The following is a 144,179-nucleotide window of genomic DNA, read 5'->3' as shown; positions in this document are numbered from 1 at the left end:
ACGGGAGGAAACCAGCGGATTTTGTTCATTGAGCGTTGAATTATGATCAACGAAATGAAACTTTACACAAACACAATCATTGCAGATGAAATTATCACAATAAAAGTCGAATATTTGTCACGTCTTGAAATTTATGAAACTTCAAACCGCACTGTGTATTTATATAATAATGTTTCACTTCAAGACTTTAAAAGTTAAATACAATTTCTTATCAAATAGTCTGATTAACATATCAGAACTAACCATTTGTACCTTAATAATTTAAGTAAATTATCTCTGGATTTCTGTCAAAGATTGTTTACACACTTTAAATCACATGAGTTCTAATATTTATTGTGGTTAGATTGTTCTATATATGACACTGGGTAAATGTTTGATCAGAGAAATATCGTATCATCTATTACTTGAATGAGCAAAATACATTTTTATAAGTAGAGTACACATATTGCATCCGTCAAGTTCTCGGTAAGGTGGAGATACTTTTACAAAGGAAAATACTGCATTTCATCCTGGAAGTTATTTACTATTTAATTACTAGTTTGGAAGAAGGAGAAATGAGCTGAGACGTTTCTGTGTTTGTCGTGGTTCCTGCCATATTTCCCGACTTTACAAGAGTTTAAATTTGAAAACTTTTTCTTAACTTTGACAAAAATCCGCCAACCGTAAAGATTTTCTTATTAAAAGTTAAAGAAAATTGTATAGACTAATTACAAGTGTTGATAGTTGAAAAACTCTTTAAAGTCAAGATTCATGTGACATTCATAAAGGTTTTTGAGAACTGATCAATTCTCTGACACGATCTTCAGCTGTCGTGTTCTAGAACTCTGACACATTCAAGAACTTTGATAGTTTTTAGAAGTCTGATCCATTCTGGAACTGATATATTTTAAATCTCTCTGACACAATCTATACCTGTTGTATTCTAGAACGCCGACATATTCGAGAACGTTGATCCATTCTAAAATCCTCTTATTTCAACATTCTGACACATTCGAGGACTCAAACATTCTAGAACTCTGACATGTTCTAAAACTCTGAAAGATTTTAGAACCCTGAAACATTCTCTGACAGTCTACAGGTGACATATTCTAGAACTTCAACGCATTCTGAAACTGACACGTTCTGCAATTCTGCCAGGTTCTAGAACTGTGATACATTCGAGTACTTTGACAAACTCTGTATCTCCATCGCATCCTAGAACCATGACACACACTAAGATTCTCTAACTTTAAAACGGAGACATTCTAGATCGTCAACCCATTCTAGAACCATGACACACTCTAAGATTCTCTAACTTTGAGAACTATGACACATTCCAGGACTCTGAAACGTTCTAGATCTCGGACATAATCTACTGTAGAGCTTGCACAGATGTCAGGAATCTAGAAGCGTCTCAGAGCTTAAACACTCTATGTTCCTCCGGTTCTCTCTGACTTTCATGAGTTTGGAAGAAACTTGGGACTTTTCAAAAATGTCCACTTTTCTGACAAAGGTTCTTAGATTTTCATTTAAAGATCAAGCATGTGACCTGACTTCAGCATGCAGTTCTAGAAGTCAATTAAAAAGTGTATAACGTTAACGGTTTGTACAAGGACAGCTTTTCTTAGTCTTCCTTCTTTTCTTTTTATATTTTTTTTATTTTTATTTTTTCTGAATTCTGATATTACTAAAAATATCTGCTTACATAACGTCGCTGCGATGAAGCAGAGTCATAAAGGAGAAGCAGCGGCGGCGGATTGTTTTGGGCTCCTGGGCCGTTTAGGAAAGAACAAATATGTACGAATGCATTCAGATGGGAGGGAGCTGACTCGCACGCCCACGGCTCGGCTCAGGATTCACAGAAAATGGGCTCCGAGCCCACGTTAAGGAGGAGAAACTGCAGCTGGCAGCCGATTATTATGGTTTGTTTTTGAAAATGCTCCTGCAAGAAAGTCACGGGAAACGGCGATCCTGCAGGAGAAAAAGAGCCACTTGTGAAGCTTTGCTGAAACTCCCGTCGCACCATGTTGTGACGATGCTTCCGAACGCTGCAGAAAACGGGATGTTTGGGGTTTTCTGCCGTGCTCTTGGTCATGGAGGCTGTTGCTCAACGTGTCGTCAGAGACAGTTCAGCATAACCTTTCATGTAGCAGCGATCCAAAAAAAAAAAAAAAAAAAGTTGGTCTAATGAGGAGTAGTGTGGTGGAATACTTTCAGCCTTGTGAGAGTAATTATTCCAGGTGGGTGTTCTCTGTGTTTAGTCTGCGTGCTGATCAGACCACACACACACACACACACACACACACACACACACACACACACACACACACGCGCACGCACACGCACACGGTTGAGAATATTGATGATTGCACATACATCAGCGTCTCCGTCCGTCTTCTCCAGGGCTGATTGTCTTTATGAATTGTGCCACAAACACAGTGCGGGTTGATTTAGCCGCGCGCCAGTGGAACTGAAATCAATACCTCTGTTGTGGCTAACCGCACGGCCCCCCGCCATCGCCGCCGCCGCCGCCGCCACCACTGACAATATGGCTGATCGCTGCTGAAAATGGAGGATTGTAATTTTCTCCTGACAAATCAGACCACTGACAGCAACAATAGAGGAAACGCCGTCCGCCAGCAGCAGCGATGTGTCTGATGTGTCTGATGTGTCAGTGAGCGACCGTCAAAACGATCCGACTCGTTAAATCTGCCTGACGACGACACAAAAGGCCGATCCGGGCTTGTTGGGATTCTTGCCTGATTCCCTGATGTGTTTTCATCTGAATATTTATGGAGTCAAAACATGTTTTTTTGTTGTTGTTGCTTTTTTATGATTCCAAATCACCTGCTGATGATTTCTCATAGGGCGATACTGGGCCTCCTGCATAGTGAGTACGACAGACAGACAGACAGACAAACAAAAAACAACAACAACAAAAATTTTAATGATCATTTTAAAAAGCACTGGAAGTGAAATAAAACTAGACAAAAGAAACAAAACAGAAAGAAACCAACTAAAAAGAACGCCAGTAAATGTCTGATGTAAAGACAAACTGGCAAACTGGTATACAAAAATACCAGAGGTAAAATAAAACTAGACGCACCAAAAAACGAAAACCAAACACAAAACAGAAGCAAAACAACCCTAGATACAACAAACTACAACAAAGAAATGCAACAAAAGGAAAACAAAACAAAAGAAATGGCACTAAAACAAACAAAGTAAACAAGCACACCAACAAAAACGAAAAGTAAAACAAAGCTTGATACAGCAAAAACCAAAAAAACCCCGAAACAAATAGAAAAGAAAGAAACTAAATAGAAAACCAACATATATTGGACGTAAAGACAAACAAAAAACAGCAATAACAACATAAAGTAAAACTACCATTTCAAAAACCGCCTGAAGTGAAATAAAACTAGATGCAAAAAAAGAAACACAACAAAAACAAACAAACTGAAAAGAACACCAATAAATTAAAGTCAAACAAACAAACAAAAGGCAAACTGGTATACCAACAAAATACCATCGATAAAACTAGACACACCAAAATACAAAACACAAAACAGAGCTAAAACAACTCTTAAACTAGATACAACTAAAACAAAAGCCTGAAGCAAAAAAAGAACTGGTTACAAACAAGAAATAACAAGAACAAGTAATTAGCAAACAAAAGCGAGGAAACAACACTAAAACAAACAAAGTAAACTAATACACAAACAAAAACCAGAAGTAATACAAAGCTCATAACTGCAAAGACAAAAAAGCAAACAAAAAGAAAGACTGAAAAGAAAAGCAACATATATGAGATGTAAAGACAAACAAACGACCATAAAAAACTAGAAACAAAGGAAACAAATTAAAAAGAAAAATAGAGTAAACAAACACCAGAGTTACAAGAAAGAAGGATTTTCTTATTGAGGTGACTTCAGGGAAAGTGGACTGGTGAAGGAAACAAGTAAAACAAAGCAAATAACTAAAACTAAACAATACAAAACAATTACGGAATTATAAACAAACAAACACCCTGAGTAACTTCTTCTTGTTTTTATAAGCTACAGCCTGAAAGCGTTTTGTTCTTGTTTTTTATTGAACACCTCAGTTTCATCATGGGCGTCTTTTGATTTTCATTTCACTTTAATATAGAACTCAACTCTACTCTGTGATTACAATTCCTTAAAACAAACTGTAAATATCAATGAATCCATATCCTAAAAAAACAAAACAAAACAACTGCAGCAAAAGAACAGGATGCCTGTCCGAGTCACTTCGGTCTTTTTCCTTTTTTTTCTCCACCGTCTCCGGGAACAAAGATCACATTGTGGTGACGATGAGATTTGTTGCATCTTCTCACAGCAACACAACCTGTTATCCTGACGCCACCTGTGTTTGGATACTGAAACGTTTCTGTGTGTTACTGACGCAGGAGGGAAGCACAGAGGCTGCTCGTCTGTCCTTATCTACCAACTGATACACGCACAGTATAGGGTCGGTCGCTCAACACCAGACTCTCATACGCTGGACGGGAGGGATTTTTACTGGGTTTCTTCCTGGAAAAAATATTTACTTTTGTGGTATTCCTGCATTCAAACACTTAGAAAAAGATACATTAAAGGGTTAATGCCATCCAGCTTTTCAACACTTTCACATGTTGCTCCAAAAATTTACCAAAGTTTCCAGCTTCTCCTTGATTTTCCTCCATTTGAATATTGGATCATAGGAGCTACATTCAGAATCTGCTGTGTCTGTGTGAGCTGGACTGGCTCCGCCCACACACGCCCATCTTGGGAATAGGAGGAAGTACTTCCTCTCGTGGTGCCATGTGCCAGAGCAGAGCTGCCTAATTGTGGGAGGAGTCAAAGGGAGGAGCCTACCTTGATTGGGATTGGCTAAACCCCCGATGACACTATATAGGGTTTGATTTCTGATTGGCTGGTTGGAGCAACACACTTTTTAAAACCTGAAACAAGCCAGGGAGAGAGAGGACAGACTTTCTTTACGTCATTCCAGGTATGGAGACGATTAGTTCTGTTAGAAAAACCATTAAAAAGTGAATTTTGCACAATATGACCCCTTTAAATCTCTAATCAACCTATCATTTGTTTTAGCCGCAACGATAACCGCGTTCACATGGACAAAACGTAATCTGACGATTAACTGATCCGCCTGGTTAAATTGATAAAAACTGTGATGAAATTGGATGATTAGGGATTGATTCAACTGGCTGGTTAATATTTGATCGCTTTATTCAGTAAAAAACCGGCGATGAATCACAACAACCGGACAATTAACAGAACAGGTCGTTTACTTTTTCCAACAAGTTTAGGTCCAGTTTACGCAACATTTTTAAGTGAAAATGTAAAAGTTTTCCTGCGTTGTGGGACTTTGTTTACACGACAGCGGTGCTCGGAGTCACTGAAAAACACAACTTTTATTAAAACGGCGCAGAAGGTGGAAGTTTTCAAAAACGCTCTGACTTCCTGGAAACGAGGGAAGACGCATATTTTCTTTGGCCTGGCATGCAACTTACAGTTTTTTCCACATTTTCAGCGTTTTTCCATTTAAACCGACATCGTTTGTCAAGACGTTGCTGTGTAAGTGTGACATTTTTCTCGAACCAAAGCGATGCGTTTTCTCGTGATAGATAATCGCTGAGTCTCGCGTCACGTGAAAAGTGCTGTTTTTTTAAAGTAACCCTCCAAAATCTATGCGATCTTCTTGTAGCGAGACGAATTCTGTAGTAAATACTTGGAATCATAGGAACCTTTTTACATTTTGATGGTTGGAATGACTGTTGGAACATTAGAATATTTACAATGGAGCAATACTGGAACCTGAAAGTCCACTACAACCTGTATTAGATGTGAAACCATCAGAACTTATTTCTTTAGTGCCCCAAGGAAGAAATTTTAGTATGAAACAGTCCTTTTTAGTTCTATCATATCAGTTATGCCCAATTTATTTTGAAAGAATTACCCAATATCAGATGATAGGAAAGCAAATGTCACGAGAATTAAACTTTATTTGAAAGTATATTCAACATGACAATACTGCGGCTGAATTCTCTCCAAAACGGTGAAATTCATTTTCAGAGATGAGAAAAATGCTTTCACATGAGTTCAGTGATGGAGTGTGAAGATTTAAAATGTAGCCTTTATATGTGTTTGTTTTTTTTTTTTTTTAAATCTGAGACATTGTTGGGCTCCATTGTGGCTCTTTGTGTCTCTGTGGAGGCTGAGAACACTCAACGTTTCAGAAAACGACTGTGTCACACCGACACTTTGTCCTTTAAATAGTGCGAGTGATGAGCCTCACTACTGATTAAGAAGCACGGTTGCTTTAAGGTTATGCACGGAGGACTGCGTGTCTTTTGTTCGTCAATAAAAGCCCTTTGGTCAAGGCTGGAGGAGGATCGTAGTTATGTAAATCTCAGTGTGCGGCGCGCAGTCACTCAGAACATCATTCATTTCTGAAGTTTCCTCATCATGCGGCAGAAAAAACAAGCAACTCCTGATTTAGTGAAACTGCTGCTGCGCTTATGCCGTTTGCACAATTCAGTTTATATTCATCCATCCATCCATCCATCCATCCATCCACCCATCCTTCCATTGATCCCTATATAGATCTATCGTTCATTTACCATCCATCTGTCCGTTAATCCTTTAATCTGTCCATCCATCCATCCATCCATCCTTCCATCCACTGATCTCTATATTGACCCATCCATCCATCCATCCATCCATCCATCCATCCATCCATCCATCCATCCATCCATCCATCCATCCATCCATCCAATTACCATCCATCATTCATTCATCAATCCAGCCACTGACCTCTATATTTATGTCATTCATTTATCATCATCATCATCAATCATCATCATCATCATCATCATCATCATCATCATCATCATCATCATCATCATCATCATCATCATTCAGTCATCCATTCATCCATATAATTACAATCCATTATCCATCCAGTGACTTCTAAATGTATCTCTCATTCATTTATTATCATCCCTCCGTCGATCCATCCATCCACCCATTGACCTCATATCATTAATTTATTCTTACCTATCCAATCCATCCCTCCCTCCCTCCATCCATCCATCCATCCATCCATCCATCCATCCATCCATCCATCCATCCATCCATCCATCCATCCATCCATCCATCTGAATCTATAATAGCAATATTAATCCAGCAGGACTTTCTCAGTGATTTTATTCTCTGACAAAACAACATGTCCCCCCTTTCACTCGCTCAGTCACCTCTTGAGTATCAGTCAAAATAAAATAGTGATCAAAAAGGGAAAAAAGAAATCGCGGATGAAAGTGAAAGGAATGGATTTAACCAGTGAAGTCGGCGCTGTGAGAATGTAAACAGTTGTCATAATGTCCACATCTTCCCTCGGAGAAAAGAGGAAGACTCTCTTTTCATTGGAGCGGCTCGCCGCGTCCATTAGATTGCCGGATAGGAAGGCGTAGGCCGACCCTGGCAGCTCACCAAGCTGTGAGAAAAGGCAACACCTGGAGTTTTCCTACCCCCCCCCCCCCCCCCCCCCCCCCAACACCACCACCACCACCCCACCCCACCCCACCCTCCTACACTTCTCTTCTTCAAGCACCGACGGGCTCTCCCCCTCCTCCGGGCCTCCTTTCAAAAACATCTGATGCATTTCTGTTGACAGTCGGACCACTTTCATATGTACAGTGGACGGCCAACACGGACAGTGAGAACAAAGCTCTGCATATTTTGCCAAGAAAGCCTCCCGCTGAAAGAGCCGTTTCCCCGGGCTGGGTAATTACATTCCACGCAGACGATAACGGGGGAATGTCGGCGCTCCGCCGCAGCTCCGCTCGCTGTTTGCCTACATTGTTATTAAATTGTTGGCAGAATGGAAGCTATTGATTGCTGCGGTTCCCCCGCCGCCGGATTTCGTGGTTGTCTTGCGTTTGACCTTCCTTTCACGCGTGGAACACGGAGGATTTCTCCCAACAAAACACCATCTGATGTGGAAGCGCCGGCGTGTTGGAGGCAGGCCGTAGCTCGTGAGAGAAATTTAGTGAAACATTGTTCTAAAATGGCAGACCGGGCTGCAGTTTGTTTTGCTTAGAAACACTTTAATTTGGAATTCAAGCTGTGAATCGGCCGAATGCAAACTGTTCCCAGTGAATGTGTCACTGTTGCATGTTCTGTCTTTTCTTTTTTTTTGGGGGGGGGGGGGGGACATGGAGCTCAGGTGAGGTTGTCAGTTTTTCTGTAGTTTTGAGTTTGAAGCTTCCGAAATCATTCTGACCACCGGGTGGCGTGAAACTCGCTGTTTACCTAAACCTAACGTTGACGTCAAACCTGGAGAAAAAGCCCAGTGAGGCGCCTTCCATTGCATCCAGGTGGGTTTAAAACATATGGTAGAATAGCCATCTCCCAATCCGGAGGTTGCAGGTTTGACTCCCTATCTATCCACATGTCAACGTGTCCTTGAGCAAGACACTGAACCCCACAGTGCTCCCAATGGATGGATGAGGCTCTGCCTCCATCGGCGTGTGAATGGGTGAATTTAACAATGTTTAGTGCAAAGTATTGTGCAAGTTCCCCTTTTTGGTTTTCACAAGTATGTTTACATCATAATTCTCTGCATTTACACATAAACGAAGCTACGATTGAAAAACCCAATTCGTGACATCGTGTTTTTTTTTTTTTTTTTTCTTCCACGGATTCTGATTGGCAACCATGGCTTCATGCTTCTGGTGACACTGCCCCCTACGGGTTTGGCATGCTCACTGTAGCTCTAAACCCAACATGAAGGAAAATCAGCAGCTCGTTCCTTTGATCCGTTCAACCTTCTCCTCCCTCACTGGTTCCCTCAGCTGCACATCTCGTCAAAGTCAGATCTCAGCAAGTCGTCATTACTGCTGTTATTTCAATGCGAGCGCGTTGCGTGAGCAATACCTACAGTTGCTCACTGGGCAGGCCCGTCAAGGTGCCAAGGTGATATCGAGCGACGCTGGTTTGATAACTGAGAAAATCTTCCTGAAGATTGGATCTAAGATAAGAGCTTCAAACCACACAGAAGTGCTTCTGCTAATCTGGAATGTAGAATCATCTCCAACACAAACACAAGATCAGGAACAAAGTGATTTCTGATTTATGCATCAATTTTCTCTTCATGTTAAATATGTGAAATGCGTCGTGACAACCTGCTGGGCGGGGCACGGTCTGTTTGCGTGAGCGTGCAATTTGTGAATCACGATTTTGCAAACAGAGACCTGCAGTCTCTTTCTGTATTTATACTCATTAAGCGAGTCGCCAGGATACTTCGACCAGACAGCGGGAGGAGTCAGGAAGCCAATAGCGATGGTACGAAATGGTTCTTTTAGTAGTATACGAACCCCTGCAGACTGGAACTGGGTTTAAAATGCTCCAGTCACTGTTGAATTTGTCCTTTTGTCTACTTCGAACATGTCAAAGTTCAGTTCCTGCCCTCCGACTAACATGTACGCTAAGGCCAGTTGTGAAGTCCAGGAGATACGTCGGAAATACCCGCTTCCAAATCTCCCATAATGCACCACTCTGCAGGGCCTGTGAGCCAGATTGCTTATTTTATTTCGCCTATAGGATGACGAAGCCCTGACCTGCCGACTCTGCCTCTGATTGACTAATCACTCGCTGATTTGATTGGTTAAAGTTGACGTGGCGGCTGGCGAGCCAATCAGAGGCAGAGTGGGAGGAGTCACGAGGACGCAAACATTGATAAGCGATGAATTACAACAAACTGACGCGACAAGCAAATACGACGGACGGGTTTTCACTGAATAGAGCTTCTTTGGTCCGTCTGACGGAGGAACTCTTCACACTGCGGCTCTGAATGTCGACTGCAAAGCATTTTTAGTTTTAGTTTCATACTTTTGCCTTCTGACGCTGCCACCGCACACAAACACTGAGCATTCTTCTCCTTCTTCTTCTTCCTCTTCTTCTTCACTGAGCCATCCTCTGCTGGACACGGCTGGATGCTCACAAAGAAAAACACAGAGTTTACTGCAAAGCACGAGCGGGTGCATAAACATGGTAGTAACTTTGTGTTTCACCTGATCTGATTTGATGTCTTTGTTGCCAGCGTCACTACGGCTCAGACTGTTTGACCGATAAGTAACAACACAAGTCTCAGCAGAGTGAAATGTCGCAGTTTTCTGTGGGAGCGAGTGACAAAATCAGTCAGATGGACATAATAGACACATTATATGCTCACTTAATTCTGTGTGTCTTAAAGGTACAGTGGCTATATAATATTTAAGTAATGTGTCTTATTTCGCCCCGTTTTGACTCGAATCCCTTGGACTGAATGCAAAGAGACAGTTAGGGAGACTCAACGCACCCCCTTGTGGTACAAAGTGGTTGTCTAGTTATTTTTGTCTACCTCTTGTTAGTTTTGCCACACAGTACATTTAAATACGACATTTCACACACATTGTAGGAGTCCTTTAAAATATACAGGAGCTGAACTAGTGTATATTTTCACTTAAAAAAAAACCCATAGTATTGATCGTATGCTCTTCCTTTATGCATCCCATAGCTGAAACTAATCTTCTCATCTTCTGTCTAAAGCTCCCTACTATCTTCAGACAAATCTCTTCCGATAGTCTGTTGAGCCTTTGGACAAATACCATGGAGTACTTGTAATTTGACCCCAGCCTCACTGTCATGCAACCTGCCTTTGTGCTTGAAGCAGATGATCTTAAAAAGAAATTTACCAAAAAACAACTGTATGACAGAGTCATTTTGACATGTAGTTACTCTCTGGTCACATTTATACACAAAATACTGTAATGTTTTATGTGTTACACAAAATTTAAACAAATAGGGCCACTGTTCATATAGATGCATTACTAATATCATCAACTTCCTCAACATGAAATTATATAATTTGATAATAAAGGCATGTTGATAAGAATAAAATGATAAAAAAAAGATAACAAGGTGTATTTTCATATTTTTGTATAAATGAGCAGTGCGGTATTCAGCAGTATTTTGTGTGATTTGTTTTTCGATCTGGCATCAGAAAGTAAGAAATGTGATGGAAGTAACAGTTTACATAAATACTGTAATTTAGGATTTGGACACCCCCCCTAATTTACGACGTATTTGCCACTTTTTTCCTCATACACACAAATACGTACACTATTGATTAAATAAATAAATAAATAAATAAATAAATAAATAAATAAATAAATAAATAAATAAATAAATAAATAAATAAATAAACTAATTAATTAATTAATTGATAAATTAATTAATTGATAAATTAATAAATTAATAAATTAATAAATTAATAAATTAAATAAAATAAATAAAATAGTGAGAAATAATTAGAATAATTACAGGGCAAATGGGACATAAGTGAATAAAAAAGTAGAAATTTTCATCTAAAATACTGTAAAAAAACAACAACACAACAACTGCATTGTCTAATAATAATCAAAATACAAATAAATTGGGAAGTAAAAAACATTTCTCTTAGAAATGAAAATTGAATGGACTTTTTTGAAATTTGAGTTCACAATGTTTACGCTTCTCGTCCCACCATATATTTTCTATAACGTTTCACCTAATTCATGTTGGACCCCAGCCGGACCTGAAGCTTGTCTGATTTACTGTTCTGATGATATAATCGAGTACGTTTAAAGCTCTGTAACCGTGTCGTAGTCTTACATTTTCATTGTTTTAAAGAAGAAAACATATTTGCGCTTCACAATGAAGCAGATGTGCAGCGGTTCAGAAGGAGCACTTTTATCGTTTCATACTTCACTTTTATGTCGCCTTTATCTGCCGTTATCACGTCCTCATGCACATCCCCCTCACAAGCCGAGTGTGGTAATTCTTCCTCTCCTGCTTGCATACGGACACATTCACTCAGCTGACGTTTCATTTAATAAACCCTGGCTCTTCTCTGTAAAACATGACACTTGACAGGTATATAACCCCATATATCAGCCTCGGCTCAGACGTGGAGCGCAGAAACACTGCAGATCCATATGGGGGCTAAAATGAAGCTCAACTGTCTGAGGATAGCTTTTTTTTTTTTTTCTTTTCTTTTCATATTTTCTTTTGGCCGCAGCTGAGTGAGAGGAAGCGCAGGAGGTCGCTGAGACCTCTTGCTTCCTTCACCCCTTCCTTTATCGCCGCGCGCCCGGAACCCCCCCCCCCCCCCCCCCCCCCCCCCCCCCCACCACCACCCCCCTGCGCCGGGCCACGTAAGAGTGTGTGGCCCAACAGATTGGACCCTCTTCCATCGGGACTGATATATAGTTTCATCGAGGTGGACTGTAATTCTGTCAGCTCCGTGTCAGATGAATGTGTGTCTGGGCCTATTAGCAGCTGCGGCTGCAGAATTACTGACCCGGGTGTCCTTCACTTCACAGACAATATTGCAGCAGAGGGGAGGAGGAGGAGGAGGAGGAGGAGGAGGAGGAGGACGGGCTTAATCTGCACACACCCATCCCCCCAGAGCAGAGCACACGTGGGTGGGAAAGGTGGTGGTGGTGGTGGTGGGGGGGGGGGGGATCAGGGAGAGGTGAACAGGTTGCAGAGGTCTCAGGCGACGCTCGTAAATACATCAAAACAGGACAAACATGAACACAAACCGTACAGACTGGGTCAATCTGGGGTTGTTGTTTTTTTTTTTTTTGCTGTTTTTTTTTTTTTAAACCATATATATTTATTTGCGAGCAATCTGGAGCCTGACACACATAAATAAATACGTCCATGCTTCATTATAAGAGACTGAAAATGCTCCAAATATTAGTGTGAACCTCAGTGCACTTTTACTGTGTTTTATCTCTCCGTCGCCGTTCACCTCGTCTCAGTCCTCGTAGAAAATATTAACTGCCGTTGTACCGTAAATACAATTTACATTTTTTTTTAAATGATCATTCTCATTTATCTCCTTTCATTCCAGACATGTCAAACATACACGTGTAGAAACATACAAATAATTAATGGTTTGAATTCTTTCTATCTATCTATCTATCTATCTATCTATCTATCTATCTATCTATCTATCTATCTATCTATCTATCTATCTATCTATCTATCTATCTATCTATCTATCTATCCACACACACACATCTAACCTACAACAAAGGAAATATGTTTCTTTTGTGAGAAGCTTCTGCATGCAGCTCACAACATTGCAGTTTTCAGCAGAGAGATTTAGGAGTGTTTAAATTGTACTTTTGTGTGTTTACATGAGGCCGATCAGCAGGAAACCGTATCGCCTCCATGCTCGCTCCATGAAGTGATTTAATGGAGCGCTGAGCCCCAACAAGCACAAAAAATGTGGACTTGGACGTGGCGGCGGAGGAAGTTTAGCAGAGCTATTGGAGCCTTACAGCAAATAAATCAAATTATAGTCAAGAGATTCTGGGAGATGATAACTCAAAATCTGATTTACAACAAAGAAAATATCTTGTAATGTGTCAGCTGAACAAAGGCTTATATTCTTTTTTTTTTTTTTTAATTTTAGCCCAAAGTACTTGAGATTTTTGACTGATTTGATTCACAAAAACCTTCTTTTACCAAGTCTGAAGAGACGCGATTGAAATCTGTTTAAAATAAATCTGTTTAAAATAAATCTGTTTAGAAGCAATGAAAGAAAAATAAAATACAGTATATACAGCAGTGGTGTCAGGTTTCATCCTGAGTGGGCCGGACTGGTAAAATAGTGCCACAATAACCTTTGAATTTAAACTTTAAAAGTTTTTATTTGTTGTGGGGCAGAGTGTGTGATGAAAACGTTGATATTTTCCACAAAAAAACCCCCAAAAAACTCTTAATGAAACCTTCTTGTGCAAATTACAGTGAAATATCCAGAAAACTTCTCCTAAAGCTGTTGCATTATGGGTGTTCCTCTGGGTACTCCGCTCTGGGGTCTAATAATAAACAAATAAGCAAGTTCTGGGAAATGGAACTTTTCAAAAGCGCTCCGACTCCGTCTCTTCATAGAAATGACAGGGAAGGCCGGCCTATTGAAAACGCTCCGTCTCCGTGGAAACAGGGTAAATGCAACTTTTCTTAAACGCTGCTACTGGTTATTCACACCACGGCCATAGTAAATGGCTCTTCTGCACATGCTCAGTAGGCGAACAATGTTTTCCTCCAGAGTGTCATGACTCCAGATTCTCCTGGGACTTGGTAGTTTTATTTTGACAGTCACCGTAATAACAATCCAACTTGTCCGCTAGAATGTCCGTGTTCTCCTATTGTTAATGTTAAGAGCATTTTGTTCTCTGCTGCATGTGTGTGTGGCTTCTTTACAAAAACAACCAACAGCACCAACTAGTGGCCTGGCATGCTAACTACATCATTTTTCAACAATTCTGCGTTTTCACGCGGATCCATACACAAAAAAAAAAAGAAAAAAAAAAGAACAGCTTACCATATATCTATAAACTTTATTGACATTATAACTTCGGAACTTATTTCTTTTTGTTGTTTTGATTGTCCCCCCCCCCCCCCCCCGCCCCAAAAAAAAGAAAAAATGCTGACCCCTGACCCGAACCTTTGGAAATGATAACTGTGAAAGGAAATACGTCGAACTGTTGAGAATGTTGGCATTGCAGGCTTCAGCTGGAAGACTGGCTATTTTCTGCCTTCTTATTGTTAATTGTAAATCTCTCTCTCTCTCCCCTCCCCCTCCTCCTCCCCCTGGTGGGCGTTTCCTGAAGGTGGGAGATCAAATGAAGCTGCTCCACAACTGCTGGTCTGAACTTCTGGTCCTGGATCACATTTTCAGACAAGTGCAGCACGGAAAGGAAGACAGCATCCTGCTGGTGACCGGCCAGGAGGTGAGTTACTCCCTCGCACACACTTCCCATCGGCACGCCGCCCGCCTCGCTCGCCCGCCTCGCTCACTCCGTTCATCGGCTCCTTTCCAAAGCCTCCAGAAACAGGAACGCCGGAACCCAAACTAGCTGTCATATTTGATTTCATGTTCCACACACACACACACACACACACACACACACACACACACACACACACACACACAGGATCTACTTTAGTGTCTGTCTTAACTTTGAAACCTTCGTCTACATGTTGCAGACTTCGGACGACGCTTACTCGGCAAAAAAAAATTCATAAAAAACAAAACAAAACAACTTTGTGAAAACGGCTCCCGAGGTGGAACTTTAAAAAAAAAAAATGCTCCGTGGAAACGAGGACGAAAATTGCAACACCCTGAAAAACCTGCTACTGCACATGCACGCCGCGACCGTGGTAAATAGTTGTCCACAATTTAAGTGAAATAATTTTCGCTGTTTTGTTTTAGAAAAGTTTCACGTTTGTACAACAGCGTTTTGAAAACGATGTCCATTTTCATGCCTAGGCCACTAGTTGGTGCTGTTTTTTTTGAGAGACAGAGTCAGAGCATTTTCAAAAAGTTGCGTTGTCGTGGAAACGGGGCACCACCTAGGGGAAGTATATACTTTATTTTGGAGGAAAAACTTGATTATCAAATTGTTATTGTGGCGACTGTCAACTATAAAACTACATATCCCAGGAGAATCTGGACTGGAGGGAACACTGTTCTTATTGTCCATCTACTGAGCATGTGCAGAACTACTAGTTACTACAGCCGTGGTGCTCATGCACAGTCGCAGCGTTTCAGAAAAGTTGTGATTTTCTTCCGTTTCCATGGCGACTTAGTTCAGTGGCTCAGACTGTAAACAAACCCCTAAAACACGATGAAAGTTTTCCGTTTTTACTTCAACATGTCGTTTAAACGTTGCACTAGTGTGCATTTTTATACATACAAACTTTTAGTAGTTCAGATCCAAAAGGACGTAATATTGAAAGAAAAGCTTTTCTACCTTCTCACGTGGAAGCTAAAAGTTGTAATGTTCTCCATATCAGACTGTAAAGTCTCTACCTCGCATTGTTAAGTGCTTTGTGATGATTGTGTTTTAATCGGTGCTATATTAACATAATCAGAATTAATTGAAAGGACCTATTAAACTCAAGTACGAAGATTTCTTAGAAGAATTTCTTGATGATAAAAACCTCTCTTGTCACAAATGCATTCATGAATTTTAATTCATTATTTGACCTGTGGCTCTCTCAGAATTAATCTGTAGAAATCGTAGCCATCAGTGCGAATGTTTCTGTTCAGAGGCGACTCACAGTGAAACCTCACTCATGTTAAAGCTCTGCCTTTAATTCACGTTTGATTTATTGGTCACAATCTCACCAGACAACATCAACATTAAAACTGTTTGAATAAACTTCTGAAATACTATATTTACATTACTATAATAATAGTGTTTACTACTATATAAATACTCCAATTGGACAATGCAGCTTAAAGATTTTATTTTTTATTATTAATTTTTTCATGACGTTCCTGCAGCTTTCACTTTGGGTAAAATATGGCGGGACAGTACATTTCTATCAATTAAAGATGTTTTATTAAGATAATTTAAGATTTATTGTGCCTCCATTAACTACACAGTATATGAGGGTCTAGATTTGGAAATATTTACATAGCTCAGTATTGGTATTGTCTTTAAAATATACATTATCTTTTTTAATATCCAAATTTAGTAAGCTGATAAAAAAAAAAAAAAATCTGTTAAACTTGTTTATCAGACGTTTGTTTTGTACTATATCAGAAAGTGATCGCTAATTAATAAATATATATATATATATATATATATATATATATATATATATGTGTGTGTTTGTTTTTTTAAGATCCAGAACAAACAACAGTGGGCCAAACAGTGAACCTTGAGGAACTCCACAAGTTAGCTTCAGTTATGTTTTGAAAACCTGAAATTACAGAATACAAGACAGTGAGTAGGTTTAGTACCAATCAACCAGTCAGCAAGCAAACAGGTCAAAATAAGTAACTAGTGAATGAATGAATGATTTACCTTGATGAAATCTTGATATATAAATTACACGATATTATATAAAAATGGATATTAATTATAACTGTAATTATTCACTTCTCAGAAGTTCAATTTATTTCTTATGCTTCCACGTATGAACTCAATTCTGATATATTTATTGGAAAACGACACGATGAACAAAACAAACAGAAGAAAATAAGATTCTGCAGACCCTTAAAATTTAAAAATAAACAAAGAAAAAAACTAAAAATAATAATTTAAATAATATTTTTATTAGAAAATATAACCCTCGAAATATAAAACAAATCTATGTACTTCCTCGCCCACACACTTTTTCCTCTTCAAGCCTATCTCTGACGGCTCGTATTGTTTCTATTGTTGATTATGTCACATTCATGCGTCTATAAACGGACGACGGAAACACAGAAAATGCTCATGGAGAGTTTCTTCTCCCGGCATGGCGGAGCCACGCGGGGATTCAGCGGCTGTCTGTGGTTGCAGGTGGAGCTGTCGTCCATCCTGTCCCAGGCCGAGGTGACCCTGTCGGGTCTGATGCAGCGGGGTCAGGAGCTGGCGGCGAGGCTGCGGGCGCTGCAGGTGGACCGCAGAGAGATCGCCTGTCTCAAATTCCTCCTCCTGTTCAACCCAAGTGAGTCGCTTCTTCACCTGCAGTCACATCGAATGAGTTCACTTTAGGGATCTCTCCTTTATTTTCTACTGTAATAAACAATACGCGCGCAGCGCACATACTGTAAAAGCTCCGCTATTTAAAACAATATTACGCGACACGATATGCAGGATAAGTGACAAAGACGAAAGGTTAACTCAAACTCACCACTGAAAGGAAACTTTAACAGCAGAATGTCACTGATGGAGCCTCAACAGCAGCAGGAAGCAAAACACACAGCGACTTCTCATTTGGACCTCAAACACAAAGACACTGACTCCTGCTGCCAGCCACCAAAACCTCCACTGAAGAAGAATAATAACGCTGCACAGAGAGAACCAACCAATCAGAGCTCGGATCTCAAACACCAGACAGGCAATAATCATGCATCAAACATGAGACGTCATAATAAAACGTTACGTCGGTTGTTGTGGTTCAGAGCGAAGGCATCAGGGATTTGGTCTCGTTTTTTAAAATTTATTCTTTTGCAAAAAGCGCTCCATGTTTCATTACTATTAGTAAGTTACGCAGGCACCAAGAAAAATGCGCTGGTAATAACAGGAAGTTGTAAGTTCAATGGTTAATGCATGGTTAATGCAGATTATAACAGGTATTTATTAATTAACCAGGCAACAAATTATAATCTTCACACATTAGAAAGATCTGAATGAACCACATTAAAAAAACACTTCTTGTTATGGGGTTGCTTCGGGTATCCCCGGCGCCGCCTGTGGCTGATGTGCAGAATCCTGCGCCGCCCTGACGGGGGTCACGACCTTTCTTCCATGGACGAACGTCCAACACTGAGCAACAGTTTTAGACTAAATGACTAAAGATGTTGCAACGCGGAGGCGACCAGTTTTTTTTTATTTCTCATCATTTAAAGTTACTCTACCAGAAATAATTATTTAACATATACTTCACAGAGAACGCATCACTTCTGTAACAGAGAACAAACACATTTCCAACCTGCAGTTGTCCAAATCGATCACACCACCACCAGTTTTGGTTTTGCTGACTGACGTCCTCTTGGGGAAATCCTGCCGCAAGGGTTTCTGGGATATCAAAGATGGCGCCGCGGCAGCGCAAGCCAAAACATCAACATTTCACCGATTGAGCCCGACAAAACAAAAGCCAAATTCTTTTCAAAGAAAAAGTCTAACGCCTAATGCTCTGTGTACTTCATTTATTTATTGTGCGTTTAGAGTAACATGTACTATCTGGAAAGTACCATATAAAACTCAATATTGATCGATAATGACGTTTGTTAAGAGGTTAGATTGAATCCCTGATGGAATAATGCAGCTTATTTCCACCTCAAGTCCATTTATTTATTGGAGAGCTTCAGTCTTTTCCCTTTAAGTTGTGCTTAATTTGCGAGATCGCGCATTTGTGGGATGAGCAGCAGAGCTGAGCAGCTTGTTTGGGGGGATAAGACGATCGAAGTCCGAAGGAGTAAATGAAATATCGGCAGTTATTAATGAACCTCAGGCGAAAACTCACATCAAAACGTACGAGCAGAGATCAGTCAGCTGATCAGCGGCCAATCAAATGATTGACTGCCACCTATTGGAAGTCCCAAGAAGACGAGAGTCATCAGCAAAGAAAAAGATATTTGGTGAAGACGGCCAAGCGCCACAGGTTTTACATACAAATGTGGCGCCAGTTAAAAACAAAACAAAACAAACTACGAACATTTAAAAAGGAAACAAACAGACTCCCGCTGCCTTGGTGCTATTTATCGGTGAATTTATACGTTTATTGTCTTCTGCCAAATGAAATTCCATCGTTTTTTGTTTTTTTTTTGTGATAGATTTTCTTTACAAGCCGACGCGAGGCGGAAACATTTCACATGCGTCGTCCTTTCGTCTAAATTTTTGTGTGAGAGCAGTGAATCCTTGACGATGTGTTCTGAGTGAGTTTTCAGTTGAGAAGAGAAAAAAAATATATAAAAATCAATGGCTGTGCCGCATGGTTATACCGATGCTGCCTTTTCTCCAAATGTGAATAGCAACACTGACGTCTTAATGAAAAACGAAAGATGTTACAATTGCCGATAATCTGCGGGAGCTTTTTTTATCACCGAGACTCCAAGTGTTTTCCTAACTGGCCTTTTTTCTCTCCGATAAACTCACTTAATTAAATTTCTGGGGTTGACAAAAGCCAACATTAACAAAGACATCCTCCTCCATTGTCCACTAATGGCATTCAAAAGCATCGTAATGGATGGGTCTATCGTTTGATAGCCGGCCCCCCGACATTCATGTAGCGGCTTGTTGCAGATGGAGAGAGCACAGATTGCCCAGATTCCCAGAAGTGTTTGCTGTTTAGCGCTGGCGAGGCGAGCGAACAAAGAGCTTTTGAGGCGGGAGAGCACTTGTCTTAGGCGGAAAATATTTGCTGTCTGCCAGCGGCTCCTTTTGCTCGCGCTCTTGCTCTCCCTCGTCTCCGGAGTCAGGTTTGTCGGGGGTAATTTAATTGCCCTTAAGCAGCTTGAAAAGATGATTCAGAGCATCGATTCAAAAACGGATAATTACTGTGTGAATGGATTCTGCAAGATGGGCTCAGCTGATGCTGAATGCCGGTCGGCCGCAGGGCTCAGCCATTGTCTCACCTGCGCGCGCACACACACACACACATACACACACACACACACACACACACACATCATCTAATACAGACGGTATAGATCCGCTGCTCCGTATACGAAGCATTTAGAATTGGCGACAAACACATTTAAAGTCCTCGTGATCTTTTAAAGCGCTTTACATTGTTAGCGACATTCACCCATTCGCACACACACACACATTCACACACCGATAGCAGTTTGGGGTTCAGTGTCTTGCTCAAGGACACTTCGACACGTGGACAGGTGGAGATGGGGAATTGAACCCACCGAAGTAAAGAAGCCGAGTCGGTACTTATGAAGTCTTCCATCTAAAAAGTGAGCTTTAATTTGAAGGACTCTTCCCGTTGTGCCTCTTCCCGCCGTGCAGACGTGAAGCTGCTGGAGAACCAGGTGTTCGTGGAGGGCGTCCAGGAGCAGGTGAACGGCGCCCTGCTGGAGTACACGCTGGCCACCTACCCACAGTTCCAGGACAAGTTCAGCCAGCTGGTGGTGCGGCTGCCGGAGCTGCGCTCGCTCAGCATGCAGGCCGAGGACTACCTGTGCTACATGCACCTGAGCGGCGAGGTGCCCTGCAACAACCTGCTCATCGAGATGCTGCACGCCAAGCGGGCGTGCGTGTGATGGGGCGATGGGGGAGGGGCCTGGAAGGCGCCCCGCCGCCCGCCGTGTGTTGTCTGTGTAGGTGAGACTGCGTGGCGTGGAGAGAGGAGTGTGATGGAGGACGGACGGGGGTCACGAAGTGAGGAAGGGGGGGGGGGGGGATGTTTCTTTAGGGTTTGGAAGAATAAAACTCCGTCTGTATCCGAGGTAGTTTTTGAGATTTTTGAATGTTGACATTTTTTCGTACCCTGCAGAGCTACATTGATGTGACCTTTATAAACTGGATTTTCTACCCTGTTTCAAAATGAACCAGCCTGTAGAGTTACAGTTACATCACACGCTTTCTCTCGGCCAAATGTTCCCAGAGTCCCACATTTCAGAAGCTGCCCGGCTGCGCTGACGAGACTCGGACTTTGAATGAACGTCTCCTCATTATATTCACTGTGAGACAGGGTGCGATTTGAGAGCCTCCGACGGCTCGGGGTGTTAGGCGATTTGGTTCTACCGCTCGTCATAGTGATTAAAGCTCCTTCGCCATTCAAAGCAAATCCAGCCAGTGCATCGTAAAATATAAATGAAGCAACTTTACACAAAGTTTTCAAGTGAAAATGGTAGATTTATGTTCAGTTTTAGATATTAATTTATACGATTGCGGCGTAATGGTTTCAAACTCCAATCCGAACGGGAACAACTTTTCAGGAAAATGGGGGACGAGTAAAACACAGTGGAAGTCAGTTTTGACAACAATACCGATGAAGGTGACGCATTTCGTACACGTTCACTCACCGGACCTATTTTAATATACGAGACATTTTTCTTATGTTTACATCATTCTGTTCTCTGCATGCATGTGTGGTTTTATTATAAAAAAAAACTTGACACCAACTCGTCTGGCATGAAAACAGCTGATTCGGGCCCCGATTACATGACATTTTCAAGTGAAAACATGAAACTATATTTGTGTTTTGTGGGTCTGTTCGCTCCACAGTGGTGCTCGAGGTCACTGAAAGCACAACTTTTTGAAAACGGTTCGATTTAATCTCCACGCTGCGACTGTGCGCGCGCACCACGGTCATGGTAAATAGTCGTTCTGCACATAGATGGACGATGAGAACGACGTTTTCCTTCAGAGTGTCGTGGCTCCCAGTCCACATTCTCCCCAGTTTTGGTAGTTTTATTTTGACAGTCCCAGTAATAAAAATCCGAAATTTAAAAAAAAAAAAAAGCGTATTGCGTACGTTTATAGCGTATTGGTCTCTGCTGCGCGTGTGTATGGTTTTATTACAAAAACAAACAACAAACCAACTACATCGTTTTCAGCGTTTCTGCTGTTTCCGTGGAAACAGGCACAATTTTAAAAAGATTTTTTTCACTTGAAACGCCGAGTAAACGGGGCCTCAGTACTTCGTAAACGCAAACGATTGTTTGTCGACAGGTGCTAAGCGAAGTATTTTTACTTGATACTGAAATCCAGAGTCAGTTTCCACAGTTTCTCCTCTTTATTTTTTTTTTTTCAATCTTTATTTTGCTTGTTAGCTTACATTGCTCTTCCTAGAGCGTTAGATTATAATTCTTCTCTCAAACAAGAATACTGTTCATCACAAATCGCACCCTGCATCCTAACAGACGTGTTTATCTGGTGACTTTCATGCTAAAAACGTGTCACAGAAGATGGCGGCTAATGTTAGCATGACGCGGCGGGATGCGGCTACTGGTTGAGCTAACGTGCACTTTTTAAAAAGATTTTTTTTTTTTTTTACATCAGATCTTGTAGCCTCTTTTCACAAATCACCGTTTTGTGTTCGAACGACTCGTTTCTGATCCCATCGTGAAGGTTTGTTTATTTTTTATTTTTTTGGACTCTGTTCGCACTGTTCATATTGCTGCACTTGTTTTTTTTGTTGTTGTTTGTTGTTTATTGCCTTTCCCACTTAACACCTACATATAAGAGCTCTTATGGGCTCGGGCAGAGATTTCTTTGAATCTATTTAGATGTTAATATATTGATATATCAAAACCAGACTTGTTAAGAGAAAGAAAAAAAAAGAAGAAGAAGATTTTTATCCAGTCGTTTATCGAGCGCTTTAGGGAGAGAGTGGGACACGGACAAAAGACGGCAAGATATGAAGAAAAAAAGAAAAGCCAACAAGAAAAGATATAAAATTAAAAAAACTGCACAGATACGCTCTGTGGCTATAAAATACAAAAAAACCAAAAACAGGAGCCGGATTTGAAAGGAGCACAAAAAAAAAAAAAAAAAAAAAAAAGAAGGAAAAAATAGACGAATCAATGTGCAAATGTTGAGGGAAAGATGAACAACAAAGGCAGCGTTTTGTTTTATCCTTTTATAAGTGTGAGAAGCAGAAGGAGCCATATGGAACGATTGTCCGTGGCCTTCCTCCGAGACTGTAAACACAAACAGCACAAGGAGGAAAATCATCTGGCCATGTTGCTTTGTAATTTATTTATTGTTGACGGCCAACGGCTGAAGAGAATAACCCTCAGAAAATGCAAGTCACTGCGTTGCACACACTCACTTTTGTGTTCCTTCTCAACACACTGCTGGGTGTGGACTCGGCTGAGAGGGTGGAGGCTGCTGGTGATGCTGCGCTTCGGTACAACAAGCTTAGATGTTTGTTTGGTTTTTTTTGTAAACAATATTTTAAAATTTGAAATAAGTCAAAGCTTCTGCAAAAAACATCCAAAACCAGTGGGATTTCTCAGTCTTGTCATGTTTGAAAAAATTTTTTTTCCCCAAATTCATATTTTCTTTGCTAAATTGATTTTTTTGCATATTTCACATTTAAAAAAATAAATTATAATAATTAGTATTTTTTTTCCAAATTGTATTTTTTTCTACAGAACCCTTAAAGGAAATGTCGAGATTTTCACGATAAGCACAAGCAGCTATATTGTTCACATGAGATTCTTCTGTGTGAGCACCACATTGTTATTACATTAGAACGTCACACAAAGCTTCGGTAAAGTCTGAAACATATTCACAGATCCAGACTTCCGGCATCAATAACGCTTTAACAAAACGTCATCAACGCCCTTTTCCCGTCGGCGTGAGGTAAATAACTACGAGCTCATCTTTATTAAAAGTAGCAGCAGAAATGACATTGTCCTCTATGAGCAGCCGGCGGTGAAGCGAGTGGGAAGGGAACAAAACTAAAAAATATCTAATAAAGTCACCGGGATTCACTGCCGATTGACCAGAATCACTGCAGCCTTCACTTGTCTCCCGCTACAACATTTGATTTGATATCATTTTAATGGATTTTTATCACTTATAAAAGTGAGGTGCAAGTCAGTCAACTTAAAAATGAAAAGGTTAATTATTTCAACTTCAACCTTGTAATGCTTTACAGGCTCCGGATTTGTACCTCAAATCCAGATTTTTTTTTTTTGTTTTGTATTTTTTGCTCTTCAAATTATGATTTATTTCTCGGCTAAATAAAGATTTTTTTTTTAAATTTATTTTCAAAATGTAGTTTTTTTTCTGCCCTGCATCAACACATATAGCTCTGTCACATTCAGTTTTAAGTTTTCAGTCATTAAACTGGCTCTCAGACAAGAGTCACCTCACAAGTTTCTCAGTTGGTAAAATAAAAACAAAAACACAGACAAACACAGAAAAACCCCTCAGAAATACCGAAGGACCGACAGATATTGAAAGTTTACGATAATTCTAAAGCTTTGACTGAAGTAAACCACGTGGCGTCGATGTAAGAAAACCTCAATCAGGAAGAGACTTGTGGTATTAAAAGAGAAATGGTGTCCCGTGCTGAAGAGTAACGCGACGATGACGAGTGTTTGTGACATTGTGCAGCTCAACTTTCACACTGTGGCCGTTCCCCGTCGTTCCTCGTCGTTCCCCGTCGTTCCCCGTCGTTCCCCGTCGTTGCCCGTCGTTCTCCAGCCCGGCGGCGCTCGCCATTTCAAGGTGTCGTAGACAATCACTCCGCCTGCCTTAACTGAATGTCTGCGTGAACACACTCACACACACACACACACACACACTCACACACCTCGGGCTCTCCAGCTGTGTGCGATGGATCACTCTGTACAGTATATTTATGTTGTGAAGTGAATATCTACTGAACAAGTTCTCTGCTTTATGTTGAGGTCAAATCGCTACCGTCGTGGAACCGATTCTCTTGATATTGCTTTGTTTGTTTGTTTTTTTAAACTTTTGTTTTCCTGTGAGTCGTCCCGTCTCTTAACCCTGAAGCGCTTCACCCCCCCCCCCCCCCCCCCCCGCCCCCCCCCGCGCAGAGAAAATTGAGCGAAACATGTTTGTTTGTTTTTTTTGTTTTTCTTTAAATATATTTTATTGTAATAGCATCAAACCAATAAAACTGAAAGTTAAGCTCTGCTTGGTGTCGACTATCTTTCTACACCGGCCGTGCTACATCAGAGCTCACACACACACACACACACACACACACACACACACACACACACACACACACACACACACACACACACACACACACACACACACACACACACACACACACACACACACACACACACACACACACACACACACACACAAAATTTAAAACAGCAGTCACAGTTCTGAGCCTTGTCTCGCTTTAGGAACATACTCTAAAACATTAAAAATCCTCTACAAAAAAACCCTACAAAAGAACCGTCTCTCAGTTAAATCTTGAGTTTACCCAAAGTTTAAAGTGTCTTTATTTAAAAAAGAAGAAGCTGGATTTCTCCCTTCAATAGTCTTCTACATAAGATTCCTACACATAAAGCATGCAGTTGTCGGTGAATTCACCAGGACGTCACGTTTAAACCCTGTGCAGGAGCTTTGGGCTCCAGAATGGACGGCGAGCTGCGGCTGACAGTACGGACGCCGCCCGCACCGCCAGAATAAAAGCTTGTCACTCGTCCCGGTGAATGAAACGGCGATCTGTCTTTTATATCATGATGACCTTTGTCCTCAGATGAACTGAAGGAACAGAGCATGTGAAATGACTTGACGTGTGCAGATAACGTCCTGTTGTACGGGATGCACCGACACCAGTACCAGCTTCGGGTCAGACACCGCAGAGAGTACTCGTACTCGTGAAAGTATTATGTAACGTAACGCAGGGAGACGAGAGAGCGCGATCGATTTCGGCAGTTTGGAGATTATTACTATAAGAATGTCAAAATTAAGACAGACTGTAAATGATGTTCTGATAAAACATCAAGAGGAGAAAAGAGTCGGTTCAGCCCGATGTCGATCATTAGTTGACCTGCTCAGCAATCAGCCGTGCTACATGCTACATGCTAAGGAGTTGCGATGCCCTTTCACACGATTAAAGTACGACTAATATTAACAGGTAACCACAGTCTGCAGCACGAGGGATGGGAATTGATACGATTTTTAAGTTTCCGATTCCATTTCCGATTCTGCTTAACGATTCGGTTCTTTATCGATCCTGAGTGATGCTAACGTTGCCGTTGCTGGGTTGAGGTTCCCTCGGGAGCGGATCAAAAAAGTGACATTCAATCAAAGTTATTTTATGGTGTGTGTGCAAATGTTGTCGTCCCTCCTCCTGAAATGGAACCGAACTTTCCAGCGTTTGCGCCGCGTTTGCGCCGCGTGTCTCCTGCCGGCGTCACCACTCGCTGGAATCAATCAGGGAATCGAGATCACAAAACCGGTGATTCCAAAGAACTGAAACACTGAGAACCGGTTCTCAAGAGGTACCGCTGCTCCATTCCTACCAAGTACGCAGAACGCGATGCGTAGATAGACGCTGGTGGAGGTGTGTGTAGCGGCAACATGTAGACTTTGTGTATTTAATAAGTACTTTTATCGGTAAAGATTAGTACTTCGGTGCATCCCAAGTTTTGCGAGGACCTTCAGTGGCTGTTTTCACACTCTTGTGACTCCGTGGTTTGAATTATTTTGTGCACAAAAGAGGAACTAATGGCAGCATGTGTGTGTGTGTGTAAAGCTGTGCTTGTGTAATGATATCGATGTGATGGCCGTGTTGTTTGGGCGTGCACACATTTGTGCACGAGGGAATTTTGCACCGATGTAATGACTTTTTTGCGACTGTCCTGCAGCGTGGGAATTTTTCGGTCATTTTCTGCACCGTTCGTAAAGAAAATGAGCTGTGGCAGTTCGTACAGTGGCGACTCGTGCTCGACTCGACACTTCCCAGCATTCCGCTGCACAGTAAACGAGTGAACGCACCGCCGTGCGTCTCCGAGGGACTTTCTAAAAAAACCTCCACGCGATTTCAGAAACGCAACATTTGCAGGGTAGAAACTGTCGTCTGGTGGAGATTCGTCGTCCCTCGGGGCAGCGAGTGTGTCCCCGGTTGTCCTTTCTTCCAGTGTGTGTGTGTGTGTGTGTGTGTGTGTGTGTGTGTGTGTGTGTTGTGGTTGAGGACGGGATCCACTCCATTTGCAGCTCAACAACCTGAAACGAAGTGAAAGACATTAGCTTGGAGTCGCCGCCTGATGTTTCCTCTTTCTGCCGGTACGGCTGTGTTTACGTACAAAGGAAAACAGACGGTCGGGGGTGGGGGGGGGGGCGGGGCTGAGAGGACGAGTGAGAGAGAGAGCAGGTGTTGGAGTGGTTAATGGCCGCCGGCGTGAATAGTGGGCGCCGTCCTGTTGCTGATTAAGGGAGAGAAGTTGATGCTTTGTCTCTGCGGGTCAACAATGAGCAACTCAGCAGCACTCGAACACCGTCCATCAGGCGTCCCCCCCCCCCCCCCCCCCCCCCAAAAAAAATAACCCCTCTAATGACGCCGCCACAAAACTTCCTGCGTCTCGATCTGCAGCCATTGACGGTGCGACTTAACCCCCGGAAAACCTGGGGACCATCTGTCGTGTCGGTCCGCACATTCAACGCGAACAAAAGACGGCGGGGCAGTTTTCACACAAACGTGACGCTGCGCAAAAACACAGGTAAATACAAGCAATGGGGGGGAAAACACGCCCCCACCACACCACCACCCCGCCCCCACCACCCCACCCCGCCCCCACCCATACTGCCACTCTGTTTGTTTTTTTGTTTCTGTTCCTCTTCCGTTCAGCTCAAGCATAGAATCTTGTTTTCTTGTGCTAAAATTCACTATATTTTGAACTATTTCAGAAAAAATAAATAAATCAAAAAATCATTGTTAACCTGGAAAATATCAATAAACAACATGGCAATCACAGTATGTCTTTTGGGTTTGGCTGGTATTTTGCAATACTACTTGTGAAGGTGGATTACATTACAGGGGGGAACTCGGCGGGGGGGGGGGGGGGGGGGGGGACATACCCGGAAGTGGTGAAAACGGAAGGCTGCCAATAAAATCTGTAGTATTCAGGCGTTTTATAGTGAAAACAGAAAACTTTCATCGCGCTTTCTGGGTCTGTTTATGCAATGATGGAGCTTAGAGCCGCTGTAAACACAACTTTTTGAAAATGGCTCCCAAAGTGGAACTTTTTGAAGATGCTCTGACTCCGTCTTCATGGAAACGGGAAAACGTTGTTGTGCACATGCTCAGTAGACGGACAATATCAACAATGTTCTCCAGAGTGTCGGGACTCCCAGTCCATATTCTCCTGGGACTTTGTACTTTTATTTTGACAGTCATCGTAATGAAAATCCAACTTGGTCGTCTGTCCACTAGAATGTGCGCGTACTCCCATTGTTAATGTTTGTAGCGTGTTGTTCTCGGTGTCCGTGTGTGCGTGGTTTCAATACAAGAACAAACAACAGCGCCAACTCGTGGCCTGTCATGCTCACAACACCGTTTTCATGTTTTCAGCATTTGTCCATTTAAACGGACATCGTTTTCAAAACGTTGCTGTGTAAATGTGAAAACTTTCTGGAACAAAAACAGAAAAACGACTGACTGGAAATAAACTTCTTTTTAGTTCTTTCATCCATCGTCTCGCTCTGTTGAGGTTTTCTCTTTGTGAAACGGCTGCATGTGACTCCCTCCTTAGTTTCACCACGAGAATCACCTTTGGCTCAGGTACTAATCTATTCACCTGAATCCAAAGCAGCTTTGGAGGTGTGGCATTGGTAATCATCACTTAGGGCCTGATCTATTTAAACACTAATGTGACACTGCGCCTCTACCAGTGTGTCGGAGCCGATCTAACAAGGTTCTGGTCTCTCTTTAGCCGACGTGAATCTGGGATATCCAGTGGCTGTAAAATAGAAAAGACAGGAGCTGCTGCCGCCGCTCTCCTTATCTAGTGTTCCGCTCGTTATTTGTTCAGTATATCTACGTATATACAGAAACAACTGTTTCATCACAGCCAGTGGTCTGCACAGCAGCTGTAAATAGACAGTCAGTTTGTATGAATGATGTTTTCTTCTCTGCATCTCTGTCTGCACCACAAATTATCCCTCGGAAGATAATAACGTTTACCTTGACCTTGTTTATGCCGAGTGATTAATGCACAACAGTGCAATGTGATTTACTAAAGCTCGTGTCGTTGTTGATGGTCGTTACGGCCCTTGTGAATTTACATCAATAATACGTCGAGGCTAAATGAGGCCACACAGGAAGTCAGGTTCTGAAGAGGAAAATAATTCTCTTATTCAGCAGTTTTTGTTTTTTTTGCTTTGGGGAGAGTAGCAACAAAAGTTGATCCTTAAAAGTAAAAGACCCCGAACACAAAGAACACAAAACTTTACATTGAACTAAATGCAGAATAAGAAAAGCTTCAATCTGCCGGTGACGTTCAACTCAAATTATAATAAAGTAAACCCGAAAGAGGTCTGCCTTTAGAGACAGAGCAAAACAGGGATCCTACTTTCAAGGTTTGAACAAAACAAGGAGGAATGGCTCCTCCCGCTTCCTCATTCTCCTATCATTCTCTCCTCCCATGCCTTCCTCCTGCCTCCCTTTATATCCCCCCTGATTGCCAATTGCCTTGCGGGCCTGTGAAGGAGGGAACCAAAGGTGAGGAGAAACAACAGCAGGCACCTGGACACACGTCGAAATGGCTGTTGCCCCCTTTTTTTTAAGGTACAAGTACAAGTACCAACTTTAAGCTTCTTGCCGATACTAAGTACCAATGCGAGTTCTCGTTAAATGTCATGAAGCCTAATTCCTACTCCTTAAAGGAACCACATGCAAAGGCTGTGTCAGTTTACAGCCTCCAGCTCGCGGTTCATGTGTGTCAGTCAGACTTTAATCATGTTTAGCATGTAGCATCGCTGGTGCGTGAGCCCTGAAACTCTTTAGCATGTAGCATGTAGCATGTATATATATGTGTGTGTGTGTGTGTATATATATATGTGTATATATGTATAACTCAATTCGATCATTGTGTGATAAACAAAGTGTAATCTAATATAATGTCATGTAATATAATCTAATGTCTGTTTCCCTGCAGGAGAACTGAGGAGCCAATCAGTGGCAGAGCAGGACGAGTCATGGCCAATCAAATAATGCTAACCCATAAATTATACCAGAATTATGTGACAATGAGCAAATACTATGGGTGGAGTTTCACGAAATAAAGTCGTCTTCCATGCCACTGTTTCAAAAACAAACAAAAAAAGGGCTCTTTTAAAAGAACGCCAAAAATTTTAGTAGTTTCATTCAATTTCCAGTGATCATCAGATTACTGCTCTCAAGTGCTATAAGAGATGGATCAAAGTGTAGTCCGACACTTCCTGTTCAAGCTTCCTGAGCTTTTTTAACCTCCATTGTGAAAACTTTCCATAATGGCTGCCTTTGGGTTTTTCCAATCAGAGCACCTCTGGTTCCCTTCTTGTTTTAACTGGTTTTACCAGAAGCTTTTTGTTTTCGACTTTATGTATTTGGTAATTTTCTGGGCTGAAGGACTCATCGGACCAGATCTGGCTCCAGCAGGATCCTTAACTTTAAAGTATCTGGCTGCACCTGTCAGGAGAAGATTTTAACTGTCTGGATTCCGTTATATGGAACACATTATATACAAATATATAATCAAATACTTTTTGAATCCTTTGGTTACTGTTTCCTGTTACTGGAGGTGACGAAAATCTACCAAAGACTGAAAATTGCAATTGTAACTGTTCCCTTCTGTTTTCTGTGAAACAGGCACAATATAAACTGTAAAAAAAAAAACTGCATTACTTCTTCTATTAATATTAATGAAAGCTGACTGAAGTACACAAGTCACTTCATTCAGCCGACTCAGGTGTCAAATGAGGAATTTCAATGAGCAGAAATGCTTATTTTCATTTTGTCGTCAAGGCTGTAGTGAATACGCTTTACGTATGTGGAGATAAAGAAAGCAGGTCGAGCTCAAAGCACAGAGGCCACGGGTGGATGCTGGGATTTGGATGGTGGAGGTGTCGCAACGACATGCAGCCATTTTCAGAAACATACGTGTACAGTAGGCGATGGCATTGACCGTCACTTATGCTCATTAGTGGTGAATGAATGCAGACGTGGATGCGTGAGAGCTCGGTTTCACGGCGGCTCCGTCAACGTGTCGGATAACGCCTCGCCACAGAAACCATATAGAACCAGTGACCTCTTTTAATTTTCTTCTAAAAACCCACGTCTATAGACTCGCTTTTAATTGAAGCTTCCCTTTAGTTTTACTTGTTATAATTTTATTCCATTGATCTAGTTTTACTCAAAATTATGCCCAATTTATCTTTTATATGTTCTCTCTTTTTAGCCACCTTGACCTGTGTGATGTTTGTTCGCATATAATTTCCATCTCTAATTCTCATTTAATGATTGTCTCCTCTGTCTCGCTTGACTTTTATGTTTGTGTGTTCAGTTTACTGTAAAGCACTCTGTGTAACGACTGTTCTTAAAAGTGCTGTGTAAATAAAGTTATTATTATTGTTATACAGAGATCTCACATACAGGTTACCTGTTGAGCTGCTTTACCAGCGATACAGTGTGATGGAGCCTTCATCACCCTCCCTGAGCCGTATGACCATATATGGTCACGATGACATTTCCTCCAGGCTTAACGGAGAGCAGTCACAGAAATCAAGTGTTTGCGGACACCAGGACGATTTAACCTGAAAATCCCAGATTTCCCTATCAGACAGTCGTATCCACGGAGAATAAATAAACCTTGTGCATAATTTAAAGCTAAATGTTTTTTATTCAAATATATTTTAAAGCTCTAAATTGTGAAACAAGTGAGATTTTGGAAAGCGGAGCTTTGTGGCTGATGTTTACTGCTGAGTTGATGTTTAATGTGCTTTTGGTGATATTTGCTGCGTTACTGTTTATTGTGCTGTGTGAGTGCTATAACAGTGACTGTCAAAATAAAACTACCAAGTCCCAGGAGAATATGGACTGAGAGTCATGTGACACTCTGGAGGAAAACATTCCGACTGTCCATCTACAGAGCATGAGCACAACTGCCGGTTACGACAGCCGAGGTGCGCATGCTCAGTAACAGCATTTCAGAAAAGTTGCATTTCCCCCGTTTCCATGGAGACGGAGTCGGGGCGTTTTCAATAAGTTCCACCTTGGCAGCCATTTTCAAAAAGTTAGGTTTCCAGTGGCTCCGAGCACCGTTGTCATGGTAACAGACGCCTGAAATGCTATGAAAGTGTTCCGTCATATCAGTGGGGCAACTGTTTACCGTGCGGTTGTTGATGTTTATTGTATTGTTACTAATGTCTACTTTACTGTTGTTGATGTTTACTGTGGGGTTGCTGATGTTTACTGCATTGCTGATGTTTACTGTATTGTTGCTGATGTTCACTGCATTGCTGATGTTTACTGTATTGTTGATCCTTACTGCCCTGTTGCTGATGTGTATTGTATTGCTGTTTATGTTTACTCTACAAATGTTGATGTTTACCGTGCTGCTGTTGACGTTCACCGCGTTGTTGTCAATATTTACTGTATTGTTGCTGATGTTTACTGATGTGATCCTGATGTTCATCACTGCTGCTGCGGGTACTTACTTCGCCGTGTTATAATGTAACTGAAGCCACGAACCTCCAGCACGACTACTTTACTTGATGTATTTCAGAATTCAAGTCACTCTGTTATCTTCTTGCATCATTTTCACTTTCCATTCATTCCAAAGTCTGGCTTCTACTCATGCAATACAATATCTAGTACTTTTTGAGGTGCTTATAGATCTTTTAGTGTGAGGATCCCCCCCCCCCCCCCTTTTTGCAGAGACACATGGTTAAGCTTGTACTGCTGTAAAATTAACCTACAGAAAGAAATAATAGATACCTGAAGGCTTGAACCCTGTGAGCTGCACCACCTGTTGGAGCAGGAAAGAAATGCAGCATTAATATTCAACTAGTAGATTGACGTGTGCGTGTGAGTGTGTGTGTGTGTGTGTGTGTGTGGTGCTTACTTGGATTCCCGTTGTTGGTTTCAAAGAGAAACTGACAAAGCTCTCTTTTCTGAAACTCTCTGAAAGATAAAACAAACAAAGCTCTGAATCGGAAATTGGCATTTGCACGTTTGTTTGTCTCTCTCTCCTTTTTTTTTTTTTTAACGCAAGGACAGTTGTACAAGTAAAGCAGGACACAAAGAAAGCCTCTTCACACACACACACACACACACACACACACACACACACACACACACACACACACACACACACACACACACACACACACACACACACACACACACACACACACACACACACACACACACACACACACACACACACACACACACACACACACACACACACACACACACAAAAAAACTGCAAACAATTTGAATGACTGGTGAGAGTTTACACTCTGGATTCATGTGAGTCGCTTTGTTGGTACTTCTGTCTCAAAACAATCAAGGATTTATTCATTGCCGCGTCTCGGCGGAGATGCACGTGTGGAATCAAGCTGTTATTACGGTAATAACGGTAAACGGAAACCACGACGACACACTCGACCACATTTAGGAGCAATTCAGAGTGAAGAAATCTTTGACGTATGGACCAGATGGAGGATTAAGGCGTTTACACAAGTGAAAACTCACCGTTTCTGCATTTGTGTTTCACGTTTAGACGATAACGTTTTGAAAACGACGTCCGTTTACACGGAAATGGCAGCACACGGACATTCTAGTGGACAGACGACCAAGTTGGATCGTTATTGCGGCGACTGTCAAAATAAAACTACCAAGTACCAGGAGAATATGGGCTGGGGGTCGTGACACTCTGGAGGAAACATTGTTCTGATTGTGCAGAAGAACTATTAACTACGCAGTGACACCGTCTCAGAAAAGTTGCGTTTCCCCGCCGTTTCCATGGAGACGATGTCCAAGCGTTTCCAAAAGTTCCACCTTGGGAGCCGTTTAAAAAAAAAAAATTAAAACGGTGTAAATGGGGCAGAACCCATCAACAATCCATCAGCCGGGCCACAGTCGCCCATCAGCTGGGAACTGGGAAAGTTACTAGATGGAAGCATTTCCCAGTTGAAAGTGTTCACATGACAGCAACAAGTCAAAAACAATAAAAATAAAATAAAATTAAGCTCGCAAGTGACTACTTTTAGGCTGGCACAATCCCTACTTTTAAGAGCCAGCTTCAAACTGAATAAACCCTACAGTAGAGCTGGTTCAGGTCACCCTGGACCATTTCCTGGTAAAGCTTTTTACCAGGTTTAAACTTTTATTGAGCATTACCTGAGCTTCTTTCACTTATAAATTCAGTACAGTCATATTGAATTTGTCTCCTGTAGAACCCGTTTTAGTTTTAGTTGAGGATGCTTACACGGACTTTACTTTGAAGGTTAGTCTAAAGACTTTTCTTCTATTTAAAGGAGTCATATTATTCAGCTTTTCAACACTTCACATAAGTCTCATTGGACCAAAAAAGTTGTATTCAAAGTTTACTACCCCAAATCCAGCTTTTCCTTGATTCTCCTCCATTTGAATATTGGATCATAGGAGCTGCACCCAGAATCTGCTGTGTCTGTGTGAGCTGGACTGGCTCCGCCCACACATGCCCATCTTGGGAAGTGGAGGAAGTACTTCCTCTCGTGGTGCCATGTGCCAGAGCAGAGCTGCCTAATTGTGGGAGGAGTCAAAGGGAGGAGCCTACCTTGATTGGGATTGGCTAAACCGCCGATGACACTATATAGGGTTTGATTTCTGATTGGCTGGTTGGAGCAACACACTTTTTAAAAACCTGAAACAAGCCAGGGAGAGAGAGGACAAACTGTCTTCACTTCTGGGGCGTCATTCCAGGTATGGGGACGATTAGTACTGATGGAAAACCTTTAGAAAGGGAATTTTGCACGATATGACTCCTTTAATAAAGCTTACAGTTAGAGCTGCTTCAGGACAACCCGGACCGTTTTCTAGTGAAGCTGCTGAAGGTTTAGACTTCTGGACAACCTACACTGAGCTCCTATTCTCTCTCACTCGACATACAGTCTTTTAACTATTAAATGTCACCGGCACCGTCTCTCTGATTTACTCATGTCTCTCTGCACCTTCCTGCTGTTTTGGTCGTGTCCACCCCTCTACTGCCCCCCTCAGGCCAAACGCTCAATAAATCTGCATTATCAACAGTTGGATTTTCTTTGGAGGCTGGCTCTTGCCGTCATCCCTCCACGCTCTGCTTTACGTTCCCCGAGGCAACTTTTTTTACATTCTTTGCTTCAGTTTGTGAAGCGGAGAAACGCTGTGAGCTGCAACACAGAGATCAGCAGCGGCGCGAGCTGCAGTCATAAACACAGACACAGTCAAGGCCTTTCTCATTTGCAACTCAACGTATTTTTTTGTGAAACTGTAAAATTTTTGCTTTGAGCACATAGAATATAAACTTTTTCTTAAAAGGAAGCAATGTTTATATTTTTCAGGAGAGTATTCCTGATCTTTTTGCACTGTGAATGAAAGCATTAATCAATTGACGTTGAGAAACGCTTCTGCTGAAACACAAATCTACTTTGTGGTTTCGGGAAGTCACGTTTTATCGTCCTCCGATTTGAAACGCTGATGTCCGAATGTTAAAAGGGGCAATAACTAATATGAAAGTAAAGAAAATGTAAACCGCAGGACAGCAAAACAAGACATTTATTAGGTACAGTCTGTGCTTGATACAGACGTATGAGAGATAAAAAGCTCTGAGGAGGACCTGGGGTCCACGGCGGGGAGGAGGAGGACGCAAAGTAAAGTAAGAATAAAGTCATGCTTCATTCAGCCATTGATCAAAAATTTTACTTTAATCCAACACTCATAAAGGCCCCATCTATACGACGACACTTCAAGTGAAAACTTATCATTTTTGCCTTTTTGTTTTCAGAAAAGTTTCTTGTTTATGCAGAAACGTTTTGAAAATGATGTAAGTTTCCACCAAGAAAAAGCCACAAATGCTGAAAATCATGAAGTTTGCACGCCAGGCCACGAGTTGGTGCTGTTGGTTGTTTTTGTAATTTATTTATCATTCTAAAATTAATGAAGGATCAACGTGGTCCCAAAGTACACCGTGTGGTCTGTGGTTGTTGGAAACACTCAGTAAAATACTTAAAGTTAAGATTAGGAGGATTCTTCATTACTTGTTTTAATGTATTTCTTTCATTAATATTGGCAGTTCCAACCCTATGGTGTTTTTTGAGTACATATATCTATATTTTCTTTTTTTCACTTTTGACAATAAATAGCACTTAAATACAGAAGAAGCAGTAATATTGTCTCGCAACAAGAAAAGTAGGATGGATTTCTACTTATTTTCATCTGATTTCAGCAACAAGGAGGCTGGAATCTGGATAAATGGATGTTTGAAGGAGGAACACTTGCGGAAAGACGCTCTGACGTCACCACATATGCTGACGACACTCAGCTGTCGAGGCATGGCCGCACCCCGAACGACCCACCGTTCTTGATGACCAGCGACGTGGAGGCGGAGCTCGTGGGCCCGGAGGTCTCGCTGGTCTCGGGGCTGGAGGGCGTGGGCGGACTGCGGCCCCACGGGGTGATGGGGGCCCTCTGGGACGGCAGGAAGCTGGTGGGCTGGGAGCAGTTCTGCAAACGGCATCGGAGACCCCTAGCTTCAGCACAACAACGAGCCTGGATGGCGGCGCAGTGCTCGGCTGCTCACTCACCGTGAAGGATAAGGCCTTCCTCTTTTCTTTGATCCTCTTTATGGCATTCCTCACCTAAAGGAGAAGCAGTCTTTACTCCCACTGGTTTGTCCCGGAGGGCCGCCAGCCACACAAACACACACACATACGGTACAAAGCTACATTCTGACGCTGCAGCAGAGGCGACAGCGGCGCCAACAATGGGCTGAATGCCTCCTTACCTCACTGTTGTAAACAGCATAGACCAGGAAGATGTACAGGCCCTGCGCACAGGAGAAAGGCACATTAAGAAGCATGTGAGAGAAGGAGAAATAAATAAGTAAATGAAACTCCATTCATACGTTTGTTGACAATATGGATCTTCATGGAGCCCATTTAGTGCTCCACTCTGGTCAGCTCAGTCAAACTGCTTTTCTCCTCGTCGACTGAGTGAAATAACTATCAGCTAACCTCGATCCAAACCTGAGCCGTCGCTTTTCACGACGAGAAATAACAAATAACTTCCGGAAGTTTGTCTCCAGTGTCAGCGAATACTGCAGAAATGTATTTGCTTTACTGCAGTTGCAGCTGGAATGACTAATTTCAATACTTTTGGCTGTAGAACGTCAGTAAATGTTCATTACGATACTACGATGTGACTGTTTTGGCACTTTTAGCATTCTGTGATGTTTAAGTGTCCGGTGAAGAGCTGCTCTGTCACTATTTCACAAAACTCTCCGCTTATTTCAGGAAGCACTAATATCGAGATTATAGAGCATCTTCCTCATCTAACATCGAGATTATAGAGCATCTTCCTCTTCTAACACCCACACTATAGAGCATCTCCCTCTTCTAACAGCCACATTACAGAGCATCTTCCTCATCTAACATCGAGATTATAGAGCATCTTCCTCTTCTAACACCCACACTATAGAGCATCTTCCTCGTCTAACATCCAGATTATAGAGCATCCTCCTCCTCTAACATCCAGATTATAGAGGATCTTCCTCTTCTAACATCTACATTATAGAGCATCTTCATCTTCTAACGTCTAGATTATAGGGCATCTTCCCCCACTAACATTCAGATTATAGAGCACCGTCCTCCTAACATCCAGATCATAGAGCATCCTCATCCTCTAACATCTAAAGTATAGAGCATCGTCCCCCACTAACATCCAGACTATAGAGCATCTTCCTCTCCTAACATCTAGATTATAGAGCATCTTCCTCCTCTGACATCCAGATTATGGAGCATCTTCCTCCTCTAACATCTAGATTATAGAGCATCTTCCTCCCAGTAATGGATATTTTGCTGAAGAAGGTTTGTTGGAGAGTTTTACTACAAACTTTTTGATAACCGATTGCATTTGTTCCTCAGGTTTGGTGACGTTGTGAAGTTGCAAAAGAAAATTTCGCCACATTTGATGTAAAAGGTCGTCTTTCTCCTACTCATGATGAAGTGGAAAAGCTGAGTCGTCAGATTATAACCCTCAGAGGACAGATGTGAGGAAATCAGGGCCGACTCGGGGAGATTCTTCTAATTTCAGCCCTCATGTGATTAAACCAGCGATGTGAGTCAAAGTGTTCTGAATAGCTTCTGCATGATTCCACCCATAATCTCAGAGAATGTAATCGCGTTCAGATTGGCAGGCCGCCACTGAAGGACATTTTTAATATGGCGCAATCTCACCGCGACTCCATCTGTGCTTTTTTTAAAAAAAAAAAAAAAAATTGTCATTCATTTAAAGAAATGTGGGATAAAACTACAGACAAACTTCCTGCGATTTGCACGGCGGTGATCGGCTGAGCCAGTGTTGTGTCTCATTCTGGTTAAACAAAACTTCTGTGATTGCTCTGTGTACGCAAGCTGCAGAAGACACAGGCACAGGGTGGGATTACTGATTGGGGAGTGTAAAAAAAATAATATGCATGCCGCGAAACACAAAGATTTATAATGGTATGTTTAAGCTGAAAGTAAAGGACTCAATGCAGACCAAATAAAACACCAAATCCAAACTAGGTGGGTTCTGATTAAGCAGATGTAACACAACTGATAAACACAGTTTTGTGCATGTGTATGTGTGCCGCGACACCAAACCCCAAAAATTAAAGTGCACACATGAACTACTGTGTACCGTTAGATCAGTTTACACTATTGTTGAAAAACCACAAGCTTAAAGTCGAAGCAACTCGGGCTCCGTTCGCACTGCAGGTTCTGATCGTTCGCGTTAAATTTCAAACGCGACGTCTGTCGGACCGCCGTGTGAACGTGATCGGACCGAACGGATTCGGGCCCCAGAGACGCAGAAGACGCCGTTGACAGAAGTAAATATGGACGCCACGTCGGTCAGCAACCGGGACTGCCAGATGTGACTCACTGTTTTCAGCACAAACAATGTAAAATCCACACACTTCAACAAAAACCAGCCCAAATCTCAGACTGTGTAGAAATCATGTTAAAACCCTAAAAAAAATTTTTTGTGCGTTATAGAACACGACTTAAACACACAAAATACACAAAATAAACAAAGCTTTCCCAATTGGGGGATACCCGCCATATCTGGCAACACAGGTCAGCCCGTGTCGTACATTTCTAAGTGGTTGTTTAAATACGAGACGACAGAATCTAGACAAGATGACGAGGGAAAGAAGAAGGAGAATGAGGAAAAAAAACAGAGCAAAGCTTTTAACAGCTTCTAATATTTTGGCGGAGCCGCTTCCGCCTGCGCTCATCAGTGACGTCAGTCAAACGTCGATGACCAAACCGTCGCAACGCGTTACTGAAAGTGTGGCAATAAAGTGTAGATTCACACTAAACGGTAAATGTGGTGCATCGTTGATTCACACGCACTGAAAGCGATGGCTGCCAGACACAAGTCCTGATATTGGGCCATGTTTTCTCCCCCGTTGGCCCTCGCTTTCTGCTCTTTGTTATGATTGTCTGGTAAGAAGAAGAAGAAGACGGGCTGGCTCATCATCATCCTCCTCCTCCTCCTCCTACCTCCACTGTAATGTTATCTGCCCTCAGCTGGACACTGGCAGTAAATCTAAATTAACTAGCAGCTCTGGGGGGGTGGGGGGTGGGGGGGGGAGGGGGGGGGGTCACCCAGGGGATAGCTCATTTTGATTAATTAAAAACCCGGAGAGGGCGAGCGAGGAGTGGGGAGCGTAGAAGAAATGAAAGGGAGCGTTAAGAGACGGAGGCGGTGTCAGAGAGGGACGATAGAGGTAAAGAGGAGTGTGAGAGAGGAAGTGAGCGTTATCAGGAGGAGGGCTGGAGGTAGATGTGGTCTGACCTGTCGTTCAAAGCACCGGCCGACGCCTCCCACACACACACACACACACACACACACACACACACACACACACACACACACACACACACACACACACACACACACACACGCTTGAGTATTTATTTGTGGCAAAAATATCTGTATGTACTTACAGTACTTGTGAAAACTTTCATTACGGTTTTGGGGTGTGGTTACAGTGCTGGGAGCCGTCTCTGTCTCCATGGAAACGGAGGGAAAAACGCAACTTTTCGAAAACGCTTAGTCTCCGTGGAAATGGGATAAAACGCAATTTTTCGAAAAACGCTCAACCTCCGTCTCTGTGGAAACGGGGTGGAACGCAACTTTTTTTAAAACGCTCTGTCTGTGTCTCCGTGGAAGTGGCGGGAAAAAACACAATGGTTTGATAATGCTCCGTTTCCACGGAAACGGGGTACAACACAACTTTTTGAAAAAGCTTTGCCTCCATGGAAACGGGGCAAAACTTAACTTCTCAATAAAGCTCCAACTCCGTCTCTGTGGAAACGGGGTAAAAAAAAAAAAATCGACTTTTCTGAAACGCTGCTACTGCGCATTCGCATCACAGCCGTAGTACCTTGTTGTTCTGCACATGCTCAGTAGATGGACAATAAGAACAACGTTTCCTCCAGACTGCCATGACAACATAACAATCCAACTTGTCTGTGTTCTCCCGTTGTTAATGCTTATAGCGTGGCGTTCTCTGCTGCATGTGTGTGTGTGTGGTTTCATTACAAATAAACAAACAGTGCCAACTAGTGGCCTGGCATGCTAACTACATAATTTTTTAGCGTTTCTGCCATTTCCGTGGAAACGGGTGTGGTTTTCAGAACGTTGCTGTGTAAACGTGAAACTTTCCTGAGCGTTCTGGACAGTTTCACTGATCATCTCTAGATTTTACAAATGGTCTTGCTCTACTTTTAATAAGGCTGTAATTCAGATAACTTTAAAGCAGACAGAACCTCGGACCCCCACTGGACCCCCCCTGGGACCCCCCCCCCCATCCCTGGTAGGAAACACTGGACCCCAGATTGGACACCGCTGGATTAGGGACCAGTGCTCGTATCCACAAAGCATCCTAAGGCTAAAAGTAGCTCTTAGTGACGTCACTCTTGAATTTTAAGATTTTACTTAGAATTTTCCCTTTCTAAGATAAAAGTAATTCACAAAGCATCTCAAGCCCAGAGAGAGCTCCTGAGGGGGATTTAACGACACGCTTGACCTCGTCAGGGAGGAGCTCACAGCACTGCTCTTCCGTCCAGTTGGGCTTTCTAGTTCTTTTTTTTTGGTTTCCATTCTATTTGTTGTTTTCATCATTCTGCCAAATCAAATCTCTTTTTATAAAAGCTCCACCAATCACAGGAATCGGTGACAGCTGCGTCCGCCATTAATATCAAATACATGAAGTGGTTAAAAATAACCAGCGTGGACTAGAAAAGATCACAATGATCAAATCAATGTAATAACTGACACGTGGATGACGAGGATCACGGAGTGTTTTTCTTTTCTTTCCTCCTTTCTCTAACAACCAATCACAGCTTTCAGCAGACTGCGTCATAGGAAGCAACGGGGTCGACCACACCTCCTCACTTCGGAGTTGCTCTTAGAAACTTCCTGAATGAGGTTTCAGTGAGGAGCTCTGAGAGACTCTGTTGGGGATCTGCATCCGAAGTCAGAAAAGCTGTTAAAAAAAACAACATTTTAACATCTTTGAAAAGGACTTTTCCACTCCAACCCTGTTCAGAAACCGTAGAGCTATTCTGTTCTTCTTCTTTTGTTATTGGCCTGTTGACTCCACATAACAAAGTGAGCGCGTCAACAAACACACTGAATGGATTCCTGCATTGAATGACAGTTTAAACTGTTGTTTGTTTTCCCCCTCAATATTTCACCACTCGGAGCCGGAATCTTAAAAAAAACAGAAAAGAAATAATGAATAATAATGAAGTTCAGTTGAAAGTCCTCAAATGTTCCATTAAGATGGTTTAGAACTCATAATGTGTGATTTTAATAATGTTTTGTCTTTCGATGACTCGGGTTGGTCTTTTATTTTGTATATTCTTTATTCAGCTTTAGGACTTTGTGAGGAGGGACTGTGGGTCTCTGCAGCTCCTCCAGAGTTACTAGGCTGCTCCTCAGGTCAAACGCTCTCCTTCCCGGCCGGTCCGTTCCGGCGGACGGTCCATGTGTCACGGGGTTTTTTCAGTTGAGTCAGACTGTTTGCATTTTTCTAAGATGGATTCCACAGTGCTCCCGTCAGACTTTTTTTTTAATTTTTTTATAATTTAACCCTGCTTTAACCTTCTGCACAACTTTCTCCCTGACCTGTCGGCTGTGTTTCTCTCCAAGTTCCACTGATGCATAACAAGCATTTACTCTTTTATGTCCAGAGAAACCGTCTGAGAAAAGTTGATAAGGAAATATAGTAATTTGTGGACAACTTTTCTTGTGAAGGAAGATTGTTGAATTTGTTGAGATTTCTGAGAAATACTTTGACTGTTGGAGTCTGAAAACAAACTTTTCAAGTGGAAACTGAAAACCTTCGTTGCATTTCGGGTTCCGGTGCTCGAAATCACCGAAAACAACATATTTTGAAAATGGCTCCAATGGTGGAACTTTCCCAAAAGGCTCTGACTCTGCCTCCGTGGAAACGGGGAGAACGCAACTTTCCCGAAACGCTGCTTCTGAGCATGCACATTGTGATCGCGGTAAATCGTCCCGCGCACGTGTGAGAACAACTTTTACAATAGCGTATGGAGACACTTTTTTATTTCTTACAACTGATACCAAGACGACCAAAATGGACAAAAAATAGACCATTTAAAGGAGCTTCTATGTTTGCAGCTTATTGTACTCTGTGTACGTTCAGGTGGTTTTTATTACATTAAGACTGCTGTTTCCATGGAAACAGACATCGTTTTCAAAACGTTTCTGAAACACTGTTGTGTAAACGGGCCTAAAAAGTAAACTATTGCTTCAAATTACATTATTTGTTGTCATTGTTGGTAAAATTTTACAATAGAAATATCCAGTGCAATACTTTTTTATTATAGAATTTTTATTGTAAGAAAAATGTCGAAAATCATCACCAAGCTCAGTTCAAGTCCTATTTTCATCCCCGCCATAAGGTGTGAATGCAGGTTACCTGGAAGGAGTTGAGAGCGATGAAGACGTAGGCGACGACCACGGAGAGATGGACCAGCACCCCGCAGAGCCAGGTCAGACCCAGGACCGGCAGCAGGATGAGAACTGGGCGGGTCACGGCCCTACAAACACACCAAACACACCTGCTCAATGGATTTCACGTGCAGAGCTGCTTTTTCCCTTTGCCTGAGCAGCCGCCGCAAGCACGTCGCGTTTTTAGACCCCGTTTACACGACGTTTCCAGTGATAACGCATCGTTTTTTTTGTTTTTGTCTAAGAAAAGTGTCACATTTAGATGAAGGTAAAGTTTTGAAAACGATGTGCGTTTACACAAAAACTGAAGAAACACTGAAAACGATGTTGGTGGCTTTTGTAATGAAACCGCCCACACGTGCAGCAGAGCACAAAACGTTATGAAACGTCAACGACAAGAGAACACAAACATTCTAGTGAGAATTATATGAGAACGGACTATTTTCAAAAAGTTCCACCTTGGGAGACGTTGTCAAAAAGTTGCCTTTTCATGGCTCTGTGCGCCGTTGCCCTGAAAACGGACACCCAAAACGTGGCCTTAATCACTTTCACACATTTGGCGGCAGTGGCTCGGGTGGTAGAGCGGTCGTCTCTCAATCAGAAGGTTGCAGGTTCAATTCCACATGTCGAAGTGTCCTTGAGCAAGACACTGAACCCCAATCGGGTGGATAGACCGTGCATGTTGCCTGTGAATGTGATAGACGGGTTTGCTCAAGCAACTGAAATCCTGTTACCCGTTACCTATCTGTTGTGACCTGGAAATGTTATTGTTTATTTTTGTATTAACAGACATTGGTTTCATTTGTAAATACGGTATGTTTCTTTATTAACCTAAGTTAAGAAGTCTGAGTAAAAATATTCTTTTGATTACGACGACATAATCTGATTTACGGCAGTCGAAAGTTGTGGCGTGTGGAATGTGGATCGTGTGCGGGGAGAAAATTAAAAAAGCAAAAAAAACAAACTAATCCATCGCCGGGGGTTTCCAAACAAAGACAAAATAAACGATTTGTGCCTTTTTTGGAAGTGCAACACACACACACACACAGCGCTCAATCCATCCGGCCGGGGGAGTTCGGGGTTCAGTCTCAAGGACACTTCCACGTGTGGATACTAAGGATTCGAACCGGCAACCTCCCGATTGACGCCGTCCCTACACGCAGGCTGCTGCAGGAACATTCCAGCGAGAAGACGTGGACACACCGACAGGCAGAAAGTTATTTTGAGGACGTGTCCCTCTGAGCTGGCCTGGAGATTTGACACAGCCATGCTCTCTTTCCTTTCAACGATCCCGGAGCTTCCGCAGCCAATAACCGCTGCACGGGGCAAAAGCAGAAAAGGTTTGCTTTGTTCAAAGCACCATTGTTGTCACACTGCTGCACCTGGGTAGAGAGATTGAGTTTTCAGAGCGCACTATGTCTGCAAGGACAAAGCCGGCGCTCTCTTCCCTTTTATTTTTGAAAGTCGTTTTTTTTTTGTTCTCTCTCTCTTCCCTCTAATCTCCTGAATTGACGCAACACTTCAGAGCTGGCACAGACATGTACTTTCAGTGTGTTTGTGAGGGAATGAAGAGACACAGCCGAACAGAGGAGGAGGAGGAGGAGGGAGGGAGGCCGAGAAGAGGAGGAAGAGGAGGAGGAAGGGGGCTGCTTTGTGGTATTTCCATCAGGCATAAATGTGAAAAAAAAAAAAAAAAAAAAAAAAAAAAAAAAAAGGAAATGGGGATGGATGAGAGCTGCTGAACATGAAAACACGTGAGCCAAACAACCCAACACTAATGTAAGCAGAGGAGTACTCAGAATACTCACATCATGTCCCCCGACAGGCTGGATTAGCTGGCTTTTTTTTTTTTTTTTTTTTTTTTCTTCAGGTAATCTGGGTGACTTCACCTGCAGTGGTGTCTAGCCGCGGACGCTCAGCCGTTATTTACACTCGTGTTCTGATATCTCAGTCTGAGGTTTGAACCCAAATACAGAAGAGCTGAGAGGAATGTTGGTGGAGGTTCTCACAGAAAAGACGACCAAAGAAAAAGAGAAAGAAAACAAACAAAAGAAATAAAAAAATACTTAAAAACTCAACATCAAGCACATTTTCTCATGAAGCAATTTTTGTCCAAATCGCTGACGTTTTTTTAGTTTCATTGTCTTTTGGAAATTAAATCAGTTGGTTTTTAATTGTTTTTTAATTCATATATTCCTGAATCGATCATGCGTGTTTGTACGTGTGAATCCCAGTACCTTTAACTCATGACACCATATGTTAAAATTGAGACATAAATCTCACATATTTCGCCATTTCTAGTTTAAAAAAAAATATTTCACAGAGGATCTCTATAAAACATTGTCTACAGGCTATTAAGCATCATTTTCCTGTTGTTTTAAGTATTTTTCCTGAAGAAATATTCATATATAATCTGAGATCAGGATGTGGAAATGGAGCAAAATATCAAATTCTCTGGTAAATTCCATTGTTGCACAGGCAAACAATCAATTCGGTAACTCCTACAAAAAGAGAAACGTGTATATTATTGGCTCTCTGGATCACACTCGTTTACTTTTCCTGCATCAAAACAAAAACATGTACAAACTGAACCAAAATAAACGCGTCAATCACAATAAGAATGAAGCTCCATTTAATTTTTTTTTTTTGTAATATTTAACACTTCAATAGAAGAAAGTCCCAAACACTAAGACTTCTGCTGTGCTTAGCGGTTCTGTTACCATGACAACGGTGCTTGGATTCTTAGAGATGGGAATCGAATCGGGAATCGGTTCCCAGTGTTTCAACCACTTGGAATCATTTTCCAATTTTGCAGACGACTCCCTTATCGATTCCAGTGGGTGTGAATGACGTCGCCACGGTTACGCAAGCGTTGACGTCACGCTTGACGACCAAAGACGACCAAACAGGGCAACTTGAAATATTTGCAAAGTGGAAGTTTCATCACACTCTCACACGCACACTCTCACACACACACACACTCTCACACACACACTCTTACACACACACTCTCACACACACACACACTCTCACACACACACTCTCACACACACACACTCACACATAGCAGCGATAACTCCGAATGAAGGATCGCGTTATTGATCCTTTACTACGTCCTCTACTTTTATTTTGACAGTCACTGTAACAACAATCCAACTTGGCCGTCTGTCCACTAGAATGTCTGTGTTCTCCCGTTGTTAATGCTTACGGTGTGTTGTTCTCACCTGCATGTGTGTGTGTGTGTGTGTGGTTTCATTATTAAAAAAAAAACAAATAACGGTGCCAGCTAGTGGCCTGACCTGGTAACTACATCTTAAGCGGACATCATTTTCAAAACTTTGCTCCGTGAAACTGTGTGAAAGTTTTCTGAAATAAATAATGCAAAAAGAGTGTGTTTTAACTTGAAACGTTGTGTAGACTGGTTCTTATTTATCGACTAATCAAACATCTAATTCAAACGTGTGTTTTCCGAGGGAAATATATATATAGCTTTATTTTCAAACCAAGATTACGAGCACATTAAGCACGCTAACGAAAAGCTGGAGAAGCAAGAAATATTATTTGTTATTCTTATTTCAAATAGGGAATAAAAGACGTTATCATGTGTTCATAATTCCAATAAAAAGCAAAAAAAAAGGTATTTGAGGAGTCGTATTCCAGAGACTTTCCCCTTCTTGACATTATGATTCACGTTGACTTAATTCACATGATTTAAATAACTTCTATCTTTCCCCCGGATGACGGGAGTCAGTTTGAGGTCTGGAGCCAACGGAGGACAGAAAACGTCGGACCCCCGAGTCTCCACCACGACGAGGGAAAACACGGACACCCTGATCCGTCCTCTTCGCGGGGAAATAATGAAAAATATCCTGATAATAGATGAAAGGAGAGAAAAAAGTGATGCGAGTTCAGAGAAAGCGGTTCGACAGAAAAGGGTTGCGAGGCGAAGCCGGAGCAGCAAGGCCCTTTAAACAAAGCAGAAGGATGCATGTGTGGGTTCCCAACAGGCCTTCAGACGCGCCGTGGTAATTAGGCTTCCTCGCTCAATGGCAGGAAGTTGACATCTTTCACTTTACTGCTTCTCTTGTCTTTCCAGTCACTGATAATGTTGACAGCGTGAACACGGTGAGGTTACATAATATATATATTTTTTTTCATTGATGCACACGGAGGACTCGGTTCCCGAAGACGTCCTAAAGATTAAAAAAAAAAAAAAAGAACGTTGTCATCAAACTCCAGAATGTTTCAAGGAGAGATACTGAAGGTTTTTACTTCCTGCTGCTGTTGGACTGTATAATCAGTACTGCCCCATGCACTACTCATCATCATCATCATCATTTTGTTTTGTAATTTTTATTTAATTCACAAGTAATTAAAAAAAAAAACACTCCCTACAGCAAAACTTCCAATCCGACAGTCTGAATGAAAAGGAGAAGAGAATTATGATATCTGCCCTTTTGCTACAATTACAATCACTTTACATCAGTCTTTTATTTTGTTAGTGCTCAACTTTTTAAATATTTACAGTTTTACAGATATGTTTTGTGCATTCTATGTACAGTATTTACAATACACAAATACAAAGCCATGATTTTCATGGTTTGTTCAAATCAAATATCTCGCATTATTTATGTCCAAATCTAATATTCATACTTTTTTAATGTTGTAGTTTTTATGCGTTTCTTTAATGCCAGGAGAGTACGTGACTCTTTTACTTCTTTCTTTAAGTTGCGTTCCATAAACTGGTTCCTGTCACTGTGACAGTTCGTTCCATTGCTGTCAAATTTAACCTTTTTTTTTTTTTTTTTTTTTAAGACGTCTGTTCCTTTCAAATTACAGTGACTTTCTCTTTTATCAAACCTTTCTTGGATGTTCATCGGCAATATTTATTTATTGGCTCAATACAAAACCTGAAGAATATTATAATGAAGTCTATCATAACATTTTAGTGACTTATATTTGATAAATTGTGGATTTGATAGATCTCTATATCTAATGCTATATCTCATATGCCACATATATCTTCAACTGTACAATAAACACTCAATACTCCATGTGCAATACCTATTTTCTATGAGGCCTGGGCAATATATAGATTTTTTTAGATTAATTTGAGTTTTTTGTTGCGGACGATATAAAAAATAAGAAATTTTATTACATTTTTTTTCTTCTCTTGCTACAAGCAAACTTTTTTGCCCCTGCGAGCTTCTGTAGCTCCGGAGCGCCCCCTTGCTTCTCTCACAGAAATGCAGCACACAAGCCTCCATGTTCATGTTTTTTTTTTTTTTAAATGGTGCAGATATTAATGTGAACGTTAACACTTCAGTCTCCTTTCAAACTGCAGAATTTTCCTTTTTTACAAAAGAACGGCTGACACTTCGATTCCAGGAGGTAAAAAGCGGATCGATTTGGTAAGTTTGATGAAATAAAATCAAAACTTGTTTTGAGACATTTGTGTCATTTATACTTTTTGTTTTCTTTTTTGTGAGAAAATCGGAAATCATTTTTTTTAGGCCTTATCGCCCAGCAGTATTTTCTACCTTGGTGGAAGTGGGTAAATTTCAACTGACATACATGTTTCTTATTTTTTCTTATTTATCCTCTTGTTTTTCTTCATGCTGCTCCCATTTTTTGCTCCCCTCCTGCTTCTCTACTTATATTACTTAGTTTGCTGTTGTCTTTGTGTGACTGCACACTGTCCCGCTGTGACACTGCAATTTAATTCAAGTTTATTTCCGTCTTATCCCAAGACCAAGACTTTAAGGGGCCGAGACCGAGTCAGAACCAAGAGACCTTGAAAATGACTGAGTATCACCACTGTTTCCTCCCTGTTGTTACTGCAGGTTACTGCAGACTAGCACTTGATCACACTTCAGTTTTGCGTGCTTTTGTTTTACTAATTGAATTAAACACAAAGTAACTTTCTGTATTTTGATAATAACTTTAAAATGTCTTGATAATGGTAAAATAGCTGCATTACTATTATTATGTATATGCAGAAGCACACACACACACACACACACACACACACACACACACACACACACACACACACACACACACACACACACACACACACACACACACACACACACACACACACACACACACACACACACACACACACACACACACACACTGTTCTGGGCCCAGGTGTTAAAATGATAAGCGCTCACAACTCCCACAGTAAACTCCCCAATGTCTCACACTGCCTCTATTGACTAAGGCTCGCAAATAAAGAGGAAATAGTATGCTTGTGTGTGTGTGTGTGTGTGTGTGTATGTGTGTGTGTGTGTGTGTGTGTGTGTGTGTGTGTGTGGGCGCCTGATAGAAAAAGGATTCATGAAAGCCAGCGCACAAAAAAAGCAGGAGGGGAGAGGGAGCGGGCGGGCGAGCGAGGCGCAGCGAGAGCTAGAGTGGCCATTGTATCTCACCAGGTGAGGTCAAAGGTCTGCATCTTTGACGCCGAGCTTGGACTGAGCATCTTAGCACGGCGGCGAGCGCTGGAAACGGTCACCATGACAACCCGACACAGCACCACCGCATTGACCTGCAGGCAGAGGACAACAGCATCAACATGGCCTCCGGCAGAGCGGAGACGTGCCGCCGCGCAAACCACTTGGCCTCAAGAGAAGAGGAGGGAATGTTTTCCTCCCTCCTGCTGCCGAGGCTTGAAACCGCAGCACAGCTCGCACAGCGTCCAGCTCTGGCATTAAAAACATCTCACACTCAATCATTTTCATTTTCACATGCGTATGACTAAAAACCATGGTCACACGGCGCAGTGTTACATCACACACCTGAAAGTTCCACTATTGTATAGTTTGAATTTTTGGTCAGAGATCGATAGATTGGTTGCTGTCTTCTGTCAATTCATCTGCAGTTTAGGATTTATAAGAAAACTCAGATCGCTGCTCCAAAAGATAAAAAAAAAAAAAAAAGTCAGCTTAGCAAAAACTGCTTTTTACAATTTCGTCTGTAAGTGAATCAGTTAGCTGCTAACTGCTAGGAGCTATCTGATAGCAGCTAACTGCTAGCAGCTACCTCCCAGTTGTCGGTTTCATAAAGTTAGCGGCTAACACTTAGGCGCTATCTGGTGGCAGCTAACTGTTAGCTGTATTGTCAGTTTCATAGAGGTAGCTGCTAACAGTTAGAAGCTATTAGTTAGCAGCTAACTGTTGGCTGTATTGTCAGTTTCATAGAGTTAGCTGCTAACACTTAGAAGCTATCTGCTAGCGGCTAACTGTTAGCTGTACTGCCAGGCCCTGTCCTCACGACAATACTGTTTCATGTCATTCATGGCCGATCATCCACACGGTGCAACGTTTTAGGAACCTGAAAATAGTTTTAGTTCTTTTAAATTAACGGCTTCCAGAGTGGAGATATTTGAAAACACCGCCTCGGCTTTGACGTGTGGATGTACAAGACACACATTCGCTGAAACCGATGTTGTCATCGCCCCACCTGTCGACCCGATAACCCCGCGACCCTCTCCGCGACGTCACTTAGCAACAACAACAGTGGCGGACTACACGCTTCAGATCGAGCTGCAGAAGCTACTGATGCTGTCGGATTTGCTTCTTTGTTTAGGGTTTCTTCGTTTTTGCATGCTCAGTTTCTTTCTCTTCGTTTTGGAAGTATTTCTGAGGCAGAGCTACAGCGCCTGGTATATGTACTACATCACTTTGGGTAGTTTTTATGGTTTTGCGCGGATGCAGATATTTCCCGTGTGGACGGGAAACTTTTTAATAAAAACCGAGAGAAAAAAGATAATTTCGGCTCGTGTGGACAGGGTCTCACTTTAAAAGACTTAACTGCTGTTAGCTGCTAACTGTTAGCTGCTAACTGTTAGCTGCTAACTGTTAGCTGCTAACTTTTAGATGCTAATTGTTGGCTGCTGTTTGCTGTTAACTGTTAGCTGCACTAGAAAGCATCGCCTTGAAGAACTTTGCTTATATGTAAAGTCTAAATTACACTTGATGACAAAAATGTAAAAAAACTGCTTCCGACTTTTTAGCGCATTGTGCTAGTATTTTACGACAATGCTAACTGAACATTTATTGATCGGCTGTCGTGAATCTTGACGTTGAGCTCGTTGTTAGAGAACACCAAACTGTGCAAAAAGTATTGAAACATTGAACAGTTGAAGATTCAGAAGTTGACAGAAGGTCACATTGAATTCGCCTGTAAGAATTTATTCGAACTTTTAATGGTTTCATGTAGCGAGATTTGGTCATTTTGTAAATAACCATTTAAATCAGTGTTTGTCTTTGTTTTGTTTTTATTTTTTTTTTGGATTAGTAGCAGATACATAGATTACTTAGTTTATTATTTTGACTGAAAGTTTTTCCCTGTAATTTATTCATAGCAATAAAGTGCGCGGGGCAGTTGTGGCCCTGGAGTGGGGCAGGAGCGGAGCCACTTTCATGTTGTGCTCAGGTTCACTCCTATCGGGGCAATAACACGTTCATCAAGAAGATTGTAAGTCAACAACAAACGTGTGAAGGAATGTGTGACCCGGCAATGAAAACTAAAAATAAATGTTTATTTCAAATTAAACACCACGGATTAGATCGTTGCAAAAATGTGATTAAGGTTGTTGAAATTCAGGAGACTTTAATCTGACTTACATTTATTTTTTAAAAACATTAACTTTAACTGTTATTTGCCTGAAATTTAATCAGTGTGTCAGTTCGTGTCACATAATCTAGGAAAGTTCCAGGAAATTCTCAGACTCAGAGTCTGGTTCTGCAGGTTTTTCTACTTCTGAGTCTGGTTCTGAAGAGACTCTCTCCTCCCCTGAGTCTGGTTCTGCAGGCTTCTCCTCCTCTGAGCCTGGCTCTGTAGAAAGTCTCCAACTCGGAGTCTGGTTCTACAGGTTTCACCTCCTTTGAGGCTGGTTCTGCAGAAAGTATCCACCTTGGTGTGTGGTTCTGCAGGTTTCTCTCCTTCTAAGTCTGGTTCTGCAGAAAGTCTCCACCTCGGAGTGTGGTTCTGCAGGTTTCGCCTGAGTCTGCTTCAGCAGGTTTCTCCTCCTCTGAGTCTGGTTCTGGAGGTTTCTCTACTTCTAAGTCTGGTTCTGTAGAAAATATCCACCTCGGAGTCTGGTTCTGCAAGTTTCTTCTGAGTCTGGTTCTGCAGGTTTCTCCACCTTGGAGTCTGGTTCTGCAGAAAGTCTCCACCTCGGAGTCTGGTTCTGCAAGTTTCTTCGGAATCTGGTTCTGCAGGTTTCTCCACCTCGGAGTCTGGTTCTGCAGAAAGTCTCCACCTCGGAGTCTGGCTCTACAGGTTTCTCCTGAGTCTGGTTCTGTAGGTTTCTGCTCTTAGTGTGGTTCTGGAAGTTTCTCCACCTCAGAGTCTGGTTCTGCAGGTTTAATTCCCCATCCCTATATAAAAATGCTGTTTCTCCACCTTAACTTGACTTTACTTGAACTTCAATTAATTTCCTGCAGATTTCATGCTGCGATCACTTGCCTCATCCCGTCACTCCCCTCACCTGAACTGAACTCTGATAAGAGTCACACTGGAACTATAACGCCGTTTTGCAATCAGAAGAACCAGGCCTCCATTGCGCACACACAGTCTCCATACCGCCAACACGAACACGACGGGTCCCACAAAGGCCCAGATGGTGTCGGTCTTCACGTTGAGCCAGCAGTGGTCGTCCGCCTTGTACTTGTCCACTGATATGGCCAATGTTACGGCCACGATCAGGACAGGTAGTCCTGGAAAACAAAGTGGAGAAGAGAAAATAGGAAAGAAGAAAAGAAGCAGCTTGTTCAAAGACGTATTTATGCAACAGTGGGGGGTATTTTGTCCTCCGTGCCTGTTTAGTCTGAGGAGGGGTGGGGTGGGGGGTGGGGGGGGGTGAGTCTCCGCGGTGTGCTGAGAGGAACACCTGAGGGCGAGTGTTTGTGCGACCGTACCCACACTCGACATAACACACACACACACACACACACACACACACACACACACACACACACACACACACACACACACACACACACACACACACACACACACCGGCGGGCCGGTGTGTGGAACATGGCAGCTGCAGGATGTTTGATGTCAAGTGAAAATGGGTGAAGGCTGCAGTGGCTCCACGTAACAGAACTTATCATGTCGTGTTTTTTAAGACGCTGATAGGAGCCCATGTAAATGTTGACAGGTGCAGGGGGGGTGAAATGTTCATCACAGAGTTCAGCCACAAGGAAGAAGAAAACAACGTGTCGTAAAAAAGAAAATATAAACAATTCAACTGAGTTAAAATTTGTTAAAAGTGTCTCCAATATAAAAAGGTAAAATACAGAGCATGTGAAGTATTATTAATGGTATAACAGTTATGATAAATTCTGAAAATTCTAATAAAAATATTTCACAACTGTAGAAATCAGAATCAAAGAGGAAAATACTGTTTCTTTAATTAAAAAAATGCCCTTTACTCAAGAATTGACTAAATATCTTAAAAATCGCAAAACACCTTCAAACACATTAAAACACATTGAGAAATTATTGTTATTGTTGTTATATAATGTGTGTAATTATGTTTACATAGATATAATATTTCTTCCCCTTCAAAAACCAACAATAACAAAATTAACAACAATAATTTCTCAATATATATCTATATATATATATAATCTGTAGATTTCCAGAGACGCTGGGATTATTTGTCAAGTACAGAAAACTTTATGAACCTTCCTTCCTTCAAATATTATAATACAGTTATCGAGCCTTCGTGGATTTCCCCCTGGACAATGGGTGAACGAGCTCTGCACCAACTCATCAGACCTGCAGGCTGGAGGGGATTTTACTCAGTTGACCACCAGTGAATTCTGTCATGACTCTTCTTCAGCCCAGAGAGGAGCATGACACTTCACGGGATTATTCAAGTGAATCCCATTAAAAATGCAGCTCATGTTTCCAGGCGAGCATCGCCGACGGAGGAGAACATGGCAGCGCCGCGGAGCCAGAAGTCACATTGCTATTTAAAGCCCAGACGGGGCTTTCTCAGTGTTAAATCATGGAGCAGACTGATTCCAAGGCCGCGGAGCTCCGCACTGCGCTCCTCAACTCTCTGTGGAAACTGGAACCTCAACCAAAGGTGAGTCGGTCAACCAATAAGCGCAGCTTTGTTTACAGAGGAAGAAAGAAAAAGAAAGAAAGAATATTGGTATTGTTCAGGTAATTAAGAGCTGGACTACAAACTCCGTCACCACAGTCGTCAGTGTCGTGCTCCACTCTGTAGGTCTCACCTTCTAGAAAACTACATTTTTCATTCACTTTGGTGTGAAGAGAGTCCAAGAATTAATCTTCCTAAATCACTTAATACAACTCAGCATCATGTGGCATTGAAGCCAACTCTGGATCAGTCCCTCACAGTCTGTCACAGTCCCTCACAGTCCCTCACAGTCCATCACAGTCCACCACAGTCTCTCACAATCCACCACAGTCTCTCACAGTCCACCACAGTCCCTCACAGTCCATCACAATCCACCACAGTCTCTCACAATCCACCACAGTCTCTCACAGTCCACCACAGTCCCTCACAGTCCATCACAATCCGACACTGTCCATCACACTCCATCACAATCCACCACAGTCTCTCACAGTCCATCACAGTCCATCACAGTCCCTCACAGTCCCTCACAGTCCATCACAGTCCACCACAGTCCCTCACAATCCACCACAGTCTCTCACAGTCCACCACAGTCCCTCACAGTCCATCACAATCCGCCACTGTCCATCACAATCCACCACAGTCTCTCACAGTCCACCACAGTCCATCACAGTCCCTCACAGTCCATCACAGTCCCTCACAGTCCCTTACAGTCCATCACAGTCCCTCACAGTCCATCACAGTCCACCACAGTCCCTCACAGTCCACCACAGTCCCTCACAATCCACCACAGTCTCTCACAGTCCACCACAGTCCCTCACAGTCCATCACAATCTACCACTGTCCATCACAGTCCATCACAATCCACCGCAGTCTCTCACAGTCCATCACAGTCATTATAGTCCCTCACAGTCCATCACAGTCCCTCACAATCTGCCACTGTCCCTCACAGTCCCTCACAGTCCATCACAGTCCCTCACAGTCCATCACAGTCCCTCACAATCTGCCACTGTCCCTCACAGTCCCTCACAGTCCATCACAGTCCCTCACAGTCCATCACAATCCGCCACTGTCCCTCACAGTCCATCACAGTCTATCACAATCCACCACAGTCCATCACAGGACAAACATCAAACGAATGTTTGTCACATCAGATCTGTCTTATGTGTTTTAAAGGAGAAAAATACTCAAATTATTGCATTAATCAAAATCTCATCAACCTTAATTCATTAAACAGCCTCTTGTTTTCTCACTGAGTAGTTGAATCAAGGTTACAGAATATACTGATATCAGACTGATGACTAACAATGAATACTTTCGCTTGCCTCTGGGGTCACGCCCGTCTTTGCCTCGTTGTAGATCAGTTCTAGGACGGATCGGTTTCCTCACTGATCACCTGGGATCATCCAGGAGCAAAACTCCCACTAACTTCATTTTGACATTAAAATTCAACTTTCAAGGTTTTTCTTTGTCGTGACGAAAAAAAAAAAAATCAAACGATTACTACAGAAAATAACTACAATCTCAACATGAAGCCAATTTTAATGAAACTTTCTGGTGCAAAAATAGAGTGAAACGCTTTGAGGCTAATGCCTAATTTAGTGTTTACTGTTGTGTCTACTGTTGTGTTTACTCTTGTGTTTACTGTTGTGTCTACTGTTGTGTTTACTGTTGGGTTTACTGTTGTGTCTACTATTGTGTTTACTGTTGGGTTTACTGTTGTGTCTACTATTGTGTTTACTGTTGTGTTTACTGTTGTGTCTACTGTTGTGTTTACTGTTGAGTTTACTGTTGTGTCTACTATTGTGTTTACTGTTGTGTTTACTGTAGTGTCTACTGTTGTGTTTACTGTTGTGTTTCCTGTTGTGTCTACTGTTGTGGTTACTGTTGTGTCTACTGTTGTGTTTACTGTTGTGTCTACTATTGTGTTTACTGTTGTGTTTCCTGTTGTGTCTACTGTTGTGTTTACTGTTGTGTCTACTGTTGTGTCTACTGTTGTGTTTACTGTTGTGTCTACTGTTGTGTCTACTGTTGTGTTTACTGTTGGGTTTACTGTTGTGTCTACTATTGTGTTTACTGTTGTGTTTCCTGTTGTGTTTACTGTTGTGTCTACTGTTGTGTCTACTGTTGTGTTTCCTGTTGTGTCGACTGTTGTGCTTACTGTTGTGTTTACTGTTGTGTCTACTGTTGTGTCTACTGTTGTGTTTACTGTTGTGTCTACTGTTGTGTTTCCTGTTGTGTTTCCTGTTGTGTTTCCTGTTGTGTCTACTGTTGTGTCTACTGTTGTGTCTACTGTTGTGTTTCCTGTTGTGTCTACTGTTGTGCTTACTGTTGTGTTTACTGTTGTGTCTACTGTTGTGTCTACTGTTGTGTTTCCTGTTGTGTCTACTGTTGTGTCTACTGTTGTGTTTACTGTTGTGTCTACTGTTGTGTCGACTGTTGTGTTTCCTGTTGTGTTTCCTGTTGTGTCTACTGTTGTGTCTACTGTTGTGTTTCCTGTTGTGTCTACTGTTGTGCTTACTGTTGTGTTTACTGTTGTGTCTACTGTTGTGTCTACTGTTGTGTTTCCTGTTGTGTCTACTGTTGTGCTTACTGTTGTGTTTACTGTTGTGTCTACTGTTGTGTCTACTGTTGTGTTTACTGTTGTGTCTACTGTTGTGTTTCCTGTTGTGTCTACTGTTGTGCTTACTGTTGTGTCTACTGTTGTGCTTACTGTTGTGTTTACTGTTGTGTCTACTGTTGTGTCTAATGTTGTGTTTACTGTTGTGTGAAATGTTCAGGATTGTCTTGGCGGACCGACGCCTCTTTTGGCCCCGCTGATCTTATGTTTGACGTAAATGGAGGACGGGCGGCGGTTACCCCAGCCGATGACGTAGTAGAGCTTCATCCTGCGGTCCTCACTGATGTTGACCGACACCACCTTGCTCCACAGCAGCAGGCCCTCCACCAGCATCCAGGAGAAGGACGCCATGAAGAAGAGGTGGAGCAGGGCGGTCACCAGGAAGCACGCCACCTGCAGGAGACAACATCACCGACGGTCATGAGACAAATCAGATAACCGTGAATTTAAAGAGTGAAAACGGCTCTCAAGAGACTTGGTAGTTTTATTTTGACAGTCACCTTAATAACAACTTGGTCGTCTGTCCACTAGAATGTCCATGTTCTACCATCGTTAATGTTTAGAGCTTACTGTTCTCTGCTGCATGTGTGTGTGTGTGTGTGTGTGTGTGTGTGTGTGTGTGTGTGTGTGTGTGTGTGGTTTCATTACAAAAAAAAACAAACATCCAACAGCACCAACTAGTGGTCCGGCATGCTAACTACATCGTTTTCAGTGTTTTCAAAACGTTGCAGTGAAAATGCGGAACTTTTCTGAGATAGAAATGTAGAAAATTATGCATTTTCACTTGAAATGTATAAACCTTTTAAAAATAAAAGTGAGGAGACGTGAACATCTTTTTCTTGTTTCCTTCCTTCTTACTATTTTTGGGAGGGGATGTGCACGGTATAGACGAGCTGTAACCAGCAGATGGCGGTGGTGTAACCTCACGTTGAAACCAATTGAAGAAGAAGAAGGGTGGTGAGAAACAATAGACAGAACCAGCAGATGGCGGTAATGCAACTTTATGGATGCAAACGGCCGTCTTTGGTTGCCAGACTGTGACCTCGGCCGTCCTGGAACCGGTCTCACTGTCCGACGCAGGACCAAAGATTTAAAGCCGAGACCAAAGATTTCACAGCAATTCTCCAGCAATCGCCATCTTCCATCTGCGAAGGCCGGAAAACATCGAAACTACTCCTGAACCGTCTTCGTTTTGTGTCTGTTAGTGTTTTGGTCTTTACTTTAGTCTTTGGATTAGATCGAAGAGACTTTTTTTGTGGAGATCCATTTTGTACGAGTGCCGTAAAGTGAGATGCCTTTGTCTTCTGCACCCAATTTTCTGGTGTTTCTGTCACACTTTGGATTGTTTTGTCCTTTGGTTCGATTCACTTCACCAACAGATTTACTTATTGGTTCTTTAAAGCAGAAAACTCAATTTCTTTATTGTTTTTCACCTTGAGGCATTTAGTTTCCATCTCAATTGTTGTCACTTGGAAATGAATTTATTGAATTTTATAGAAAAAAAACTTTGCTTTTGTTTTGGAGACGAGTGAAAAGAATTTCCTTACTTTTTTTATCATGTTCGCGTGGGTGTCGTAATTGTAGAGTGAAATCTTTGTGTTTTCATTAAATACGAGTGTTTGAGCAACGCAAACCCATCAAAGTTGCGTTTCCCCCCCGCTTATACAAAGGAGTCTGAGCGTTTTCCAAAACTTGTATTTTCCCCCATTTCCACAGAGATGGAGTTTGAGAGTTTCTGAGGAATTGCATTTTCCCCTGTTTATGCGAAGACAGAGCTGGAGCGTTTTTCCAAAAAGTTGCATTTCCCCCTCACGTATACAGAGACCGGGTCTCAGGGTTTTTGAAAAAATTGCGTTTTCTCCGTTTGCATGAAGGTGGAGCCAAAGCATTTTCAATAAGTCGCATTTTCGTACGTTTCCATGGAGAAGGAGTTGGAGTGTTTTCAAAAAGTTGCATTTTTCCCTGTTAACATGGAGAGGGAGCCCAAGCATTTCAAAAAATTGCCTTTTCTCCCATTTACACAGAGACAGAGCCGCAGCATTTTAAAAAAAAAAGATCGTTTTGGAGCATTTTCAAAAAGTTGTGTTTTCACCCGTTTCCACTGAGATGGATTTTTGATTCGTTTAGTTTTCCCTCGTTTCCATGGAGACGGAGCCTGAGCATTTTTGAAAATGAACTTTTTGCTCACTTACACGAAGACAAAGCTTTCATAAAGCTGCGTTATCCCCCCATTCTCTCATTTTCGCATATTTACACAAACACTAAGCCTTCATGTTTTCAAAAAGTTGCGTTTCCTTCCCGTTACCAAATAGACGGAGCCCGAGCCGTTTTTTTTAAAAAAAATTGCATTTCCCCCCATTTACTCAAAGACAGAGTTGGAGCGTTTTTAAAATGACTTTCTCGCCTCTTCCCACCAGAGGGAGCATTTTCAAAAAAGTTCCACCTTGGAAGCCGTTTTTCCAAAAGCTGTGTTTCCAGTGGCTCCGAGCTCCATCATCGTGTAAACGGACACCCAAAACGCCAGGAAGGTTTTCTGTTTTCACTTTTTATCTGGTTTTGTAGCGTAAAACTAAATCCTGGCAATAAATCCGTCATAAACATAAACTTGAGCCGATCGACGAAACTCTCTTGCTGAAAAGTGTTCTCAAGCTGAACGTCCTCCGTTTAGCTCATTCGTCCCATCTTCTTTGTGAGATTCCCTCCGTCCTACCACGAGCTCGGAAAGAGCTAAACTCCTCGGAGTTTGAATCTCTTCAAGGTCTTTTAAAAAAATAAAAAAAAATGATAGAAAACTGGTGTCAAAACTGAAAATGTTCTTTTGTCCGGCACACAATGTGGATTTCTCTTCTCTCCTCGTGTCAATGTGCTCACAAAGACCATGCAGCGCCGCTTTATTGGACTGAAAGAAAACAATTGGTTGAGATTTACGTACGTTTCCCCAACGTGAGCCGCGGAGAAAGATCACATCTTTTTACGTTCATTCGTATTTACTCGTTTATTTGCACGTGAAGTGGTTGATTCATCAACCCAAGAAATACATTTCCGTTAATTTCTTGTAACATCGTGGAGAGTGAGTGTCCTTGATGTCGCCAGCCTGTAAATTGCAAATTCATAGTTTTACCATTTGTTTATGTTTCTTGTTTTCATTTTATCAATGTCATTTTTTATTTTATTTTTTTAACAATTCTAATTTTTTTTTCACAGCGATAGTAATTTATTATGATCTGTGGATTGTGAATTCAAAATGAGTTGAATGCAGTGACGTACATCTTGATGTTTTTAATCTAATTCAATAAGGAATTAACATTCATTTCTGAAGTACAATATAGAATCCTATTATTTTTAAATAATATGTAATTTATTGATACCTCTTTATCAGAAAATTTGTCTCAATATAATAGTTCAACATGTTTCGATGAATTGAATATCAAATAAGTGGAAGTTAAAGAAAAGTATATATCATTTAAGGATAAAGGGTGGGATTTAATAAGTTATACTTCTTCCAACTCCTTTTCAGACGTTATCTGATCATATTGTTCTCCTGTAATTATTCACACTTAATGTCACAATAAAAGTGTTTTTGCAGCTATAACTCTTTGTTTATTTGACATAATTTAATTTATTTGGTGCTTTAGTGGCACTAATTGGAAATGCGGGGCAACTTGTAGCGTATTATATATGGCGTATAGCGTATTAAAACCAACAACACGTCTGTTTTAGCAGCGCTCGTGAAGAAATGCATTGTGGGGGATTTATTTTCCAAAGTGGAGAAAATATCACGAGGCTGCAATGGAACACAGTTTGGGGGTGAGTAACAACCAATAATGTCACGATAACATTTTGACAGTAATCTGATAAGTTACTACGTTTAGGACTAACTTAATAAAACAAAACAAAACCTCTTTTCAAGCTGAATTTCTAAGAATATTTACTGCTTTTCTGGCGGGTTTTGAAGGATTTGGTGATTTTCACATGGCTGCCTGAATAGACCTGTTTCCACCTCGCTGCAGACTAAATCAAAACGTTATTGTGTCTCCTCATTATCGCGATCGCTCGCCGATACAGACTTCAAATGCGACGCTCTTCAAAACATACCCAGATTAAACTTCAGGGAATCGTTTACCTCGACTTTGATATCTGGAGCAGAAACGTTTCTTTCGGCTGCTTTAAGCTGAAGTCAACCAGTTTGGACGATACGCAGACGATATCATGCAGTCAGAACTTAGAACAAATTCAGAATTCTTTAGTGTCTCATTGAACAATTATGTATTTCATATAGGAACGCACGATGCCAGTTTATTAAAGGACAAGTACGAGTTCTAACCTTTAGCGACTTGCTGATACCGAGTACCAGAGTACTTGTTGAATTCTTAATTCATACTCTATATGCAAACAATATGCAAAGACAATGTGTCCCCATGAATCACCTCCACACAGCGTCAGAGTCCACAGTACGAACGGCGCAGTGCGCAACGTCTCTCTACACACTGCACTACACAATCTTTAGCATGTAGCATGTAGCATGTAGCATGGCTCAGAGTTACGTGTTGAGCAGTTAAACTACTGCTGGTTAAGTTGCTGGCGTCGTACGAACTATCTTTCTTGATGTTTGATCAGAACATAGTTTACAGTCTGTCTTCCTTTAGTCGTTCTCATTCATAAAAAAAAGAATTCCCGAACAGCGGACAACCTGCGGGAGACGCTGCTGACACGACGCCACGTAGAACTCCCGGGTCGTATCAGGCGGTTTCTCAAGGTGCGAGTACCGATACCGTGTCCAATACGGACCGATACTGATCGTTATCAGAGCAGTCCTATTTTCATATCTTCATTTTCTAATGTAGCATTGATCAAAGCAAGAATGTGTTTCAGTAGTTGCTTCGTTATTGGTAATTGTTTTTGTAATTATAACATTACTGTTTTTTGGTTGTTATTACATTTCTGGTAGTTATTGTGTTATTGGTAGTTGTTACGTTATTGGTCATTGTTACATCATTGGTAGGTGTTACAATGTTGGTAGTTATCATAATATTGGTAGTTGTTCCGGTATTGGTAGTTGTTTTGTTATTGGTATTTATTATGTTATTGGTAGATGTTACGCTATTGGTAGTTATTATCTTGTTGGTAGTTGTTATTTTATTGGGCGTTGTTGCATTATTGGGAGTTGTTCCATTATTGGTAGTTATTATGTTATTAGTAGTTGTTACATTATTGGTAGTTATTATGTTATTGGTAGTTGTTACATCATTGGTAGTTGTTACATTATTGGTAGTTATTGTGTTATTGGTAGTTGTTCCGTTATTGGTAGTTGTTCCGTTATTGGTAGTTATTATGTTATTAGTAGTTGTTACATTATTGGTAGTTATTATGTTATTGGTAGTTGTTACGTTATTGGTATTTGTACATCATTGGTAGTTGTTACATTATTGATAGTTGTTACATTATTGGTAGTTATTATGTTATTGGCAGAAGTTCCATTATTGGTAGTTGTTCCATTATTGGTAGTTATTGTGTTATTGGTCTTTATTATGTTATTGGCAGTTGTTCCATTATTGGTAGTTATTATGTTATCGATAGTTGTTACGTTACTGGTCATTGTTCTGTTATTGGTAGTTGTTATGTTGTTGGTATTTGTTACATCATTGGTAGGTGTTACAATGTTGGTAGTTATTATGTTATCGATAGTTGTTACGTTACTGGTCATTGTTCTGTTATTGGTAGTTGTTATGTTATTGGTATTTGTTACATCATTGGTAGGTGTTACAATGTTGGTAGTTATTATGTTATTGGTAGTTGTTACTTAATTGGTAGTTATTACATTATTAGTAGTTATGTTATTTTGCATGTAAAATAGGCTTTTCAAGATAAAAAAAAAAGATGATGTGTGGTTATTTCACGGAGTTTTTCTTTTGTGTGCATTATGTTATACAATTCTGATGTTTTCATGTGCCGCAACATCCGTCCTGCCAAACGTGTGACGCCTCACCTCGTTTCCTGACGCCCAGTCGCTGCACATCAGCAGCAGCTCTGCGACGGCGAGCGCGGCGATCAGGTTCTTATGGACGGTGGTACGGTCTGATTTAGGGACACTGCGTGTACACACACACACACACACACACACACACACACACACACACACACACACACACACACACACACACACACACACACACACACACACACACACACACACACACACACACACACACACACACACACACACAAACACACACACAATAAACTATGTGAGTAAAGGTGGCGCAGTGCTTCTGAGGAATGAAGAGAAAATATTTCACTGCGGCGCCGTTCAGACATCCACAGTGCACAATGTTCTGTTTTATTCCTTCTCTTCATCTCTCTCTCTCTCTCTCTCTCTCTCTCTCTCTATCTTCATCTCTCTCTCTCTCTCTCTCTCTCTCTCTCTCTCTCTCTCTCTCTATCTTCATCTCTCTCTCTCGCTCTCTCTCTCTCTCTCTCTCTCACTTATTGATGGGATTCTGGCAGGGTTTTATGAAATGCTTTTCACCCTTGGCGCTTTGCAGAGTGCACTCCGTGACGTTTGTGACTCACCCCACGGCGATGAAGAGGATGAAGGTGAAGAGGAGGCCACACAGAGACACTCCACAGCCAATAAACGTCAGCACCTGCAGAGCTTTTTCGTTCTCTGGGCTCCTCTGGCGTGGGGCACACACACACACACACACACACACACACACACACACACACACACACACACACACACACACACACACACACACACACACAGTATAAATAGCTGCACATACAGACGATGGGAGGCCTACACAAAGCCCAGCAGTCACTGTGTTTTGCTGTTTTACCTGAGCATCATACACCTGCAGCAGTAAAGCGAAGTTGGTGGTGTGGTTGCAGTAACACACGGTGTGTCCGTACTGTTTGGACACTACCTCGCAGCCTTTGGTGCTCCACCATCCACCCGCCTCGGGACTAGTTACACGCAGACAACATGTACGCACAGTATGCGCCGTCACGAGGCATGCATGCATTTTTAATTCCATCGCGTTTCAAACGCTCCACTCACGAGAGGTCGAAGTCCCAGAAGGCGCAGACTGGATCGTACACGGTACCGAGAGGACTCTGTTGGGTGTGCACCGTCGTCATTGGGGGTGAACGTGATGGGGAAAGTGTAAGAATGGCGTGAGGTTTTTTTTTTTTTCTACCTGGATCCTGTGCTGCAGCTGGAAGTGAACGGCCATGCTGACCGGCTGGTCGTCTCCCAGCACCGTGGTGGAGATCACAGAGGAACCCAGGACCGTGCCCAGATATCTGCTTCAGTCCAGGAAATCATAATCAGGGAGGGCGCGGAGGAAATGAAATTTATTTTTAGATTAAACACACAAAAAAGATATAGTAACTTCGGTAATGCTCGTCACGTCCTGGTCACATAATTGTGTGAGCAATAGGTGAGCCGTCACCTGAAGTTTCATCAGTTAGTGGGAGGAAGATGCTCTATAATCTGGATACTAGTGGAGGGAGATGCTCTATAATCTGGATGTTAGTAGGAGGAAGATGCTCTTTAATCAGGATGTTAGTAGGAGGAAGATGCTCTATATTCTGGATGTTAGTGGAGGAAGATGCTCTATAATCTGTATGTAAGTAGGAGGAAGATGCTCTATAATCTGGATGTTAGTAGGGGAAGATGCTTTATAATCTGTATGTAAGTAGGAGGAAGATGCTCTATAATCTGGATGTTAGGAGGAGGAAGATGTTCTTTAATCTGAGCATTTTAGGAGGAAGATGCTATATAATCTGGATGTTAGTGAGAGAAAGATGCTCTATGATCTGGATGTTAGTGGGAGGAAGATGCTCTATAATCTGGATGTTCGTGGAGGAATTTTGAATGTGATAAAGCCAATAATGTATTAACTTTATTGTTCTTCTGCACATGCTCAGTAGACGGACAATAAGAACAAAGTTTTCCTCCAGAGTGTCATGACTCCCAGTCCATATTCTCCTGAGACTTGGTAGTTTTATTTTGACAGTCACTGTAATAACAATCCAACTTAGTCGTCTGTCCACAATAAAGTCCGTGTACTGCCATTGTTAACGCTTTTAGCGTATTGTTTTCTGCTGGAAGTGCTTTCATTACAAAAACATCCAACAGCACCCGCGTAAACACATAATAATTCTGTCATGGAAACACAGAAATGATGCGTATCCACATGAAACGAAAGAAGGTTCCGCTTAATACTTTTGGTAGAAATGTGGATTTAGAATTTAAAAACAAAACAAACAAACAAAAAAACCACAACAGAGATGAAATTCAATATGATCCAATACAATAAATCTGCGTTTCACCTCTGGCCTCCGTCAGTGACGGTGGGCACCATGGTGATGTTCTCTGTGGGGTTGAAGAGCGGCCGCAGAGAGCCGTACCACGTGTTGACCAGCGTGAGCTTGTGGAAACCTGCAGGACAAACAGATTTCCTCATCATCACAACAAGACAGGCGAGGAAGAAGAAGAAGAAGAAGAAGAAGAAGAAGAAGAAGAAGAAGAAGAAGAAATGTACTTCATTAACGATCGCGTATTGTTGCCGAAACCCAGCGGTGCGCCTCCGTCTGCACTTTACTGTTCGACCTTGGGAGTGTAAGTAGGTGAATGCACGCTGCACATTCACAAGTCTGTCGTGGCTGCATTGTCCACTGCATTCATTTGCAAGACTGGAATCTGAATAAGTGGTTGCTGTAAAAGCAGGCGGCGACAGATGATTGGTTTTTTTTGTAGAAAAATCTCCCACCGTTGTTATGGAGATCCTGAATCCGCTGGTGTGGAACGGTTATGCAGTCCTGGCCGCCGGGTTTCTCCGCCTCGGGCCCGCAGAAGCTCGTTCCCCTGGATCCGTCCGCAAGCTTCTGCTGCTGCACTTCGACCTCTGGACACAAACGGCAGAGGAGTTTCTCTCTGGAGCCTGAGCAGTCGCGCTCAGAGGAAAACGGCTCATTTCTTACCTGCCGTTTTGATAAATTGGTACCTGACTCATAACGACTCCATCTTTTTAAATTGACTCTTGATTTATTTTAAATATTTTTGACCTTTCTACACTCAGTATATGTTGATCAATTCAGTCTTCTCGAGTTAATTCTCATGAGAAGGGTTTAAATGACACCTTCAATGTATCTTGTGTACTTTTCATGTACTTTTGCATTCAGGTGCCGAATAAAAGTTTCATTTCTCCCGTAATTTAAACAAACACTGTATTCTAGATTTATAAGACCTGGATAATGTTAGCTCATGAGTCGTGAAAATAAAAATTACAGGTTCTTCTTATATCAGATTATTGCAAGAGAAAAAAAAACAACCTTATACTAGATATTTTTATTCTGTTTATTCCCAAGAAGTTGTCGGTTAAAACTTTCAAAATACTTTCAGTTTTTATGTTGCGAGTAGACAAAACACATCATTTTCCAATGATATTCAATTTTCCTTTTCAAAAACCAGGAAGACATGGTTAATAATTCAAACACAAAATGACTATTTAGAAACAAATACCCATTTTTATAGAGCAGGAAATATTCTTACTAGACTACAAAAACATGTCAGTAATATCTGGATTACTTTCTCATTACCATTATATTTAATTGATGATCAGAGTAAATAAATCTCAGCTGGAATTATATCATTATTGATGGTAATGTTGGTACAAATCTACCAAATGCTAATATGTATCAGCTTTTAAATATTTGTATTAAATATTTTTCTTGCTACCATGAAATACTACTAAAAATAATAGTAAAAAGTTTATATCTTTTCCCAGTGGCATCATTTTCTCCTGGTGTATCGTTTAAAAAATGATGTAAGTATTTTCTCTTATATATGTGATGACTTATTGTGTATAAAAGGGACGGCCCCTAATTCTGCAGACCAATAGAAATGCTTGGTTGATCCTCTAAGCCCCGCCCCCTCGTGGGATTGCTTAATGCAGCTTTGTTGGTTGGTTGGTTTGTTGTTAGTTTAGGACACGCCCCCTTCTACTTTACAGTGTTGCCACTCCAGATACATAAGTAGGTCGGCGTGGTATCACAGAGGGCCAAACCTTCCCAGTCGGTGGGTCAGGTTGACCCCTCAGGGTGGTGCAGTGCACGGGGGTCAGCAGGCTTTGTTTTTTCCACAAAATGAAATTTGACTGGAGCTGCAAAACACATTTAACCAATAAAATGAGGCGAACGCAGCTCTTACAACGTCTCTGTTGTTTTGATATATGAACACAAACTGTGTTGCATTTATGAAGTTTTCATTACAGTTTTGGTGAATATAACATGACATTTTCAACTTTTTTCAACGTTTTTTTCAGCGCTTACTATTTCATTTCCTTTTTGTTTTTAGACAATTTTGAAATTTTTGCTGTTTTTTAAAGGAGTTTAGTTTTTTTCCCATTTCTTGTGGTTATAGCCTTTTCCCCTTCATTTTAGCATATAGTGTCTTTTAAAAAATATTTTTTTTAGCCAGGAGTCAAATGTGCATAAACATAATGTCCCAAGATGAAGTGTTTATTTAGGTGTAATTCTGTGAAAGGTTCAGGGAGCCACTACAGAAGCAGCTCATGCCTCACAGCAATGAAACCCTTGGTTTGAGTTGACATGATGTCCTCATCATCTGTACCGGAGCTCGAAAGGACTAGAGGAGCGTTTTCAAACTGGCATGATCCGGCATTTTAGAAAACTTGGCAAAACTGGTACAGGCTGGCCTTCGAGGTGAAGATTTCTGAATCAAACTCCGTCCAGCAACAACTAATGATGGCGACTCAGTGGCGCCCGGTGTACCTTGAAAGAGCGTCAGTCTATTGACGCTTCCTTTGTATAGCTATAGAGGCGTTTAAATAAGATAACTTTGCCCTTTGCAGTGATGGAGAGTTTATGATTATTTCAGATTTTTATCTTTTTCAGATTGGAAAAAGATGAATTAATTCTATCATTATACTCGTTATACTTTATTAATCCCCTTGGAGAAATTATTTTATTTTATTCCACAGTGACCAGTCCCGTTTCTCGAATGCGGAGATGCGGCCACATTAGCTGACGGGGTTAAGGGTCACACTGGTGACCTGTCAGCTGTTGGATTCAAACCTGTTGACCCCCCCCCCCCCCGTGGTTTGAGAACATCACGATGAGAACACAGCGAAGACAAACAGTTCTAGAGCTGGAAATCTGTAATCACTCAGTGAAATGAGAACTTTTCGCTGTTCTGTCAGTGACGCTGAATAGATTTGAAATGGAGTGAAGGACGGCTGTTACATAATTATTTTTATTTCTGTGGAGTTTTTTTTTTTTTTTTTTTTTTCCTGCTCAGCGATGGAACCAGACCCATCCGAAAAGTCCTCCGGTGTGTCAGCCGGGTTCTGGACGCGGGACTCACTGATGTTGGGGCTGTGGATGGTCAGGTGGCTGGTCTCGGCCATCAGCCGGGGGCTCAGGCTCGTCACCATCCGGTCGATGCTCTTCACCACGTCCATGGGGCCGTTGACCACCTAGAACACACACACACACACACACACACACACACACACACACACACACACACACACACACACACACACACACACACACACACACACACACACACACACACACACACACACACACACACACACACACACACACACACACGCACACAGGAGGAAGCCATCAGCGATCCTCGGCACTCCAAAATGACCATTTATCGGCCAGCACAATGAGAGAAGAGGTTTTCGGCGGCGGTAACTGTCTGCCGGAGTCTCCACAGTTTAGCTTGGGGAGGGCACACACGGCTCTCTGGATAGGCCTATAATGCAGGGTACAATCATGGATTTTGCCATTGTTCTGTTCTGAAACCCCGCATTCTGATTTCAATATGCCCGTCTAAGAGCCGAGCCTTGGAGACAGAGCCGCGAGAGGAGTGAGCGAGGGCTTGCCGATGAGTACAGCCACAGTATTTTCAGAGTGCTTCTCATCCATTGAGTCTGGATTGAGGTGGCCTTGGATTGCTGAGAGGCCTGGGGGTGGGCGGTGGTGATGAGAGGGGGGGGCGAAGCACCGAGAGAAGCACAGCACTTGTCATGAGGCAGCCTCCATACGGATCCATACAATCCGCATAGCATCAAACGTAAGGAAACACACAAACAGAAAACAACGTATTTATGAGAGTTCACGGGGGAAAAAAACTACAGCGACGAGAGATGAGGTGGATGCCCTCCGTCTCAAACTGGAGGAGTATTGGATGATACAGCTGTGTGTTGATTCTGCCATGTGTGCTGGTCATTCCTCTGCTTGTGACGAGCTCCTGCTCTTCTGTATGTTCAGATGCATACTGTCCTCTAGTGGCTGCAGCAGGAAACAACCGTAAGCTGCTGTCCCACGCCTCCCTTACCCGAGGAGCTCAGACTAATTTCAAACAGGCGCTTTATACTTCCTATCCGACTCTTATTGGATGGAACCAACGGCGCGGTGGGGTAGTGGGAAGCTCTCTTGCCTCACAGTGAAGACACTTGGATTGGGAAGTTAAAGACTTTTAACAATTATTTCAGATGAAAGCTACAATAAGTGAAGTCTCTTAATTAGGAATGAGAATGAAAAACCAGTTCTTGTTGAGAACCGGTTCTCAGTGTTTCACTTCCTTGGAACAACGCTGGAAAGTTTGGTTCCATTTCAGGAGGAAGGACGACAGCAGGGCAACTTGAAATACTTGCAAAGTGGATTTTTCATCAGAAGGAGGAAATACGACAGATATGCAGAAACATTTGCACAACATCCACCCCGCAGGGAATCTCGGCCCAGCAGCAACGCCACCGCGTTCTCCGCGGTTCATACGGCAGGTTTCATTTCCAAATGAGATTCGATGAGAGAGAATCGATAAAGAGCCGGATCGTCAAGCAGAATCGTAAATCGTATCGGAATCTTATCAATTCCCATCCCGAGTATTTATGGCACAGTATATATATATATATACAAAAAAAAAAAAAGTGAATCTCTAAATCCATACATCTAATTTTCACTTATTGGATGTTTGGATGACTAACCCTAACCCTAACACTTTTCAACTGTTTGATCAGCCCCAAAGCCCTTCACGTCCTTAATCACATTCACCCACGATTCAGTGTTCGGTTGTTGAATCTACACACGAGTGCATTGTGGATGCAGACGTCGTGTTTTCCTGACACACTTGAATCTAAAAGTCAAGATCTCTCAGCCAGACCTGCTTCTTTTCTCACCTTTTAAATTCTTCTGCCACTTGAGAGCTTGGTTCCTCATCAGACCAATGCTCATCATAGACTTTTCTTAGTATTTGTACTTCTCTGGCCTGTCTGCCACTCTCTCTCTCCCTCTTCTATTCCTCTCTCTCCCTGTCCTATCCCATGTACTTCTCCCCCCAACCGGTCAAGGCGGATGGCCGCCCTTCCAGAGTCTAGGGTCCGCCCCACGGTTTCTTCCTGAAGAGGGACTTCTTATGAACTTCTCTCCATGCGAGGGAGTTTTTCCTGGCCACTGTTGCTTGTTACACCTGCTTGCTTTGGAAAGGTTTAGTTGGGTTCTGTTGTACTCTATCATTGTAAGAGCGCTTTGAGATGTTTGTTGATGTGATTTAGCGCTTTACAAATAAAATTGAATTGAATTGAATTGAATTACTAACTTCCAACAAGTGAGAGTCTAAATGATTGAACTGCCTCTTTAAATTCAGTGTTTTATAGCGTGTACAATATTTTGGACTATTTTTAATTTTTTTTAAACATACGTGCAACAAAAGCCGTTTAATACAAACAATCCTCAAGAAAAAAAACATATTTTACAAAGTTTGTTAAGTTTTTACTTCGAGGTCCAGATGAAGGTTGAATTAAATCTTAATAATCTGAAGGAGTTACATCAGTGAGCATGCACTGCAAAAAAGTTATGCATAAAGTGAATTTGTCCAGCTTGTAGTCCGACAGCATTGTGAATAATGTGTATTAAAGTATAATATTACTGCGATACAAGTCTGAGTGGAGAAGGCCTGAAAGTCCCGATTCCTCCCGAACGCAACATGTCTGACTCTAAGCAACGTTAGCATTAGTAGCATTAGCGGCAGAGTTTATTACACCTGAGAAGCTGAGAACTGCTGCCAGCTCAGCTCATGCTAATGCTAATGCTACAATAACACAGAAATGATAACATTATTTAGTCAGTGAGAGGGACTTTTAGCGAAGCGACATGTAACCCAGGTATTACTGATTCACTCGTCTGCTTGTGAAAAGTTATAATATTTGCAACTTCTAATATCTGTACTTCCTGAAGTCTGAGGGCCCGTTTCCACCTGGCCTTAACACGTGGCGAGCCCTGAAGACCACTTCCTGAGGTGGTCAGGAAGCATCTGACCATCCGAGGCTTTGTGGTGTGAACAGCATGTCGTAGACCACGTCACATGAAATACGTAAACGTCAGGAGTTTTTGCTGAAAACATCCGAAGTAGCTCTTGAAGCGTCTCCGTTGTTCTTAGCACTCATCTGGGGACAGAATAACTGCCTCGTTTCCACCGCGCAGTATGGCGAGCACTCAGTTGCGCGGTTCCAGAGAGTACGGTTAAAATGTAGGCAGGATTGTGAACGGCGGCGTAACGGCTTCCATATTACAGGGAGGAGAGGAGAGACGGTTTATTCAGCCAATGAGCTGTTTAAATGTCGAGTCACTGACCAATCAGCAGACGGCTGCGTTGTAGCTCCCCCTTATGGAACCCGTACCGATGTGCTGGGTACCTCAACGCAGCCTCTATGAAAAGTGATAACGGTTGGGTACGGTACTTTTTGTACAACCCACAACTTTTGTGATTGGAAACACACAAAAACCCCGTACCGTACCAAACGGTGAAAACGAAGCTTTACTGTGCCTCGGACCCTTTGAGCTTTTAGGGGAAGTGATGTAACACATCAAGTGGTTAGAGTGAAGCGCAGGATACCAACAAGTGTAAACAGTCTCCGTCGGGTCAGGACCCGCCACATGTGGTCGGATCGCCAGAAACACACGCTACTGCCCAGAACGCGCTCCACCTCTTTGATGGCCTGCCACTTGAGGGCGTTGCTCTCGCTGATGACGCTGTCGGCCACGTTGATGAAGTTCACGCTCAGCTCCTGGACGTCCCCCGGCCGGCTGTGGTTGGCGGGGGGCTGCGAGGGGACGTCGGCGGCCAGAGACAGCAGCTGGACGAGGGACACCATGTCGTCCGGCTGCAGCCCGTCCTGCTGGGTGTCCTCCAGGGCCTGAGCCGAGGCTTCCAGCAGGGCGTTGGCCTGGGACACGCCGCCCAGCTCCAGAGGCTGCAGGCCCAGCGCCATCTGTGGGACACGCACTTCCATTAAAGTTTTTCCACGTTTAGTTAATTTCTAATTGAGCTAAACAAACTAATATAACTGAAAAAAGATTTTTTTTTCCTGCTGGAATCTCACACTGTGCTGCGGTTTTCACATGTTTTGAGCCCATTTTCTCTCTAATCTCACCTCAAGTGTCTGCCCGCTTTGTGCTGAGCAGACAAAAGCAACATGACCTTCAAATATCAAAATCCTGGAGCAAAAAAAAAAAAAAAAAAAAAAGGACATCTCAGAGTTCATCCTGCTTCGTATGTCGTGTACCGCTCAGAGTTTTGTTGTTCGGCAGGAAATAAGAGTCTTTATATACGTAGTTGATTTGTTTTGGAGTAGCTCGTCCAGGAAATTTACAAACCTTGAAGAAACACTTGAAAGGAGATTTTTTTTTAAAACAACTGATGTGGCGTCTGCATGGGCTCGTGGTGAACAGTAAACCATCAAACTGCACTCGAATCCTCGAAAACGAATCAATGCAAATATCAGCTTCAGAAAACTTCTTGAGTTCACATATTCACTACTTCTTCCAGAAGCACACTCTTCTCAAACTTAAATACCATCTAATACATTCTGTTGCTTTTAAAATCACAACTAAATAGTGAGTACTTCCACGGTTTAAAAAAAAAAAATCCAAACATTTCAGACAAAAAGTTGATTATTCAACTTTCTGCTCTGAGTTTTATTACAAAATGACTCAAAATACAGACGATTGTCGAAACAACTGAATGAGGCTACATTCAATACTTCATCAATACTATAGATGAACACTGACTGCGTACATAAATATATGTGCACACACACACACACACACACACACACACACACACACACACACACACACACACACACACACACACACACACACACACATACACACAAAGTGGTGTCGCAGCGGCACTGAGTTGTAATTGTGTACCTGGCTCTTGTTGGAAAGCTTCATCAGTTGGTTCATGAACGCAGACGGCTGTGAGCTCTGAGATTCACTCATCTGCTTCATCTTTAGGTAGCGCTCTGCAGCAAGGACAAGACATCATGAGTGTGTGTGTGTGTGGGGGGGGGGGGGGGGGGGGGGGGGGGGGGGGACTCATCATGAGACCCTGGACTGTTCGGTAGGCCGACAGTGAAGCTGGGAACAGTGAGTCCAGTCAACTGAAATCAGGTTTCAGCAGCAGATGTGCAGCAGATGTGAAGCAGATGTGCAGCAGATGTGCAGCAGATGTGCAGCAGGCTCACCTCTGCTGCTCCTGCAGATGAAGGGCAGCGGGTCAGAGCAGTCGGTCAGGTCCAGAGGCGGAAGCTGGTCGGAGAAGCCCTGCAGCGTCCTGCAGCCCTGCAGCTCCACCTGCTGGTGTGCTGCTGCTCACACACACACACACACACACACACACACACACACACACACACACACACACACACACACACACACACACACACACACACACACACACACACACACACACACACACACACACACACACACACACACACACACACACACACACACACACACACACACACACGGTTTGTGATGAGGAGTGTTAGTGCGAGGCCTCTGAGGTCATCGCAGACGGAGGAGTGATGACTTTGTCATGCGGCTCCTTCAGAATGTCCCTCTCACTCCTATTGTATTGAAAAGCTCAGATCTTTCCAGAGGAAGTGATCCCAGTGATGCGTGCGTGTGTGTGTGTGTGTGTGTGCGTGCGTGCGTGCGTGCGTGTGTGTTTTGGAAGGGGGGGTCCAACCCCCACCCTGCTGCAGTTGTGGGAATCCCCCCCACAAATCCACCTCTTCCTGGTCCTGTCTCACCATCACTGATGACTCTCCCAGTTCTACACTGAGTTCAACGCCTGGACGCCTGCTTCAGGATGCCTGCTTCAGGATGCCTGCTTCAGGATGCCTGCTTCAGGACGCCTGCTTCAGGACGCCTGCTTCAGGACGCCTGCTTGTCTTCAAACTGTTTTTTTCCCTCGGAATGTTCAGTCAACTTCAATCTGAGATCGGACTGAACAAGTGAAACCTACTCTTACGACCCCCATTTTTATTCCCTTTAACCCAGCCTGAGTCTCTGCTCTTGTTTTGCCATTTCATTCAAGCTTTTTTTTTTTTATAAATTCATTGTTTTCACTTTATGTCCATTCATGTACAGTACTTTGGTTCAGCTGTAGTTGTCTTTAAAGCGCTATAACTAAATTTGAGTTGCGTTGAGACTGAAAACATTGTTGGGAATGTTTTATTATAGTGTGTTGTAATAGCGTGTAATTAACACAGTAACAGATATCATTAACACATTCAAATTAGTCAAGTTTCAAAGACAAGCTGCTTTTAAAGTGAATAAAAACCATCATACATCTGCTGCTTCGTCCATCCTGCGTACTGATTGTCTTCTAGCTTTAGCATTAGCAACAAGTTTTCAAGTGAAAACGGAAAACTATCTGAATGTTTTTCGTGTTCATTTATATGACAAAGCTGCTCGGAGCCACTGAAATTGCTTTCTTTTTTAAAAAAAAACAGCTTGCAAAGTGGAACTTTTCAGAAAGACTCTGTCTCCGTGGAAACGCAACTTTTGTGAAATTCTACTATTGCACTGTGGCCGTAGTAAATAACTACGACAGCCTCCAGGGTGTCATGACTACCAGTCCATATTCTGCATATTGTTTTGAAAACATTTGCATATAAAAGCAATTCCTTTCTAAAACAAAAACATAAAAACTACGTGTTTTCACTTGAAATGTTTTAGTGTAAACTAATCCTTTTTATCAGGAAAAAAACTTTTGCTTGGATCAAAAAGCTTCATTACACAAAAACAGTGGGAAAAAGAAAGTTTTAGCTTAAGAACTCAGGTCCTTCAGACAACGTCAAATGTTTGTGAGCGTGAGAAGCATTAGGACGTAGCATTAGCATGTAGCTCTGATTTAGCCGCCCTGGCACGTCATTGTAAGAGCCGCCTGTTTCCTCAATCATCCTGAACAAACTGACAGCGTCAGGAAACATCGCCTGCTGCAAGTAGCATTAGCATTAGCCTGAATGTACAACAGCTGTCGTTAGCATTAGCCCGTGTCTACGGCAGCCGCCATTAGCATTAGCAGCTTTAAATAAAGGCCAGCTTCCCGTTCCTGACTAGTTCTGTCTGCATGTTGGTGACTTCTCAAAGCTAATTGGTTCCTGTTTCTTCTTCTGCTCATTAATTCATAAATCTGTGTATCTTTTATTGTTATTTAAAAATTAGATAATAAGGGCATCTCTTAAATTACTGTTATCATTTGCTTTAATACATCCAAAATCGACAAATGTTTCACAATAATTACCACAGTTTCATTAGTTATTGCAACACAGTGTTTCGCACCTTAAGGCAGGGCGAGCAATTGTTGCCTTACAAAATTACCGTTCAAACTTTAAAAATAGACTCATAATGGATCAAATATAGCTTTTGTTTACTTACTGAACTCAAAATGTAGAAATATGTTATCAAGATTTATAGACAAAAGGTGACACAGCGCAACAGTAGCTCAAAAATTGTGTTAAACAAAAAATCTTAAAGAGCAGCCTCCAAGGCCAACAGAGGCCGCAGCAACACTTCTGGAGGCCCGCAATGAATTGCACTTGTTAGTTTTGATGCAATTGTACGTTGCTTTGAAAGGAAGAATCTCTGTTTCGTGGTCTTAAACAACATCTATACGTGTGATTTAGATCTCATTTGACCTCCCGTTTGTCCACTTGTCCCAGGATACTTTGTCGTACCTCTCGGGTCGGGTAAAGTCATGCGCCTGATCTGCAAGCAGGTTAAAGAAAATGCTCAAGGAGTTTAACATAAAACACCATCGTGATACCAATCATAAAACCTAAGACAAATTTGAAAAGAGCCCACACGAGCTCAGGTAGCTCAAGGGATATCCAGGCGGAGCGAGCCGTTCAGCGACGGAGAATTTGTGCGGGACTGCATTTTGAAAGTGGCCGACGTTCTGCGACGGCAGCAAACAACAAAGCTCCGTGATGTAAGTTTGTCGAATGACACAGTGGCACGACGAATCGAAGACCCAACCAACGATCTCAAAGGGCAACTGAGACGACGCGTGAAGGGGCTGGAACAGGGAGCGCTTTCAATCGCGCTGGATGGACGCACGGACATTTCCGATATGGCACGGGTTGTTGAGTTTCATCCCAACAGTCACGGGGAACTCTGAAATAAGCGAGGAGCTGCTAAGCTTGGAGAGCATCAAAGACAGAATGAGGAGAGTCGACAGTTGTGGTCGGTGTCACAACAGATGTCTTTCTTACCTGGACAGAACAGAAGGGCCTGCACCCCTCGGACCACCGGGTGAATACTGAGAAGATCGAGGTTCCAGCCAAACAGTCTTTCCTGGGTCACAGGTGAACACGCGTTGAGAGCACGGACGTGTCTCTCTTCCAGAGACACGTTCCAAACATTCAGGTCAGTGATATTCCCAACAAAAGGTTCGGTAAAATTCCCTCCGAAAGAGTCTTGGTCCTGGCCGAGGATGAGGATCCCCTCCCCGTAGATATCCCTGGAGGTGTCCGTGCTGGAGCTCGTGTCTTTCCTGTCCCCGTCCACGTAGATGGCCCAGAGGCCGCCGCTCCGGCGCCACGTGACGCAGACGTGGTGCCACGCTCCGTCGTTGGGGAAGGACGCCTTATAGGGCAGGTGCTTCCCGTGGATGATGAGCGCCAGCAGGATGCGGCCCTGGACGTCCACTTGGCCACGCAGCTGGAACTCGTTGGTGAAGACGGGCGCGGCGTAGGAGAAGATGGTGGACACCTCGTTCCACTCGGGGTCCCACTGGACTCGGACGCACACGCTGACGGACGACAGGGCGGGGAAGGACACATTGACATGAGCAAAGCCTTCCTGGGACTCCCTGGGGAAGTTCAGAGCTGAGAACTGCAGATCTGAACAGGACGAGGAGAAACAGTGGCTTTAGGGTTGTAAAAAACAAACTGTTACACACTTTTTATCCACAATGATTTACATCAGACACAAGCAAATAGTGGCTCATGGTTTCCAAAAAAATAGTCAATGGAACGAACTAGCCATATGAAACGAAATGCATTTTAAGGAAGAAATTATCAAAGGCATGCATATTTTATGGAATAAGCTTAATTTACAGTCATTCTGTTAGATTATTATTCTTTTTAAATTCAAACTCCTCGTTCCAAGTGAACAGTTCATACAATTACTAATTACGGTTTGGCTGTTAAGTGCAGACCATGAAATTACTCTGGCGCTAAAAGTTGCCCATGCATGACATATGTCGATCAATATCAGCTTGAAAATGGCTCTTAAGATGTACATATTGAATTATGTTGGCATTCTGTTAACGGGCCGCAAATAGAAAAATACGCATCACTAATGGGTCGAATCATCAAAAAGAAAGCTCCACATCAAAGCCTATTTTTTGTGGATTTATAACAACGTTTAAATTATGCTGCAATAATGCAAGGAACATATGCTGAAACATGTCCAAATAATCTATGACAAATTATCTACAAAGAGCCTAATTTACATTAATAATAATTCTCTATATGGAAAATACTGGTTTCAGCTTTCGGCACATTGAAGTTAGACCACTGAGAAAATTTTTTAATTTATATTCAAAGTTCCCCCAAATTTCTAACCACAACTAGACTTTTACCCCTGGATTGATGACTTTCCTAAAAAGATCAAACAACTGATCTTCTCCATTTTCCCCCCAAAGATAACAGCTGATGGTGTTTGTTATGATATTAATTATAAAAACAATCAACAGTGCCCACTAGTGGCCCAACATACCAACTACACCATTTTCGGTGTTTCTGCCGTTTTTGTGTAAACGTACATCGTTTGAAATAAAAATGTTGCTGTGCGATTTCACTTGAAACATCGATCGTGTTGTAAATGGGGCCGAGGAGTTAAGTACGCATGGCGAATCACGTCAATGTCGACAGGATGGAAGTAAAAGAGTTGAAAAATCGTGCACATAAATATGGTCGTAGCTTTATGCCTTACCTTATGTAACTAAGCCATATAATCGCAAAATGTGAACTTGGTTAGAAAAAATGAAAATAAAACCCTTGTTTGAAGAAGTGCAGATACCTATCTAGATATATGGCCGGAGTCAGAAAACATCTGCACACTGTCCAGGTTCCTACATCCTGAATGAGAAGAAGTTGCCCCGCACTCACACTGCTTGGAGAGCGCCACCGGCCTGGCGGCTCCTCGGCTCTGATCCCTGACCCAGACTGCAGAGCGGAGTCCCGCCTGCCGGAGCAGCTCCAGGGCCTCGTCCTGGTCCTCCCACTGGTCCGGGGTGACCAGGGAGCTGAAGCGGGCCCTGCAGAAGCTCTCGGCCCGGGGGAACGGCAGCGAGTCGTTGACCAGCTGGAGGGCCCACTGCGACGTCAGGAGGAGGACTTTATGTTGTCCTGGAAGACCGCATGTGGAAATCAGTGGATTCTGAGCAAAACTGAGGAAAAAGGTCAACTCTGAGTGGAGAAGACAGCTCTCGGAATTAAAGCTAATTAAAAGTGATTAACAGTCTCACCATGCGAGTCCCCCATTCTGTCTGGCCCAGCGTGAGTTGGCTCAGTTTCACACACCACCTACATAGAGGAGAGAGTTACTTTGCCTTTAGAAATGGTCTCCAAGGAGTTCTCAGTCAGAAATTCTTGAAATTCAAAGTTCTCAATGTTTCATTTTCTTTTTGTTTTGATTGATTGCTTGGTTCACATTGATAGTACAGAGGAAAAAGGTTTTTTTACCACTAAGATGAAGAGTAAGAGTCCTGTCACGAGGCGTCCACTCATCTCGAAGCCCAAAAAAAAAAAAAAAAAAGTTTGTAGTATTCCCTCTGAATCCAGTCACTGACTATTGGTGCGAAAACAAACGAGGTCGGGAAACATTTTAATTGTCATTCTGCAAAAGCTGGATCCCAAACGTCCTCCAGAGAAACCTTCTGCCTCGATGAATAATGGCGATCTGGTGGGTTGTTGGACGTCTTCTCGTCTCCACGGGAGCAACAAGTGTGGGTCCGGGCTCCACCTAGACAGAGATGTTCCCACTGGTTTTCCCCGTCCAGTGAGTCCAAACATATCCAGACACGTCTCGGATCTCCAGACTGGGAAGGAGCCAGCGATCCCAGTGCATCTGTCCAAGAGTCCCGCCGCCTTCACGCTGCAGACCCCACACTCCTCCCTCCCTCCCTCCCTCCCTCCCTCCCTACCACCTTTTGTCATGCAAATGGAGTCAATTTTTAAAAGAACCCTTCTTACGCAAGCAGTGTCAGGCGTTTGGCGCAGAGAGTTCATCAACAGCAGCGGGGCGGCGGACACTTTTACCACCACACAGCCTTTGTTTATGCCCTCTGCAGGACTCTCTAATGTTAACTGCAACATCTGTTTCATTGCAGTAACTTCATAGTCAATAAAAGATTAGCAGTGCTCACGGAGCCGGCGAAGTTTTGCCTTATTTTGGACGGATTTTCAATTGGGCTGGTTGGTGAATCTTTTCAGTCCGAACATGCATCACCCCAATACACCCTGTGCCAAACGGAACGGCGTATTTCATGAATATTTGCACAGGGATGGACCAAAAAGAGTTGCGGCCAGAAGGCCATGGGTCCAAATACCTTTCTATGTGGAGTTTGCATCTTCTCCCTGTGTGTTTGTGGCTTTCCTCGGGTCAGTTGGTGATTCAGTCCCCGTCCACATGAGCCACAGTGATCTCTGTTCTTAAATAGCAAACGACTCAAAATGATGTAGTACACATGCCAGGCCTCAAGGTGGCGATATAACTCTGCCACAGAAACACACCAAAAACAGAGAAGAAGACACGGACAAAGCAAAAATCTGACGTCTGGCCTTATTAAACCCACTAGCATCAGAAGCTTCATCAGTCCGCCATTGTTGTTGTTGTTGTTGTTGTTGTTGTTGATGTCGCGGAGAGGGTTGTGGGGTCATCGGGTCGAGAGGTGGGGCGATGACGTCATCGTTTTCAGAAAATCTGAGTCTTTGTCCGTCCACATGTTAAAGCTGAGGCGACGCTTTCAAACTTCTCCACTCTGGAACCCTTTAAAAAAACAAAGCCACACCATTGTCAGGCTCCTGAAACGAGCGGATGATCGGACAAAAACGTTACGTGAAACGAGGACGCGAGGACAGAGCCTGAATTGTCCCTCGGTGTGAATGTGGGTGTGTGGTTGTCTCTCCCCGTGTGTTTGGTGACCTGTCCAGGAGTTTCCTGCGCTCGTCCATCTTAAACTTTGATTGGTTCTCGCACCCCTGCACAGGATGAAGCGGTATATGAAGAGCCTGTACACCAAATATTGTTGAAAGGGGAAGAGGGTGTTTATAGAAAATATGAAAAAATATATTTTTTGCAAAATCAGGCAGCATTGAATAGAGTCGCATCAAGTACTTCAGTCACAGTTAGGATCAATATTTGTCATAATTGTGGACAATCTGGCTTCAGACCAATGTAATCTGTGACCTATCTTGAATAGTTTAACTCTGAAAACTGAGGATGAATGAATTTTAATGTAGTGTAGAGTTTCTGTGCTCAGAAAGACCTATTCTAAACTCTCCCTGGCAGTAATTTTAAAGACATGTCAGGGGTTCTGAACTGAGAGCTGAATGGGAACAGATTCAAGGAGAGACGGGAAATGATAGAAATGATAAAGCGAGGTGAGGGTGAGGACACAAAGCTGCAGAGGTTTCAAAGAAACTGTGAGTCAGAACTTGCTTCTTCTGTTGAAGATATAGAGAAATAGAGGTGCGGCCGCTCCGTTCTGCTCATCTGTGAACTGTTGGCTTCAGTACTACTGTTGTTACTATCTCACTAAACTCCTGTTTACTGATAGACTGCCTCATTAATCCTAAACTACTTTAGTCATCCCAGCTTATTATTTATGTTTTTAGTTTCCCTTTTTAGGAGCACGTTGGTGATTTATTTTTTTGCCATTTCTTCTCTTAAATGGGTCTTTCAAGACGCACCGACATCTAGATTATAGAGCATCTTCCTCCCACTAACAACCAGATTATAGAGCCTCTTCCTCCCACTAACAACCAGATTATAGAGCATCTTCCTCCCACTAACAACCAGATTATAGAGCCTCTTCCTCCCACTAACAACCAGATTATAGAGCATCTTCCCCCACTAACAACCAGATTATAGAGCCTCTTCCTCCCACTAACAACAAGATTATAGAGCATCTTCCTCCACGAACATCCATATTATAGAGCATCTTCCTCCATCAACAACCAGATTATAGAGCATCTTCCCCCACGAACATCCATATTATAGAGCATCTTCCTCCACTAACACCCAGATTATAGAGCATCTTCCTCCATCAACATCCAGATTATAGAGCATCTTCCTCCCACTAACAACCAAATTATAGAGCTTCTTCCCCCACTAACAACCAGATTATAGAGCATCTTCCCCAACTAACAACCAGATTATAGAGCATCTTCCTCCATTAACATCCATATTATAGAGCATGTTCCTCCATTAACATCCAGATTATAGAGCAGCTTCCTCCATCAACATCCAGATTAAAGAGCATCTTCCTCCCACTTGCAACCAGATTATAGAGCATCTTCCTCCATTAACATTCAAATGTATAGTTAAAGACTATTATGCTTCACTTCAGAAGGTTCCATTAAAATTGGCTTTATGTTGAGATTGTTGTCATTTTTTTGTATAATTGTTTGGTTTACATAAAAACATCAACATTTTCATCACGTATACTCTGCAAAGAAAATCTTTAAAGTTTAAATTTAGAGGTTATTATGGCACCAATGTACCCGTCAGGCCCACTCAATAGGAAATTTGACTGAATGTGTGTGTAAAAGTAGAAACGAATCCCCGAGTCAAGGACAGAGACCTGAGAAATTAACTCACGTAAAGTAAGAAATACTTTGCCGTCTGTGATGTGAACACGCTGCACACATTCTTTGAGCGTGACTCTGGTGTGCTTCATTCACGGGTTATTGGAGCGAGGCCTTTACATCCCGATGCCCAGAATCCAGATAAAGGCGGATTGAGACAGACTGGACTTTCAGGCATTAGTATTCCGTCGTCAGTGTGAAAACCTGGACGGGATCCCGGGGGAACAAAGCCCCCTCCGGGCTGAGACCCCTGGACATCGCTCTCCCTCGTGCCCTCCTCTGCCGTCACCCATTCATCTCACTAAACAACGACGTTCCCCCCGCAGTCCAGCCGGGCGTTCAGACGCTGCCATCAAGACTCCAGCATTTGCTCGCTTGTGTTTGCACTGAAGAGAAATGTGTGCAGGACAACGGGTCCGGGAAAGCTCTGCTGCAGAGTGCACTCTGGGATTTATGCTCCCGGGTGTCAGTTATGAATGAAAAAAATAAACGCTTGTTTGGCTCCGAGTGACAGAGTGTCTCCCGCTCGGGACAAAGAGTTTGGCTTTAAATGTCATTTTGAGGAATTCGAGTGTTCTGCCAGCAACACAAACTTAAGAGAACCACCACGACTTGAGTTATTCTGAAAGGAAATAGGCAGCAACCTTTTCTCAAAAAGTACCAGAAGGTAATTCATACTTACTTTAAAAGTACTTTCTGAATGGTACAGAGGAAATGGTGGCAACTGTAGAAAACTGTCTTTGTCATATTCTGATAAAGTTTTGCCATTGCGTCTTTTGCAATGATGTTGTGACTTTTGCATTTGCGATATGAGCTTTTCCATAGGTAAAGGCCCGTTAAATAGGTGCTGCAGGCTTTTGCATAAGTATTGTGGGCTTTTGCTTTAGCGTTTTGAGTTTTTGAATTCGTGTTGTGTGCTTTTGCACTGACGTTTTATGCTTTTGCCATGTTGTGTGCTTTGACTTCCACTTATGCTTTTGCATTAGTGTTGTGCCTTTTACATGTGTTTTGTGCTTTTCCATAGGTATAGGCCTTTTGAAAAGGTGTGTGTTTTTGCATTAAGTAGTATCGGCTTTTGCATTGGTGTTGATTGCTTTTGCATTGGTATTGTGTGCTTTTACATTGTTGTTGTGGCTTTCACATTAGTGTTGTGGCTTTTGCATTGGTGTTGTGTGCTTTTGGATTGGTGTAGGTTTTGCATTGATGTGGCTTTTGCACTGGTGTTGTGTATTTTGCATGTGTTGTGAGCTTTTCTTTCATGTTGTGGCTTTCGCATCAAATTGGTTTTGTGGCGTTTGCATGTGTTTCGTGTATTTCCTTCACAGTTGTGGGTATTTTATTATGAATGGGTATTATGGATTGTTATTGCATTATGGACACTTTTGTTAGTCCTACAGCTTTTGCACACGTTATGTTCATTTGCATAGGTGTTGTGAGCTTTTGCATGAAGTGTTAGGGGTTTTTACGATAGTTTTGTAACTTTATAAGAGTGTCATGAGTTGCATTTGCGTTATGGTCTGCTGCATTACATCGTGACGATTCAGAAGTATTGATTGAAATCCAATCACTATGGCATATCAGTTTGGATCCAACAGGACAGACATGTACAGACATGGTCCTAAAAATGAAAAACACAAAATCTACAGACGGACTCTTGAAAACCTTGAGTAGATTTAAGGTCCAGGTGATTTTAAGGGATGCTTCCTCCTTTGTGTTGGCACTGAATATACACAATGAGCGGTCCGCTTCAAAGGAAACATCTGCAATACTCACTTGATAAAGTGAAAACTTACTTTTACAGCGGAAAGTTCAGACAAACACTTCACAGCTTGAATCGGCTCGTTTGAAGGTTTTCATCAAAAAAAAAAACCACGGCACTATCAAAAGCCAATGTCAGCGATGAATTTGAACCTTCGCTGGAGTGCTTCAGATTTCTCTGCCTTTGTCCAGAAGTTCCAGTAGCTGTGGCACAAAGGTCTGCGGCTGATTTGATTTCACCACGAATATTTCTGATGCTCACTCGCATCCATCGAGGAAAGAGAGAGAGAGAGAAAAAGAAAGTTTTGCTCTGGGTAACAGTTAATCTTAATGCCTGTGTTCATTTACAGCCGCCATGTTGCACATCAGTGGACACAAACGGTAAACGCATTTCACTTCCAAAGCGCTTTTCAACAGCTTGAGTCGTCCAGAAGCGTTTTTATATCACACACACATTCACACACCAATGGGGACGGCTGCCATGCCAGGCACTCAGTCCATCCATTGGAAGCAGGGTCTTGCTCAAGGACACTGACATGTGGAGATGGGAATCGAACCTGCAACATTCCGACTGTGCGACGACCGCTCTCCCAACCGGTTTCAAATTGCTCGAACTGTCACGAGCAACATAAGTTTGATATTTCATCTGGCCGAAGGTTTGAATTAGTTGTTTCCCTACTAGAGTTTATATATGGATATGTATGTGTATGTATGTGTTAGTCTGCATATGGGCTTGCGCACGTTTTGACATGTCTGAAATGAATGAAAAATAAATCAATTAATAATAAATAAATAAATAAATAAATAAATACATACATACATAAATATATCGTAAAAACAGCAAAATTACAAATAATCCGAGATGATGGTAAAATGCTATTAACGTAAATCAAAATGAATTAAAAAAAAAGAATAAGGCTCAAACATAATCTGATTAATACAAAAATATAATTTAATTTTACGCTGATCCTATAAAAATTCAAAATCGCTATTGGAATTCATCATAATGACTGGATTACTCTAATTTCAAATAAAATGTTGTGCCTTCAAGAGACGCTGACGACCCTGGGATGACCTCTGAGCGCATGTCAAAGTCTGTGTGTGCAACAGAACCTGTAATTTAACAGTTTAGCAGCCACGTTGGTCACATGACGTGTTTTACTCCTCCACGAGCACAGCCAGCGTTAATCCCCTTCCAATGGGTCTTTATAGGGACTTTCAGCTCATCATTTAGCCGCACTTCCCACAACTTTATTGCTTTGATTCACTCTGGCTGTTGTTTGGCTGCAGCTGGGGGCGCAGAGTGTTTTACTGTCTTTTAGGTTTTACGGTGCACAACTTCAGCGCTCTGCAGAACCGTCGCAGCTTCCGTCAGCTAAACTTCCAGACGCAGTAGTCAAAAACAAATTACACCCGATGAGGGAATTAACTCAAGCATTTAACACAAAGGAGACTGAAATATATCCAGATTATAGAGTTTCTTCCCTTATAATATCCAGATTATAGAGCATCTCCGTCCCACTAATGTCTTTGCCTGATAATGTCACATATCCGGTCTCCCTTAAATCGTCTTTAACCCTTATGATGTGGTTGTGTGATGTTCATATTTTAGTTAATTAGCCCAAGTTCGAGGGTCTGCCAGATCCGCTGTATTTTGTGGTTTCAACAGAATCAATTTACCTTAAAATAGGCAACAGATGTGTACTTTTTCCCAATTATAAGCTATATAAACAGCATATACAGATATTATTTGCCCTTCACCTTGGTTAGATCACATTTATAAGAAAAAGTGCTAGTCATTTTGTTTTTTAAATAAATTCTTTGAATTTACTAGGAAAAAAAATAAATCAACCATAGAGCTCGTTCTGACCCTTTTTCATACTGCTGCTTCCTCTCACGAGAGTACAGATGAGATTTTGACTGCCCTGGATGTTAGGCGCACATTGACTGGCCGCGGGAACTGTGAATCATAGTGATAGCAAAGCGATAGCATAGCGGTCGTTCGCTCAAACCAAAAATTAAATGAAGAAACAACTGTGGAGCCGTCTACAAACATCCACGCCCCAGATTGAAGATCGAAGCACCTTGGAGATTTGAAATGAAATAAAGGTCATTTCTAAATCACATGGGATTCAAAGTTTGTACTGGTCACTTTAGCGGTTAGCGGCATACTATCCAACGGTTAGTTGTAGCTAACCGCTAGATAGTATGCTAAAGAAAAGCTTCCCTTTGATAACCTACAGTGGACATCCTCAGAGCGATTCACACTCGGACCTTAAAACAAAGCTAACCGCTAACCCCGGCTAACCACTATTCCCAGGTAACCGCTATACCCGGCTAACCGGTATCCCCGGCTAACCACTGGCCCGAGCTAACTGCTAACTGCTCGCCCTGCCTTACTGCTAAGTTTACCAGAGGTGGGTTTATGATATTAGCCTCCCGACAATCAAAATCTCCTGCTTTAGGGTGCGCCCCCTTGTGGGTGATTCTGGTTTGAACAAAAGAGCTAAAAAAAAACAACCAACCCCTGACGCTGCCAAACTTCAGATTTTCAGGCAAGTTTCAACTGAGGTACCAACACCAATATACAAGTTTTAACAAGGGAAAATGTGATTTCCTGTTTATTACTCCTTTAAGAAATTATTTTAAATATTTCTACGTTGCTGCATTTTAAATGACTTATGAGAACATTTCCTATCCAAAGTGGCCTGATGTGCCGGCTCGCTCGCTGCGAGAAGGAGCGGGAAGACGTCAGCAGTGGTTACGGCGCAGCAAATTCCTGAGTAGGTCAACTGCAAGCCAATGAACTGGCCCATAAAAAAAGTGGCGGTCAACAGAAAATGCAGAGCAAGAGATGGCGAAGCAGGTCGCTGTGCATCCCAGAGCAACACCAGCTGGTAAAACTGAACGAAAGAAAGACCCCGACCCACTTAAATACGGCCAACATTGTTGTTTTGTTTATGACATATTTGGACATAAACAGTGTTATCATGTGCAGACACAACAGTGACGCAGTGTTGATGCGGTTCCTACTGGCTGCAGGTCGTCACTACCAAAAGAGATTTCTGGGGGCAGGTTCCTCACGGCGAGTAACGTTTGGTGTGTTCTGACCACGGCGAAGAGCGGCGTCTCCTTACGATGTGGCGCTGGGCGTCTTCTTTCCCCCGTTGTATTTGTGCAATCTGTCCGTCTTTTCCCTCCCAACGCCTCCGATCAGGAGCTCTCCCTCCCAATCAGCTCACAAAAAGAGGCCCGGGCTAATTGACCTCCTCCTCCTTCCTGCCTCGCTGCCCCCCCCCCCCCCCGCCTCCACTGTAACTCGGCCGCCGCCACCCAGTGTATCGCCATGACAACCTGCGGAGTGTAAGAGAGGTATGGAAACGTCAAACAGCCGGTGGGCGCGCATCGTCGCACACAAAAGGGCCGGTGACCTACATGTGGAGCGAGGATGAAGGCTGTTCCCAGAAGAGCAATGCAGGGAAGGGGAAAGTGGACGGGGCAGAGACACAGATATACCCCCCCCCCCCAAAAAGCTCGCTGAGTTACAGAAGAGCCCCGAAGTGACTCTTCATAGCAGGCGTGTAAAGCTGGGAAGAGATTTCTACATTTCAAATGTTGCATGAAGACAACGGTCATTTCAGAGAAGCGTGAAAATAAAACAACAACATGCAGGCAGAAAATGGCCGAAACCCCCCCAACCCCCCCCCCCCCCCCCCCCCCCCCCCACCTCCACCCAGCAAAAAAAAAACAAACAAAAAACAAACACCACTTCTGTCCGGTCGGCACCGAGTGTTTGTCCGCTCTAATCTGGCGCTCGCAGATCGCCTTTACGGCCGGCCATCGCCCATCAATCAGGCCCCGGCCAGCAGGGGTCACGCCGTCGCCATGGAGACCGCCTCTAAAAGCAGCCACATAAACCATGTAGGGTGTGGGCACCAAACAAAGACGGAGGATAAAGACAGAGGCGAGTCCAGGGTGGGACGTGGACTCGTTTGGGGATCCGGCCCGGGTGAGAGGACGCTGACTGGAGACACGTTACCACGAATTATGTTTCTTTTTTGGTTTATTTTAATACTCATTGCCGCACCTTCGCATCATTTTTGCGTTTTCGTTTCAGAAAAGTATCACGTTTGTACCCATGAAGAAAAAAATAAATAACGCTTGGGAACGAGATTATTTAATTCTCATTATCTTGTGGCCACGAGAAACTCGTTCCTTCATGTTATTAACTTGAGGGAACTTATTATTCCGTTCCCATGCGTTGTATTTTCTTCACCAATGTCGCCTCCATCCCTGTCTTATTTGTCGTTATGGACACTTTGATGTCAAACGATGCGGACCACATTACAAACGGGTGTTTTCCAACTAAACCATGTGAATTCCATACATGGAAAACCCATCTTGGTGCAATAAGAGGGGCTGTAAATCTCAGCAGCTCCAAAATCTGCCCCGCCGAATGGAGGTGTAGAACAATAGAACGCAGCTCTACAGCCGTTTCCAATGGCAACCTACGTAAACACACGCTGATCGACAAGAGCAGAAGTTCTCTTTCACGTGACGCGCTATTAAAATACACAGTTTATGACTAAGAAATCCAAGTTTTCATTAACTGTACTATGTACTTTAACTGTTTTGCAGTTACTGATGAACAGGGTACTACTTACGATCTCGCGGCCATGGATTAAATGATCTCGTTCCCTCGCGTTATTAACTTGAGGTAACGACTTATTATCTCGTTCCTACCCGTTACTATTATTAGTTTTCTCTATGGCCACTCGGGGGGCGCCGTATGTTTACACAGCAACGTTCTGAAACTGATGTACGCTTTCATAAAAAACGGCAGAAATGCTGAAAACGACGTAGTTACCATGCCGGGCCAGGAGGTGGTGCTGTCGTTTGTTTTTGTAAAACCTCGGTTTAAGAGGTGGGGGTTCATTTTGCAGTTTGAGGATCCCGATTTCATTAACCAGTTGTGCAACCCCACAGACACAGAAAGACCTTCCTGCGCAGCGGGCAACTTTAACAGTTGTTGTTCACAGCTGACGATTCCTCAGATTCTACGCTGGACACGGCCGGCGTTCCTTCTGTCAGTTGTCGGGATTCTTTTCACTGTCCTGACCCCTTCCCAATCTCACACGAAGTGGAGATCCGGCTGAAAGAAGAAAAGTGTAGATGTGCTGAGGACGGAGCTGTGATGGTCGTTACCAAAAGACGGATGTCCTTGACACACTTGCAAACAGTTTGTCAAGAATTAGAGCTCATCCTGAAAAAGGCGCCACTACCGGAGCGTCGCCAGGAGAACCATTCCTGTCTGAAGAGGGATGGGAAGAGGGTTCTCATGGCTTCACAGTCTGAAAATTCAAGCAGGGGAAACTAAAGTAAAGTGCAGCCGGACGCACTGAAGTGGTCCTAAACAAACGAAAAGGAGGAGATTCAAAGGGAAAATGTGCCGAGAAGAAGGACGAGATGAACGATTGTCCAGATCCAGCTGGAGACAGGTAATCTCACACTAATAATGTCGTGTTTATTTTATCTATTTAGAAATATGTAGATTAATCATTTCTTTGTGTCTGTCTTTTTCCTCAGGTAATGGCGGGATTCAAAAGGATTGTCACCTCAGGCCGGGGGTGGTCAAACTGTTTGGCTCAGGTTCCACACTGACTTTTATAATATCATAAACATAAAAGGGCAGTACGGTGTTAATACTTATATTCACTTCTAGTGGGAACAGTGTTGTTGATCGCCCCTTTCTTGGGCCAGTCCATTAAAGTCTGGTGTTAGTTTTGTTGAGGCAGTTTCTCAGAACAGATCTGCGGGGTGATTTGTTTCTTTTGGATTCATTTCGTATTTTGAACATGCTCAGATTAGAATATCAAAATCAATAATTTGAATAAAATGTTTCAGTGCATTTGAAGGAATACTTGTGATAAGACGCACAACACATTTCCTGTGCTTTGAATGGGATGGAGTCCAGAGAAGGAGCCTGACTCAGCAGTGAGGGAACAGTTTTCCCACACTGCCACCTTGTGGCGAAAAGTCGCACTGCAGATGAAATCATCTGAGGAGCGAGACAGGAACCTTGTTTGTGGTATTATGGGATGATTTGACCCTGATATCAGGTCAGAAACTGCATATACACGTATTTTAAAATCAGATGTTGAACTCTTTCAGATAATAGTTTTTCTATTGGCTGATATAACTATACCACACATTGTCCAGTATTCAATGGTTATTAATTATGTGGCTCATTATCAGTATGAGTAAAGATGACTTTAAAATATCTCAATAGTTAAAACTGAATGGGAGGATTTTTTTTTTTATGACTCAAAATAATCTGAGATTAAGTTTCTCCCACTAAATGACGTAGCTTTAGCTGTCGGGGTTCCCCGGGTGTCTTCATGTCAAGTCTGTAGTCGTCTACCTGCGTCTCACTTCCTTCTTATTGTGACACCTCTTGTCTTGTCTGCGTCTCTGCTGCTCACTTCCTGTCCGTCCTGTCCTTCCTGTCCGTCCTGTCCGTCCTGTCCGTCCTTCCTCCGTGTGTTTGATTAGTTTGATGTGTTGCACCTGTGGGTCACCTGAGTCAGTCTAAATACTTTTGGGGTTTTATTTTGGTAACAAATTATGTCAGATTGGTTATGATTAATAGTTTCTTTTGTCAATTATAACTTCATTAGTTTAACTAAATCAGGTATCTGTAACCTTTATAACCAAAAGTCGTTTTCACCATTTTCACCAAATAAAATTCGTCTGAAGCCCAAAAAACACAATTATCAGAAATGAAGGGAAAAAAAAGAGTTTAGATTTACAGTCGCTGTGCGTTTCCTGATGTTTCCAGCGGTTTTAGCTTTACTAGCAATGTTTTTCTTTTGCCCCATTTATCCTTTTCATTTTTAACTTTTCTTTTATTACCTTTCTTCTCATGTCTTCTTTTCCTTATCAGCTTTTTATCTCTTTTTCACCTTTTTTTTTTTCACCTTACTTTTCCTTAACCCTGTCTTTAGTCTTAATTCACTTTTTTTTAAGTTATTTTTGTTTCTTTTTTCATACACCGCCTTTCTTCTTTTATTTTACATTTCTTTTTCTTTCATTTCTTTGAATTTCCCCATTTTTCCTTGTTTTTCCCAGATGTTTCCCTTTTTAACTTCTATTTTACTTTTTTCCACTTTTTCTATTTTCTTTCTTTTCTTTACCCCCTTTTTCTTTCCTCTTTTTTCTTTTCCTGGATAGAAGAAAGGTATACAAGCAATTAAAACAGTTTTTCCTTGTTTTTTTATTTGATTTTTTTAGTGCAGTTCCACCTATTTTTTTTTTTATAAATTTTTTTTTTTAGCTGTTTTACCCTATTTATCAATTTTTTATCCATTTTATGCAGATGACAACACACAGAGCAGCTGAAGAGCCACATGAGGCTCCAGAGCCGCAGGTTGAACAACCCTGAACTAAACTGATTGATCAGCACAAGAGGATTTCACTATTGATCAGACAGATTATCATGATTTTTTTATTTTTTTATTCTTTTTTTTTACGTTTTTTCTTGATTTATTTCATTCTCTGGAAACCAGCTGCTCCAAGAAAAAGAAAAAGGAAAAACATTCTTCACTGTATCCTCTATGTTCCAGTTGAAACAACAATTAAAGCTGGAAAGCAAAACAAGTCAAGATGCAAGTTTTTTTTTATGGTGAATCGTTTATTTCATTAAATCTATTTAATCAGACGTGTATATGCTGAAGATTTTAATAATAAAATTGGATGAGAGGAGCGTCAAAGACCGAGTCCAAATCTCATGCAAACCCAATTGGGTTCGTTCCAGAAAACAGCAGAACGAATGGGAATGCGTTTGGTTTGAAGAAACAGGAAGGGTGACGTGTAATGAATGAGACCTCCACTGGGTGGCGCTCTGGTGTAACAATTGGCTCTGAAATGGCTTTGTTTCCACACTGCTCAAGTGTGTGTGTGTGTGTGTGTGTGTGTGTGTGTGTGTGTGTGTGTGTGTGTGTGTGTGTGTGTGTGTGTGTGTGTGCGCGCGCGCGCCCAGGAGAAGCTGTCAAACATCCGTCCCAGTCGTCCCTGCACGTCGCTCCTGATCAGAGAGCAGGCCGGTTTTCCTGGACCCGCTTTACCGGCGGTCACCTGCAGCCGGCCTCCGTGGAGACCGACGGAGGAGGAGGCAATTACGAGGGGCAAGCAACAGGAAACAGATGTGCAATTATGAGAACAGAGGTTTGCACTTAGCCCCGCTCGCTGCCCCGGCACCCGCCGCTGCAATGCACAATACAAAATCCGCGAGCAGCCAAATCCACAAACAGCTAATTAAGTCCTCATCACACCTCCAGAGCTACGAGCAGCGATCATCACAAACACAAGTCGGGAGTCAAATCCGCCGCCACGCGCCGCCGCGGCGGCGGGGAAAAGCATCACCTTTCGGCGTGTCGGTGAATCTTTGAGGAAACACATGAAGTGAATTCAAAACATGTTTGTACCAACCTGCTAATGTGGGAGGAAGAGTTGTTTGATTGGAGGCCTTAATGCTCAGTGCTGCTGCACATGCTCAGTCGGCGGGCGATAAGAACAACGTTTCCAGTCCATGTTCTCCTGGGACTTGGTGGTTTTATTTTGACGGTCACCGTAACAACAATCCAACTTGGTGGTCTGTCCATACGATTGTCATTGTGCTCCCGTTGGGAATGTTTGATGGCGTCTTGTTCTCTGCGTGTCGTTTTATTACAAAAACAACCGACAGTGCCGACTCGTGGCCCCATTTTCAAAACTTTGCCGCGTAAACGGGAAACTTTTCTGAAAAGAAAAAGCAAAACGATGCGTTTTCACTTGAAATGTTCTTAAATCTTATTTTTTTTTCTTTTATCAGCTACTCTTTCCTTTTAACTTTTCCTTTCTGTCTGTACCTGTGTCTTAAAGTGTTTTAAATATGTGTTGTATCTTATTGTTTGTTGGCCTCGAAACATTTCTGTCACTGCTTGGAACAGAAAAAGTTTATCTTGCCTTGCCTTATGTTATCATATCATATCATATCTAGTAGTGTCAACAAGCTGAAAGTGAGAAGGACAAAAAACAACAATAAGGAAAACAGTAATAAACTTGTGAGCGGCGCGGTCAGTGTAATGTGAAATAAGAATAAGGGACGAGAGAAAAAATACTGTTTTCGAGAAGTATTGTCAAAACACTGCGATTAAAATGTCGGTGGGATTGAGAACGGCCACGTAACGACGCAACGCGGGACACATTTGGTGCGATACTGCTCAGGCGTCCGAGTTAAGCCGTGAGCCTCCTGTTCTTTGCGTCCCACCGAATCTCCTGCTATCCTGTTACTGAGAGGAGCGTCTGCACTTCGTCAGAACACCAGGGGGCAGTGTAGTGCTGAGATTTCAAGTGATATTTTGAGCTTCTTAAATACTGCGGGCTTGTCGATAGCGACCATCGTCACTAACAATCAGCAGTTGGAGCTCCTCCGCATGGAACCCGTGAAGATGTACTAGGTACGTCAACGAAGGGGTTGCGAAAAATGGTAACGGTCGGGTACGGTACTTTGGGTGCTATCTAGCTGACAGCTCTGCATTATTCTTTTAAAGCTGGTTGAGTGGCTTTATGTGGTGAGGGGGCTGAATCCCACCCATCAAATGAAATCCTGAGTGTCTCCAACCAGCAGAGTTCTTCACACGGTGACACACCGACACTCCTCAGGTAACACCGTTGAAGGCCACTCACGGACCGACCATCGGCGACCTATTTCCAGACCCAATGTGTCACGACGGGTCCGCCTGACTGTGAAATCTCAGAATAACCTGGAGAAACACAACAGGTGCAGCTGCCGCATACAGCCGGTGGCGTCGCTGACACCCGGGGGTGAGGGCACGAAGTGCGAGGTGCGATCCGCCTGCACTCCGCCTTGCAGAGCCGCAGGTACTAAACATGCAACATGTGGTGGATTATCTCGTTCGCATGCATTGGTCCTTTAATTGGCGGTGATTGAAGGTGTGACATGATGAACAGCGTCTTCGCTTTCACCTGCTGGTTGTACGTATATTACCGAGGCGAACACAACCACATCAAGGCCACATTCAGAATAAAAAAAATATAAAAAAAACAACAACCCTGGAATGTCTCGGCCTTCTTGATGCCTTATAAAATATTCAACCTCAAAATGTATACACTGTAGGAGCCAGACGCTGAAATGTTATAGAGTCTGCCCATGACGCCCAAGACCTTCGATTTTCATTAACCCACACACCATGATTCTTTCAGCTCAATGCTGGCAGCTACACACCTGAAGTCCGGAGCACATAGGAAGAATTTCAGGTGTTGAGCTGACAGCCTCACCCATGGGCAACACGAAGGATAATCCCAGTTCACTCCAGATTAGATTCATTCCCATTAACACACATGGTGTGGTTGGATGTGTGGCGCTAACCTTGCTTCGCCCAGCTGTATTGTAGATTCGATGGAAAGTGGAAAAATGAGCTGAGGTGCTATTTTGCAAACTGCATTGGGGGAAAGTCCCAGCATCCACAAAGTGAATCAATTCATCTTTTGAACTGTTTTACCCGACAAAGGTCCTGATTTACTGAGACTGTATGAAGTGTGCTACACTGGGTAGAAGACCGTCTATACTTCAGTTTCTATTCAAATGAGGAGTTTTGCAGGTTTGGGCCCGTTTTTATGAGAAAAATCAGCTGAAATCACTTCTGTGTTATTTTGTTTGCACGTTTTGTCACCATGGAGGGACTGAATGGAGCCTCTGAATCTGGACTGGGAGTCATGCAAACTCACGTTTATGATGTTTGTCATTCTTACCTTGGTACCATGGTTATGTTTTTCTCTGTTTATTTATTCATTTATTTATTTTTTCATTTATTATTTATTATGAGTTTGAACATATGTATGTATGTATGTTTTTTTTAGCAACTTTTCGCAAATAGTACTCACCCGGATTACGTGAAAGTTTCAGGGCTGATTTGTCATCACCCGAGGACCACTCGATTAGATTTTGGGACGCTAACGGAAAACCGTTTCTGAATAAATCCCCAAAAAACTACAAAAGAAATTTCCCATACAAAGTGGATGAGAGAGGTACCTCATGGAGGAGATCAAAAGAGATCAGCATCTGTTGCCATGGAGACGCTCCCTGCTCAGTGTTCCACACTGTTATGTAGCTACCTGACCTAGCTAGTTAGCATTGATATGAGCTAACGGCTATCATGCTAGCGATGCTAACTCGGTTCTGCAAACAAATGTGGCTTTGGCAAAAGCCTGCGCTCTACCGAGTGTAGCTCTAGTTTAAATTAAAAAAGAGATTTCATTATTATTTGACTCTTTGCATTCATGAAAGGGGAAATTGGCAAATGAGCAGTTATTAATAAAAACACAGAGTATATTGGAAAAATGGTACAGTCTTGACCATTTATGGGTTTTTAGACGTCGTCTCGTATCCGTGCTTCCATCTTCTCAGTTCATCCAGCCTTGTTTTCATTGATGTTTCAAATCAAGTTCCTCCAACGTGAGATGATGTCCAGATGCCGCTTTAAGAAAATGTCTTTCCTCCACGGTCGACCATCTTGCGTGTTGGTGTTGGTGTTCGTGACTTGCTGAATGCTTTCCCGTTTCAAGTACTCAACGTGGTCGTTTCTGACCTCCGGCGTCGAAGAACCACGGCGACCTCAAACACTTCTCCAGCATGGCCTCGCCTCGGCTTCTTCCCACGTCCTCCCTGCGTGTCTTCACACAAACAAACTCCTCACTTCTGACTCTGGATTACTTGTAGCACCACTTCCAGAGCGGTTGCAGACGTTGCTGTAGGTAAACACTTTGTTTACAACAAACTGAGGCATTTTCTTTGTACGTCTGATCGTAAACTTTTTCATATTGAGTTTTGGTTGTTAAGCTCGTCGGCGAGTGGATCACTGACTTTGTTAGGACAATCTAGTTCGTCGCTTTTTGTTCGCGTCGCCGACCTGAATCAGGGTTCTGCAGCGTTCTCCATCTCTGACCCGGGTTCTGCAGAAAGTCTCTCTTCTGACTCTGGATGACAATATATTGTTTTCTACATATTAACTTAACTCTGACGCCACCTTACATTTGTGAAAAAAAAGAAGCAAACGTGTCTGATAATACCTATAAAGTGATTTGTAGCAGCACTCCAGCGGGGTTGCCAGGTCTGACTGACAATTTCCAGCACAAACACAAAAGAAAACCTGTGCAGCTCAATAAATAAAACAGCCTGAATCACAATATATCAATAATATAAAACACACAACCTTTGGTAATGTAATAATTAACTAAAGAAAAGAAGAAAGCACAAGATGATTGTAAAGTGATGCAACCAAACAGCGAATATTTTGTCACTGGTAATTAAACATCTAAAAGGTAATCCAACAACAGTATAAATGTGTTTCTGCTAATCATATTTGATAGTAAGATCTCTATAATAGCCTGGAGAGACATGACAGCACATTTTGCTCAGAGCCACTGAAAACGGCTCCCAAGGTGGAACTTTTCGAAAACACTCCAACTCTGTGGAAACGGATGAAAACTCAACTTTTCTGAAATAATGCTACTGCGCATGCACACCACGGTCTTAGGAGCCGTCCACACAAGAACGCCGGTTCACGTAAAAGCACCGCTTTTGGCCGATCAGCCACACGAGGCGGCGTTTTAGGAGCTCAAAAACCTTTTTGGTTTTTTAAAACGCGGGTCCCTGAGTGGGGAAATTCTAAAAACCCCGGCTCGGCTTTGAAGTGTGGACGGCAAAGATGATCATCTGTGGAAAAAAGATGACGTAATCGCCCCACCGCGGTCCGCGATGTCGTCTAATAACCACAACAATGGCGGACTACAGGCTGGAGCAGCAGGAGCATAGACCTATATAACTCAGAGTTATATAGAAGTCTATGAGCAGGAGTCTACATCTAACGTTCTATGTGCTCCGTGTCTTCTGCGTTTTTGGTGTGTTTGGTGAGTCACAGCGCCCCTAAAGGCCTGGCATATGTACTACATGTAATGACACGTGGATGGTTCTCGTTCTTCTGCACATGCTCAGTCGATGTACAATAAGAACAATGTTTTCTTCCCGAGTGTCATGACTCCCAGTCCACATTCTCCTGGGACTTGGTGGTTTTATAGTTGACAGTCACCGTAGTCGTCTGTCCAGTGGCGTTAACATGCGTGTGTGGTTTCATTCCAAAAACAACCAACAGCACCCACTAGTGGCCTGGCATGCTAAATTCATCGATTTCGGTATTTCTGCCATTTCTGTTTATAACGGACTTTGTTTTCAAAATATTGTTGTCTAAACGTGAAACTTTTCAGAACACAAAAAAACACGCAGAAACAATCCGTTTTCACTTGAAACGTTGTCGTGCAAACAGACACAGAAGGTTTCCTACACTGTGTTCTTTCTCGTGCCAAACTGCAGTGACACACGTGGAAAGTCTTTTTCCACAGACGTCAGCAGGTGAAGGCTTCACACCGACGCCGTCGGCCCCTCCGGCCGTTCACCCGCTGACACACCTGAACTCTCGCCTCTCCTCTTGACTTATGCATGCCCTCGCTGACTGACGAAAAAAAAAAAACCCAACACGGAGGCCATGCAGAATGAGGCGCGCCTCTGCTGATGAGGGAGAGATTGAAGGACCCACATGCGTTTCCTGCGTCTCTCCGGGCTTCTGAGCGGATCTGCTGCTTACTCAGGAGTGAAAGCCTCAAATTAAAGTGTTTGTGCTGACAAAGGACAAATGGGATTTTCCCTTCGCGCAAACGGTGCAGGATTGTGTTGGCTTGCTCAAAGTGTCAGGGAAAGGAAGAAAAAAAAAAAAAGGGAAAGGAAACGTCTCCTGGTCGACACCTCTAATGAAACATGCGCATGAAATTAAGGCCTGCATATTGCCACCGATGTTTAGATTGTACACGTATAAAGAGGGAATGAGAGGAGGAGGAGGAGGAGAGAGAGGGAAGGAGAGAGAGAGAGAGAGAGAGAGAGAGAGAGAGAGAGAGAGAGATGCCGCTCCTCTCTCCTGTGTATAGATATGTCTTTTGTACCCTTGAAGTGGGAGTAAATTGAATATTCATGAGTGAGCGTGAATAAGTGCTCTGTCAGCCAGTAGTGTCACTGATAGATGAGAGGTGGACCTGCACGGAGCTCCGATGGCCGGCCGCGGTTCTCCGCCGAGAACCGGAGGAGCAGGAGGAGAGGAGGCCCGGCCCCCGGAAACCTGACAGTGGAGAGAGGGTTAACCTGCGCAGGCGTTGAAGCTGGAAAACGCGGCGCCACAGGCGCGCCCGCCTCATGTTGACTTGGCAGTTTGTGGATACCTGGACCGGAGACTGGAGGGAGCGGAGATCGTGGGGGAACGGAGCCGAGAACAACAATCTGGATGGCAGAGGGAGTCTTTTGCTTTCACACATGGTTGGACTGAAGTCTGGGGGTCTCTCCTCTGATTCCTGTTTTCCAGTCAGTGAGTCCACGGTCCAGAAAGCCCCTCTAATTTCCTCTGACAAGTTCTCACAGTTGCTTCTCAATCCCCAGCGTCTAACCCCCTCCCTCACCACCCACCCCCCCCAACCCCCGCCATGCTTCCCCCTCCGTGAGAGAAGGAGGCTGACACACACACGAACACACACAGAAACGGATAATTTCACCGCTGATATTTTGATATGATAATTTTATTCATGATGCCACTCCTCGGCCGCTGTGCAGCTCGTCTGTACAAGTGTAAATGAGGAGCGCTCCAAATGTAAAATGTTCTGCTGGGGGGGGGGGGGGTGAGTAGGGGGGGGGGGGGGGGGTCGACGATGCTCCACAGCCAAAACAAGGCAATATACTAAGTGAGTAGTGTTCCAGTGCGCAGACTGGCCTGGCCTGCATGGACTCCAGTCAGCGAGCCTGGCTCACCAACATACACCAGATGGCCTCATCCTCAGGCAGGGAGAACGATGGAGAGGGAGAGAGAGCGAGGGAGGGAGGGAGGGAGGGAGGGAGGGAGAGAGGGAGGGATGGATGGAGGGAGGGAGAGAAAGCGCTGGTGCTTGACTTGTCCCAGAGGTGCCAGGCTCAGTCAAAGTTACATCCAACGCTGGGCCTGGATGCTAGCGGAGCTCATCTAATGTTAAGACTAACTAACTGGAAAAGCCTAGATTCCACAAAACTGTCATAGTAGGTGACCTCATTTCATCCCCCCCCCCCCCTTTCCCCCTTCCTTCCATCTCATTACATGTGAGGAGTTCCTGTCTGAAATCAACCAAATAAAACCAAACCTTAAAGTGACTCATGCTCAAATTCCCTGCAGAGATTTGTGAGCACAATACTCCACCGTGATCATTTAGAAGGCTTCAGCTCGGGAGAGGGAACGGAAACTGTTGATTCACTTGTACGTCTGTGTCTTTTCTGACTTTTTCTGTTGCAGAAAAGTTTCACTTAAACAGATGTAGTTTTCATGTTGGGCCACTTGTGGGTGCTGTTGGTTGTTTTCGTAAAGAAACCCCACACACATATACAGCAGAGAACGATATGCTATAAACATTAACGATGGGAGAACATGGACATTCTATTGGACGACCAAGTCGGACTATTATCACGGCGACTGTCAACCATAAAACTCTGGAGGCCGCCATTGTTGTTATTGTCCATCTACTCACGCATTTGTAGAAGAACGATTTACCACTGCCGAGGTGTGCAGTAGCGTCGTTTAAAAAAAGTTGTGTTTTTTTCTCTCGTTTCTATGGCGGCGGAGTCGGGGGAAGGTTTCAAAAATGTTCCACCTTGGGAGCCATTTTTACAAAGTTTCGGTTTCTGTGGCCTGGACAACCGTTGTCACTTAAACGCGTTAACGGGACATAGAAGTGTCTCCGCTAGAGCAACATAACGAGATTATTCATTTACTCCAGTCAAAAGTAAAAGTAATGAGCAGCATTAAGCATCTTCACTTGAAAACATTGTAAACAAGACATCATAAGTAATTCTGACTTTGACTTGGAAACTTACTGACTGACTTTTCTTGTTGGGTGCAGGTCAGTGTGAACATGTCTAATCAGCATGAGCAGCAGGATTAACCGACACATCTATCTTTACCAGATGTCTACCTGCTCACCTTCACCCTTAAAACATCTTTAACAATTTCCAACAGGAACGTGACCAAGGAACAAGGCGACTGTGTGAGAGAACGATCGGGGGTGGATCTTCTGCAGATCAAGGATGAGATTCGTTGGCAGGTTACTGGGAACGTGATCTGTCAGTTTTTTTTGGTCTCGTAGCGCTCTGTCGCCTTGGTAACGGTGTCGCGAATGCGGTGACATCACATCTTGTCCACCAGAGGTTCGGCCATTATTGAGAAATCCGTGAAACAAGTCAAGCGGGAGTTTCAGTGTAGAAATCTCGACAGAAAGGCAGTTGTCACACATATGAGTGTTTGTCACCGATTGGTCTCAAAATGTTGTTTTACCTGGAGAAAACCCACGCAGGCACAGGGAGAACATGTAAACGCAGAAAGGCCTCAAACCAGCAACATCTCCCTGTGAGGTTCGAGTTCAAACCACATAATTAAAAAAAGAAACCAAAAAGTTGTAAAATGTGAAAATGAAGACGGAACATTAACTTTTTTTTTTTTTTAGATGTGGAACATTTCTGATTGGAAGTCTATTAACGGGTCTACAGGTGTCCATTAACACCTCCAATAACGTATTACCAGTTTCCTCCCGCAGTCCAAAAACATGCATGTGAGGTTAAATCTGACTGTCCCTCCGGCCTGCATGGCCACCGTGGGGTCCTGAGCCCTCAGCCACCTATGGAACTCCCTCCCACCCAACATAGGAACCATTTAATCCCTGGACTCTTATAAAACTCAGATAAAAACATGATTTTTTTTAGACAAGCATACTTTTCTTAAAACTATTTCAGTCTATGTTTTTGTTTTGTTTTGTTGTTACTAATATGTTTTTACTTGTTTTTAACTAGTCGGGTCATTGGCTAGTTGGGTGGTTGGTTGATTACCAAGATAACTCATATCCATAAATTAGTAATAAAAACATTGTCAAGCTAACAGATAAAAGGACAAAGAAGAGGTTTAATTTGTGTTAAAATCCAGATCATATTCTCGCCATTTACTCTTTGAGTGCCTCCTTGTTTCCTGCTGCATTTCTATTGGTTGTTCATAGCTGAAGCTCGTAGCACCAGCGACACGGTGCGGCGCAGTGAAACATGACAATTCAAACACTGTCAAAGGACGACCGCGACAACAACCACTGATAAACCCAACTCACTCTATGATCTCAAACCACAGATTCTAAACCAATGATCAAGTTGTCACCATGATGGCGTTTATAAAAAAAATCTAAATCAAAACAAAAGATATTTAATCCAAAGCTAAAAATAAAACAAAACAAATACTATACACCATATGATGAAATCCAGATTCATTTGCTGTGGCAGGAGAACAAGAGCAAAGCGGCTTTTCTCAATAATTAATATTGTGGGAGGAAGCTGCAGATAACCCACTCACGCACTGAGAGAACATGCAAACCCGCCACTACCATCCATCCCATACCACTGTGGTGAATGTGTTTATATAAGCAGCCGTTGTTTCACTCTATAACAGTTTCTGTTCCACATAAGAAAAGTAGAATCAGAAGTTGCACAGATTCTTCACAGGATTATCTTTCCTTTATCCCCAGCATGAAGTCTGAGAATTATTCACCGAACACTTTGGAGGCAAATAAATAAATAAATGAATAAACAACAACTGGCAGATATTCTTTAAAGTGTGCAAAACAATGCGAAAGCGCTCATAAATGTGCGAAGCAGGTGCCATTTTCCTCGTCCGGGGCCGTGATACAGATGGCCCGATGGCCCCTCCTCGCCTCCCACTGCTCTTTGTTTTCATTCCTCTCTTTTGGTGATAATGTATCGTCTACAGGGTGTGTAATGATCCTCGAGAGCAGCCGTATACCGCTAACAGGCACTTCTGTCAAACACATCACCATCGCCGTGCCCATTGATTTGTGTTGCCTTTAAAATGGGCCGTTTCCTCCGCGTCGGGCTCCGCCGTAATTGCATCTTGCTTAAATGATTCAAATAAAGGCGGTCTGTTGCTCTTACCTCCACTCCCCCCCCCCCCCCCCCCCCCACCCACGCACCCTCCCTCCCTCCCTCCCCTCCCCTCCCCTCCCTACCCCCTGTCACTGTCACCCTCACTTATTTCATTATGGATTCAGCAGACTTGATAAAACAGCAGGGGTGCACCATTCCACAGCGCTTAGCCAGCCCGGCCGAGACAAAGAAGTGGTCAAGCGGGGCAACAAATCACACCAAATGGAGCGTTTGCTCTTTGTGCAGCCTAGTTATGGAAAACTGATAGCAGCATCCAGAATACTGAATAGGTGTAATAAATGCTGAAGAAGGGGGATTCTTCTACTAATTGGGTGAGGGGGGGTGGGGGGGGGGGAGCACCGGTATTCCCCTTTTTGTATCTGAAAATGAGTTCTGTGAAATAGTCTAATAGCCGGTACACAGTTAAAAGGGGGCAGAGCAATCCCCCCCCCCCCCCCCCCCCCCCCCCCCCACCCCCACCACCACCACCACCACCACCACCTCCTCGCCGCCCCCCCCCCCCTCCTCAAAGCCATCCCGTCCTGTCTCTGGGCTGACAGATAAACATGTTCTCCACTGGCTAATTGCACTACCTGTTTCTTACCCCACTCTCAAGTGACAGGCTGGCTGTGTCTACCCGAAGCCTCAGATCTCCCGGACCCCGCGATGCCGGAGTAAAACACTCACATACACAACAGCCACGCGGAGGCATGGGGAACTTCTGAAGGGGGGGGAAAGTGGAGGATTATGTACCTTGAAGCGCACTGTGCAACTTTCCAAATGAGCGGCGAAGTTTGCAGCCGAAAGAGACAGCTGTCGGACGGGCGCTGATGGATTAACTAACATGACAAGTGCGGCAGGAAATGTGACAGCATCTGTCTAATGATATCAACGTCAAGTCGGGGGAAAAAATGCAAGACAGACGATTTAAAAGGTAACCAGTGAAAGTCATATCTTAGCGTGGCTGGTCTCCTCCTTTTCACAATGAGAGAGAGATGTTCAGAATCAATATGCAGCCATACACATCAATATACATGTGCAGCGGGTCCCGGCAGTATTCCATGGAAGCACCTTTGTCTGAACGGACTGCAAGTGGTCATAAAAGATGTAGCCCCTCAGCTGGACACTGACTCCCTCCAGTCAGATGAATAATAGTACAAAGGGCTGCTAAATCATTGAGACAGCTGCTCTGCTCTGTCCAGACCGCGCTGCTCCAACACAACACCGCTAACAGATCAATGTGGAGGACATAAGAGGCACGGGGCCCGCGATTCCTCCAGACGGATCCCCGGCTCGCCTTCAGAGGCGCCAGGCAAGAACTCAGGAGAACTTTCAACTCCGGCATCTGAGAGCCTGATTAGTCGCAAGCATCAAAACCATCCCTGCATAATAAAAACCGTGTGAAACTGTGAGATTCTCCCGACTTAAACGCGCCGGGTCTGATCCGTCCTCTCCGACTCGAAGGTGGGACGAACCGTCCTCTCGTGCCACCGCGATCATCTCGGAGGGGCCTGCGGGCGGGCGGGTGGGTGGGGCTGGCCATTTGTCTGATGCTGTTTGGGGAGTGACCCACATATGGGGCAAGGTCATCAGCAATTTGATTCGGATGTTAGCTGAGAGCGTGGGCTTTGGACGGAGAGAGAGAGAGAGAGAGAGAGAGAGAGAGAGAGAGAGAGGGAGAGAGAAAGCATGTTGTTTAAGTAAAACCCTCAAGAACATTATGATTTATTTAAGTGAGGAGAAAATATGAATAATGTATTGGCTATACGGAGCATGAATCTCTTTTGTACTAATTGTCAGGAAGGCTCGCATCCAGTGTGTGAAGGGTGGAGGGGATGGAGGACCCGGAGATCACAGGCCGCTGCGGCTCAAAGCCGCCGGTCCTACAGCCACAGCCATTGACTTGCAAATGAGCTCAAGGAGGCTAATTAATGGGGGGGGGGCTAATGAAAGCACTGGTCGGGCTCCAGTGAAGAAATAATCTGGGACCCCCGTTTCACTTTCCCCCCTTTTTCCCCCTGACTTTCTCTCTCGCTCTCTCTCTCTCTCTCTTGCTCTCTGGCTTGATTGTCCTCTCTCTTCCCACAAGATGGCTCGTGCCATTGAAGTTGATTGCAGAACGCATCAATATGTGAACAAAGTTGTTGGCGGTGGGGTGCAGCGGCGCTGGTGTTGGGGTGGGGTGATAGTAGAATTAGCATTCATTTGAAGAACGCACCCCACCCCCCACCCCCCCTCACCCCCTCACTCCGGCTCTGTTATTTATTCTGTAGCTTTTGGCACATTTTCTGGTTGTTGCGCTCCCAGGAGGGGCGACGGAGGGAGATGGAGCAGGGTGTTTAAGATGTGTGACAGCCTGTAATGGTAACTTTTTGCACTGTTTCTTTCTTGTTTGCACTGCGGAGACTTACGCCGAACTCCTCGTCGCCGCGGCTGCGGGGTGGAAGTGCGCTCTTGGATCAGACGCTCTGCCCCGCGGTCGCCTCGTCTGTCTTTGAAGCGGCGCGAGTCGTCGCAGTGCCGGTGGAGTTCCCCGTGACTGTTTAGCCCCACCACCACCACCACCACCATCACCATCACCACCACCACGACTACACGGAAACATTAACCCTTCAGAGCCGTCTCACAAACAGAGAGCAGAAAATCACAGCCGTCACCGACTAATAAGCTGCTGTAAAGCACTTGTCACAACATCTGAGCCAAAACAGAACATCTTGATGTGAAAATGGTAAATAATTGGACATTTCCATGGTAGCACTTTTCTCACTGACACACTGTGAGTCTGATCACTACAGATTAGTGTTGAATAAACACTCATATTCAACTATTTTTTTTTTTTTTTCTAATTTCACTTTCTCGGTTGGTAGTGAAGAGGTGAGCAGTGGTGGAGCGTCGAGGGCTGTGATTGGTTCACTCTACGACGGGTTCAAGAAACTCCATATGTGATGGTGTAGTAAATATGCACCTTTTTGGATAAACTGTTAACTTCAAGAACGGACAGCCCACACTGCAGTCACATAGGTTTTGACCGCGCAGGAAGCCAGCATGCCGCCGGCATGCCGCTAGCATGCCGCTACGGTCTGCTGGCTTGTGCCCGGAGCTAAAATCGGCAGTGTCACAAAACTTTGTGCACAATTGAGGTTTTAGTAGTGTTAGTCCGTGAAGGTCCGAAAGCTTCACGACACTTCCACGACAACCTGGATGTAGAACTTCCAGGGTGGAGGGGCTGTGTTGAGGTCACACACTGCCCAGATACATTATGCTATAGTGAACATTAGCTTGTTTTCACAGGTTCAGCAGTCTCAAAGTTGCGCAAAAATCGATCAACATTTTTCCACTTTTGTTTCAGGAAGGTTTCTCGTTCAGACAAATAAATAAATAAATAAATAAAAATGACAACAATACCACACACATGAAATGCCAGTGTTTTGATCAAGGATGCTGAAATCAGTTGTCGTTTGAAGAACAAGGTGGCAACGTCCCAAATGCAACTTTCCAAATTAAAAAACAATATGGCCGCCCTCAGCAAAGCTGTTCTTGACAAAAATAACACATTAAGGCAAAACTATCCACTTGGGTTTGGTAATAAATCATTTTGATTTGTGGTCATTTACAATGTTGAAAATCCTACATGGTGATTTCAGTATTGACTAAAACACATTAAACGCTGAATGTAAATCGGTGGACGACATAATAAACTGAACGTGAGTGGCCACAGGTAAAACGTTATCTTGAAAAAATCCGCTGTTGATAATGAGGAGGTTTGTTATTTTTCTGTACCATCTGGCTTCTTGTGATTGGCTACATGGAATCATGTGACAGCGGAGGTGGGAGACTTGGACTCGACTGTCACAGTGACAGTGAATCATTTAAGGACTTGTTTACAACTCGAGCTTCATGCTGCCATGGCAACATTTTGAAAACAGTGTCTGTCGAAAACAATGTCGTTGGTATGCCAGCCAGGCCACGAGTTGGCGCTGTTGGTTGTTTTTGTAATGAAACCACACACACACACACACGTAGCTAAACGCTATGAACATTAACAACGGGAGAAAACAGACATTCTAGCGGACAGACGACCACGTTAGATTGTTAATACGGTCACTGTCAAAATAAAACTACCAAGTCCCAGGAGAATCTGGACTGGGAGTCAGGACACTCTGGAGGACTCATCGTTCTTATTGTCCAGCTACTGAGCATGTGCAGAACTATTGAGTAAGACCGTGGTGTGCATGCGCAGCACCAGCATTTCAGAAAAGTTGTGTTTTCATCCATTTCCAAGTGTTTCTGAAAGGTTCCACCTGCCGTTGTCGTGTAAACGGACCCCCCAAAAAAAACACAACAGAGGTTTTCCGTTTGAGAACGTTGTCATGTGAACGGGGCCCAGAAGTGTCTCCACCAAACACACATGAGATTGATCATGCATTCCAGTCAAAAGTAAAATTAACGAACAGCATGAAGCCCAAAGTGAAAGTAAATGGGTACTGTCACGGCAGCATCGCACTTCCCTGCAACCGGCTGGGAATTCCCAGCAAAGCTGGAACACACTGCCACTGCCACTCCTGTCAATCCGGTGTGATGTTGTTCCCACCGATTCGTCGATCTCTTCCCATTCGAGGCTCCTGAAGAACAACTTCTCCTCCCGCCGCTCCTCCAAACACCACCACTACCACTTCAAAGACCGGAGCTTGACAGCACATCACCATGTGAACTTTCTCATGCTGTGTGAGTACTTTCTCTTATTTCTTAAGAAATTGTATCTCTTTTTATTTATTCATTTTTCTTTCTTTTCTTTTTTTTTTTTTTTTCCTGGATGATTCTGTAGCTTTTGGCACATTTTCTGGTGCTCCAGTCCCAGGAGGAGAGATGGAGGGAGATGGAGCAGGGTGTTTAAGCTGCATGACGGGCTGTAATTGTAGCTTCTCCGCTCTTCTCTTGTTTGCACTGGAGACAGAGAGAGAGAGAGAGAGAGAGAGAGAGAGAGAGAGAGAGAGAGAGAGTGTGTTCTGCAGTGGTAGTGAATAGAGAAGTCACACACACACACACACACACACACACACACACACACACACACACACACACACACACACACACACCCTAACACGCTCCTCGCCGTGGCTGGTTGCAGGGTGGAAGGCGCGTGCTTGGATCAGATGCTCTGCCCTGCAGTTGTGTCTTGTTTCTTTGAAGCAGTGTGACTCCTCTCAGCCACCCGGCAGCCCCCCCGGCGCCGCCACCGTCTGCGGGGTCCCGCCGCACGCAGCCCCCGCCGCACACCACAGCCACGCCGCTGTTTGAAGACACCGAGCGAAAAGCCTTCTCTGCTCGACCTCTGCTACTGCCACAGGCGCTCCGTGTCTCTCGCTCTCTCACACACACACAAAATCAGAATCTTCTTCTTCTTGTTAGCCTTTGATATGTGCTCATGCTCCGACCCCACCCCCCATCCCCACCCCCCACCCCCCACCTCAGTAACAAGCAGCATCAGTGACCGCACAGCAACAGCAGCAACAGAACATTTAATTTAGTCGTGTTTTTATCTGCTCTTCATGTCAGGTAAGAAGCGAAGACACATCTGGCAGCTGAAGCCGTTCAGATTCCTGCTGCAGTTCAAATGTGGGACTTGAGAAGGTTCTTTTTATTTTTTTTATTAGAGATTCACTGCTTTAAAGGACGAGTACAAGTACGAGGGCGCACCGACAACTCGTCCACAAAACTGCAACCCTGGACAACCCGTCCATGTGATTCTGGACTTCTCGTCCACGACAAATTTTTTCTGCATTATTGATTTGAAGTATTTCAAAGTATATTTGACACATTTGGAAGCATCATTATTATATTTGACACAAAAAAACACAAGATTTCATTATGAAGCAGTCTATAGGGTCGGGGTTAGATCTGAGGTGTGACTAGGCCAGTGTAGGTGTGAAGGAGGTGTGAGAAACTAAATTTGAGCAATTCTCAAGAGAAACAAAGCCATATGATACTATACTAAATATATATGGACACGTACTAGAAATATGAAAAATACACAAAATATCAATTAGAGATAACAGTAAAAGTACATTGTAGATGATTTATTTTCTCAAAAGAATTCTGAAAACCTCCTCCCTGGACGAGTTGTCCTACAATCAAGTATGAGTACTAACCTTTAGCTACTTGCTGATACCGAGTACCGATACTTGATTAAATACCATGAAGCTTAATTCATACTTCATGGGCACACGATACACACAGCCTCTGTGTCGACACTACACACACTTCCAACAGCCAATTCATAATTTACGTGAGAATATTCACATCACATTGGTCTTTAGGCCATGTGATGTAATATTGTCATCCACTCCTGTGAGCGAGGGACCGCACGACAAGGTTTTAGGTAGCGAGCCGTCCGGCCGTCATTTGGACGGTCAATTTTCAGAAAAAGCAGCCAAAAAAATGGCGGCAACGTTGCTCAAGGCCATTTAAAATCAAATTTTGTCTATATTCCATCTTTTTTTTGTGAAAATATAGCGAATTATCATCTCGAGTACACAACTCGCAACTGACTTCTAGTTTTGTATTACGCCCAGTAATGAGCAACGTGATTGGTCAGTTGATACCACGCGGTATATAAACCTTTTGAAAGGATACACAATGCATCAGCAAAAATGTCAGGGCGAAAAAGAAATATATTACTTTTCAGAAGCAAAATCTACACGTCACAATGTAGTATTTAGTAGTCCAGAATGCATTAGAATGTACCCGGTTCATTAAAAATAAAAAAATAAAAAAAATAAAAAAGACCTCCGCACTGGTCACCGACCAAATAAATTCAGGACACCCAGATTTTTTTGGATTGACACCTATACACCAATTTCTGCCTAAAACCATGCTGCTGCACGGTCACAAACATTGGTCTGCGCACTGACAATGGACAGCTACACCGGGGGAGATTAGCCGGTATCCCTGTCTGTACACACACACACACACACACACACACACACACACACACACACACACACACACACACACACACACACACACACACACACACACACACACACACACACACAAAAAGAATATAAAGATATACAGAGGGCTCAGAACTCCTGAAGTGAAAATTAAACATCTTGAGGGAAGTAGGAGAACGCCGGCCACCAGAAGTGGAAATATATTCAGGATCGTTACGTGACATTATGGAACGCGTAGCGACTCTTGAAATGTAGTATGAATGGAACCGAGGGACGGAGCATGCTGTGTGCGGCCACACGCTCCAGCTCGCTGGTAATGCGTCTATCAGTCATAGTTTAATCATGTTCAGCATGTAGCATCACCGGCGTGTGAGCCCTGAAACTCTTTAGCATGTAGCATGTAGCATGTACCATGGCTCGGAGTTACACGCTGAGCAGTTAAACTACTGAGCGACATCGGGCGAACTCTGCTGGTCCAAATGTCTCTGGTGGTGAAGTTCTTCTATCTTTCTCCTCCTCTTGATACTTCGTCAGAACATCGTTTACAGTCTGTTTTACTTTTTACTTTTTCACTTACGCAGACTAAAGAGAGATTTATCTCATTATTGCAGGTAACAATGCAGTAATTCGCAGTCTGGCTGTTTCCACCTCTCGGTAATTAACTTGTTTATTACAAAGACATTATTCCTGATCGGACTGAGGGAAGAGACTGTAAATAAGAGTAATCTGCTTCACCCTCTCCACCTTCCACAGTACTGTAGCTTCTCCTGGTGTGGCCTCTGGGGTGGTTCCTCTGCTCACAGCGTCTACAGCTTCTGGGTTACTGGATCACCAGGCTGGTGGAGACCTCTGCCCTCACCCGCCTTTGCACCCCCCCCCCCCCCCCAGGTATGTGAACCCTTCCTACCCTAAGACTCGCAACCCCTCTTGCCCCATCGTCCCCAGCAGGGACCTTGGGGCTGAGATGGATGGCGAGGCAGAGCGTAGACCCCCAGACCGGCTGATTTATGAGGCCTCCTTTCCATCCAGGCCCCCACGGGGGCCCCTGCCTGGAAGAGCGCAGGGGACGGGCTCCGTCTCAGGCCTGACGGCCCCGGGTTCCCACTCCGCCGTGATGCCAAGTACCAAACGGCCACTCCAGAATGGTCGCCATCCGTCATGCCGGCAGCCGGGGATCTTCCTTAAAGAGCGGGAACTCGGAGCAGGAACAATGAGAGCCGCTCCCCGCCTCCCTCGCCTCTTCCCTCAGACATTGATCTCCTCCGTTACCATTCATTATATCACCTCTGCTACGGGGGTGGGGGTGGGGGTGGGGGGGCGGTGGGAGACACTTCCATGCTTTTGTTTAACGGCCGGTGATATATATAGCAGCATCACAGGCAGCTGAGAGGTAGCTCTTCTGTGTGGAGCTGACAGCGTACCAACTCCTTCTGATTTATTCAAGAACACCTCAAACTCCACAGTACTGAGATACTACTTTTGACTACTAAAATAACAATAATACGCCAAGTATTTAACCGCTCTACCACTAATACAGATGACTGATCCGACAGCATCCATCCTTCATTTGCAGTTGTTGTTGGTATCAGTTGAATCACTATAAACTCACCCTCAGCTTCCTCTTAGCCACGAATGTTCAGGGACCAATTTCTACACCTACTTGAGCTGCTTTGTAGAGAAATCAATTCCTCCCATCAAACTGTAGAACAGATTATAAAAAGATAATCAAAAATCAGATCTTTCTCAATTCCACAAAAGCAAACAAAGATGCCAACAGAGAACACGTTGACTTCGTTTCCACGAGTTGCACGTTTACATGGCGACGTTTTGAAAGCAGAGTAGGTTTACACGCAAACAACTGAAATTCTGAAATGATGTAGTAAGCATGCCGGGCCACCAGATGGTGCTGTAGTTGCTAGTGCTTTTTGTAATGAAACTACTCACACATGCAGCAGAGAATAAAACGCTATAAATATCAACAATGGGAGTACATGGACATAGTGGACGGACGACCAAGTTGGATTGTTATTACAGTCACCGGACTGTCAAAATAAAACTACCAAGTGCCAGGAGAATATCCACTCCGGAGGCGAATGTTGTTATTGTCCTTTTAGGAGCGTTTTTAGAAAATTGGCGTTTTTTTGCCGTTTACACGGAAAGTCGGAGAAAAATCAAAAAGTTGTGTTTTCAGTGACTGAGCACAGTTGTCGTGTAATCTGAACCCCAAAACACAAGTTTTCCGTTGGTCGTGAATGGAGCCTGAATCGAGAACAGACGAGACGTTTTCACTTGAAACTGTGTGAACGCAGTCAGGCAAACTCGGTTGTGTAAACGGCCCGTTTTTCCATTTTTTATTTTATTAATTTTTTTACACTTTGACGACCTCAGAGCAGACAAAGCCTCAGTTCCTTGAACCCTCTGTGCCCCCCCCCCCCCCCCCCCCAGGTTGTTTGCAAAATGTGTTCAAGTAATGTTTTGTGAAGATACTGTGTTGATTTAATTTTAATTATCCATTATGGATTTTTCTAATAGAGAATTACAAGGCTTCTTACCTCATGTTAAACGTCAGCAGAGGTCACAGTGGGGGTGGGGGGGTGGGGGGGGTGGGGGGGTGGGGGGGGGGGGGGGGGGGTCATAGCGCTGCCAGAAAATTGCTGCCTCAGGCATCACGGCAGATCCCTGGATTATATAATCTGCTGTAATTTGACTGTTGCTGTGTAACTGAGGAGAATTATCCCGAGGACTCAACAAAAGCTCGTCAAACACAACAAAACATCGAGAGAAAAAAAAAGAATACAAGAGCTGAGATGAATTCTCCACGGATCCGTCAGACACAGTTTCATTTACAGGGTACACATATTTTTCCCTTCATGAGCTCTTTCTGATTCCCGATGCCATCGTTTTTTGTTTTTTTTCCGAGGAATCTCAGCGGGCCATTAGTGAGTACACACACCAAAATTGACAATAGGCGAAAAGACAATATGGGAAGGATCAGTGGTGCTGTTCTCTGTGTTATCGGTGTTTTTTGAAAGTGTTATTTCAATTAAAAAGCGGATAAACTGCTGATTAATTCAGCACACTTCCCAATTACAGATCAAACGGGCCTCCTGGGGGCTGCAAAGCCCCAAAGATGGCAGCTGCCGTGCACACATTCAGGCATATTTCATATGGCTATGAAATATTGAGCTGGCGCGAGGCGTTGTGGTACCGCTGGGTGTCTGTGTTGTTGGGGCTGTATGTAAATGTGGCTGTGACACCCCTGTCTGCAGCAGGAGACTGATATCTGGGACATGTTGGGGAGATACTACGGGGAGGAATGATGCAACGCCAAGCTAAGACGCCGCAGACGAGCGGCGTGGCACATTCTGCTCGCTGCAGCCGGAGCAACGTCGGTGCAACTTCGGAGGCAAATTAACGCGGGGGAGGGCGCGCATGGGGTGACGTGGGTTCACGGAATTTCACATGTGGGGCAAATTTGTGGCTCGAAAACAGAAAGACATTGGAGCTGTTTTTAAATATTCCACCAATAGAAAAAGGACTTTTCTGTCAAATCCAGACGATAGAGTTTGACGAGGGGAAAACGTGCAGGGATACTAGAGGATCTCGTTGTTTTTCTATTGAGGACACTCACGCTGTGCTTCCTATTTCTCCTTCATGCAATGACAGGTGGCGAATTGCACAATGACTGACATCACGAATTGCAATGAGGATAATGTCGGGGGAGCACACGAGGAGGCCTATCTGACTATTGGGGGGGGGGGTGGTTACTCACCCCCAGCCCACCTCGGCCCCCTCCACACCCGACGCCACCAGGGGAGCTCTGCCTTCTGTTCTCCCGTCTTCTTGGTGTAATCAGAGGTTCATGCAGCCAAAACAGTATAAAGTTTACTTTACTGGCTTTTCCACCAGCACCTGTGGCAAACTCTGTTCGACTCATGGTTTTAGGCAGAAATCAGATTTTTGGGTGTCCATCCCAAAGATCTGGGTGTCAAAATTTTTTTGCGATGACGATGGGGAGGTTCTCTTAAAAAAAACAGATAGACCTTAAATGGTCCATTCTAATGCATTCTGGACTACTAAATAATATATGTACATGTACATAATATATTTCCTTTTCTCCTTGATATTTTCTTCTGATGCATTCAATATACTTTCTTGCTTTGATCAAAATCAGCATTTCCACAGCAAAAAAAATATATTATTCTTCAATGAAAAGCATGACTGATGTGCAGCTGTCCAAATGGGTTTAAGTTAAATTAGATCAATCATAGGTTAAGTTGCACCTGTGTGGATTCTGCAGATATAATTCCTCCGCTCTGCCCCGGCATTTGAAAGCATTCGAACCAATCGCAGACCGCCTTTCAAAACGTATAAACCACATGGTATCAAATTGACCAATCACATTGCTCGTGACTGGGCGTAACACAAGCCGGACGTCAGTTGCAAGTTGTGAACTTGAGCCGATAATTTGCTATGATTTTGCGAAAAAAGATGAATTTGGACAAAATTAGACGCTGACAAGTAGTAATGGTCATTATACACATATATTAGAGGCTTTGAGCAACACGTCCGATATTTTGTTTTGGCCTTCTTTTTCCGAAAATTGACCGTTCAGATGACGGCTGGACGGCTCGCTGCCTAAAACAAATGGTTTGACTCGAATCGACTCGCCGAGCCTCGGTTTTTAGGCTTTTGCATTCAGTGTTAGTACCTGATATCAGGTACCACGGAACTGACCGCGGTTCCAATAGAACTGAGTCAAGCGTAAAACGTGACACTGGTAGACGTTGGTTGGCCGGAACGTGACCCCGTAAGTTATTATTACACCTTAATATATAGAGCCAATCACGTTTCAGAAGAGTTTCTGATGTTTAATGTAAAGAAACTCACTTGAGTACTTTTCAACATAACCTCAACTCCTCTGTGACTTTTTCGTATGAACTTCTGTTGACTTGCGTTAACTGACGAGACCTGCATGTATGAATCCGTCTCTTGTTGTCGCGATATCTGAAGACGGTGTACACAAACAGTCACACACATTCACTGTGGGAGAAAAAAACAAATGCAGACAAAGAAAACATGTAAACACCCCCAATGTCGGACTGTGTCTCGTGAACAGTGGCTGATGATCGTGCTGCTTGCGGGAGCCTTAAGCTGACCGTCTCTACCTACTCACAAACTAAAGGTGGGATCTCCTTGTGTGAGTTTGCAATTAAATATGTTTCATGCAGGATTTTTTGGGATTCAGGCTCAATGTTTCCAGTACTTCCCCTACGGAGTCGATTCAAAGCAGTACAAGACAGACGGTACAATTAATATTCCTCATACCAGAAATCTTCATTCAAACAAGTCGATCAAAAATATCCATCCACTCTGGAATCCGTTTTCAGGCTGAGCCTGGGTTGGACTGTTATTACACTATTACTGTGAAACTATAAAACTACCAAGTCCCAGGAAAATATGGACTGGGAGTCATGACACTCCGGAGGCAAACGTTGCTCTGGTGGACGATCTACCGAGCATGTGCAGAACGGCTGTGGTGCACACGTGCAGGAGCAGCATTTCAGAAAACAGACTGCGTTTTCCTCTGTTCCATCTTAGCGACCGTTTTAAAGAAGTTGCATTTTCAGCGACCCCGCGCACCGTCGTCGTGTCTAATTACACACCCGGATATCAAGACCCCATGATGCACACACACACACATCTCTCAACCAACACACGCTCCTCCCACAGTGAGGCGTCGTTTGCTGATATTCTTTGCTGTAACATGAGTCAATTTTAGGAGAAACGGGGGAGGAGGGCGGGCGGGAGGGTTCCTGAAGTATTAAAGTTTCAGATGCGAGACACAAAAAAATTCCAGATTTTTGTCTTTTTCTAAGTTAAGCACTAAGTGGGGGCGTTAAGTTCCAGTGGTGTCAACCTGTCCTGATGGTAGCTTCTTACACTGCAAGATTCATGGCGAGCATCGCCAGCCGTCCTCCCTCAGTGTGTCCATAACTCATTTGAGTGTAAGAGCAAACAAACTGCTGTAACAGCTCTCTGGACGAGAGTTTGCCTGGTCCAGTTATATGATGCTGCTCTCCTCTCGCTGCGCCGCCTCCCAAACGAGCCTGCGGCACTTTGTAACCGCTACTTGGCGTCCCAACAGACGGCGGACCAATAGATGCTGAAATCCGATGTGACCATAACACATAAATCATCTTTTAAGCACTGAGAAGAGCAGGTGCGGGCATAAACAGTGTCGACGCTGCTTTCTCGGTGATGTAAATAATTTATCAAACCTACACACGCACACACACACACACACACACACGAATGCATGTGCGCGCAGTACTGTTTATTCCATCCCAGTCAGTGTGTAATCCTCAGACGCCATTTTAGTGGAGGGCCTGTCAAGACACACACACACACACACACACACACACACACACACACACACACACACACACACACACACACACACACACACACACACACACACACACACACACACACACACACACACACACACACACACAGAAACACACACACACACACACACACACACACACACACACACACACACACGGCCAGTGTTTTAGAGGCGGCCCTGTCTGTCGCCGTAATGAATCCCACTGTGATCACTCTGGCAGTTGTGGTCATCACTCTCTGACCAACACACACACACACACACACACACACACACACACACACACACACACACACACACACACACACACACACACACACACACACACACACACACACACACACACACACACACACACACACACACACACACACACACACGCAGAGGTCCTGCTGGCTGTCTGCTCATTCATCATGCGACCCCTCATGGAGTTGCTGGTGGGAGTCTGGGGATGCGATGGAGATGGAAGGACTGGAGAGGAGGGGGGCGGAGGAAGAGGAGGTGTAGGTGTGTGGTGGAGGAAGAGGAGGAGGAGGTGATGAGGGTGTTGCAGGGCGAGGGGGTGTCTGAGAGCCTGGGTGAGAGAGAAAGAGAGAGAGAGGGGGATGTGTCTGTACAGGAAGAAACCTCACAGCTCTTTGCCCTGGGGACTGACTTGCAGGCAGGGTAGTGTGGGGGAGGCAGGCAGGTGGGGGGAGTGGACTCATGGGACCACCACCACCCCTCATCTGCCCCCTTTAAATCCAGCCCGGCCGCTACAACACAGGTTTAAATCAGGCTTGATTCTGGCCGAGCGAACTCCTGCGAAGAATTCCTCCTTCCTCGTTCATCTCTTCCTCGCCATTATTGTGACGAGTGTTTCCTCTGCCTCGCCCCCACCCGCCGCCAGCTCCATGTTAGCTTCCCCAGGAGCGTTAAGTGCATATCTAAATAGTTGATGAGCACTAAGCTGTTGGGGGAAAGTGTCGCCGGCGGCGCCTCATTGAACGCTGCCTCAGAGACGCCCAGTGGGACTGCTTTAAACAACCTGGCGTCCCGCCGCTCGGCACCCTGGGAAAGGAGACGGTTCCGAGCCCAGCAGGTTCCTCACCTCCACAATCTTTTAAAGATAATTATCAGACGACGCGGCTGTGTTTTCTCTCCCCTGAAAGGAGCCAGGTAGAGCGCAGATAAAGGGGGACGTGTGAAGGGAGATTGAGACTTCCCCCCTCTGATGCTGTTCTTCTCAATCAGCGTGTTGCCGAGCGGCGCAACGAGTTAATTTGTGTTTCCGTGATCACGTTCCCCCTCAACCCGCTCTGACAGCCGCGGTTAGCGGTTTACTAACGTTTCAAAAGAGCGAGTGAGAGAGTTCTTCTCTCAATTCAAGCCGTTTGTCATATCAACATAAACGCGAAGGGGTCTTTTTTTTCTTTTTTTGTCAAATCAGAAAAGGTTTTGTTTACGTATTGTCGTGGAATCTGGTAGTTTTATTTTGACAGTCACCATAATAACAATCCAACTTGGTCACCTGTCCACTACAATGTTCGCGTACCCCCGTTATTAATGTTTATAGCGTTTTGTTCTCTGCTGCATGTGTGTGTGTGTGGTTTCATGACAAAAACAACCAACAGCACCATCTAGTGGCCCGGCATGCTAACTACATCGTTTTCAAAATGTTGCCATGTAAATGTGCAACTTTCTGAAACCAAACACAAAAACGATGCGTTTTCACTCGAAAATATTGTCGTGGAAATGAGGCCTAATGCTGAAAGTTGATACCACAGTGGAAGTATTGAATTACATCATTAATGACATATATATATTTCCTTGATGTAGTAAAAGATCTCTAAACCTTTTGTCCACAGTAACAGTGATTTCATGCATCTACCGACTTCAGACATTAACTATCTTGTCTCACAATGCTTAAATTACCAAGAAATGTTAATTAAAGAGAAAGATAAGTAGATAAGAGGATTTAAGATAGGATTTGAGACACATACAAACAATAAAATCTGCTGAAACAGTAGCGGACAGTTATGTACAGACTCTCAGTGAATCCTGCACCAGGGCTTAATATACGTGTAACGTTTTTTGAAAAACTTCAGTTTTACTTCTTGAGACTTCATCAACTGTTTCTAAGATCACTTCCATGTCTTTATTTACAAGAAATACAATTATAATTTACTCCTTGTCCGTGTACATTTGATTTACTTTACTATCTGACTCCAACTCTCCAAACTCTTTTACTTTAGGTCAGTGTCGATCTGCTGTCTTAACTTGTATTGGGTCAGAGTACCTTTCAGGGCTGCACAAGCTCAGATAATCACACTAGAATGTTGTAGAGTAATAATAATATTTAGGATGAATAATCACTTTTGCGGATGATTTCATTGTATGCGTGCTTAACAATTAACAGTGCTCTTTCTCTTGCCCCTGATTTTTCCACATTTTTATCCCTATTACATGAGTGTCCACAGTTCCACCAGTTTTGTTGACTGCTGATGGCAAATCATTAAAAACTTTTCCTTCATATTACAGATTCTGAATGCAGCTCCTATGATCCAATAGCCAAATGGAGGAAAATCAAGGAAAAACTGGATTTGGGGAAATAAACTTTGAATACAACGTTTTGTGACCAACGAGACAAACGAAAGTCTTTGTTGTGGAGTGAAAGTAGATTATTGCCCCACTTGGTTGCTCCGCCGGTACACAGTGAATTTGAGCTGACGGTTGGAGGACGGGGTGGATGGATGTTTGTCACTCAGTCCTTTTTTCCTGATGAACAAGCCACCAGTCCAAGGTTCCGCCCTCTTCACCTCAACACCAAGAACCTGGATCAAACTGGATCAAACTGGATCAAACTGGATCACATTAGTCTTCAGACGACCAGATCAGAGTACAGAGTTTTGAAATCCTCCAAGTCTGAGTTAGTGGTTACTTATGAAGGATCCAGACCTCCCCCCCCCCCCCCCCCCCCCCCCCCCCCCCCCCCGAGGTCATCTAGGACCAGTCCACTCTGGACTCCTCAGGACCAGAGCAAAGACCATGATATAGTTGATATTATAGGCTGATAGGTGGCGCTGTGACTGCCACAGAAATACACCAAAAATTGATTAAAAGACACGGAGCATAAAACAAAATTGAATAAATCAGCATATTTGAGAAATTCAAACATCTGGCCCTTGTTAAAGCAAATAGCATCGGCAGCTTCTGCAGCTTGACCTGGAGCATGTAGTCCGCCATTGTTGTTGATAAGTGACGTCACAGAGAGGGTCGAGAGGTGGGGCAATGACATCATCATGATCGGGCAAACGCAAACGGTTATGAAACGGCGTTGCGGTTATGTGAAACGGCGTTGTGGTGTGGACCGGACCCAAAGCAGGTGAAGCAGCGCTCAGTTTGTGCTTCCTGAATCTGTCGCTCCTGGAAACACTGACGCTTTCTAGTAATTCAGCACGTCTTGTAATCACTTTGGTTCATGGCGCTTTAAAGTTTTTTCCAGCGTGATGTGTTTCATTTCAATTTCTCTTTTGTGTTTGTGAAACACTTCGAGTCACCTTGTGTTGAATAGTGACTTTTTTTTTTTTTTTTTTTTTTAAGAAGGTGAAGTCTGAAGCAAAGTTGCTTGAATTAACACCATTTTTAAATCTGGCGTCCGAGCAGAAGTCCACATTTAAATGAGTAATTTCTACTCCAACAAGTAGAATTTATCTGTTTTCCCCAAAATCTAACATTATAATAAAGAAAACTCAGCTTTTGGAAATAGTTGTGACATAGTTCTTAGCAGAGCCGTCCAGCCCGGGAGGCAATAAAGGCTAATGCTAAGGGTGTCACGGTCTCCAGGGGGCGCTATGAACCGGAGAAAAACATTCACCTTCAATATCTTAAAACGAGGTACTAATATTAATGCGAAACTTGAAATGTAAAAGCTGGCATTGTTTTCTTTTTATTAATAAATCACATCTGTAACTTTAAGATATTAAAGTTTAGCCAAATGTTGGGCCATTAACTAAAATATGAAATTACATAAAGGCGTATTAATGTATTTTACATAGTTTTTGAATGTATTTATTGTAATTACTTATTGTACACAGTCATTGCATACTGTAGCTTATATAGAGAGTTATTGTGTGCAAACTGTGCAGTTGTTGAATTGTCTGATGTTGATTGTTGAATTCATAATATTACTATTATTATAATTTATTTACTTATTTACAGAATATTTATTTTGTGCTTTTCGAAAAGTTCAACTTTTCTTTTTAGGGTATTTCTGTATGTTAGACCTTTAAAAGTATCGTATGACATTCATGAAACTTGAAACGTGAAATACCTGTTATAGTTCTATGGGAGTTGCACATTGCAGGAGGATTGGCGGCCCGATTGGAGCCTCTAGTGGGCCGGCGTGGGTCACGGGCCTCGTGCTGAACCCCCCCCCTTTTCCGCGCGCTGTAACTGATTTACGAGACTAATCACAGTTTAAACAAAGGAGTGTCTTTTTAAAAGTCGTCCTCTTTTTCCTCCGTCATCAAAACTGATCCCTGTTCTGTTTGTCATCAAGACGCTTTCCTGCTTCACTCTGTCACACGGTGTCATGACGCTCCAGTCTACACCTTCCAGCTGCTGCACGCATGCACGTGTGTGTGTGTGTGTGTGTGTGTGTGTGTGTGTGTGTGTGTGTGTGTGTGTGTGTGTGTGTGTGTGTGTGTGTGTGTGTGTGTGTGTGTGTGTGTGTGTGTGTGTGTGTGTGTGTGTGTGTGTGTGTGTGTGTCCTCCAGAGAGCCGGGAGTTGATGCCCACTCTGTGGCAGTGCAGAGATGGAGGAGCTGGCTTGTCCAGAATTGATGTCTCTTGAAGGCGTTTTGTTGTTGCTCACCCCGGCACCCCAGGGACCATTAAGCTGAAAATAATTGGCTCTGAATCTCCTCCCTTCATCGATCCTTTAGAGTCAGTGAACTCTCCGAGACACAAGCGCCGGCGTATTCAGAGATGGAGAAAAGAAACGCACACACACACACACACACACACACACACACACACACACACACACACACACACACACACACACACACACACACACACACACACACACACACACACACACACACACACACATTCACACACACACACACACATTCACACGCACACACACACATAGAGAAAACCAGAAAAAGTGGAGAGGAAAAGAAGGAATAAGAAAGGCAGGCACATAAGGGTTTAAACACGAGCAGTCAGCAGCTCGATACGAGGAAGCACATGGCCTCAGAATAGCTGGCTCTCAGCGGAGGTTAAATCAAGTGAATTTCTTCACTTTCTCCTTCCTTTTCTCTGGACTGGAGCAGGAACAGTGGCCCTAACACTCCTGGACCTCCATTAATCTCTGGTGACAGTCGCGGCGGCCTCGCCGCCCGGCGGCCGACAGAGGGAGCCCACGCCTTTCCACTGACAGGCGGCCAGATGAACAAGTCGTTATACCTGCACTGTGTAGCAGCTGCTGGCACACCGAGATCATTCACCGTTCCATGTACCGCCACCATTTGATCAGAATCAGAATCAGAAACGGGCTCATCGCCAGTTTGCACAATACGAGGAATTTTGTGTCGATGAGATTGACGCGACACAGTAGAACCGTAAACAAGATGTACAAACACAATGTTTAACCATGGGATATTAAGGTCAAGTCAAACCGGTGAGCTGAAGGGAAGATCAGATATTCATAAAAAAAAAAAAACAACACATCAGGGAAACAATATCAAAGAATAATACACTGCCATAGAAAAGTCAAGTAGGAATTATTCACTGAAGGTTCCCTGATGAATCAATTATTTTTCAGGATCAGATATTCAATAAACATAATTTTGTTTGAGACGAGCGGGCCGATACCAAAATACCGATACCATTGATATCAATACGTCGGTTTTTGGATAATGTTAAAATATATTTACAATGCCGTTGCTACATTTTAGATAAATTTATGCTTTTTCACTAAAGACACAACATAAAATAATCCTTTACTCGTCTCACAACGGGGAAATGTCCATTGTTGCATTTGCAAAAGGACAGTAATAAACGAGTAGCAAAAGAATACAAACAATGGTAACAAGTATTAATAAAAACAATAAGAGGAAATATCCCAGAGATTATGTGAGTATTGCACAGAATAAATAAATGAATAATGTCACTTTAACTGGAGCATGTATGACAGAAAATAAAACACCCATTCTCTCCACTGCCTGTGCATTTAAGACTTCATTTTAAACTTTTTCATTGGTTTTTCAATCCTTTAATCTAGTTCCACACGGCCGTTCAGAGCTGCTTCAAACTCACGTGGACCCTCGGGTCAGCTGATCAAACAGGAAGCTCAGAGGAGACAGAGCTTAACAAGTCCTGAACCTAAACTGTGGAACGATGTGACATGATGCATCAGGCCTCTTCAATCCATCCATCCAATCTAGTTTAGTAAAGTCTAGTCTGGTCTGGTCTGGTCTGGTATGGTATGGTCTGGTATGGTCTGGTCTGGTATGGCAAATTCTGATATTGTATGGTCTGGTATGGCGTGATGTGGCGTGGCCTGGTATGGTATAGTATGGTCTGGAATTACATATTCTGATATTGTATGGTCTGGTATGGCGTGGCGTGATGTGGCGTGGCGTGGTCTGGTCTGGTATGGCATGGAAGGGTTTATTGCACACAAGGGAAAAGTAAATGACTTTCTAAAGTGCAGTGTGTCAAATTGTCCAGGTAAAGTTAAAAGCTATTCTGCTATTTAAATCTCTTTTTCTTCTTCCAGCTGTGATTAGTGATGTTAATGCTGCATAATCAGACTTTAAATTTGACCTAAAAAAAAAATCGAATCGTCTGCTATCTTCGTACAGAGGTCGCCATTAAATGTCATTGTGACTTGCACTGTAGACTTGGCTGGTTTAACACCAGATGGAAAGGAGAGGAAGGCGAAGAAGAGGATAAAAGTCATTAGAGGTTCATTTAGTCACACTCTTTAACAGTAGGAGACGATAATACTTTGAATGTGAGTCAACAGCCACAATTTCCTTCATTTAGAAAAAGACCCATAAAGTCGGTTTACAATATGCTTCTCTTTATATGAGGACAAAGAAAAAAGAGGTATGGAGTTCTGTGTTGTTTGCAGTTGAAAGAATCAGAACTGAAGCCCCATGAGGATGTACATCTTAAAACTAGATCTCAGTAGGGATCAGTTTTATTTTTATTTTTATTGTGTCAGTGACGAGTTTTGGTTGGCTGGCTGGCTGGCTGACTGGTTGATGGGTTGGTGGGTTGGTTGGTTAGTTGGTTGCTTGCTTGCTTGGTTAGTTGGTTGGCTGGCTGGCTGGCTGGCTGGCTGGTTGGTTGATTGGTTGGTGGGTTGGTTAGTTGGTTGCTTGCTTGCTTGGTTAGTTGGTTGGCTGGCTGGCTGGCTGGTTGGTTGATTGGTTGGCTGGTTGGCTGGCTGGCTGGCTGCTTGGTTGGTCAGCTGGTTGGTTGGCTGGTTGGCTGGTTGGTTGGTTGGTTGGTCAGCTGGTGGGTTGGTTGGCTGGCTGGCTGGCTGGCTGGCAGGCTGCTTGGTTGGTCAGCTGGTTGGTTGGTGGGTTGGCTGGTTGGCTGGTTGGTTGCTTGGTTGGTTGCTTGGTTGGTCAGCTGGTGGGTTGGCTGGTTGGCTGGTTGCCTACTTGCTTGGACGACTGGCAGACTGGCTGGTTGCTGGATTGTGGTTGTATGCACGATGGGTCGAGGCTGCTGGAAGGAGGAAACTGTCTTCAGGTATGAACTCAGTGAGAACCGTCTTCTGGTTCTTATTGATCTAAGTTGGCGCTTTCCATCCAGAACCAAAGCACTAGACCATTTAAACACTTGACTTTATAAGTCTGTAGCTGGGCTCAGCTGCATCAGAACCACAGCTTCAACTAGACTTTATGTAGAAGAAGAAGTCCAATCACTACATGGTAAGAAGAAAGTTTGGAATGTTCTTCCTGTTTGTCTCTCCTTGTGATGCACTGCTGGCCTGTCCAGCTGGAACCTGACTTCACACAGTCGGCTGGAACCAGATCAACACCTTGAGAACTGATGAAGTGATGTAGAAGATGGGTGGAAACTGTTGGGAATTTCACTCACACAGACAAAATCAGTCCGCGACCTACTTTGGGGCCTGACCCATAGTTTGGGAAACTCTCAAACAGAACAGATTGCACTTTTATCAACACTGCAAAACAAACAAACAAGAAGCTAAATGAGACTAGAATGCTCAAAAAAAAAGTTGAGGCCAATCGTACACACAGATTATATTTCGTAAGGGATAAATTGGCAACGCACAACATATTGAATTGTGGATCTTTATTGCTTCTCGTGTAGCTTGGCATAATTTTTAATTACCATTTATTCATTGATTAGAAGTGGACCTCGGCGCAGTTATCACTTAATATCGGGTCCGTGCGTTAGACTCTTTTCGTTTTAAAGCACAGGCTTGGAACAAGGAGTTGGATTAACAGCCGTAGCGTGCATTCATCTTCCGTTCCCTCCCTCAATCTTCATATAGTCAAGACTGGATTTAATTAAATCCATATCCATCCGTCTTCATCCTCCGTGTGGCTGCTGGAGGAGTCGGCCGGCTGCAGCTCCAGTCATCAATACGGGGTGATGAAGGCCGCTCTCGGTGAAGAATTGATGGCCACTGAGGGCACAACAGGGGGTGTTCGTCTCCAGTATCACTCACTCCCTCTCTGGCCTTTACGATGCAGAGCAGTTCATCACCATGAATATGGAATATATTTACATAGCATGTCCATCCATAACGTGACACCGAGGTAATTAGATCTCTTCATATTCATACTTCAGAGATGACATGAATAATAATCCCGTGTCCCCACCATTGGAAATAGGTCAGGGATAATTGAATTTGTTTATCGTTATTTTCTCCCATTAAGAGTAATCAGATAAGTAGTGGGGTACGGCCCCGTGACAGAGTCCTCCACCACTGATGAACCGTCACGTTAATTGAAGTTAATGGGCAGAGCACAGAGCGGCGGGGTGAGAGGGAGCGCAGGAGGGAGGCGGCATGGATGAGTGCGTCCAAAAGGAGGCAGAGGGTGGGCCGGGTTCATCCTCCGTGAGCTCGCAGGTCGGGACGGAAGGCCCCGAGTGTGTGTGTGTGTGTGTGTGTGTGTGTGTGTGTGTGTGTGTGTGTGTGTGTGTGTGTGTGTGTGTGTGTGTGTGTGTGTGTGTGTGTGTGTGTGTGTGTGTGTGTGTGTGAGTGCACAGGGAGCAAGCCGGGTAATCAAACACAAAAAAACGCTCACATCAAATATTTACTGAGATTAACTCTTTACAAGCCGTTTGTGCGTGACAGAACAGAAAACAGCCCCACCAGAGCGACGGCCATTAAAAGTAACTAAGTATTTAATTCAGGATTGGAGCAGCTGAGGGGGAACATTTATCCTCTGAAGCTGCAGAAGGTGACGAACTGACGTTTGTGTTTTCAAAAACAGTGTTCCATAAAGTTTTCTATCCGTGTTTTGAAACACTTTTCCGTTCAGGTGGCAGCAGGGATGGGAGTTGGGAGGACTTTTTCGATTCCGATTCCATTTTCTTTTCTTCTCAGTGGTTCGGTTCTTTATTGATTCTCATTTGGAAAGGAAACCTGCAACAGCAGAGGACGTGCTCACGTTGCCGCTGCCGCTGGGTTGAGAGTCAAGCGGAAGGAAGTTCAAAGTTATCTTTACTGTGTGTGAGAATGTTGGAATCGTTTGACAAATTGGAAAAGGATTCCAAAGGATTGAAACGCGTGGGAACCAACAACAACCGACTTTCGATTAAAATAATCACCTTTAACTTTAAGCTTTTCTTTGTTGACAATGTGGAATAGAACAATTACTCCCCAAAATGACTCAACATGAAGCTCATTTTAATGAAACCTTCTGGTGCAAAATACAGTGAAATGTCCAAAAAACCCAAAGAGAGTGAGCAATGTAGCTCATCCTACCTAAATATAAGATTTAACCTATAAAGCTCTTTACAATCCGACTCCATTGCATCTTAAAGAGCTGTTAGTTCCATATTAACCAGCAGGACACTTGGCTCTCAGAGTGCTGCCCCCTGGAGGCGCCAAGGTTTTCTGAAAGTAGAATAGGAGGCGGAGCTTTCAGCTCTCATTCTCCTCTCATGTGGAACCAGATCCCAGTTTCAGTTATGGGAGCTGACACAGTCTCTACTTTGTTAGGCTCCAGACTCTTCTAATTCATAAAGCTCACAGTTCGAGCTGCTTCAGGTCACCCTGGAACGTTTTCTCCTGAGGCTGCTTTAGGTTTAGTTTGCTGGCCGGCACTGGGGGTCTTTTTCTTTCTTCTTCTCAAGTCAGTCATGATTCACGACCACACTGTTCCTCTTCTGAAACCTCCACCTGATTCTGCAGGTTCAGGCTCTGCCTTGCTGAAGTGAACCAGTTGGGTTTTTGCGTCTTGAGTGATTGGCACTGTGACTGAAATTCAGTACAATTATTTGGAGGCTTTGCGCCCTCAACTTGTGGAAGAACATAAAAATTCCAGAAACCAGCAGGTGCCTCGGCGTCTGTGGTGACAACAACGTCATGAGGGAGTTGACAAATTTCCTTTAAAAAAAAAAAAAAAAAAAAAGTGGAATGTTTGTAAAGCTTGTTTGAGAAGTGGAAAGAAAAACAAAAAGAACGAGTCCAGAATGTGTGTGATGAAGCTCAGGAGCTGTTAAGATCCCAGACTGCACCGCCGCAGCTACCTGCCAGACGTGAGGCGGCGGAACGCCGCCGCCGCCATAACGAGGCTTGACGGGATATCTCAGGAAGCAGCAACACACACTCACAACAATCAATAGGCTATCCTCGGAGGGGGGTGGGGGGGGGGGTGGGGGGGGGGGGGGGGGGGGGGTAGACTTCTGAACCAATCTCCTCTGAACGCATTACAACGTGGCGCCGCCGCTCCCGCACGGCTTCATCCGAGCGCTAAAGAGGAAGAGCGCGGTGACAAGGCGCATGAAGACGAGGTGTGTGACGGCAGGTAAACCGCTGACACAGAGACGCCTCTGGAGCTGGAGCTCCACTCCTCTGCTCGCAGCAGGCTCTGCAACGCTTCCTGGTGGCGCTGTCACTTCCCCTCAGGCTTTTGTCTCCGTGTGTGTGCGTGGGTGTGTGTGTGTGTGCGTGTGCGTGTGCGTGTGCGTGTGTGTGTGTTCCCAGCCTTCTGAGAAGCAGTTTGAAGCTGTTGGAGGGAGGACGTCGTGGCTGATCCCGGGTCTTTTCAAGCACTCAGGGGACAGTTTAAAAGAGGAACCGGGGCTCAACGGTGACAGTAACCAAGCTGTGCAAATTTAACATCATATTTGGTTCAAGAACTTCAATAGCATGTTGTGACGTGACGAGCAGGGTGGCGTCATGAGTGAGTGAAACTCTGCTGCCAGAGCTGAAAGGACACGGTCACGTGACACAGAGTCGTGTCACATCTTTTGACGTTTTGAGTTCATCATGCAGATTGATGCCTGTCATGCATCAAATAATTAAATAATTAAAAACAAGTCCCCTTAAATTTGACTTATCAATGAGTTCTCCTATCCCCACTAACCGATAATGGCTCTATGAAAGACGCCCCCCCCCCCATTCTATCTGTGATTGGACAAAACATCACCGTGAAGCTGGAGGACACACCCGCTCTCATAAGCAGGAGACGTCAAGTTTTCAGGTTTGCTCTCAACTTCACAAAAAAGCCTAGTTATTGTTTTCTTCGTTGTGCAAATGTAATTTTACAACCTGAGGCCTCGTTTATGTGACGTTTTTAAGTGAAGGCAGAAAACTTTTTAACAACTCTCAGGCAAACGAGCGTCACCGCAAAACTATTCTTCACTTTTTGGGGGTCCGAGGTTCGGATCCACTTCAACCGTGAATCCTCCATACCGGCTCCCGGAGTGGAACTTCTCTTTCACGCTCGCAACTCACAGAGACAGCTGGAGGCTACAGCATGCGCACCACAGCCGCGGTGAATAAATCTTCTGCTCATGCTCGAGGAACAAACATGGCGGCCTCCGCAGTGGCACGACTCCCAGTCCCATGTTCACATTGGTAGTTTCATCGTGGTGATTCACCCCGAATAGCTTCTGATTCGTCGTCTGTCCATATGAACGTCCGGTACTTTCCATTTTGTTAATGTTTATAGCGTATTGTTCCCTGCACAGTTCTGTGTGGTTTCATGACAAAAACAAGCGACAGCGCCCCCTCATGACCTGGCATACTAACTACATCGTACGCACAGAGCGGCGCTCGGGCGGCGGCTGGTAGCGGGGATCCACGGTGCATGTTTTTGGAATATGAGAGGAAATCAGAGTACCCGGAAGAACCCTATTGTTCTCTGCATGCATGTGTGTGTGGTTTCATTAGAAAAAAATAAAAACAGCGCCCACGAGTGGCCCAACGCAAAAACGACTTTGTGTTTTTGGAGTTTCTGCTGTTTCTGTGTAAACGGACATCATTTTCGAAACCTTGGCATGAAAATATGAAATATTTGTGAATTGAAAACACAAAATCAATGTGTCTCAATAAACAGGGTCTTCAAGGTACAGTAATGTATTTTTTGCAAATGTGTGCATCTGCATGCGAGTGTGTGAGATGAATCACGGTCCACAACAGTGTGTTTCTTTCTGTGTGCGAGAGTGTAAGACGTCTTCCTCTGCGGTGAGTTTGTCATTGAGGTTCTCTTGTCGACGAGGCTGTAACAACGAGGAAATGAAGACTGGATACGTGTTTGCTTGCGTGCGGCGTCAGATTTCCACGCGTCGTCCCCTCAGCGCTGCTGTTGTGTTAGTATAGTGTACGTACAGCGACCTCTCTGTCGCGGCCGTGCAGAGTTCACTGGGTCGCTGTCGGTGACACGAGAGGGGGGTTGGGGGGATGTGGGGGGGTGCTGTCCAACCCCCCCCCCCCGTCACCCCGACGTGACCTCTCCCCAGTAATTACCCCTGTCACTCCGTCACCCCGCTCCGTCCCCACCCAAACAACATCACGGCCGTGACGATGGATACGTTGATGCTACTAATCACCGGCTGCCCTCTGGACGCCGCCGCGCCTCCCCGCTTCTCCTTCAGATCACCTCCCCGCCTCTCCCAGCCCCGGCGTCCTCGCTGCGGCTCCCCCATTTTCCACATTTGCATAAATTTCCACCCGCTAATTGCGGCGGAGGACGGCGGCGCGCTGGACGGCGGCGGCTGCTGGAGGTGATTTTAATGGGGGAGACACCAGATAATGGCGGTGCCCTCTCGCCCTGGTTTGTGCCCGAGCCTCATTAGGGTGATCAGGGAGTGCCAGTCAGCGAGGGCTGCGGCGGGGTGAGAGGGCGCCGCGCTGCGCACTGTTTATCTAAGCGTCGAGCGTCATGGAAATATTTCATTATGGTTCGTCAGCCTTGCAAAACTTTATTTTCTTAAACTGTAATGATGTTTGGAAAATGTTGCAGAGGGGCATTTATTTACACAAACTAAAATCAAACCGCGGGTGAATCATCCTGTGTTGTGCATTTGTCTGCTCATTAACGGAGGATATTCTCACATACATGCGTCTCTTATTGACCTTCACTCGCATGAAGTGCAACATTATTTCATAAATGTAAGTTGTAAGTGCACAGTGAAAGCGCTATATGCTTTTTTATTGTTGTTTTGGGGCAAAATCCTGAGTTTAAATTGTTGAAGATTTAAATCCAAAAGAACCATATGACAGTGTACATCATTAGCATTGGTGCTCATTATTATTCAAGGCAGAAACTCATCCAAATATTGATCTTCTTTTTTTTTTTTTTTTTCCTTTTCCCTTGCAAATGCTATCAGTGATCAATTTCCATCACCTGTGGACGCTCAAGGCCTGTGGCTGCCTCAGTGCTGCACTGCAGGTGGGGAATGGAGGGCGACCCAGACTTGTAGGGGACCCGTTCTTTCATCAGACGACCTCACCGCAACATTTTGTTCTCAATATAGTTCAGAGGTGCTGATATTCTCAGCCACGTCATGGCAGCGGCTTCCTGCTGTAATTCATCCACCATGATGCTTCTAAAGGACACAATGCTGCATTATCTGACTCTTAAATGAAATTAACAATAATAATTCATTCAAACTGCATTTTCGTTTCCGCTATATCTTTGAAATGAAAAAGCATTTCTGCAAATTAATTAAAATTTTCAAATTTGACATTTCAAAAGGAATTTTGGTCACTTGAGTGTCTTTTGAAAATGAAATCCTAATCGTCACTTTCTCTTTCATTTTAATTAAGTCACAGAATAAGCAAACCTTGTCAAAGACAATGAAAAGGCAGTTTGGTTGATTGATTATTAATTTTTATTTACGAGTCAAAAAATGCAGTTTAATCTGAAAATGAAAAAGCATTTCTGTCAATACATTTTCAAATTGATCTTTCAGCCATATTCGCTTCCGTAAACCCTCGCAATGTTAATGTGATAAACGAATCAAAGCCTACGATTGTGTTGCCAACGTGTATCTCCTGCCCCCCGGTAGTCTAATCCAGCCATTGTGAAGGTGAGGTGTCGCCAACAAGCCGCTGTTTGTGTGCCGGTGTGCAGATGCAGCTGTAGACTTCATTAGGCCGTGAATCTCTGCTGGGATGAAAGCGAAGGAGCCATCCGAGGTAAAAAGGCAAAACCAAGATGAAGAAATTGTTTGATCTACTTCATGTTAGTTTGAGGTGTTTATTAAGAATCCAAACACTGTAATGTTCCCGAGATAATATTGTATAACTGATGTTTACAACCACAATTGGTGTGTGCGTGTGTGTGTGTGTGTGTGTGTGTGTGTGTGTGTGTGTGTGTGTGTGTGTGTGTGTGTGTGTGTGTGTGTGTGTGTGTGTGTGTGTGTGTGTAATAGGTTTGGCATCCAACAATCCTAAATGATCTAAAAAAGGTCCAGAGGATGATAAACGGATTTCACAAAAAGTGATTTTCCGCTGCCTGATTGGTTTTTACATCGTGAGTCACATTCACCCGTTCACACACACACACATTCACACGCCAATGGAGGCGGCTGCCACGCAAGGTGCCCAGTCCATCTACTGGGAGCAGTTTGGGGTTCAGTGTCTTGCTCAAGGACACTTCCACATGGGGAGAGGTGAAGATTCAAACCTGCAGCCATCTGATTGAGAGGCGACCGCTCGACCAACCGAGTCGCAGCCGCCCCGTCAATAAAAGGATATTGAATTTTTTCGCCATCAAACATTTCAAGTGAAAACACATCGTTTTCACGTTTTCGCCCCAGAAAAGAGTCACGTCTACACGACAACGTTTTGAAAACGATGTCGGAATTCATCTTTTTTCGGCTCGTGTACGCAACCACAACTGACTTATGGTTTAGTATTCCGCCCAGTAACGAGCAACGCCATTGGTCAGTTGATACCATGTGGTCCATACCTTCTGAAAGGCGGCCTCTGATTGGTTCGTCATTCTCTGTCTCATCATGGTGCGTTCAAATGCTAAAGAAGAGAAGAGGATTTCCCGTTCCACCATGCTGAGGAATTGTATCTGCAGAATCCACACAGGTGGGACTAGTTCTATGGACCTATGATCTATCAAATTGTACACTTCCAAAATTAAATGAGAAAAGGAAACACCCCCCAACTCGCCGACCAAATAAATTTTGGACACCCAAAACATCAATTTCTGCTTAAAACCAACCATGGTTATAAGTTTTAATAATCCAGATTTCCACAGGTAAAAGCTCCAAGTAAAAAGCCCTCGCTGACTCAAAGTGGTCAAACTCTGACTGCAACACGTGCTTGTAATTCTAACAACGTCCAAATGCTGCTTCATGTATCAGCAGGAACGGTTTGTCTTTCTAAAAGGTGAAGTTGAATCGAACCGAATAGGACTGTGAGTTCGTAAATAGGATTTAAATTGGTCAAGATTCAGTGTCATAGTGATGATTTGGTCTGGGTTTGTCCTCCACATCAACACTTTACACATTTTAACCTGTTCAAAAGTCTCACCTCCACACAGCGGTCGGCTGCGTGACGTGGCGACCTCATGGAAGGAACGCCGTCGTCCAGCGTCCCTCGAGTCCCGCGAGCTGATGTGCCTCCTTCCCACTCCGCATGGCTAAACCAGTCCACAACTAACACATTCCCTTGGCTGAAGTGAGCGTGTGACTCAAGTCCATCTGCTGGTATCTAACACTACCGACGAGAAGCAAAATGTCCGTATGCTGCGGCATAACAACAGCGAACGCTGAAACCTTGAGCGGAAACCGAGGGGCTCATTGTTTCAGTACAGACGCTCAAGTCTCCTCAGACTGGAACAAATCTGCACAACGTGATGAAGCTTCTGGCTGTGGGGTCAGTGGACAGATGCTCTGTGAGGAGACACACAAATACTCACAGAACAATCTCTACCCCACTCGTTTGCACGCACACAGCTGAGAATTCATTCAAACCAATGAAAAAACAAGGTAACAGGATTGTAATCGGGTGAAAGTGAATGGATAGGAAGAGCGCTGAAATACATCATTGTGGACCACGTCAGTGGTAAAGAGCACCTCAGCTCCCTTAAAGTGACAGATCCAGAAGTAATGAGTTCGACTAGAAGTAGATTAGAAGCTACACTTCCCTGGTGCGGCACAGCTAATTGATACTTGCTCCCAATGGTGGCGTGGCTACGCTCCCGGTGTCATGGCGAATAATGTACGACTAGAAATTGGGTCGGATTTCCACTACTTCACATGCAACGAATTTGCTGCTTACTGAAATATCACAACCGTAAATAATTATATTTGAAAACACAAATCATTTTATATTATCTACTATAACATCTAAATGTTCATACTTCTCCAAAACTTTAAACAAAAAATCGAAATCCTAAACTTTTCCAGGTTTTTCATTGTGATGAAGCCAACCAGGATGAATCAGGCTTAAAGATCTCATATTCTGCAAAATTCACTTTCTAAAGGTTTTTCAGCAGTACTAATCGTCCCCATACCTGGACTGACGCCCCAGAAGTGAAGACAGTCTGTCCTCTCTCTCCCTGGCTTGTTTAAGGTTTTAAAAAGTGTGTTGCTCCAACCAGCCAATCAGAAATCAAACCGTATATAGTGTCATCGGGGGTTTAGCCAATCCCAATCAAGGTAGGCTCCTCCCTTTGACTCCTTCTACAAAAAGGCAGCTCTGCTCTGGCACATAACACCACTTCCTCCTCTTCCCAAGATGGGCATGTGTGGGCGGAGCCAGTCCAGCTCACACAGACACAGCAGATTCTGAATGCAGCTCCTATGATCCAATATTCAAATGGAGGAAAATCAAGGAAAAGCTGGATTTGGGGCATAAAAGTTTGGAAACAACTTTTTTGTACCGACCCGACCCATGTGAAAGTGTTGAAAAGCTGGATAATACGAGATCTTTAGCTGCGCAACACGTCACGGTGTCCGTTTCATGAGCTCTAATTGGTTTAGAATGGAGGATTGTGTTTTAAGCCAAACTGCTGGACGTTAAACAAGCAGCAGCTCTAAAAGGCAGCGGGACAAAGTCATTTAATATCACACACACACACACACACACACACACACACACACACACACACACACACACACACACACACACACACACACACACACACACACACACACACACACACACACACACACACACACACACACACACACACACACACACACACACACACACACACACACACACACACACACACACACACACACACCCAGAGCCAGTGACACATTTCTTGAAGGAGTGAGAGGTCGCTCTTTTATCTGTGTAAACAGCTCCGGATGTAAAGCAGAAAGACTTTAATGTCGATGTTTGTTGCTCGGAGAGGTAATGAAGCCTGTGTTGTTGCGTTTAACAGCCTGATCCGGCCTGTAAAAGTGGTAGTGAGCGCTGGAAGCCGCACTCTGCTTTGTGTGGGCCGGTGAGGGATTAAACAGTTTTAAACAGTTGGACTGAACCTTTGCAAACCCTTTGTAAAGTATGATATAGCATCATCGCTGTGCAGAAAGGAGCTGGTTTATTGTAATTTATTTCATCTTCCGGAAACTTGTTTCACAATCTGTATTAATGAAGCCGTTTGTGAGTCTGGGAAAAGGAAAAAAAAAAGAAGTGTTTAAAGCGTGTTTACCCTCACTTACATCCCCGTGTTTGACACAGAAGGAAATTGAAGTGAAGCACACACACACACACACACACACACACACACACACACACACACACACACACACACACACACACACACTCCAAACTGATTTATTAAAAGAGAGCAGGGAGGGTGATGGCGGTTTGGTTGGAGGGGGGGGGGGGGGGGGGGGTGTAAATCGATGGCCGTTCCCCTAGCCTCAGTCAGCGGAGAGTTAAAACGCTGTTAAACTCCAGCCGAGCGGACGCTCTCCCTAACCAACCAGCCTCGCTCGCATTGATTTTTTATTTAGCTTCCAGCAGTGATACGTCTTCCAGTGCACACAAACACACCGAGCCTCCGCAGCCTGTCAGCACATAAATCAGGCCCCATTGAGCCCGGCCTGCCCGGCGTGCTGAGAGCAGTCTGTTAACAGAATTAAACTCTTACTTAGTCCTGCTTCCAGAGACGCAAGTGCAGAACCAACCAAACCACGCTCACAATAGATCCCCGCAGCCGGGAAGGAAAGGCGCTTCTGCACGAGCTTGTATTTGTCACTGGTTTGGACCAAGAAATGAAATTAGAGTCATTCTACAGAGAGATTTTGATGATTTGGTGGATTTGATGGCGTCTGCGGAGCAGTTGGTAGAGTGGGTCGTCTGTCAACGCAAGTTAGCAGGTATAACTTAGTTCAAGCTACATTTCTAAACTCTTTCCATAATTCCTCTTTCCTGAACTTTTCTTTTAAAATGACTCACAATACACATCTCAAAGGGCTTATATTATGCGAAATTTAATTTTTCATGGTTTTCCAACAGTACTAATCGTCCCCATACCTGGAATGACGCCCCAGAAGTTAAGGTAGTCTGTCCTCTCTCTCCCTGGCTTGTTTCAGTTTTAAAAAAGTGTGTTGCTCCAACCAGCCAATCAAGATTCAAACCCCATATAGTGTCATCAGGGGTTTAGCCAATCACAATCAAGGTAGGCTCCTCCCTTTGACTCCTCCCACAATTAGGCAGCTCTGCTCTGGCACATGGCACCACGAGAGGAAGTACTTGCTCCTCTTCCCACGATGGGCATGTGTGGGCGGAGCCAGTCCAGCTCACACAGACACAGCAGATTCTGAATGCAGCTCTTATCAGCCAATATTCAAATGGACAATCAAGGAAAATTTGGATTTTTGGGAAATAAACTTTAAATATAATGTTTTTGGACTAACAAGACCCACGTGAAAGTACTTTGGTTTAGACGTTTGGTTGAAAACAGGGTGCAGACGGCAGCAATCGCAGCACTCGGTCCCGGTTCCATTCAACCAGACATAACGTGACAAATGTTTTGTTGAAAAAATAAAGCCTAGTCCTCAACGTTTCAACGTTCTTTTACACTTTCTCTGTCTTTTTCTCAATAAAGTTGAAAACAGAGAGCCTGGGCAGCTTTGTTGGGAGCTGAACTCTCACAACTATCAGACATCGCGGACAGACTCGGGTGTCCTGAGCAGCGACGGCAGTCTTCCCTGGGCGAATCGCCGCTAACAGCGGTACTGTGGGACCGCGCTGTCCGTCAACACCACGCGTGTTAAAACTGAAGAATTTTGGCCAAAAGCGGGTAAAAGCACTCACCGTCAACCCCAGAGACCAATTTACAGTCGAGTCCCCGCAGCTGTGCTGCTGGCTGGGTGCTCCATCCATCATAATGAAGAGTGTTTGTGGGTGGGAAGGTGGTGAGGGATCACGCTATGTTGCTTTGCAAGTGACTCCTACTGGTCGGCTTGGATGTTTGCACTCATTAAGTTTCAGAATAATGCAGGGGAAAGTCAATGCTGAAAGGTTGTGCGATGCATTCGGAAGCTGTGGAAGTTAGTAAATCGATCCACGAATTGAGATCATTTTGCTGCTTACAGTTTAATGCTGCACATTTTTCAAGAGGATTCCAAAGGCAAATCTTTACTCCTCTTCAAATTTGAACTTTTCTGGCCGCGCTGCATTTCGAGGACGCTCGTCTTGTATCCCATTATCTCCAGTTTTACCTCTGTAATCTCCCCCGAGACCTTTTAACAAGAAGATATTACTATTTTGTGCAGGATGTATTGATACAACTAGTGAATTATGTGCTCCAAATCCTACACTGCTGGCTTCTCCACTATGTGACTATTAATAAAATGCCAAATCAATGATTCATAAAATTGGCTCAAATATGGATAATATGTGGTTTTAATTTATAGAAATGCTGGATTTCCTTCTTTTTTTTTAATTAGCTTTTTTGAAAAGTTACAAATCAATTAAAAGAAAGAACTGATCCGGTCACAGGCTCAATCAAACAAGAGACACTGAGTCCTTGTTTACACGTTTTCAAGTGAAAATAGAAAACTTGTTGATAATTCTCTTGATGACCAAACACTTACTATTCCAATATCGATCCGCGCTCCTTCCAAATAAACCAAACGATCCTGTGCAGTACTGTGCAGATATACACAGTACTGCATATAAGCATAAGCAAATGAGCGACAGATACAAAAAGGAATGACTGTGACGTTTGAAGAATTAATGGCAGAAAACCAACCAGAAATGATTCACTGGCTCTGGATGAGTGTGTGAGTTGTTAAAGCCAATATGTCTTTTCAACAAGATCAATTCTAAAAAAATAATCTAACTTCTCTGTAGTTGTGTTATGGTTGCAATGTAATGGTTTAATGATGATGTTTGTTGGTTCTTTTTTTTTTTTTTTTTTTTTTTTTTTTTTTTTCTCGATGTTTGTTGGTTCTGATTCTTTTGTGTTACTTGAACGCACCGTTAGAGCGAGTTGGCCTGTGATTGGCTGAGAGTGGAGAAGGGGGCGGGACAGGTGTGCGAGGGACACTGCCTCTCTGTGTGTGTGTGTGTGTGTGTGTGTGTGTGTGTGTGTGTGTGTGTGTGTGTGTGTGTGTGTGTGTGTGTGTGTGTGTGTGTGTGTGTGTGTGTCTGTTCTGTTCTGTTCTGTTCAGTAATACAACAAACTCATCTTCCTTTCCAACATCATGCGGGACACTTCACTACTAACATGCAGTGATGTGGATAAGTAACTTTAATCTGATTACTAGTCTTGGAAATAGTAATGCGTTAGATTACTCGTTATTGAAAAAAGTGGACGTTACCGGTTACTGGTACCACTGTTCCTTTGTCCCCGGTATCATTGTTCAGGACTCCATCAAAGAGAAGTCATCTCTAGTGTTTTGTTCTTTAGTCCTTTGTTTGGCCCGAGCATCATAAAAGTGAGTTAATCAAAGCAAATATAGAACATCAGCAAGTAGGGAAAAAATAGAGTACAAATACAGTGCGTTAACCTTGGACTCTCTACTGAAGTCTTGTATTTTTTTCATCTCTCTCACTGTTTCTCTCGGTGCTTGTTTGTTTGTTCCACTTTTGGAAAACCCCTGTAGAAGCTAAGCATGAAATGTAAATTATTTAATCGTATAGGAAGAAGATGTATGGGCTGGTCTGCGAACAGTAACTACAACAGTCATTATTACTGCATATTGTTAGTATTTGGTTGCCAATTAAAAAGGGATTTCTGTTGTGCTTGTCATATTGTTTGTACGGGGGATAAAAGAGGGGCCGAGCAGATCAGATGCAGCTAATTGTAGCTCTCTCATTCCTGTGGCCTTGGATTCCTGCACAACACACTGAGCCCGACTGCGTTGTAATCCTCTCACACGATGATAATCATGTACCAAATCAACATATAAAAAGTAAATCTCCTAAATCTCTGAAGGTATTGAGGGAAATGCTAAAACTTGTACAAATGATGTCAGGCTATAGTGGATTAGAAGGAGCAAACACAGCATGTTTTACATTAACAGGGTCCAGTTTTCACATCCAGAGAGTGGATGTGTTTGTTAACATATTTCTTTGAAGTGATTCCAAACTAACAGGAGCGTGCTATATTAATCTACGCTCCTGCTGACGCGACAACGTTCAAGTGAAAACGCAACGTCTTGGCCTATTTCATTTCAGAAAAGTTTTGCATTTACACAGCAATGCGTTGAATCCGTTTACACGGAAATGGAAGAAATACTAAAAAAGGATGTAGTTGGCATGTTGGGCCACCGGTTGGTGCTGTTGGTTGGTTTTGTAATGAAACCACACACACATGCGTGCGGTATATCATTGGTCGTCGACTACTCGAGTACTATCAGTCGTCAACTAGTTGACTCGTCAGGTACCAATGGGCATCGACTAGTTGGGTAGCATTAGTCATTATCGAGTCGACTAGTTAGATCGTTAGTCATCGACTAGGCAAGTACCATCAGTTGTCAGCTCGTCCACTAGTAGGGTAGCATCAGTCATCGACTAGTCGGATAACATCGGTCATTGACTAGTCAGGTGCCATCAGTCGCCAACTGGTTGACTAGTTGGGTGTCATTAGTCATTGACTAGTTGGGTACCATTAGTCGTTGACTCATTCTGATAGTAAATAACAAAGTTCAAATCCAAGAAGTTAAGCTCAAACACGCACTTTATTTGAGGAATAAAATAAAAAGAGGAACTTTGTATGAAGTCAATCGATTAGAATCTATAGGTTAACTTCTCTCTGTAAAACAAGCATGGAAGCCATGAACATACATCCCCTGAATGGTTATTAGACAAGGTTTTTGTTATGTACTTCACCTTAAAGTGTCGAACAATCATGCTCATTAAAATACCCGACTTGTCGACTAGTACAAATTTAGCCCACTGGTCAAGTACTAGCTAGTTGTAGTCAACTATTAAGACTAGTCGTCCCAACTGTAATTATCAAGGGGACATTCTAGTGGACAGACGACCAAGTTGGATTGTTATTACGGTGACTGTCAAAATAAAAGTGCCAACTCCCAGGAGACTATGGAGTCGTGACGCCCTGGAGGAAACACTGTTCTTAATGTCCATCTACTGAGCATGTGCGGAACCACTATTTACTATGGCAGTGGTGCAAATGACTAGTAGCAGGGTATTCAGTTACGTTTTCCCCATTTCCATGAAGACAAAGTTGGAGCAGTATTAAAAAGTTTGACCATGAGAATCATGTTCAAAACGTTTTCAGTGGCTCCGAGCACCATTGTGGTGTAAACCGACACCTAAAACGCAGCGCAAGTTTTCTTATTTTCACTTGAAAATTGATGCTGATGATACCGGGCGAACATCAACATAGACAGAGTGTGGTAACGCCACAACTGTGACAGTCAACCTGTCAATCAGTCGTCCCTCAGATCCCTGGAAGCCCTCAAGTATAATAGCAGCTTTACAGAGGTCAGTAGTGGGAGGCAAAGCAGCGCTGCCGAAACTATAACTTTTTATTTAACCCTGAACGTATACCATCAGTAATCTCCTGAAAATGACCCCAGCGTGCATTTTGATTTTGAATAAGACGCCAACAGTTAATGAAATATACCGTTTCTGCAATCTGAGCTACAGTTACACTTATAAAAACGGTAGATGTTAATTGAAATAGATAATTTCTTCAAAAGTCAAACGTGCAGGAGTGATTCAAAGATTCCATGTTTGGCTCTTTTGGTGGATTGTCAGCTCGTCTTTATTTTAAGGGAAACATGCAGTACGTTTGAATACCAGCAAGACTGCGCTGAAGGAGACTAAATATGAAGATGGAAACATGAGCTGAAAAAGCCGCGGCAGAGAAAGTGTCTAATCACTGCAAGCAGATACTTCCTCTTAATGATCCGGTTTTCTCGCTGCTCGGCTGTTCTGCAGGGTGGAGGGTCACACGTCGCCAGAGTCCCAGGCAAAGTGTGAGCTCCTGTCACCCTGGCGATCACTAATGGAAGTCCTAGCACCCCCCCCCCCCCCCCCCGCCCTTCAGAGCAAGGGCACTGCTAGCACACATGTCAAGTCCAGGATGGAACAAGAAGGACACTCTGGCAGAAGAAACGAAGGGGGGAAGAGGACCGCCGGGCCATTTGCATACGCCTGTGATCCTAATATATACAGGTTGCCAACCTCCGAGGTCGGAGTTCAGCGCGGTTGCCGGGGTAACCGGGCCGTTCTCCCCATCACTAGCTCGTTAAAGAGCCGCGGGAATAGGAATAGGTCCGCCAACTGTCCTCATCGAGCTGCGGCCATGTCTGTGTGCGACCCCGCCAAGTAATGAGGACCTCCGCCATGACGCCCACACACACACACACACACACACACACACACACACACACACACACACACACACACACACACACACACACACACACACACACACACACACACACACACACACACACACACGGAAACAGTGTCACACAATAACGACAAGCGGGCCAATAAGTTTACAAACAAAAGTGCATGCACACACATAATGACATCACACAGCGACACTGCAATGAAATGCAGCGAGTGTTCACATACACAGACATACACACACACACACACACACACTTGAATGCAACTACACGCACACACGCCCACAAATCACAGTGTCACATGCAAAAACAGTAACAACCTGCAGGTCAATGAGGTCACAAACAAGCAGTGATGCACATAGAACAACACAAACAATGAAAATAAATACTGTGAACTCTCACATACAAAGGCATATGATCATGTACACGCACGCACGCACGCACGCACACGCACACGCACACACACACGCACACACACACACACACACACACACACACACACACACACACACACACACACACACACACACACACACTCACTCTCTTGGCGACTAACAGAAAAAAGTATTTTCCAACAACTCATCTTCAAACCTTAAACCCTCCAAAAAACAAGCTTACTGAGTGAGTGTTGCACCTCTCCGCGGCTTTCTCAGCATCAATTAGCATGTTTTTGTGCAGCTGAGCGTTTCCTCTGGTGGGCCGAGGTAAATAAGGAGATGGAAATGAGGTCCAGCGCTCTAATCCAGCCAGGGTGCAGGTCTCACAGTAATCCCCCCAAGAGCTGCTTGGCCTGGGGCATGCAGAGGGGTAATCCAGCCCCCCGGGACCTCATCCAGCAGCCTGCTGGCGCACACACACACACACACACACACACACACACACACACACACACACACACACACACACGGAGAAACACAAAGCAGCCACTTGCTGAAAATGCAAACGTCGGGTGACACGTCCAGATAACAATGTCGGAAATTTCATTAGCAAGTGTTCCAAGTGTTTATTTATAAGCTGCAATATGTTGACTCGGATGAGCCGAATGAAAGTGGCAACTCTTGACAGATTTCCAGGAAGAATTGCGGCGTGGAAACAAGCGAGATAGATCCACCTCATGACCTCTCAGAAGAATCTGGTGATGCGTCTGTCACGGGCGGCCATCGGTCTGCTTGTCCACAACGTTTTGGGTTGAGCTGGATGGTTTGTATGGTTGGTGTACTGAGCTGGCGATTCCAAAGCTGATATCAAAAAATGAACATCTGAAGAAAACCCGAAGCTCACGTGTAAAGAGAAAGAAGCTGAAGGTTGCTGTGTTGTTTCTCGTTCCCTATGTCACATCCAAAGTCATCGCCTGAACTTCTCAGACTCCGTTTACGCAACGAGTGTTTTGGGGTCTGTTCACTACGGTGCACGGGGGAAAATGCCACTACACGTCAGGAGGTGGACCCAGAAAGCAGATTTAACTGAGTTTATTGGAAAACAGGGATTATAATTCTAGAAGGGAGATCCAAAGTCAAGTTGTCCAGCACACAGAGAGGACCATGGGAAGAAACACAAGGAGAGGCTGGGGTGGCGAGACAAGCTACAGTGACGATCGAGCAGTGAGACAAGAGGAAGAGGGATTTACATACACAAGGGAAGGGCAGACAGGTGATACAGATCAACACTAATCAGACACTCAGAGGGAGTGAGACCAGGAAGGGTAACTGAACAAAGACGGAGACGAGACAGAGACTTCAAAATAAAACAGGAAGAGACAAACAGGTAAGTGGCGCAGACTTGACCGAGACACACAAGGAACCCATTACATTACAGCTTTGTTCTTTCTGCTGTTTCACTGTTAAACCAGTGCACTTTACTTCTGGGTCTTATTTTATTATTTAATGAAAGCCCACCCTGGTTTTTACCTATTAATTGTCCATTTTTTATCAGGTTATTTATTTATTTATTCACTTTTTAATCCTGTCAGTGAGCCTCTGAGTACCTTAAATGGGATACCTCCTCCTGTCACTGCAGAAAGAATCTACTTACGGCTAATAAAGTCACCTTGACCCTCGACCTTGATAACTACAGTGTTTTCCTCCAGAGTGTCATGACTCGCCGTCCATGTTCTCCTGAGACTTGGTAGATTTATAGTTTATATTGTTCTCTGCTGCGTGGTGTGTGTGTGTGTGTGTGTGTGTGTGTGTGTGTGTGTGTGTGTGTGTGTGTGTGTGTGTGTGTGTGTGTGTGTGTGTGTGTGTGTGTGTGTGTGTGTGTGTGTGTGTGTGTGTGTGTGTGTGTGTGTGTGTGCTTTCATTACAAAAATAACCGACAGCACCAACTTGTGGCCTGGCATGCTCACTACATCGTTTTCGGCCGTATCCATGGAAACAAACGTCCTTTTCAAAACAAGAAACTTTTCTGGAACAAAAACGTAAAAAATATAAATTTTTACTTGAAACATAAACCAGGTTATTATTATGCAAATTAATTTAGTTCAAGTCCTCTAAACTGATATTCACCAGAATGGTTTTGACAGACTTTTCTTTTAAGTTATTTTCATGTATAGTTGTGAAATAAATGGTGGAAAAACACATTTCATACAGCTGTATAACTTTCAGATGTTTTTTGAAATTGAAATCTTTTGTAACTTGTAAGATGTGACTAATAAACCTGAAATGACAGTAAAGTTTTTTGTAATGTTTTCATTGCACAGATAATATTTCCCTTAACTGTGTGATGAAAACATCCTCTCATCTACTCAGACAAACCAGTTCACCGTGTACCGGCAGGGCAGTGATTGATGCTGCCTGTTGATTGTTTCATATTCATTGACCCTCTCTCACATGAGGCTGTCCACGGCGGCGGCGGCGGCGGCGCAGCCGGGCCGGCCCGAGGACCAGACCGGCAGCGAGACGCCGGTGTACGACGGAGGGGAGTCCAGCTCTGCCTGTGTGCATCACACAGCCGGAGAGCAGACGTGTGCTTCGAGGCAGTGTAAACAAACCGTGGTGAAGAAACAAATGAAAACACGTTCCTATGGCTCTCACAGGGCCGCCATGCCGTCTGTCCGCTGGAGCGCCGAAAACCTGCGTCCAGCAGCAGAACAACTGCGACAAACACACTAAATATCCGCAGAGTTTTTTCCTCGTGTGGGCGAGTTGATCTACGCTCACACACATCCGCGATGTGCACATGCATGCCAGCACCTTTTATTGACTCCTGCACAACACGCAGAACGCTGCTCCACATCAAAAGAATTATTCATATCTTTGGCAGGGAGTTTAACCCGCTCCCTTCCACCTTTAGAGGCCAATTAGTACCTGCAGTGTAATGAGGCTCGGCAGCACGTCAATGTTCGGCGTAATTAACACAAACGGCATTAAGCAACGCGCATGACGGGCCGGTTGCACACGACGGAGCCTCTCGGCGAAGAGAAACGGGTGGTAAGTCCGTCAGGTTGTCGCCGGGCTGCGTTGTTGTGTTTGTTTCAGTGCAAACGATTCACGAGATGCAGAATCCAGACACGGAACGGATCACATTGACTTTTGCCTTGACAGGCCGCGGGTGAGTGAGTGCGTGTACAGATTTGTCAGACTACTCAGCGATGTGTGTGACGATGTACCTTGTGCAGTTGTGTGGTTGTGTGTGTGTGTGGTTGTGTGTGTGTGTGTGTGTGTGTGTGTGTGTGTGTGTGTCTGAGGTCCACGGAGAGGTGGTGTGACTGCGCTGACATGTGTCCGACAGCGCTGCTCGCTCCTGGGCCTCCCGCTCACACTCCACTGGCCTGGCTCCCCTGAGCTCCATGCATAATGCAGCAGGCCAGAGACACCGCCCTGCATGGTAATGTGCACGCACGCACGTGCCTGCTGTGTGTGTGTGTGTGTGTGTGTGTGTGTGTGTGCGACAACAAGGAGCGAGCGAGCTGGCATGACTGCTCAGCATAACAATGTGTGTGTGTGTGTGTGTGTGTGTGTGTGTGTGTGTGTGTGTGTGTGTGTGTGTGTGTGTGTGTGTGTGTGTGTGTGTGTGTGTGTGTGTGTGTGTGTGTGTGTGTGTGTGTGAGAGAGAGAGAGAGAGAGAGCGAGAGAACAGTCAGCATGTAATCCACAGCAGGACACACTCACGTGATGCTACAACATATTTTTATTCAACATACAGTAGGACTGCGATGTTGAACCAGAGAATTCAAGAAAGACCTGATCCACATGGTGCTGCAGCAGCCAACACTACTTTTTCTGCATTTACATAGTTTATCGGTTTACTAAAACAATCAACAAACATGATTTAAATTATGACACTGTGTGGGTGTGGGTACGTGAGTGTGAGGCCTGATTTCCCACAATCCTACATAAAATTTGCACACTCAGGTACAGTGGAGCATTGACCTTCAGACCAAGTGTGTCTCCCTACTCCTTTTTGGACATATTATTATTATCGTTATTATTATTATTAGTAGTAGTAGTAATAATAATCTTGTTATACTGTTGTGATTATTAGTAACGTTATTTTTCTC

General features: G+C 43.6%; 2 protein-coding genes across 2 annotated transcripts in view; one reads left to right on the top strand and one right to left on the bottom strand.

Annotated features, from left to right (window-relative positions):
- LOC308112523 (nuclear receptor subfamily 5 group A member 2-like) overlaps nt 1-20,808 on the top strand; it is a gene marked incomplete at both ends in the record, with an annotated part of 28,728 nt that extends 7,920 nt beyond the window's left edge. Inside the window, 3 exons of the mRNA XM_080468106.1 lie at nt 14,708-14,827; nt 17,393-17,540; nt 20,555-20,808. Of these exons, the coding sequence (XP_080324232.1) occupies nt 14,708-14,827; nt 17,393-17,540; nt 20,555-20,808 (522 nt within the window). The remainder of the gene's footprint in view (nt 1-14,707; nt 14,828-17,392; nt 17,541-20,554) is intronic.
- Nucleotides 20,809-32,949: 12,141 nt separating this feature from the next.
- Nucleotides 32,950-110,180, bottom strand: adgrd2 (adhesion G protein-coupled receptor D2; the record flags this gene model as incomplete). Its single annotated transcript, XM_080466522.1, has 25 exons — nt 32,950-33,003; nt 33,100-33,158; nt 36,578-36,725; nt 36,806-36,859; nt 37,006-37,047; nt 43,222-43,342; nt 49,688-49,803; nt 52,845-52,978; nt 57,235-57,388; nt 62,982-63,084; nt 63,566-63,669; nt 63,835-63,961; nt 64,056-64,111; nt 64,195-64,300; nt 65,333-65,441; nt 65,773-65,907; nt 68,388-68,499; nt 72,025-72,309; nt 73,253-73,347; nt 73,570-73,692; nt 76,612-77,241; nt 78,514-78,753; nt 103,543-103,620; nt 104,479-104,658; nt 109,973-110,180. The coding sequence occupies 25 exons, from the start codon at nt 110,178-110,180 to the stop codon at nt 32,950-32,952; spliced, it is 3,573 nt and encodes a 1,190-aa protein (XP_080322648.1).
- Nucleotides 110,181-144,179: the final 33,999 nt, after the last annotated feature.

Source organism: Lipophrys pholis (genome assembly GCF_963383615.2).
Source record: "Lipophrys pholis genome assembly, chromosome: 7".
NCBI lineage: Eukaryota > Metazoa > Chordata > Actinopteri > Blenniiformes > Blenniidae > Lipophrys > Lipophrys pholis.
This window is presented reverse-complemented; position numbering and strand designations above follow the sequence as displayed.